Source organism: Maylandia zebra, linkage group LG13 (assembly GCF_041146795.1).
Source record: "Maylandia zebra isolate NMK-2024a linkage group LG13, Mzebra_GT3a, whole genome shotgun sequence".
Taxonomy (NCBI): Eukaryota; Metazoa; Chordata; class Actinopteri; order Cichliformes; family Cichlidae; genus Maylandia; species Maylandia zebra.
This window is the reverse complement of record NC_135179.1, coordinates 3,266,409-3,410,587: the sequence shown is the minus strand read 5'-3', so window position 1 is coordinate 3,410,587 and position 144,179 is coordinate 3,266,409. Positions and strand designations below refer to the sequence as shown.

General features: G+C 42.0%; 2 protein-coding genes across 6 annotated transcripts; both read left to right on the top strand.

Annotated features, from left to right (window-relative positions):
- The first annotated feature begins 8,494 nt into the window (after nucleotides 1-8,494).
- pcgf5b (polycomb group ring finger 5b) lies at nucleotides 8,495-32,492 on the top strand. 4 transcript variants are annotated; one of them, XM_004570641.6, is made up of 10 exons: nucleotides 8,495-8,792; nucleotides 13,664-13,747; nucleotides 13,911-14,638; nucleotides 15,494-15,590; nucleotides 15,991-16,046; nucleotides 18,206-18,265; nucleotides 19,615-19,790; nucleotides 20,068-20,166; nucleotides 21,932-22,021; nucleotides 32,012-32,492. In XM_004570641.6, the coding sequence occupies exons 3-10, from the start codon at nucleotides 14,524-14,526 to the stop codon at nucleotides 32,057-32,059; spliced, it is 741 nt and encodes a 246-aa protein (XP_004570698.1). In that variant the 5' UTR covers nucleotides 8,495-8,792; nucleotides 13,664-13,747; nucleotides 13,911-14,523; the 3' UTR covers nucleotides 32,060-32,492. The 4 variants fall into 4 exon arrangements, with proteins under 4 accessions (XP_004570698.1, XP_004570697.1, XP_004570695.1 ...); XM_004570638.6 differs by lacking the exon at nucleotides 8,495-8,792 and adding an exon at nucleotides 8,835-9,693; XM_004570640.6 differs by lacking the exon at nucleotides 13,664-13,747.
- Nucleotides 32,493-65,384: 32,892 nt separating this feature from the next.
- hectd2 (HECT domain containing 2) lies at nucleotides 65,385-124,558 on the top strand. Of its 2 annotated transcripts, none has more exons than XM_004570636.5 (22): nucleotides 65,385-65,458; nucleotides 75,670-75,811; nucleotides 81,598-81,736; nucleotides 81,851-81,953; nucleotides 82,129-82,218; nucleotides 82,801-82,865; nucleotides 83,152-83,197; nucleotides 86,685-86,794; nucleotides 88,744-88,892; nucleotides 88,984-89,107; nucleotides 91,186-91,282; nucleotides 91,425-91,532; nucleotides 93,922-94,054; nucleotides 98,242-98,330; nucleotides 104,437-104,501; nucleotides 104,735-104,828; nucleotides 108,365-108,439; nucleotides 112,815-112,902; nucleotides 114,784-114,890; nucleotides 118,232-118,347; nucleotides 119,352-119,495; nucleotides 120,530-124,558. In XM_004570636.5, the coding sequence occupies exons 2-22, from the start codon at nucleotides 75,745-75,747 to the stop codon at nucleotides 120,648-120,650; spliced, it is 2,130 nt and encodes a 709-aa protein (XP_004570693.1). In that variant the 5' UTR covers nucleotides 65,385-65,458; nucleotides 75,670-75,744; the 3' UTR covers nucleotides 120,651-124,558. The 2 variants fall into 2 exon arrangements, with proteins under 2 accessions (XP_004570693.1, XP_004570692.1); XM_004570635.4 differs by lacking the exon at nucleotides 65,385-65,458 and adding an exon at nucleotides 67,889-68,440.
- The last annotated feature ends 19,621 nt before the right edge of the window (nucleotides 124,559-144,179 follow it).

Sequence of the window (144,179 nt, the reverse complement as noted above, 5' to 3'; positions counted from 1 at the left end):
TGGTGAGCGAGCACTTGGTGATCGTTGGGGAGAAGAACTCCTTTTTAACAGGAAGAGCTTTGAAAGATGAGGAACAAATCCCACTCAAATCTCATTTGGACAGTTTCTTGTACCACTGCATGTCCACTAATATGTTGAATTTGATAGGAAAGATACACTTGTGGACTGAAAATTAAATTTAAAAAGAAAATGGGCTGCCATCCATCCCAGCATGCTCTGGGCAGGAAGTAGTCTTTCTCTCTGGATGAGAGGCCAGACTGTGACATGGCAAAATGCAGTTTGGAGCTAAAAGCTGAAGCCTGATTTCTTTGTTTCTCTTCAGCTCACTAACAGAAACTTTGCACATGGCTATGTAAAACCATCCATCTGTGGAAGTGTCTTTGTGAATGTGACTGATGTAAACCGGAGAATAATGAGTCATTCAAAGTAAAAGGATAACTGAGGATGAGTCAGTCAGCCGGGAAACTATTGAACGAGCCTTTGAGACAGGAAATAAAGATGAGGGGTAGAGGAATAGACGGGGCGAGATGAGGAGCAGGAGAAGAAAAGGAATTGTCAGAATGAGAAAAACACAAAAGAAATCAAATGCATTGAAGTGCCAGAAAGGAAAAGGCGGCAGTGAAAATGAAAAGAACGGAGTGGATCAGATTGGAAAAAAGAGGACTGGAAGAGAAGCATTCATGAGGCAGTGGTCAGTAATTGGGGGTTCAGAAGTCAGCCCACATTCCTGTAGAGTGAGGATATAGAACAATTGTGGCGAGCAGTGTAAGCAGGCCACTGAAACACCCCGAGATTGTCCAAGACAGAGAAATAAGGAGGACAGATGCTACTCCTTCTACTCCCTTTAACAGCATTTGGACCAAGGAAGTCTCCTTTAATATGAACTCTTCACATATTGTTAAATTGCGTCACGTTTTCAGTAGCTTGGCTCAATAAGAACGTCTTTTGTCAGGCCACCAGCTTGTCAATTTATTAGTCACTATTTGATGGATCACTAGATGTTCTGTACAGACATTTATGATCCCCAGGAGAATCATTTTAATAGGACTGGCAATCCAACAAGCTAAGGTTGAGATTTCTTCTGCTTTTAGGGGAAGAACTCAGTAACCGTGGGCTGAGCTGACATTAATCTGGTGCACACATTCGTGTCCTCCCCGGGATGATTTGTCCTTACTCTGATGATCCCTTGACTTCACATTTCCATTGAATTTGAGTTGGAATACCGGCAGCAAAAGCAATATTTATTAATCTTAAAAATGATTTAAATCAGTGTCTGTCGCTGTGTGAGGATACGGGGTTTCTGGATGTGGCAGATTCCCATGGTATCTATGAGACAGGTTGACAAACGGATACGTTATCATGGTCCTCCAATTTGTTTCGCTTCCGCTCTGCAGTCCCTTCCGCTCTCTTTCTCCCTGTGTCTGTGTTGGGTGCATGTTAACCAAACCTCTATTTGCAGGGATGCAATCCTTCTGGCATTCCCGCCCTTTGCTCCAGCACACCTGTAGGTAATAAGTGCACCTGCGCATCATCATCTGACTCCACTGCATATTAAACACAGGGAAGACCTTCATTCTGCACCTGACATCGTTGGTTCAGTCGGTTTCCCACCTTGTACTTTTGGCTATATTTAGAATTCGTGACTGAAACTTACCTTCCTCTCCTTCAGTGCAGGAAACCCTGGCATGTTTGTGGAAACGGGGTTTGTGAGGGTGAATCTTTTGTGGAAGGCCAATATTTGCTGGATTGTTGTTTATGGACCCAAGATGGAAAAATGTTTGTTGAAGTATTTTTTCCTGTAAATAATCTGATTCTGAAAGTCCTGTTTGAGTCCACCTGCAGCACTATCTGCGGCAGAATGATAAGGTCAGGTATATCAGAATACTTTATTCATCCCGAGGGAAATTATGAACTCAGACCCAATTCTATGTTTCCCCACCCAACAAGAAGCTCCGTTAGAAAAGCCCAAACAGATGCTGCATCATTTCTGGAAAACAGGACACCATGTTTCAAAGAGTCATGCAGTTTGGAGGTATCACACTAAACCCAGTACGACTCCTTCTCCTTCCACGGTCCTAGACACCTGGTCTGCTTCCTCCACCACCCCTGGAACACTCAGTGTTTTGTGGCCTTCAGACGGCAGTGCCACACCTATTCATCTGACAGTGCTGAAACTGTTTTTCTCAAAGTGGACACGCACTGCTCAACTCTTACCCTGGCTTTGTGGAGTTTGTCTCTAAGTTCAGGAGTGTCTTTGAAAAGGCTCCAATCTTGAGCTGCAGTTTATAAACTCTTTTTTAAAAATGTCAAGCTAAGAGAAGTGTGTCTAATTATTCTACTGAGTTAAATGCAACATCTTCCAAGCCCTGGTAAATGATCTCTGAGAATCTGAGAAATGTGAATTGACACAGTTTCCTTCCAGGTTGCATCACTGAGAAGTGACCCAGTTATGGTCCAGTCAGTAACTGACAGGCCCATTCCTTCCATCCCAGGTTAGTTTATCCTCTGGTAATTTATCCTCAGCTCAATGGACGGACTGAGAGAACTAAACAAGAACCGGAAGCAGCTGTCCGATGTGTGGTCCTCTATCTCAGCTTGCTTGGACTGAGTATGGAAACAGTGAGACCCTGACCTCATCTGCCAGCGGCCTTTCACAGTTTGAATCATCCTTGAGTTACCAACCACCTCTCTTACCAAACATTGAAGGTACGAGTCCTGTTCCTTCTGTTTAAGACCATCTGCGCTATTGCGGGACACTCTGGCATGAGACTCAACCTGCCCTCCATGAGAACCAAAGAGAAGAATAAACACATCACGATCACAGTCGGACCCCTGCTCCAGCCGACGTACCAGGTCAGAAAGTCTGGCTCTTAACCAAAAATATTCCATTACACACTACGTCAAAACTGTCTTCAGATTTTACTGGGCCATTTGAAATTGAGACTATAAGTAACCTTGACTCTGTCCATCTACTGTGAAACATGAGAATCCATAATGCCTTTCATGTCCTACACATTCAGTCCATTAGGATGATGATGATGAAGATCGGCTAATCAAATACATTTGATTAGCTGATCATAAATGCATACCAGAGAGAAAGGGGTAATAATGCACAAGAGAAAGTAATCAGACTTAACCAGGCAAGAAAACACAGAAGCCACTGGAAAAAACTAAGGATTACAGGCCTGCATCAGCAGGCTGTTATTGTCTGTGTTTAGTCAAAAACAGCCTGCAAAATGATAGCAAACCCACTTAAGAAGCAAATACTATGAGAGGTTAAAAAAAGAGTCAGCAATTTGTAAGACAGATGCAGCGCTATCTATAAAAATGATTGCATATATATAGCTTGTGTCTCTATGTAGAGTAGTGTCAGGGTTACACAATAGATTAACTGTGACACTTTCAGGGATTTAAATAAACAGATAAAAATACAAAGTGGTGAAACTGTTGCCATCCTAAGAACAGCTTCTTCTCTTTCTCCCCCACATACACTCGTGCTCTTTATTGATTCTTAGTTCTTCTAATTTTGTCTTCTTTTTCTCATCTGATATCCATCTACTCCTTGTACGTATTCAGCCCACCTAATTTCACAGATGCTCTCAATTCTTCAATCACGTTGCTGCTTCTCATTCTGTTCTTTCGTTATCTTAAATTCACCACAGAATCATTCTCTTCCATCTCCATCATTTTGTATCTTCTCCAGCTCTTTTATTCGTTTGCAGCTGTCTCAGTTTCTTATCCCTGTATCTTTTTCCTTCTGTACCTTATTCTTCTGACCTGTCAGTCTCCCTCCTGTTTTCTCTTTAATTGTCTCTCTCTTACTCGCTTTCTTATGTTCAAGCTTTTGCCCTAATTTGAACTGACATAAACTTCAACACACACATTCTTACACTTGGCAATAATTGGTCTAATGAGAGCATGTAATTTTTTACCATCAGTTGCACTGGACCATGGGTTTTACATACTTCTGATATATTTGCATTAGTATTATTATACTGTGCACTAGAAACATTTAAAAGACGTAAAACACAATTTAAAACATAAATTAAATCCCTGAATATTGTTTTATTCACCTTTATCCCCAAACCTCCAGTATACTCCAGTCTAATGGAAGCCTTAAAGTTAAGTCAACATTTCCAGCTTTAACTTCCCACGACTGAAACGCTGCTTGTCTCAAGTTTCATTATCTGTCTTGTAACTCACCGGCCTTCTGGGAGCCAGAATCATGATGATCATTAATAGGGGTGCTGGTTTTATTGTTGCCTCATTATAGTAACAAGAGGCTGGAAAGCCTTTGCTGTTCATGTGTCATTTTCATTTTGTCAGGTCTGTCCTGGCAGGAACTAATGCATGAAGTCTGGGTGCACTTTAATAAGAACAGCCTCCACCTCTGGGATGAGATTCCCAAAACAATCTCCTGCAAGAAAGAGAAACACTCTTTTTTTAGGGGGGGCTAGAAAGGCAGCATTTTCATTTTTGGAATTTTACCATCTCAACAACTCTCCCTCTGCAGGACTGGGAACTTTGTTTCCATGGTGATACATTCCACTTCCCAAAACAGGAGGTCATATCCCACAGGGAGATGTCACTGAAGACTTTTTGTTTCCCCTCCTGCGGCCCCTTGTGTGAGTCAGTGCTGAACCAACAAGTGTACTAAAAGCAAACATGGGAAAATCTAAGATATTCTTCTTCTTTTAAGATTAATTTTGCAGTCATAAATCAAACACTGACATTATGGCCTGTCCACTAACTTACTCATGTGTGAGTCAATAAAAAGAACCTGAGGCCAGTGGTTCCCAGAGGGTACCTGAGGTGAATTTGAGTGTCCTGGAGTGTTTTGTGTTAGCCATATTTATGACTGCACTAAAACAATGAACAGATTTACTGTATCAGTATTTTGTATCATCAAACTATAATGATTGTAGCACATGTATGTCTGCAAGCGCCTTGAGGCGACTTTTGTTGTGATTTGGCGCCATATAAATAAAATTGAATTGAATTGAATTGCATGTTTGTTCCTGAACTCCTCCTACATGACTAGTTTAGTCTTGATGAAAGTTTTTAGTAGATGCACCTATGGTATTAATTTAATTCATTTTGAATTATCACATCCCCAAAACTTTCAGAAAATTTGACCTCTTACCTTGATCGAGGTCACTGAGATTCAAATTTGTCCAAGATTTTTAGCAGATACATCTATGATATCAATTTGAAGCTCACACATTGCCTCAGAATCGAGTTATCGCTTTCACACATACGGGCAACCACCTAAAGACCCCACCATCCTTTTACAGCTGAGCGGTAAAAACTGTTATGCTGGAGAAAAATCATTTTATCAGTTTCCACTTTTGTATAATGTTAAGTAAGATTCAGTTAAGTGTCTGTGAAGGTTCTCAGTCATCCAGGAAAGAAAAGCGTCTGGACTTCTTTAAGTTACTTGAAGACGTTTCACCTCTCATCCGAGAAGCTTCTTCAGTTCTAAGGTCAAATGGTGGGGAGTCCCAGATTTAAACCTAGTGGGAGTTTCCCCCCACAGAGGGACAAAGGACCCCCTGATGATCCTCTAATCGCCTGAGCCAAGGTGTGAAACTGGGTGTGAAACAGTTTCACACCTTGGCTCAGGCGAAGTCCAGACGCTTTTCTTTGCAAGCTCCTTTGACTAAGATTCAGTTAAGCATCAATCCTAATGAACATATTTGAGTACGGGAAGTAGAAATGATGAAGGAGTACTTGACTCTATTGAACAGGGGGTACTTCAGATGAAGAAGGTTAGGAAGCACTGCACTAACTGATGAATTAATGACATAAGTGTCTGTAGCAGATATCACAATCCAATTCATTCTCAAACTAGTTTCAAATGCTGCCATTCTAAGAGATCTGAACAAAGTCTTTGTCACTGATGCTTCAGCAGTATCAAACTACAGAGGTCTGTATTTATTAGCTCGAGAGCCTAGAGCAAGGTTTGTCAGCCATTTGGGTTTTCACTTACTGATTAAATTCATTTTCCCTCACCTTATACTTGGACACTGAAGAATGACACTTACCCACTGCATTTAAACCTGACTATTTTGTAGGGAGGTTGCAAAGCTCTTTCTCGGCATTAGCTAAACCTATACCAGTGACCCTGGGAAACATCTTAGAGTTTGTGTTCTATTCACTCTTTCTGTGTAACCACCATATTTACTGTGCTGAATGAATGAGTTAACAAATACCTGCAAATTTTGATATGTTTCCATCATCCTGGGTCCTGTCTGCATCATGGCTATTGAAGATTGCCTGGAATAGTAAAAATTAGCAGCATTAAAAGTTTCCCCACACACAGACTTCATCTGGGTGAGCCCAGGTATCAGTGCTGACTTTTTTTTTTTTTTTGCCTATCCATAGGAATGACTTTGATTGATTTATTGGTGGACAGCCTCTTTATTCTAGCCCCATATTCTGGCCCTGGTCTGCCCTGTTTTGTGTTTCCCCAGCAGCTGGTGTACCAGTCTCTGTTGTGGCTCTCCAGGGAGATTCTCCTCCCGTGTTGGGATGGAATTCAATTGCACCATCTTGGACTGCAGCTGCTTAATGTATTTTTTTATGCTCCAGAGATCAGTAGTACGCTGGAGGGCCACTCTAACTGGAGCCTGCAGAAGGCAAGTTTATCAGGACTACAACAGAAAATGGATGGGTCAGGCCGTTTCTCCATGTGTAAAGAACGGAAACATGTATCCATGCACTTGGATACACCTGCATGGGAATGCCCTGCTCCTCCCACACCCACTGCTGCCAAAACAGAATCAAATCCTGTGGGAAACACACACTTACACCTGCATTATTGTTCAGACTGTCGTCAGAGCATTTTTAGCATCTGATTTAAACAGTAGCTGTCAAAGACGAAGAAAACTTTTTATACATCCTGCTCATTTATGCAGTTCTGCAGACGCTGTGCTGGTCTGTTCTGGTGAAAGAAGATGTTCTCGATTAACTGGTTGATTTGCCAAAACAAACAAATGCATACAATACAAATACAAGAAGTGAGCTTCCTCCAAAGGGTGACTAGCTTTTAGTGTTGCTCCTCCCAGTCCAAACATGCCAGTTCACGTGGTTGGGGCGTCTGACCAGGATGTCTAATTAACACCGAGGGGATGATGGACCAATTATATCTCTGTGCTTACACTGGGGAAACTTTGGTATCTCCCCAGAAGAGCTGGACAACATAGTCATGATAAGTCAAGGGCCTTATCCATAATTTAGAACTTGTTTGGTGCAATATGGTTTTTCTATAGCTGAAATGTTTATTTTGCTCCACTTTGGAATGGGAAAATTGCACAGTATGTGACATGTGATATGCCCTTCTTTGGAATAAGCCACAATCTACAATTTGGAATCAGACCCACATTTCCTCTAAACCTGTTGAGTTGAGCTGCATCAACACTGAAAATGCTTTGCTTAATATGCCGGCTGCTTTCCATATAACTACCCATAAATAATCTTGGCCTATTGCAAATGCAACACACAGCCTGTGGCAGTCTTGGTTGTTTAAATATTTTTTCTTTGGACGGCAAATAATTATTTTCGTTGACCGAAGTAAGTAACAGGGATTTGTACATCATGAAAAGCCTTCTTTTAATGCATAACTCTGAGCCACAAAGTAGTGCACATCCTGCACCAGCAGGTTCTTGGCCACTTGAAGATGCTGGTCAGTGATAATGACCATTAACCAGTGCTTGCCCTTGACGACAGAGTGAGAACGAACTGAGCGGTGAATGGATAAACAAACAAACTGAATCATCATAAATCTATTATTTAATATTTATTACTTTTTTATTATAGAACTAGGAATAAAAATACTATAATAATAATAATAATAATAATAATAATAATAAACTATAATAATACTAATAATAGAATTCTGGATCAGCACCATGATGCAAACTTGTGGCCATAACATATACAGTATGCTGGAGAAGGCATAAAATGTCACTGTGTATATGTGTGTGTGTTTTATGTGTGTCCTTTACACTTCAACGATTGCTCCTCAACATGTCAAACAGACACCATGAGACTGTAGTCTAGTCTCCCTGCTTGATTCAGATGACAGCTGTTCCTTCTTCAACGAGACTGTATATTTACCCAAACTTATTATCTTTCCAGAACAGAGTGCTGATGAAGCCCGAACACACCAAACTACAAGTTATCACAAAATGCCAGAACTGTTGAGCATTAAAAAAACCTGACAGAGGAATATGGCCATCTATTTTATACAGTCTATGGTATAACCCGAGTTAATTAATAACTGGGATTTCGTCACTTACTCGTGTTTATAATTAAGTTGTGAGAAATGTTGCCTTAAGAAGCAAACAGTTTTTCTGTGGCAGCACACACCTGCACGTGTCTGATCTGATTTCAGGACGTTTCTTTCTCTAACGCATAAACTCTGCAGTCACATCGCTCGCTCGGGTCTGGCCAACTGAACAAAGTGAGTAGCGGCGTTGATCGCTACACACCGCGGCTCGGTGTGTGCATGTGCGTGTTGTGGGCCAATAGCCACTCAGTTACACAACTGCTTTCAGTTTCCGAGCCCTGCCTGCTCGCCTGGTGGTTCCCCGCCCACCGCTGCTCTCTGCTGCCTGCCTGCCTCTCTGCTGGGCGGACTGGGGCAGATCCGAGCCGACCAGTTCCGTGTTTCTCTGCTCACCCAGTTTACGGAGCAGACCGTACCGGAGGACCGGACAGCGTCACGGTGGACATTCCTGTCCAGCAGCGGCATCCGTAACTCCGGGGACGACGGGAAAGTGAGCGCGGAGGTGAGTAATGTCTTATTGCTGCTCATTATTTGTGCGCGGACGGAGAATCCATCAGCCGCCGTCGGTCGCGTTACGTTTCAGCCAAACTTTGACGCTACTGGCTGTCCCTCCCTCCCCCTTCTCTCCCCTGCTCCCTCCCTCCCCACTAACGCAAAGTGCGTCGCGCACACATGCGGGGATCGCGGTATGTTCACGCAAATGTATGCCTGGCGCTCCTCGTTTAAGGCCGTGACACGAATCTCCGCAACTTTTATCGTCGCTGCGATCCGCGCACCGTAGGTGTGCAATCGCCGAGCAGAAGCTGCGACGCGCGAGCGCGAGCGTTCGCGCGTGCGTTACACGTCCCACTGTGTCGCTGCAATGTGCGCGTGTCGTCCATTGATGTTGTTTTGACAAATGTGACGTAGACCGTGACGCGCCGTAACGATGAGATAAGCAGATTCTCTGTGTGTGTGAATAAATAACGCTCGCGCGTCTCTGTGCGCGTGCGCGCGCTCCTAATCTCGTCGGGTGGATTTCTAAGCTGCGCACTTGAGATTTTTCTAGCAAAAAGCGAGACGCGCTGATGAGCGTGGAGTGGAGTACACGCTGTTTCCTCCGTGGACTTTGTCCGTGCAGCGAGTGGGCTCCCTCAGTCCAGCACTGCACGCACACCTGACGTACACGCAGCACCTGAGCCGTGTGTCCGGGTTCCAAACTGAAGGAAGCGGCGTGAGGGTAAAGTGCACCCGGGATGACGAGGAGTCACCGTCTTCCTAAACGTCGTCCAGTTGTTGCTCTTTGCAGTTCTGACCCTGCAGCACAGCCCGCATGTACCATCGTGTGATACAGCCGGGTGTGTGCAGGTGGTGGGCCCAAAGTTTGCGCTCAAACGCTCACTGCGTCCGTCTTTGAGCCAAAGGTGAGATTGGCTCAGGTGTCAGCTTGGTCAGTAAGCTGCATCCATATCGTCTATGCTTGTACACAAATGTGGCATAATTGTGTTATGCCAATAATTGCAGATGGTAAATGGGCTGGTTCTTATATCACGCTTTTCTACTCTGAGCACAACAAGCACTTCACACAACTTGTACATTCACCCATTTGCACAAGCACTTTTTTTTCCTATGCTGTTTCTAAGTGCTTCCTATCTAACAGTCACGCACTGATGGATGCATCGGAGACCAACATGGGGTTAGTATCTTGCCCCAGGATATTTGGCATGCAGACTGGGCTCAAACCACCAACCTTCCGGTTAGTAGGTGACCTGCTCTACCACCTGAGCTACAGCCACCCCACAGAGCAGTCAGTCACGATATTAAAACCAGCTGTTTAATCCTGTGCAGGTCCCACTAGTACCGCCAAACAGCTCTGACCTGTCAGGACTCTCAACCTGGAGTTCTTTGGGACACGCGGGTTCTGGTGTGGGACTCTCACGAGTGCTCTATTGACTACTGGATACTGAGTGGGAGTGTTTCAGTGCAAGGTTAGCTCATTGCACTTTGAGCAGCTTTTTGCAGTGTGGGGCGGTGCTCGTGGTCCAGGTGAGGCGAAGCAGGTGCTGCTGGATTGTTGGTGTTGACGTCCAACCTTGTACTGTAAAACAACAACAACAACATTATTAAAACCAGTGAATGGTTTTAATAATGTGGCTGATCAGCATTTGCTTTCCAGCCACATTCATATGCCACATGTCTCCTGTAATACCTCTAAATTGGCACAAACCCATCCCACCCTTCGTGGAGTTATGTCTGAACTCAAATCATCACCTGAACATTATTATCCTCACCAAAAATCGCTTGAACTCTGACAGTTATTATGTATCAGGTGAATTTTTGGCAAACATCACAGAAAGAACAAGAGTGCTGGATATGGTAAATATCTACAGCCTCCCCACACAAAGCAAACAGTTCATGCAGTAATTTGTATGATCATTTTTGTTTAAATGTTGTGTGGCTGTTGTGTGGTTAACAAAGGGAATGAATCTGACATGAAAATGCTGATTAATTTCACATCCAGAGAGATTTACCAGCCATTTACTGTAATCACAGCACTGACACCCATCAGTTGTTTACAAAAGGGGGTATCCACAGTAAACATGAAACTTCAGAGTGGGTTTTGTGGTGACACCACATGATTAATATGCAGCTCGGTGTCTATATTTGAAGCAGGCAAGCCAAAATTCAGCCAGATCCATCAAAATGGGGATGGAATGGGGGCAAGTTGGAGAGGTTAGCTATTCATAGTTGGGGTAGTGCAGTAGAAATGGATGCATGTAGGTCAGAGCTGTCCTGCTGGGTGAATGATCACGTCACTGTTAGTTAATGATAACCACATTCATTATTAAGTGTGCAAATACAAGATGGCAGCTGAACTAGAAGTTTGTGCTTTTCTAGTAAAGTCCCATGCTTGCATTTTAGCCTAACAGTTCTACTATCATAAGCTTTCTCATTTGGATATGCAAATTGGGACAAAATCTATCAAAAGAGCCAGATGTGAACCTATCCTCAACTGTAGACATGGTTTGGAAATGACTGGATATTGCTGACTGTCCCTCTTTCAGTCTACTGACTTAAAATAGTTTGTAATAAAGAAACAGCCATGTAGAGGCCAGCAGGTCACTCGAGGCTGCTTACATGGTGTTGTGCAAGGGAGAAACAACAGAAAACAGGAAACATTGATTAAAGATCCAGATGAGGCAGAAGAGCTCCACTCTAGGCTCTGTGGGTGTTTGAAAAGCAGCACCACATGAGCCTCATCGAAAGCTGGTTAGGGCAGAGAAGATGAGGGGTCAGAGTTAGAGTTAATCATTAGGCTAGCTTTCAGGTGGTACCCAACCCCTAGCCCCCAACCCGAGCCCTAACCCTATTTGTCCCATCAATGTCAAGCTTTGAGAATAACTTGAGAATCGTTACATACTATTCTTATTACAAAGGGTTATGATCATCATCAGTGATGACTTAAACCTCAGGGGATTATGGCAAAGTACAGACGAAAGAAGAAACATTTCAAGGTTTATGGTTAGAGGTAGTTATAAAGGTTAAAGTGTGGGAATACTTAAGTTACTGCTTGTACTGATATCTGTATGTACCCAAGCGTTATAATACTGATTTATGAACTTATCAGAAACTGTGACTTAATCGTGTTTTTCTGACTCGCATCTCGTTGAAGACCAATGAGAAATGACTCACAAGGACAAAAGTAAGGTGAAGCTATTAGTCCCATAAAACCAATTTAAGATTATTCACCTTTGGTGAGGTTTTTGTTTTCACCACATTTTGAGTCACATTTTGAGTCACATGTTCCGTCAACAGTCAACACACGACAGGCTTCTCTTAAACACTCAGCCCTAATAAAGTGGGGTTAGTTTACTGTATGGGGAACTTCGTAGCTACCAGATTAAAAAAAACTTCTCATTTTCCATAGAAGGAACTGAAAACAAATGATGGCTGCTTCTCAAATGTCAGGTGTCATTTGTGTCATATGTCATAGATACTGAGCATTGTAAATTCTAAATACCAAATGTCACGGTTCTGGGTCAGTTTGACCCAGCATTTTGAGTTGTTATGGTTTGGGTTTTTTTTTTCAATGATGGATTGTTCTTTATGTTTCTCTGGTGCTTTGTTGGGTTTTATGATGAATCTGTGTTTCAGTTATTTTGGTGTGTTTTTGCATTATGGATTGTTTTCTTATTCTCTTGTAGTGCTTGTGGTGGTGATGATGATGATACATATTATTATTAGTTTCTTGTTTCTGTTTATCCGTGTTTAAGGATTTGTTGTTTCATGTATTGTTTGAGTTGCATGTGTTATATTCTGTCTGCGTCTTTGTTTAGTGGGTTCTTGTTTCCTGTTTTATTGTGAAGGTCTGTGTCTCATGTGAGTGTGTTCAGTTCTACTGCTCCCCTGTCTCGTTAGTCCAATTTCTCCCAGCTGTGTCTCCCTCCTGTTTCTCATTCCCTGATTACCTCCCTGTGTATATAAGCCCTGTGTGTTCCTGTGCTCTCTGTCGTGTCGTACCATCAGGTCATACCTGTGTGTTGCCGGTTCTCAGTGTTCGTTGTTCTGTTCATGTTTTGTGCTTTGCCAGCAATAAAGCTGTGGTTTTCTGTTGACATTTGGCTTCACGAGTCCTGCTTTTGGATCCTCACCTCCGCCTGCCGCACACAGAGCCCTGACACCAAATGAGGCAGACAGAGGAAACCAACAAAAGAAAAGTGTAAACAGACCCTCAAGGGCCAAAAACCACTTGCACAGGGTTAACTGGAGGAGTAATGTGGTAGAACTGTATGTCAAGTGAACATAACCATCAAATAGAAAAAAGGAAATCTATTTTTCCTTTTGAATTTCTTCAAAACACAGGATAAGATGTAAGGTTAGACCAAACCCTAACCCTTTGGTGGGTGAGAAACCAACTGGTTAAATTCACAGTTAGGAACTGTGTGTAGAATAACTGAAGGCTGATTTAAGGCCTAGCAACTAGCTTTCGCAAGTTGCTCAGTTCCTTTCATACATCGTTTTATTGTGTTTGTGCAGGTTCTCAGTCATCCTGGTCTTTATTAGTCTTGAGGGCTTGAAATGAAGATAAAGGCAGCATCGCTTCTCTTGTGTTTGTGAAGATGGAAGGACTCTTGGATGAGAGGTAGAGCGTCTTCACAAACCAAAAAGAAGTCCAGCTGCTTTTATTTCAACCGCTTTAGGTATTGCGTTGTATCTTGTGTGAAGATTCGTCCTTTGAAAGTATTTAATTTGGGTTATTTTAATATTATCTTTATTTTGTTTAGAATTTTTGAAGATGTCTGTTAAAGCCATCAAGCTCTTTCCTCTTACGATGTATATGGGTGGAGATTTCTGGAAAAGTTTACAGCACTAAAACTGTTCTTCTTCTTTTAGGCTTTCCTAAAGTCAATCCGGTTTCTAATCAGAGCTCCACTGTCCCATCCGTTGCAGGACTGCTGGTTCTTGAAGTCTCTGAAGGTCCTTTTTCATGATTCTGACTGCATAATCGGGCTCGCTGTCCTTCTGCAGATTGAATTTGCATGATTTAAAAAAGTTGCCTAAAACTTTTGCACAGCACTATTTTCAAATCCATCGACACATTTCCCCCCCAACATTAATTTTTGTTTTTGATTTTCTTTAGGTTACTTCATCATGACTTAAAGGATCATTACGCTGTCCGCGTCAAGAGTAAAGACCACAGCGACGCCACCAATGGTGAACAATCTGATTATGCAGAAGACTCTGAACTCTCTGTAGCTCACCTGGGAAGCTCCATGGATTAAAAAGGTCACTTTACCAAAGTCAGGGAGGAAGACGTGACGCCCGCTCTTTGGGAGTTCTGTGCCTGAAACAGGATCACATCATCTGGACGAGCTTTTTGTATTTTCTGTTCATTTGGAGTAATATGGTTCATGGAAGATGGAATAAAATATCAGTGGGAGTTATTCCTAAACAAGGACTGACTGCAAAATTCAAGAATGGAGCAGGATTTTACACAGTAGGATCTCGTATCTCATATCAGTTGTGGATGGTGTAGGTACCTTGTAGGTACTACCCTGGACACGGTGGATTTTACACACAATTCATCTACAAACATCTGAAGTGCAGCAGGCAGTATTTGTCTGTAACTGGAAAAGTCTTCCTTTTCTCACTGTTGTAAATGGACGTCTGAGCCTTCTAAAGCTAGAAGGGGATATTTTCCATCTTCTGTTTGGTGTCTCACTGTTGGCAAAAACAGGGAAAGCCCTCCAAACATGTCCGGTACGGGAAGGAAGCACTTGGTCAGAGACTTTAACCATTTCATCACCTGCTACCTGTGTCGAGGTTACCTGATTAAACCGACCACAGTCACCGAGTGCCTGCACACATGTGAGTCAAAATAACACGCAGCAACACACAGAGGTGACAGTAGGGGTGAAAATCCATCGAGGTAGTGGGACCAAACCCAGACCGATCTAAGGTTACACGTAACCCTGACCAAACTTTAAAGAGCCGTAAAGAAGCAGGGCAGGGCTCAGTCAAAGTACAGCTACTGTGTATGACAGGTGTGAAATGAAGAAAAGTACAGATGTTCAAACTGTTGATCCGCCTTGGTGTCATGCTCATGTCAGACTTAATTAATAAGTAAGTTACCACTGATGCGAGCAAATGTACCCAGCTGCAAGTGTTAGAGCAGAGACTCCTACAGAAAGCTAGAAGCTTCAAACACAGTGTCACTTCTTGCTGTTCCTGTTTTTCAAACCCAGAATTACAGCTACCATAGTTCCAGTAAAATTCTACTTTGACAGACTATTTGAAGTGGATGTGAAATTGTAGAGCAAGGTGAATGAGGCAAATGAGCTGTGAAGCATCGGAACCGATGTCGGCACTAAAACGCCGACAAAGTCTGAAGTTCAAACTGCAGGATTTCAGTTTTTTCATAGAGAGATTTGGAGGCTTCCCCTTTTTCAACATGAGACTAGTTTGGGCGGTTTGAGAGTGTGCAGCAGATCGTGACAACCTGGTGATTGTCAGTGGTTTAGAAAGCTGAAATATCAGCTCGAAACAAGGCAAGCCAACATGCTGCCCCAAAAAAACCTCAATGACAAGGCAAAATGATGGTTTCACAGATGAACAGCTCATTTCTCTGCCTCTCTCTCTTTTATTCTGAATGACCTTTTAAAAGATGGGTTTACCTGCCTTAACCTAGAGCAGAAGCTCATTTTGAATATATTTCTTTTGCAGTCTGTAAGAGCTGTATTGTGCAGCACTTTGAGGAGAGCAATGACTGTCCTAAATGTGGCATTCAGGTCCATGAGACCAACCCACTGGAGATGCTCAGGTAACTTTGGCTACATAACATGTTTTTCTTCTCTCACTTTATCTGTTTTTTTTTCCTGTCATTCGCATGTTGGACACTTTGTATTTCTTTTTATTTAATCTTGAAAGAGCTGCAAAGTTTTGTAAATGACAGTTTTAAGAGTTTCATTCTTCTCTGAACTTCTTGTTGTGTTTCCATTATTCAATTGTACTTTTCTACATTTTGCTTTTGTGTGTATTTCAACAGCCCGAGCTACTGATTTTCTCTCTTCTATTCTCTCCTTTGGAAACTTTTATTCCTGCTTGACCTCACCTGATCGCTCCCTTCACCTCCACCATTTAACTTCTATTGCCTACTTTAATTTCTTGTTATCCCCCAATGCATCATCCCCTCCACCTCCTTCTCACTGTCATATTCTCAGGTTAGACAACACCCTGGAGGAGATCATTTTCAAGCTGGTACCCGGACTCAGAGAAAGTGAGTTTGCCAGATGGTTTCATCAATCTGTCGCCTCAGTTTGCAGTCGGTGTTAAATTATGTGACTATTCATGGGAGGTCGGGAAAAGAATTTACAGCACTCCCATCACACAAATCACTGGAAGACTAAGGCTTGCAACCAGTTTTAATGAAATGCACAAATTGCCTCCAGCATGCACTCTAGCAAACATGATGCTGCGTCTTGGTGGATTGAAAGCAGTTTAAAAAAGGAAAGAGTTACAGTACACCATCAGAAATGCTTCCAAAAGACTAAAACTGTAACTTTTCAGAATTTAATTTGCAGCAGCAATTATCGCTGTCATTGTTTTAGACATATCTTGCTTACTTTTGTCCCCTTTCAGTTTGATTTTTCTCTAATACTCATTCTCTTTAGTCTGTAAACATGTTCATTTCTGCTGTAAAGTTGGACATTTTTGACCTAAGGTTCACTTTTACGGCCAGTCGCATGTGGACAAACCAATCATTTGTCAGCATCACATTATTTCCAGAGAGGTGGAAGCTCAAACGTTTAAAACTAGATGAAGATGTACAGCCTTCTCTCTGTGGCAAGGCCAACGGGAAGCCAAGTCAACATGTCTAACTAAAGTGGTGATGGCACTATAATTTTATTGCTCCATAACTTCACCTCAGCTGATAGAGCACTCTGGCAGCAGAACGATGGAACAAACGTCATATATTTTTGTAGCTTTCGGGCCTCTCGGCCAAATGGTGTAAAAGTCAGCGTCCTATGAATCCTCTCGTATGGTCTACAGAGAGAAGACTGTGGACAGCAGACAAGGGTTTTGGTTTTTATCTGTCATGTAGATGGTGATGGTACAAGCACAGCATTGCTGTTCACAGTAAATAATAATGAGCTTTACGTTACAATGCTGTTCTATCCGGATGGTGAACTACCGTCTAGGTGTTAAGAGATTCTGAGTATGAAGTCTCCAGGCCCACTGACGTCTTAAATGTGCAACAAAGACAGGAAGAAGATAGGAGTTTTGTTGTCCCTGTTGCTAGTAAGCTGGAAATCATGCCTGGAAATTCTACTCGACATAAAAAAATCCCAGAGGTCACAAAGAGCATCGAGAATTAGCGATACAACGTAAGCACAAGTGAAGTTTACCAGTGTCTCCAATTATGCTACCTGCTCTTCACCCTGGTGGCCCGAGTGCATTGTCTGGCTAATGTTCAGAACGCTCAGCAGACATCAAAGCAGATCTGGATCTGCTGGATCTGGATTTAAACCAGAGGCAGCAAAACTGGTCTGTTGGCCAGCGTAAAAAGTGAAGGTGTCACGTCAGATTAAGAGGCGACAAATGGGCTGTCAAAAGGGAATTAGAAGAAGACTTCCAGGCTGTTTTGAGGAGATATGAATATGAGGGTGCCTGTAAATTTTGGTGATAACACAACAGTGACCACTGTCTGGTACCAGGCGGCCTGGGTTCAACTCCCGGTGTGGGAAGAGCCAATATAGCAAATTGTCCTTAATGAAGGGTGTTTGAGATGTTAGAATACGCTTCAATTGAGTGATAAAATGGCCCTTTGAGGCTGACAGCTAACTTTAATTATAGCAGTTATGAGCACATCACAGCAGGGCTCGGTTTGATGTGTCCAGGAGAAACGCAGAGACTTAAAATAAATACATTCCCAGCTTTTCTTCTCTCTAGCAGCTTTAAAATTGGTGCAAGTGGCTCATTTTCTCTTATGGCAAGACAGCATATTGACCTTTTTCACAGCAGTCGTTCTGACATGTCAAAGCATGCATAGAAAAGAGGCTGCATTGTTTTTTGGAGGAGGTCCTTGTATCACTGGAATGGCTGGAATAACCAATCCATTGTTATTGTTATTAATTACACCCGCTTTTCCTGCTGTTAAAGGCCAACTGTCTGCTATGAAAAGCTTTTATTGTGCAAGTAAAATAGTTTTGTAAGCTTAGTTAAACTCCTCCTAGGAGCTTCAGTGAATCAGTTTTATGAAAAACAAAAGTCTAAATTTAGTACAGGAGAAATGTAGCTGTTTGATCCCAGACTCTTAACACAGCGTAGACAGAATTCAGTAACCGCGATGTTAGAATCACCCATCCTCTTCTGATGGATTTGGTCTCTATGATTGCTTCATACTTCATTCTACTTTTGTTTTTTCCTGTAAATTAGAAGAGGAACAGCAAGAGCTCGAGTTCTGGAGGAAGAACCAGCCCAAAGAAAATGGCCAAGGTAAGCTGGACCCAACAAAACCCTTTATATAGTAACAGTAACACTTCATAATAAGCCCGCAGCCAGGGGTGTAATTCCCCTGTAATTAAATTAATTTTATTATAAATTTGAATGCAGTTATACAAATACATAAAGTAGGCACTCTAGAATAATTATTTACTTATTTATTTCATTAAATATAAATATTGAAAAGTACAGTGTGCCTATGATGTAAGACTGGGAAATTTTGTTTGTTTTTACACAAAATGACACACTACTTACAATTACGCTGTACTTAAAATTAATCATGCTTTATGTAAAATGACACATTACTTCAAATTACTTACACACGTGACTAAAATTGACTTACAGTATAATTATTTCTTTGTTTTTTTATTTATAAAAACCTGACTTCTTACCCCCTTTTTGAACTGTACCTACCTGTAAGTATTAGTAGGTAAATATAATTACGCTGTCATTTCAAATAAAACACATTAGAATTCCATTAAATTACAGGAGATTTCCACTGTGTCACAGATTTCTCACCTCGTGTATTAGAGTGGGTGGAGATGACTGAAATAGGAACACTGTCATATGCAGTGTAAAGAATTTGCCATGTAGGGGGACGGGTGGCTGCGTCGCCTCTGTGCCTCTCACACCTTTTCTTTAAAACTGGCAAAAAGGAAAAAAACCATGCCATGGAGGAAGGAAGCCAGTTGTGGTTGTTGCATCTTACTCAGAATGTCTGCACGCTTGCTTTCATTATTAGAGAAGAAGCTCTGTAAAGAAGGGGGGAATTTTTTATCAAGTTTTGATACATCAGCAGGGAATTTTCTTGTCAGACTTCGTACCCCCCTTCACCACATTTTTCAGTGCAAACAGAGCTCGTGTTTACAGACATTGACCAATGCACCAATGCATCAGGTTCAAGTTAAAGAGAAACAACCCATATGGAAAAGAAATAGTAAAAACTTATAAAAGACTTGCATAAGATGTGGCCTATTCATATAGTGAATCACAGAAGGCTTATATGATTTACTCGTGAAAGCGGCCCCTTTCTCATTACTTTCATATATTGTTTTAGGAAGTATCCAAAACATACAAGTTTCATTTATATAATTTTTCAAGGGATCTTATATCTGTTTTCACTCTTGTATGCTTTTCATACAAGTTTCACACAAGACAGATACAAACTAAGATTTATATCTATCTTTTTTATATATATCTTTTCCATGTGGGAATGTAACAAGTAATAACTGGAACAGTTGAAAACCGATCAAAGGCTAGACTTGAATATTGTGGTTGATCATCTGGCCCAGAGTTTTAGCGATGCAGCTTATCCACAACTAACATCCTTAACCTGCCTGTAGAAAACCTGAGGTGTCCACGGTTCGGGGTCCCCGATGCTGGAGGCGACGCTGGTGATGGTGGAGGCAATGAGGCGGACGGTGCCGGCGATGACGACTATCACAGGAGTGACCCACAGATCGCAATCTGCCTGGACTGCTTACGCAACACAGGACCGTCGGGGGAGAGCACGGTCACGGTGTGTGTTATTTTACATATAACCTTTAATTAAGAAATATTAAATACTTGTACAGGCATTGAAACACAATATCACCTTGTTTTGGTCCTCTCTATGATGTAAAAGGGTATTCCATTTCTTTGCTGCTGTATGTGTTGGTAATGTTTCCAAACTTCACGGGTGCTTGGTGCATAATCCCCTGTAAAGATGTAATTGTGTTTTCATGTCTTTTCCTTTAAAAACCTGCAATTATGCCTCATTAAATCAGTGTGTAAGAGTTATTCTCTCATCCAATTAGGATTTGATGAAGAGGTTCATCCGCTGCTCCAGTAGAGTCACCGTGGGAACAATTAAGAAGTTTCTCAGTCTTAAACTAAAGCTGCCGAGTTCCTACGAGGTATGGAGCACACTCTGTCCTCCTGTTTTCATTCATTAAAATATGTGTGTCATGATTCAAAGGCATGTTTTTCTTTACTTAACCACACAAACTCAGAGTTATCTTTCAAGTTTTCGGTTGATCGGTAGGATTACCTTCGTGGGGCTTGATTGTTGGATGTTGAGCAGTGATGGTCATAAAGCTCTGCAGCTCTGCCCATAAAAGGCAAAAATCATACTTGAGTTTGAGTTTGACTGGTCTCCCCTTCAGGGTCATCTCCCCGTGCACTTCTGGAGCACCTTCAGCACTCCTGCAAGTGCTCAGTCCCATTCTGACCACCTGCACTTGAGTTTCTGAGCTTTCACCATAGATCTCAAACAGAGCAAAGAAACGTTACAGTGGCAAACTGACACTTTTAGAGGCTTAATTTGGCTTCCTGGAAAAAAATAAATGAAATCATGGGGTTTTTTTTCTTTATGGCCAGAGTTGCAAAAATCACTCCACTTTGAATATTTACAGGGTTAAACTTACTTCATAATGTAATGAAGTTACTTTCTTCACTACTTTGGGAGGGCTGACTAGAGTGTAGGGACCTCTTTATCTAAGGGAACCTTTTAGGAGATGTCTGTCCTAACTGTACCTCACATTATTACTTTGCTCAAACAGTCTTCACGCACATTTTCATTTTTTCTTTGTACACATAAACACAAGAGTTACCACAAAAATGGCTTCCCTCTGAGAGACTAGGGTCCACTCTTTGGATCTGTGGTGCATAGAGTCATGGATGTCTTCTTCTCAGCCCACTGTAATTCAAAGAAATGCTGAAATGCGGTGCTTTCCAGCCACATCACAGATCTGTTTTAGTTCTGAACTACTACAGTTCTACTACAGTTAGTGGGACCTGACGGTACAGGTGTTGTCACACATTCAGGGTGTGAAGTCTGACTGTCAGAGGCTGACTGTCTCTGACGAGGATCTGCTGGAGGTTTCTTCCTGTTAAAAGGGAGTTTTTCCTTCCCACTGTCACCAAAGCTCTTGCTCATAGGGGGTCACCTGATTTTTGAGGTTTTCTCTGTATTGTTGTAGGGTCTACCTTAAAATAAAAAGCGCCTTGAGGCGACTGTTGTTGTGATTCAGTACTGTATAAAAATACGGTTGGATATCATTAAAAAATGCAGTGCAGGCACAAAAGTTAAAGTTGCAACATGCTGAAATTCCATTGTATAAAAAGGAAAATGATGCATGTATTTGGTAGCATAACTCTGAATTGTTTAACCAACAGCTGTACTGTGTTACATATAAAGTGCAAAATGCTGGAGAGTTCAGTTCAACATAATGAAGATTTAGTGGATTGCATTAAAACAGCAGAGAAACAGCATGTGGTCAAATATGAAGCCAAACTCTGACCAGGTTAACAGTTCGTAGCCAGATGCTCATTAATATTCCATGCAAGCTATGCTATCATCTGCCAGCTTTAGCAAAGGATTAAGAAACTGTTAGCTTCCACATTTGGAGCAGGCCGAGCTAAAAGTGGTATCACACACTCTCATTTACACACTCACATATTCAGAGAAGCCTCCCACTCACCACCACAGTGAACTTCCCCTCTCCTTTCATCTCTCGTAGAAGTGAGAGCTCAGCTTTTGTTTTCGTTTGTCACCTTCTCTGTCTGGGAGGCAGCTTGGGCAAAACTTTGTGACTGTAACCGCTTCGTTAAAAGCTGTTTGTGTTTGTTTTGGACTTGTCAAAGCGTCCTTCTTATGTATTTTCCTTCTTTTGTTTGCAGCTGGATGTTCTGTGTAACGGAGAGATCATGGGCAGAGATCACACTCTCGAGTTCATCTACATGACCCGATGGAGGCTACATGGAGAGAATGTAAGGCTGTCACGTTCACTTCCTGTTCATGTGTGAGTGTTTGCATCTTCGTGTGTAGATGCATCGCTGCAGGAAATGTTTGCGTGCACGCGTGCGTCTGTGAATCTTATGCATTCATGCACTTTAGTGAAAGCATGCGGTCCTGCTTGAATGACTTGTATATTCAGTGTGAAATGCTTTTCCAAAGGAGCATTTCTGTTCAGAGAAGGTGTCAGATTGTGAAAAAGGAAACTCGAGACTTTTTGCAACATAAATTTATGGTGTTTGTACAGAATACTGATGTTCAAGAGACGCCCGGTTTGAATAAAAGATTCGCCTCTCATGTAACATTTCGACATTTCATCTTTACCTCTGTTTGCTAAATTTGAACCACGTCCATCTCCTCTTAGAGGCTCGGGGTTACTCTGCATCCTGTTTGGTTTTTGTTAAGGTCACTTTGCAAAGTGAAGTCAGTCATATCTGCATGTTTAACAGATGCTTAGTAATGACAGTCAAAACAGGAAATGCATTACTGATGATAAAAGAGATTCTGTGCACCACATTTATTTTGTGCATAAGAAGGTATATTTCTTCTTCACAGCCTTTTTTATATCTACAAGAGCAGACAGTGGGGTTGTTTTTAGGTCACGTTCTTACCACCAGGATGTCAGAGACCTCTCTAAGGTTAGGGCTCACCAAAATGCAGCTCTTATATGCAAAATAACACGACTTGTATAATGTTGATAACACAGGTAACATTATCTGCTTTTTGAAATTTGGCTTATTTAACATGTGGCTAAAAGCCATAATTCACTTATTTAATAAATGCTGGATTGATTTGATTAGACGTAAACAGCGCAGTGTCAAAGGAAAAGCTTTGTGTCAGTTTAGATCCACTAAAAGGCATTAGAGTTGATTTGTGGTTTCGATAGTTCCCAGGTGAATATTGCTGAAAAAGGCAGATTAGCTCTGTGAGGCCGAACCTCTGATGTTTTGGAGAAAGACAAAAAGGAAGGAAAGAAGTTTCTGATGTGTGGAAGAAGAATTTCATTAAAAACAAAATTTATACTGTGCAAAAGTTTTAGGCAAGTGAGAAAAACATGTTAATCATTTATTTTCATCAATCAACAAAATGCAGTAAAAGAACAAACGAGAAATCTAAATCAAATCTATACTTGCTGGGACCACCCTTTGCCTTCTTCTAGGCACACACACAGTTTTTGAAGGAACTCGTCTCGTAGGTTGTTCCAAACATCTCAGAGCACTAAGCACAGATCTTCTGTGGATGTAGGCTTCCTCATATCCTTCTGTCTCTTCATGTAGTCCCAGACACACTCCATGATGTTGAGATCAGGGCTCTGTGGGGGCCGTACCATCACTTCTTGTACGTCTTGTTCTTCTTCTTCCTCGCTGAAGATAGTTCTTAATGACTTTGGCTGTGTGTTTGGGGTCGTTGTCCTGCTGCAGAATACATTTGGGGTTAATAAACAATCACTTATATTTCTGAAAGCTTTCTTTGTTTACAGCATTTTTCACACTTGCCTAAAACTTTTGCACAGTCCTGTATATTCTTATTGCCACAGGTTATGGTTAGAGGTGCATGTATTAAGTAACATGAAGCAGAAATAGATGGTGATTTCCAAAAGTAAATCTTATTTTTATACCTGGCTTAACATAAATATGTTCAGCAAAGTTACAGGAAATGTAAAAAATCAAATTTTAAGGCCTTTGTTTTATTGATTTTTTTTGACTATTTAGTTTGAAAATAGGAATGCTTTAAAATGCTTCCAAAAAAGCCGATGTCATGATGTACATTAACTGACACACACACACACACACACACACACACACACACACACACACACACACACACACACACACACACACACACACACACACAAAGCAGGACTTGTCACTCTGAAACGTGCTGGTACTCTCAGCCTTGGGCTTCAGGGTCATCAGTCCTGTGACGGTTCAGCGAGCCAGTGTGTCTGCCTTTGATCTACAGTAATTGTGCTGACTTGTGCATGAGTGGCTGTGTATCTGTTTGCACGGGTGAGTATTTGCATGAACTTCTACTGCTACTGAAAGCTCCCGTCCATTTCTGGATGGTAACTAATGAGTGCAGGCAGCTGGCACAGCAAGACGCTTCAGATACCAGGTCAGGTGGAACTGAGAAGGAAAGGCAGCAGGAAGGAAGTCAGTATGAAATGACAAACTTATTAAGCGTGTAGCTTTTCAGCTCCAGCTGAGTGTCATCATGTCCTCTACAAAGTCCGCCTGCCGCTGAGCTAAAATGTCTTTTTTGGATCTGTTTCACTGACTAGTCAGAGAGGACGGAAAAGAAAACAGAATTATTTTTCCTTCTCATTATATAATCGTGTCGCACTGTGACCGGAAAGCTACGCAGGCCAAAGTTGCATTGAGTCAACTTTAAATGAGTCCCAGCAGAATTCGGATCCAGTCTAAACTCAGCACATGCCAACCCTGAGGAAGATGGCGTCTCTGCTGCTTTATTTTCCAGCAACGCAGCTTTTTTGAACCTATTAATCCAGCTTGATTGGACATCCGTCTTCTTTACTAATGTTACAGACTGTTTTATTGTGCACAGATTGTCAGAATTGCAGGTCACGTCTTTTTCCATCTGGGCCTTTTTCCCATATGGCGAATTATCCGCACAGATTATGAACACATGGTTATTACAGGATTTAGGACAATTAAACAAATCATTAAAAGAGTGCTGCTTTGGAGAGTGCAAGTAGAACAAAAAAGATTTTTCTGTTACGTAAACTTTTACTGAAAACATCTTGAAACCACAGATAAGAGTGAGGATACTTAATCTCTTCGGTCAGTCCTGTTCCAGTGCTTATTTACCAGTCATCACAAAGCACTTGGTGGTCTCCCCTCTGTCTCCACTGTGAGTCTCTGTGTAGTAAATGTGGCCTCGGTGATACAGGAACTGCCACAAAGGTGGTTTTGAGTACTTTGGCAGGACTCGTTTCATAACTCATCCTCACGATACTTGATGAGGCACCTAAAGGGAGCAGCCAAAAAAAGAAAAGGTTCATGCTCATGGACGTGAAGTTCTCCCTCACTTACCTGAACACCGTTTTTCATTCTATTGCTTTCATATTTATTGATTTGTGTCTATGTGTCATAAGGTGTGATATAGTCTGGATGTAGAGGCACGAGTACTTTGCCAGCAGCGTAAATTATGTCTCCAATTAACTTTTTTTTATTTCCTTCACACCTTCTTACTAAACCCACTCAGGTTTAGGCAGTAAAATCACTTGGAAGGATTAGAAAAAGATCACCGCTTGGTTAAAATGTCGTCACCCTTTAAAAATGTCCACCTGCACGCAACGTTTCAGCAGCAAGAGCTAAGTGAATGTCGTCCGTCCCATGAGTCCTGAGTAAAAGTGCTAGATGCAGTGGGACCAAGTGTGGATTTGATAGAGTTAATGGATCTGGAAAGCCAGTCCAAAGCAGGGAGACCGAAGGAACTGGAAGACAAGAGGCAGGCTGGTTGGTCCATGACAGAAGTCATGCACATGGAGAAATGAGTTAAAGTTTATATAAGGCACGGTGATGATGAGATGATGCCAGGGGAAGACCATCTCTGAATCGAGGAGGGGGCCTAAGGGTACATCTGTCACCATCTTACAATGCTGTGCAGCCATTCCCCAACTCTCTGTGAATGGGACTCATGGCCATTGATCAGTGGTTGTTGATCAATGGTCATGAGAATTTGCATAATTAAGATTAAGGAACTGACCTCCCAGCCCTTTGTTTCCTCAGCGGGCTGGTTTCAGTCATTATGCAAATGTACTGTTTCTAAGGTTGGAAACCTGCAGTCAGCTGACACTGAAGAAGTCACTTGGATGAAACGTTTCTCCCACAAAACGCTACGTCCAGATGAACAGAATCAACTTTTGGAGATTTACTTACCTGGATGATTGAGCGTGCATCAAGATACTTTAAAGATTGATAAAACAAACACACAAACAGAGCAACGAGAGGCAAAGCAACTGTGGAAAAAGGAAGAGGACACTACAGTTTAAATTCTCATAGACTTACCATCCATAAATACATATTGTAGGGAACAGACCAGGGAGAGCATAACATGGGCCTCAGATGACTCAGTCGCAGTATCCCATCCTAGTAAGGACTGTGAAAAACCAGGCTACGTGTCAGTTATCAGTTAGGTTGTTGTCACTGATCGTAGTTTAGTTCAAATAACGTTTTTCCTTCTTAAAATGTTTTTTTTTTTAATCAAATCACTTTTTGTCCTTTTTAGCTCAGCTTTAATCAGTGGTTTAATCAGACTATTTAATCTCTTTGAAAACATTTAGACGTGGAGCTCAAAATATTCCACAGTGAAATAAAACACTTGGAGTATCCCCAGAATACACACTGACTCCAGGTCAGCGCTCAGAAATTGAAAGCATTCAAGCCAAATGTAAAAAGAAAACATGTTGAGGGAAAACCTCTCACATGACATCAGGAGCCACATTTTCTATCTCACCTCCGCCCACCGCCCTGATGCTCCACAACAACAGACAGAAGTCTGTCCGTCAGAATTATTTATGCCCTCGCTGGTGAGTCATGAGGATAAACAGCCAGAAATTATTTTTGAATCCTGTTTGAACCCTGTCTGGTTAAGGAGAGGGATGACGCGCGATGACATAGATGGATACAAAGCGCCAGAGTCGGGAATGGAGGCAGAAGTCGGACAGAAAAAAAGATACGAGCCATTCATCAGTCTCATCCTTCTGACAACTCTGCAGCTCGGCTTCATTTTCTCCCTCCGATTTAGAGGCCGGTCAGGACGGATCCGCTCACACGGGAGCAAAGGAAAATCAATCTGTAACCTCCCGGGATGTCATTAAGTCAGGAAACCGCTTTCTGACTGCCACCGTGGTGACCTGTGCCTTTTAACACAGGACTGAAAAACGTTTACGAAAAATACTCTTAATGTACACGCACTGATGTCTGTTATTAATGAATGGTATTTAATTATGTTGCTAAGCACTAAAATCTCTGCTTACTCTGGTTCATTTCTGTTTAAATGAGTCAGATTGGACTATATGAAGGCACCAAGTCACACACTATTAATCAACGGCTAATCTTTATCCACAGCGCGCTACAAGGAATTAGAGCGCTTTATTAAAGGATTTTAAATCCATGAAAAGCACCATGCTAATCTAAAGCACTTTGCATATTTACCAATCTTAGAATCTTAAAGTTGGAAAAATATGTTAAACTGCACCTAAAAGTATGCAAAACTCATCTGTGGTGTACAATTGGCCAAGAATCAAAAATCAGTGTGTTGTGTCATGTGATCAAAGTCTTAACAGTAGAAGACGGGGAGAGGCAGATGGTGATGGCGAAGAACTGTCCACATAAAGTGTCCAAACAACAGACGTCCAGTCTCTGAGTCATGATGACTAAACACAGCTGCTCCAGATCTGGAATTTGGCTCTGATATTTAGAAAAGTGTTTGCCGTTTTTTTAAAATAGCAAACGCAAAATGTGTTTCTGGGGTCGGGTAGAGTCACAGACTAAAGCTGCAACGCAGACGTTCCATCTCTCCTGCAATCAATTCACCTTGTTAAAGCACATTTCGAGAGCTGGCACCGTGCGTGCAGAAGCAGGGAAGCATTTGGGCCGAATGATGGAACTCAAGTGTGAAACTCAAAACGTATTCCTCAAACATCTTCATGCATGTTTTCCGCATCCAGAAAAAGCTGAGCTTATTCACAGCCCCCACCGTTTGGACTCTAAAGAAAGTTTACAGCAGAAAGAAATCTGACTGCCTCAACTTTGTGTTGTTGTGGGACGATATTAACCCTCTGAGGTGACGGTGATGACCCAGCACTAACCGTAACTCCGATTCTGAGCAATCAGAGGATATGTCATCTTGTTTTCTCATGAAATTGTTCTCTAAAGTCTTGGAGAAAAGAAAATAGTCATTCTAACAAACACACATTAAAAGCTATTAACAAAAAAGAGTGAGCTTGGGCCTTCTCCAAAATATAGGATTAGGGTTAGCACCTGTGATGTCTTAGACCTTGGATCAGAGGAGGCATCTGTACCGGAACAGCAGAGATAAGAACTTAATTTATTCTTGGAAAAGTCTCTTACACCTAAAATAAAACTGCAGAGGTGCCCTACTGGGCAGTAGTGCAGAAATAAATCTCCTGGTATATTCAATTACAAGAAGGCATCGGACCAAAATGTCCTAAAAATAGACACAGCATTATTACTTAGTATTTAATACACTGTCCATGTGGTACAGTGAGGAGCAACACAGAAACAACTGTAGTTCGATGGCAGCACATGTGAGTTTCACCATGTGTAGTTCCTTTGAGTGTCATGATCCTAATGTTGGGATGTAGGTCTGCAGAGTGGTCGGCTGACACATTATAAATCAAAGAGTTTCTAAACTATTTAAAGAAACTTGTTTCATCCCATTTGAAGCCACATTAGATGCAATCGTGAAGTTCACGAACCCAAAAAACAAAAACCATCCTAGATTGAAACTGGGTCGTTTCCCACTTCAGCTCCAACTGGGCAAATATTCAGATTCCAATTATCAATATGATTTTAAAGATTATGAAAACAAAATACTCCCAATAAAACAATTATCTTTTGTTTCTTGCTGTTCTTATTGTTACATACTGCACCTCCTCCATAAAAGATCTTCCACAAAGAATGATTATTAAAGATTATTTTGCCTAATTGCCCAAACTTCTTTTACATCCACATGCAGCCTACTTTGATCTTATGTGGGTTGGACTGGAATATAAGGAAAAGAACAGTTTCTCAGCATGTCTCAGGTTTTCTACATGATAAAGAAATATTGCTGTAGTAAAAACATCTATCAGCATAACTCTTTAGGCTTCAATTGTAAGTAGTGTATGTATAAAAAAGTAATAGAAATCTATTACTCTGTTGTAGTAAGAATGACCATGTGGAAGATCTGTATTAGCAGGAAAGCAAAAATACTGTAAAAAGTCCAAAATTTATGTCATCTTTAACATTTTCCGAAGCCATCCACCGGTGCAGGTTGGAGTCTTCGCCAGCTTGTCTTCAGCCCTGGGCCTTATGTTTGACACCCGTGGCCTGAGGTACAGGTTCAAACTCCAGGCCTCGAAGTCCTGAAACCTGCTGCAACACACCTGAATACAATTAGTAGCTCATTAGCAAGTAGCTCAATGGCAGTTCAGCCATTTGATTCATGTTACAGCAGCTCATGAGATAATCAACATGGTGCAATAAAAGTACTTTTAGAAGTACATTTTTCCAAACACTTACATTTGCTTATATTTACTTGAGTAGCGTTGGGGGTTGCCACCTCAGCATGCAGTCAAGTCTCGGTAATGACCTACTCATTTTATTCAGGTGTGTTGCAGCAGGGACACGTGTGAAAGTTTCAGGACACCGGCCCTCGAGGACTGGAGTTCGCCACCCCTGGCTTAGGGTGATCACTGCCTCTGACAGTGGAGACGCTGCTTGTCCTGTCAGAGTTAAGGTTGGTGTTGGGCTGGTTTAGGAAATCCCTGATGGAAAAGAGTTAAGTTCTGTCATGGTGTCTATGCCAGTGAGTAATCAGGTTACAATAAGATTATAATATTTAGCAAAGCAAATGATTATTGCCTAATGTTTTGCTGACCTTAATTTGAAGGTCTGCAGTTGTCACTTTGTTTCCTGGAAGTTCAGCTCTGAGAATGAACCTTTGTGATCTGTGATGTGATAGCTTCTCCAGTGTGTCTGAGAGCAGAATTTCAGTCTCAGGGGGGCAAATCTGATGAGCAGGGCAGGTGTTTCCACTGAATGACCTTCACACGCTTCAGGATGGTACGGTGGAACTCAGCTTTGACTGACCCCAGGTCTGAGTGCCAGTTTTACATTTACAGTCTTTGTCCTGAATAAATAACAGTGTCGGTCTCAAGCATCCATCTTTGGGTTAACAAGGTCTTATCTTTGATCCACACATGATGTGGATCCTGGATATTGTCTGGTTTTTCACTCTGGTTGCATTCAGACACAAGTATCTACAACAAGATAACATGAAATTATTACAGCTTTCTGGTAAATATGTTATGTTAAATATGTTAAATATTAGGAATCTTCAGACATGCCATCAGCTTCAAGCACAATGTATGAAAATCAAGTGGGAGCTTCTCACTGGAGAAACCGTCTGAAAGCAATTTATCGATCAACATGTAGATTGATGGATTTATATTGTGATGATTTCATGATTAGCTGTGAGACCGGGCTGGAACAACCTTGCAGACTCAGCACAGCGTATGTATTTCTGCAGTGTAATTGCACTGTATGGGGACAGAAATGCTGAGTGAAAGAGTGTCAGAGATGCAGATGCAGATGCACACTGACAGAGCTGTTAGATTGGCTTCAGTGTTCTTTTTTATTTTTTTATTTTTTTTTTGAGGCATGATACAGCAAAATGCAGAGGGAGATGACAGGAGCTGCACTCTGCTGCACCAGCAGCCTCGAGCTGCCAAAAATAGGAGACAGACTCCAGAATCAGGAGACTCCCTCTTCGCTTTGCAGCTGCTCAGACACAAACACTTTTTCCTTTTTGAATGTTTCATGAAAAGGGTAGCTCACATCATCTGAAAGAGGCAGGAATGTATGTATCTGTCAGGAATGACAACTTTCTTATTTAACCTCAGTGATGGAGGGATAGCACATGGACCAGAAGCCCATAAAGAGGCTGAGAGGTCAGCTTCCCTGAGGCCAGCTGGGATTAAAGCTGCAGAGATTGCTACTCGTTGATGGGTTTGCACATAGAGAACAAAACCTATTGGATCTAATCTGCTTATTTTGCCGGTGGCATAGAAGTCCTGTCTCTCTGGTGCTGCAGTGTTGTGAGTTCTAGTAAAATGTTGATGTATTGAGGAGCTGCAGAACGACAACTTTTTCCCTCTAACAGGCCGATCAGTTCTCTTCATCACATCAATTTCTCTGGAGGATCTTTGCTGGCGATGAAAACTGGGTCTTTGGGACGAGCCAGCAGTTTTCATATAAAGTGTCTTAAGTTCGCCTGTCAGGTGGGCACACTCATCATTTTTACCCCTCGACCTGAAAGGCTCGGGGCGGGAGGCGGGATGACCCAACTTTGTGAGCGCGATAATTGATTTTCAAGTTGATACCACTGGTGCATCTACAAATACTCTCAGTGACGCCGACCTCAGGGTCAGAGGTCAAGTTTTCAGAAAATCTCGTGAATGTGATAACCCGAGAAGGAAGTCACCTAGGAGTTTCAAATTCTGCGAGCTGGCAGTATTTTTTCATCAGTTTGCAGATATTTGAATATTTGAGTTCTCCTGTAACATCATGATGCACCTGAGGGCAGGATTCACGATATCATGTTCTTTCTTTTCGTCTTTGCTCGGCACCTCGACCAAGCAGGTTTGCATCCTTGCTGAAAACAATCACTTTGTATTTTTGACTTTTTAAGTCACAGAAAAATCTGCTGTTCCTAAAGCGCCGATGTTGTTTTTAAAACCTGAACAAATTCCATGGATGCTCCTGCGACAGATATGAAAGACACAAAAGTACACACTGGATTTGAACCATGTTCTTCTGCTTCAGGCTTCCTCCATCGCTGCAGAGCACAGCCAGGTGGATCCGGGACAGTTTAATAGAAACTGCATTACATTCAGAGGCGGTGTGTGTGTGTGTGCATGTGTGCGTTTCAAACCACCTCTTATTTAATTCCTGTAACAAGTGTGAAAGTATGTGTTATTGTTGTGACTGCTGTTCCTGCACCTTTTACAAAGCTCTGTAAAGGTGCGTTCACTAGATGAACCGGCACAAAGCAGCTCCTCGCAGCGCCGTTTCTCCGATGATTCCTGTTCGTTCAGCAGCAGCAGCAGCAGCAGTGTGCATCGTCCTCTGAAGTGTGCTTAAGTTTACAGTGTAAAGAACAAACCATCGATCGTGTCTCTCTGAAACAGTTTCTCTTGTTTCTGTCTCCTTCAGACATATCCCATGGTACTCGAGTACCGGCCACGCATCGACTTTGGCTGAACCACGAGTGCAAGAAGAGGACCACACACACACACACACACACACACACACACACACACACACACACACACACACACACACACACACACACACACACACAGTCATCTATACAAAGCAAGCAAGACATTAAGAACATCTGCATTTCCAAGAATAAACTACACATACACACACACGCACACACATACACACGCCAACCATATGCAGAAAAAGAGAGAAATTTAAATGTATTTTTGTACAGCCAATGATGAAGTGCTTACGTTGTTATGTTAAAGAGCTTTTATGCTACATAGAATAATATATGCTATAATATATGATATTTTTAAATGTATGTCCCTGTGCCTAAAAGAGCTGTTCGGATCAGAAATGAAGTATGACCATATCTCCTCTTTGCCTGTCTAACTCTAACTGTAGAATAAATGTTGATTTTCTACTGCTGGCGGCTGTGTTTGTCTGAATCTGCGGTTTGATTGCTTCACTATCTCAGCTTGTGGTTAAAGAACGGTCAGCGTGTGTGTACATATGGGTCATATGGAGCTGATACCGGGTATCACTAAGAGGTCTTTGCTCAAACACAAGTATCAGCACCGAGTTAACTAGTGACCCTTTAAGTTTAGCTCCGCCTCTCATTTGGAAAGCCTTTTTAAACTAACCTTTGTTGATCCGACAGAGAGATTCTGTCACGGCGTACGGGGTGGACTCACGCGCTGGACTCCGGGGATGATGCACACAAGGAAATTTATTGTAGAACAATGTCCAAAGAGAGAGTATATACACAGATATGAGGCAGTGCTATTTACAAGGGGGTGCGAGGCGGTGCTATGTACAAAAGGTGAAGGGGGCAGGGCTCCGGGGAAAATCCAGGGGAACACGCTCGTCTTACTCCACACAATCCAGACACGAATCCACTCGCACACCCGGGGAACAGTCCAGGGAATGCGATTCTCGCAACGATCCAGCGAAGAACAGCCGTTGCTTCCCCTCTTAAATACCACACTGATAAGGCACAGGTGTTTCTTCCTCCGAGGGCGTGGGCCAAGGGCGTGAACCCATAATGAGTTCAGCCCTGGCGAGAAAGCGGAGAAGAGAGAGAGAGAGAGGACTAGAGAAAAAGAGGGGGAGACAGCTGATCAGCGACCAGCTGAACCCCCAGGCCGTGACAGTACCCCCCCCAACGGGAGCCACCCGGCGACCCCCAGGCCTCCCAGGATGAGCGGCATGGAACGCCCGCACCATGTCCCCGTCCAGGAGGGCCGCACGCGGGACCCAAGACCGCTCCTCAATGCCATAGCCCTCCCAATCAACCAGGTACTGCAAACCACGCCCCCTGCGCCTGACATCCATGATGCGCGAGATGGAGAAGGCCGGAAGGCCATCAACGACCCGGGCGGGTGGAGGGGGCCCGGAAGGAGGGCACAGAGGGCTGGAAAGACAGGGCTTCACCTGAGAGACATGAAAGACATTATGGATCCGCATGGTCCGGGGCAGCTTAAGCCGGACCGACACCGGGTTCACCAGAGAGTCAATCACAAAGGGACCGATAAAGGTAGGGGACAGTTTCCTAGACTCCGCCCACAGCGGAACGAATCGGGTCGACAGCCAAACTTCCTGTCCGGGCGCATAAACAGGCGCCGGGGTCCTGCGGCGGTCCGCCAGGCGCTTGTTCCGCTCAGCCGTGCGGAGAAGGACCCGCACGATCCCCTGTCCGAGACTATGTCCGCCGGAATGCCATGGAGACGGAAGACGTGCTTTGTCAGGAGCCGGGCGGTTTCCAGGGCCGTGGGAAGCTTGGAGAGGGCGACAAAATGAGCCGCTTTAGAAAAACGGTCAACGATAGTCAAAATGACAGAGTTACCTGACGAACGTGGCAAGCCTGTGACGAAATCGACAGCTATGTGGGACCAGGGGCGGCCAGGCGTAGGCAAGGGCTGAAGGAGACCAGAGGGGGGTTGATTGACACATTTGTTCCGAGCACAGACTGAACAGGCCGCTACGTACTCCCGGACATCCTTGATGAGGGAGGGCCACCAAGCGAAGCGCCGAAGGAGTGAAACGGTGCGGAGGGTCCCCGGGTGGCAGGCGAATTTTGCTGTGTGCGCCCAATGTATCACCTGTGACCGGACAGCGGAGGGCACAAAGAGTAGTCCAGGGGGATCCGTTCTTGGGTCCGGTTCTGTTCGTTGGGCCTCCCTAATGGCCGATTCAGCCTCCCACGTCAGGACCCCAATGACACACGAGGGGGGAATGATGGGAGAGTCCCGAGCGGTCTCCTTGGAGGCAGCGAACTGCCGAGAAAGAGCGTCGGGTTTGGTGTTGCGGGAACCCGGCCTGTAGGTTATGGTAAACTGAAACCTTGTGAAAAACAGGGCCCACCTAGCTTGGCGAGCATTAAGCCGTTTGGCTGACCGGATATATTCCAAATTCTTGTGGTCTGTCCAAACTACAAACGGCTGGGCAGCGCCCTCCAGCCAGTGACGCCATTCCTCTAGGGCGAGCTTAATAGCCAACAGTTCCCTGTCCCCAACGTCATAATTTTGTTCGGCAGACGAGAGACGGCGAGAGTAGAAGGCACAGGGATGGAGCTTGCCTTTCTGTTCCTGGGATAGAATGGCCCCCACCCCAGTGTCCGAGGCATCCACCTCCACAACAAACTGCAGGCCGAGGTCAGGATGAACCAGGATGGGTGCGGAGGTGAACCGATCCTTCAGGAGATTGAAAGCCTTTCGTGCTGACTCCTCCCAGCAGAAGGGAACCTTAGGAGACGTGAGACGAGTTAGTTGGAGAGCCAGCCTACTGTAGTCACGGATGAAGCGTCTGTAGAAATTAGCAAAGCCCAGGAAACTTTGGAGTTGCTTACGGTCTGTCGGGACGGGCCAATCTACGACCGCCTGGACCTTAGCCGGGTCGGGCCTGAGGTTACCTTGTTCAATGATGTAGCCCAAAAATGAAACAGTGGTCACATGAAATTCACACTTCTCGCCCTTCACAAAGAGACGGTTCTCGAGAAGACGTTGCAAAACCAGCCGGACGTGGCGTTCATGTTCAGAGACGGAGCGTGAAAAGATGAGTATGTCGTCGAGGTAGACGAACACAAAGTGGTTAAGAAAGTCCCGAAGCACGTCGTTGACAAAGGCCTGGAACACGGCTGGGGCATTGGTTAAACCAAACAGCATGACGAGGTATTCGAAATGGCCCAAGTGTGTGTTAAAAGCCGTCTTCCATTCGTCCCCCTCACGTATCCTAACCAGATGGTACGCGCTACGCAGATCTAGCTTAGTAAAAACTGTGGTCCCTTGGAGCAGGTCATAGGCTGAAGTTAGCAGTGGTAGTGGGTATTTGTTCTTGATGGTGATATTATTGAGACCTCGATAATCAATACAAGGCCGTAGGCTCTTGTCCTTCTTAGCAACAAAAAAGAACCCGGCCGCAACAGGGGAGGATGATGGGCGGATCAGACCTGCGGCGAGTGACTCGTTAATGTACGTCTCCATGCTATCCCGTTCAGGCTGAGAGAGACTGTATAAGCGGCTGGTAGGCAGTGGGGCGCCTGGGAGGAGATCGATTCCGCAGTCGTACGGCCGGTGAGGGGGAAGAGAACGTGCTCTATCTTTACAAAAAACTTGCTCAAGATCGTGATAGACTGAGGGTACAGACGAGAGATCGGGCGGCTCAGATGGTGGGGGGTTACTCAGAGGGTTCGCGGGTGGAGTTGCGGCTTTTAGACAAGACATGTGACATTCCTCTCCCCACCCCAGAATGCTTTCCCTCCGCCAATCCAGGACCGGGTTGTGTAGAAGTAACCAGGGGAATCCTAAGACCAGCGGTGTAAGAGGAGCCTTAAACACAAACAGCTGCAACGTCTCGGAATGGTTGCCAGAGAGGGTTAACGATATTGGCACCGTAATATGGGTGATATCCGGGAGACGCTGCCCACTGAGGGCGGTAACTTGGAGTGAGTGAGGCAGCGGTTCAGTGTTTAATTTTAATTCCCGAGCAAGGGACTTGTCAATGAAATTCTGCTCTGCGCCTGAATCGATTAGTGCGTGGAGTGGATGAGAAACCGAATGAACCATTAGCTTAGCCGCAAGCATCAAGCGAGGGGGAGATGGTGAACAGGAAACCTCGCCCACCCGTACTCTCCCCTCTCCTGGCGGGCGCGGTCTTTTGGCTGGTATGGACAGGAAACGGCCATATGACCTTTACGGCCGCAGTAGAAGCACTCACCAGCCCTCCAACGCCATTGTCGCTCTTCCGGCGTTAATCGGGAGCGCCCTATCTGCATGGGTTGCTCACCCTCGTCTTCATAGTTCCGGTCCCATCCTCCCATTCCACTCGCCGTACCTCCGCCGGAAGCCGTCTCCTCTCGTCCTAGGGGCTTCTGGGAGTTGTAGTCTCTAGTGCCGCGTCGCGCTCATATGTTGTCATCCACCTTCACACAAAGGGTCATAACATCAGGAAGAGTAACAGGTAATTCCCTCATAACCAGCTCCCGTTTTAGCTCGTCACACAGGTTATTCAACAGAGTACTTATCAGTGCCGACTGCCCCCACCCGGTCTCCTCTGCCAGAGTCCAAAACTCAATCGAGTAGTCGGCCATGCTCCGTCTTCCCTGCTTCAAATTAAGCAGTCGGTGAGCCGCTGCTTCGGCCCCGGTGCCTCTCTCAAAGACATTCTTAAACTTAGCGAGAAAATCGGCATAGGTTATTTCAGGATCCGTTCTTAATACAGCCTGCGCCCAATTTAATGCTTGACCACGTAGCAACTGAACAAAAAAAGCAATCTTAGCTGCATCCCTCTCATAAGTCCGCCGTAGCTGGTTGAACTGTAATGTCACTTGCGTTAAAAAACCCGCAGTCTTGCGGAACTCACCAGAGAATGGTTCCGGTACGGGCAGCGACCGCTCTGGAGGCTCCGCATGGGCCGGCGGTGGAGGAGCGGAGGTCCCGGGCACAGAGGGCTCGTGAGCCGGTAACCGTGGAACAACGGGCGGAGATGTAGTGGGCGGGCTTACCAGCGGTATCTGTTGAGCGATGGCTTGAGTTAGCGCTGTCAGCTGCTGATTAATGTGCAGTAACATTTGTTCGTGGCGGTCCAAGATAGCCTCCGTGGAGATGACCGGCTGCTGGGTGGCTGAGTCCGCTGAGTCCATGGTGTGGCTGGATCGTTACTGTCACGGCGTACGGGGTGGACTCACACGCTGGACTCCGGGGATGATGCACACAAGGAAATTTATTGTAGAACAATGTCCAAAGAGAGAGTATATACACAGATATGAGGCAGTGCTATTTACAAGGGGGTGCGAGGCAGTGCTATGTACAAAAGGTGAAGGGGGCAGGGCTCCGGGGAAAATCCAGGGGAACACGCTCGTCTTACTCCACACAATCCAGACACGAATCCACTCGCACACCCGGGGAACAGTCCAGGGAATGCGATTCTCGCAACGATCCAGCGAAGAACAGCCGTTGCTTCCCCTCTTAAATACCACACTGATAAGGCACAGGTGTTTCTTCCTCCGAGGGCGTGGGCCAAGGGCGTGAACCCATAATGAGTTCAGCCCTGGCGAGAAAGCGGAGAAGAGAGAGAGAGAGAGAGGACTAGAGAAAAAGAGGGGGAGACAGCTGATCAGCGACCAGCTGAACCCCCAGGCCGTGACAGATTCAGCGAGTGCTCAGCTTATTTCTGGACTCAAATGCTTTTCACAAACACATTTTCATTTGCAAGCATGACAAGGAAGTCGAGCAGACCTCGGAACCTGCAACTCTGTTACCCACATGCGGTGGTGCTCTGTCACTCTGATTAAAAATACAGCATTAATATGGAAATGAACAATGGCCCTTTTTTAATAAGATCTATTTGCTTTCACCACACTGCTGCTGGTTTAACAGTACGCCAGATCTGCAGTTGGATTTACATCTAAATTCAACTGAAACTACTATTTTTAAAGCTGTAAGGCTGCTTTATTTATCTTACTATAACACACCAAAATTCCTCCTACATGATCAGGAGCTGAGCAGCCAAACTTGGCACATCCTGGGCCCTGGGAGGTTCACATATGTGTCAGGTATTATAATCTTATGATATTTTCCAGCTATCGCCTTGTTTTTAGCAGTCATGAACCTATAACACCTCAAAAAAGAGTGGTATAATTTTTATTTCACCACAACTGCAAAACTTCAGTTAATGACTGAGGTATTATGATGCTATGTGGTTACCTGGCAACCACCTAACAGCAAACTAAACTGAACGTCTATGAAAGATGTCTTATTTGTTTAATTTCTGGACAAAAACATCTCAAGAAGTGCAATTCTACATGCTTAGCAACCACATAGCAACAAGCTAAAATTAACCATTTTCAGGATATAAAAACCATCTATCAGCCTTATTTTTTATCTCCTTTATGTGATTAAATATATCAATTTGCAAGAAGGACTAGCCAAAAACTACTGTAGATATGCTACTTTTAATTGCTTTATTTGCACAAATCCAGGTAGGGTTCAAAGTGGCTTGCACAGCCGCTCTGTTTGAAAGGTCTTTTTCCTTTCAGAGCATCAATGTTTCCTTTTGCTCTCAATTGTTATTTTATTTCTATAAATGCAGAAATGCAGGAACATCGTGGTACTAATGTAATGAAAATATACCACATAGTAATTTAAACCTTAAGTGGAGTTCTGTGGAAAAATATTTTAATTATTTACACTCAACAGACAGGTGTTAGCTACAAGCTCAAATATGAAGAAACTGAGATCATCCTACAGGATGAGAGTGTGACAGGAAGGCGGACAGCTGCACCGTCGCTTGTTTCAGAAGGATATTTAAAGTGGAACTACAGTGCTTTTCTGTCCTGTATATTCTGTTTCAGTGGCCGGTGTCCATAACAAACATGGTGAAAATTTGAAATGAGATCACTGTAAGTAGAAGTGAATCGCATGAGCCAAAAGTTCAGGTTTCAGACTGCAGTAACCCTCTGAAGTCTTATGTTCTCATCTTAGCCCCAACACTGAAACCCAAGCCAGTGTTACAGAGAAGAGCAAAAAGCACTTCCTGGAGACAAAACCTAAATAACCACCGAGGTCAGTCAGATTATTACAGTTCACATTGTTTTTGTCCAACAATTACAAAGAGGTGGGAGAAGTTAAAATGAGATAAATAACTCATAACTAGTGTAGCATCCACTGTTTCTGACAGTTTGATGAAGAACCTTCATGACATCAAAGAGATTTGGCTAAAGGATAAGAAACTAAAACTGCTTGGTTAGTTGGCTGTAATATGAGTGGACTACCCGAGTGGAGTCCAAGAATAAAATTATGAAATTCTGCTGGAAATGTGCACAATAATTCCCTTTAAAGTCTTAAAAAGACACTGAGAGCTGTTTGGGTTTAAATGCATTAGGATCTGAACGTGACCAAACATCCCAGCAGAGCCTGAATGGAGAGAAGGAGCTTCTTCCTTGAACCTTTGATTCTTCCGTGGACTTAAAGGTTTTACACATTAAATCTATCATATGTGATTTTTTTTAATAAAAGGCACATTTCTAAATTGCGAGCTAATCTTCTCCTCTGAACTAGAGAAATGGTCAAGCCTAGATTGTTGCAACGCCCTTTTTTACCAGATTGTAAATGGTCTCTGTCACTCCTCCAAGCAAAACAAAATTCATCACCCCAGTTTTATTCTCTTTGCATTGGCTCCGATTTTAGAATTCATTTTAAAATTCTCACACTTATCTCAGCTTCTTGTTAAACACACTGCTGCTCGCTGTCTTTGCTCACGAGCTCCAAATCTATCGGTTCACCGTTAAAGACTTTCGGTTTAATCAGACGTTCTTTTATTAGTTCTTTTGTTATTTTTTCCGTTCTCTTTTAATATTGTCTTTAAATTGTTGTTAGATCTTTATCAAGTCCTTTATAAATAAACTTTACTTTACAAGAATTGCAGGACTTAAGTCACCTACCGTGTTTGCTTGTGACCTTTAAATACAGTGGTTTGGATAATCTCACCACATGTTTGCTTTGACTACTTCTTGGCATATCTGCAGTCTCCACATAGACTGTGTACCTGCATTAAACCAAGGCTTGATCAGATGTGAGACGGACCAGTACAATTAGGACTACTCGCGACTATAAACACAGATCAGAAAGCTCCTGGTGGTCTTACTTTTGCCTACAGATTCTGACTTTTCACTCAATGACAGAGAAATAATAAAAGAGAAAGACGCGACACGCAAAGAAACAGGGATAGAAATCTGTGGGAGAGATAATCAATACCTGAAACAGGAAACATATCAGCTTTCACTCATAGATGTAGCCATGTTGTGACAGGCATGTCTCTCTACTCATTTCCATCATAAACTTGCAGGTAAGTGGAATTTTTCTTCCATGTTGTCACTTAGTGATGAGCAGAGACACAGTTACTCTAATAAAACTCTGAATTTTATGTAATTTTACAGCAAAGATTCACAGGAGGATTCCTTTCAGGGGAAGTGATGCTTCTTAGTTCAAAATCAGAATTTATGTTTTGAATTGTTTTTGCAAAGGAGCTCTTATGTCTGAGGTGTTTGTTGGAGGGGATACATATGGGCTTAAATATTTAAAGAACTCCAAGGCAATCCAATTTCAAAATAAAATAAAAATGCCGTATTTTCACAGCATTAAAAAAGCATTAAATTAAAGTGATTTAATTTTTTATTTTGAAATAAGAGGAAGGGTTTTTCAAATTTAATTTCATGTTTATTTTGTTACATGATGTTATCAGATTCTCCTCATACTGCTTTTTACGTCGAAGAATTTAATGTTGTTTTCATTCATTTATATAGAGGCTGTGAATACCTGCCAAGCGACAAGGTTTGCTGCTAGAAGGACTTTCCTCACCATAAATGCTTTCTTGATTGCTCATCATTGGCAGCACACACGCCCTGCAGTAGTCAGGGTCACGCGAACCATGTGCTGCTTACTAAACAGTCAGTTTGATGAACTGCATTTGAACTTGTAATCATACAGAAAGAGGAATCTGTGTGATTGCACAGACACGCCTCATGAAAACATCTAAACAGAGAGTTACAGAGTGGGCCTGCATCCTTATGAATGTGTCTGAAATCATCAACAGGGCTTCTTCTTCTTCTTCCCTGGCAGTTACACTCACACACGCCCTTCCAGCTGTTTCTCTTTGCCCTTGCAGTTATTTTTTCAGGTCAGAGTTATGTAGGCCAGAGGTCCCTGTGGTTTTTATGACTCACATTGATGCTGCTGACCCACCAACACTGTAATCAACCTCAGCTTTATGAGGAAAGATGAATCGGAGGCAACAGCATTAATGGTGAGCAGATGAAAAACCTGCGCTGGACAAACTCGAGCTGAAACTCTAAAAACCTGAGCTGACACAGAATGTATAAACCTGCGAATGCTTGGTATCTAACAAATACTAATAACACTGAAAAGAATACAGGTGCTTAACCTCTGGGCATCCACCAGGTCGCCAATGATCAGCTTAGAGTTCATCTTTGGATTATTAAGAGTTCTTTGAAACTATTTTATACGAGAAAAAGGAATCGTACACAGTCCTCGGCTAAAATTATCAAATCGGCTGCTCAATTACTCAGTGTTGAGGAAAAAAACACCTATGGAAACGCCTTGTTACACCCGGTTTATTCAGGACACAACAAAGAAGACAGATGCACAAAAAGGGATAACAAAAGAAAACTAGCTGCTAACCTATAACCAACGTGTGCCGTAAATTAGAGATAGCTGCAAAACAAGCAAAGCTGGAAAAGAGTAAGAAAACAAATATCGGTGCCATGAAAAGGAGAGAGCGTCATCTTGGAAGGAAGCCTCCTTATAAGCTCCCAAAGAGGCAGGGAGGAGGTAGCATCTGAAAAAGAGCAAGCAAAAACAGACCAACTGAGCAATTTAACGAACAACAATTTCTAAGACGAATACCTGCACAAATGTAAATCTGCAAATGTTGTCAGACATTAAAGAGCTGTTGCACTTGGAGGCGTGGCCCCAGCACGAGAGCTGTCAGCTCAAACAAAGTGTCAAGACTGAAAGTGTGCTGTGAAAATGGAAAACACAACCGCCAGCAACCAGCACAAACTAGCAAACAGAAGAAAATAAGGTTAGAGCGGGCTAAAGGAGAAGGTGGAGGAAAGTTCAGTCATGAATCTGCATCGGCTCAGGGGATGATGCTGGAAGTTTTGTGTGCTCAATTCCATTCATCCATCCATCCATCCATCCATCCATGCATCCAGCCTCCTCCCGGTGGGACATGCCCGGAAAACCTCGCCCAGGAAGCGCCAAGGGGGTGAGCCAGCGGCTCTACTCTGAGCCTCTCCCGAAAGGCCGAACTTCTCATCCTATCCGTAAGGGAGAGGCCAGCCGACCTTCAGAGGAAGCCCATTTCCGCATCACTGCGGCCACAGCACCAATCTGTCTGTCGATCTCCCGCTCCCTTCTCCCATCACTCGTGAACAAGACCCTGAGATACTTAAAGTCCTCCACTTGGGGCAGGAACTTGTCCCTGACCCGGAGTGGGCACTCCACCCAGGGAATTTTGTGTGCTCAATTCCAGAGAAGCATAAAAACAAGAGGAAAACAATCAAATTTCCCCACTTACTGATGACGCAGGTCAGCTAAAAGACCAGGCAAGGTGACAAACAGGGGTACATGGAAAGTTTTCTCAATCCATGGACGAAGCGTAGCTTTGGCGATGACGATCACGTCAGGATGATGACGGGAGGAACTGACCTCCCAGCCCACTGTTCCTTCAGTGGGCTGGTTTGAGTCACTGTGCAAATGTACTGTTTATAAGATTGGGGAAACCTGCAGTCAGCTGAGACTGAAGACTTCACCTGGATGATGATGAAACGTTTCTCCCACTGAAAACGCTACGAACAGATGAACAGAATCAACTTTCGGAGAAGTCTGTGAAGCTGTGTTTCAGTTTTACTTCCCTGCATTGTGATTTAGTTCAGCTGTGTCTCCCGGGTGTCTCCTCTCTGCCCCGATCACCTCTCTGTACATTTATAGTCGCAGTCAGAGTGTCTGTATTCACAACCATCCTGCTGCATTTGAACAAAGTGTGTGTGTTTTGCATTTCCACACATCTCGGCAGATTGTGTGTGCAGCTCAAAATAAACTTAAAGCTGCCAACAAGTTTTAAGCCGTTTTTTCATATGTTGTAGATCTGCATCACAATATCAGTATGACTAAAGAGTCCATTCAGTTGGCTTGTTTGCAGGCGTATTTTACTGATGAGTCGATTCAGTCGTCCATCAGTTTTCTCAGGCACTTCTCCGTGTCAGGGCTGCAGGGAACCAGTCCCAGCTGACTGTAGGCATGAAGGGAACTACACTGTGGGCAGGTCACAAGTGTGAGTGACTGGATTCACTCAAGCTTAAATAGATGAACTTGATAGTTTTGCCAAACTGTGAATATTGAAAAATAGGTGGCAGAGTGTAGTGTAGTGCACTCGATGCTTCATCTGCCCACAGTTTGCTCCTCTGCCTGAGAAATCTTCCTAAAGTCTTTCTCTGTATTCCCAGCAGTCATTATGACTCTTTACCAGGATTTAGCTTCAACTTTCAGAGGACGTTCTGCGATCATAGCTGTGAATAAAGGTCCAAATCTGTATTTTGTTAAGTTGCATTTAATTTTTTTAAGCCAGTTGGAAATCATGATCTAAACTTTATTTTTAGACAATGTGCTGTGATTTGGATTACATGGATTTGTCTTAAATTGATCAAATAACTTGAAATTCTTAATTGTTTTTCATTCTTTCTTCTTAAATCAGATCCTACATCTCCCAGCATGCCACTCGACTGCCTCTGCAGTGCAGTGGCTGTGTGAACTTGTTTCCTCTGTGAGTTCTTTTATCTGTGTAGGTGGAGAGAGTGATAATCAAAGAGCGAGAAAGTAATATATTTTTCCCCCGCTGAGTAAAAAAGGAGAGTTTCTGAGAACAACCTGTGTTCTAATTCAGCGAAACCGCTGTGGGAGGACAAATGAGTTTCAGTTCCTTCCTCTGTTAGATTCATTACAGGCTGTCAAGGCGAAAACAAACAGGCTGGGTGAAAAAATGGAAAGGGAGTCGTAACAATGACGCAGAGCAGGGCGTTGTTAACACTCGGGGTTTTTACAGCATCATGACATCACTTCACTTATAGTTTGTCATGCAGCACTGACAGATACTGTGGAGGTGAAGCAAGAATTAAAGAGTGGTTTGAGAATAGCATGTTGTCTGACGCCTTCCCAAAGTCTCACATGAATACTGAAATGACTTTTGATTTGCATGATTTTCTCTAGAGCCTTCTCGATGAACACATTTAATAGTTAGTGATACATGGCTATAAATGAGTAAACGAGAAGAGCTTCACAAAGGAAAAAGTGGTTTTGATTCTTGCATTTTACATGAGGATGAAAAGGCACCAAAGTCTGTCTTTGAATAACACAATATCATGTGAAGGTGATGAGAGGAACAGGCTGATTACATCAGTTTCGTCTTCACCTGTGAATAACCTTACTGATATACTTCAATAGAATTATACCTCAGATTGAATTCAGCCTACTTTCTGCAGACATCCTTCTCTGAGTCCTTCAGCTCTGGACCGCTGCCAGTGCGCTGGACACAAAGACATAGTGACATCAGTGATATTGAAGGTAAACAGCGTCTGGAATGAGACTGTGATGAGTCTCGTATACCTGCAGCTCTGGTTAGACTCACTGACAGCCACACCAAAGGTTCAACCTTGGAAAGCAAACTCTTTGCTTTTATTAAGAATATATTATCCTTCAAGCACTCTCCACAGAGTGCACTCCAGGTACTGTATGAGACTGAAAAGCCTCTGTGTGACTGATGAATGTGCTTTTGAGGCTGATTCTTTTCTTGTTTAATGTATTTTTTTTTAACCAAAGAGATTCAAAAAGGATGATGCATCATGTTTAAAGTGACCAGTAACTTTCTGTTTAGGACCACCATCAAGTCAAGCCTGAACCTAAACGGGCAGTTTTTAAGTGTCTCGGACACACAGCCCTAGAGACCAGTTGGCAACATCTGGCAACCTCTGGCTTGCAATACTGCTTTGGTCACTAAATGATTGTCGTGCCCATAGGTTGCATGAAAGATGCAGATTTGTGTGCAAACACTTTCCATTTACTCTCTGAGCTGCAGTGAAACTTGAAGAGGTGCGATGCAAACTGCTTATGATGAGCAATCACTTTTAAAGTGAAGGTCGTAGTGCCATAACCAGCACACTGCAACTTTTACTCTGAAGGTGAAGAATATCCGTTTCTAGTTTGAATTCAGTTCAATTCAGTTTTATTTACTTAGTCGCTTCAAGGAATTTTATATTGTAACATAAAGAATACAAAATAAAACTGAGAAAACTCCCACAAACAGACAACCATCTTTGAGCAAGCACTTGGCGACAGTGGGAAGGAAAAACTCCCTTTCAACAGGAAGAAACATGCGGCAGAACCAGGCTCAGGGAGGGGAGGAACACAGAGCAAAGACTAGCATTTCAAAGCCTGGAGCAAGGTTAGCAGTTAGCAAGTGTTTGCAGACAAACACCCAAGCTACAGGTGACCAGGACACCACGGAGGTTATTAGTCCAGCACTAAGTACCCCTGCAGCGGGGCATGGTTGACGATGCTGCTGCAGTGCGATTGACACACCTGCGCGGCATCTGCAATCACGCCTCGCCTGCTTAAGTTTGGAGATTTGGTTAACAATGTTGTTGTTGTGTTGAGCTGGCAGTGTGTTAGCTGCAGCTGTGTGTGAGTGTTGATAGAAGATTGCTGAAAAGCATGTTTATCCATCGGGTCTGCCGTGGTCGTTGTGACCACATTAATGCTATCTGCTTCCAGCAACCTCCCACATTTACTTGCTAACTGGTGACCAGTGGTTACAAGGGGTCACTGACTGATCTTAACTACTCAGCTAGAACACATATTTTTCTCTAGCAACCAGAGATTGTCAGGGGTTGCCAACTAGTCTCCAGACCTATGTGATTTAAATGGCTCAATATAACCAACCAGCAGCTTAGTCTAAAACACAAAGCATGAGGCATGGCCACAGACTCTGTGAGTCTTTGTGTGTCATTATTGTGGTCATTATCCTGTTGTTGGTCAGTATTGCCATCCATCAAGGCACAACCAGCAAAGTCCAGCTAATGGAGAAAAGCAGGCAGTGTCTGACAAAATGAGATTATTTGACATATTTGAATTTACCTGTTTGCTGTTATTTCACGGTTATTCTCAAAGGAGAACGCCTTTTTATTGTGTATGTATTTTAATATCGGATCATACGTGAATGGACGGTGAGGCCTGTGGTGTATCTGTAGACATGAAAATATGGACTTCTATAATGTTTGTTGCCAGCTTATTATAAAAACAGTTCAAAAGATTTATACCTGCTGTTCTTCTCTCTCTGCGGATCTCATCGAGTTCTTTTACCTGTTCGAGGTTTTCCACTGGCTTCCAGGTGCTGATTTGTGCAGGATGCAGCACACACAGCTTCAGTGAGGAAACAATGAGGTAAATATTGTGCTTCTTTGGACTCACTGCATCGGTTTGGCAAATGGATTGGAAACGCTCAGGTCGGGTGATGTGACAGACACGTGAACATTTCTGTAAACAAAATAATTTTTTATTGAGGTGAGGGGAGTTTATTGCTCTCAGCTCATTAAGGATCAATATCAACTGCAGACATTAAACCGAGTTTGTTTCTCATCCCCTGTTTTAGTGCATATTTACGTTTTGTGCCATTATGTTTCGGAGCAAAGCAAAACAAATGCAATATTTAAAGCTGGGTTTGAAGATGTGCCTCATTAACTGCATTTTCACTAACTGACACCTGTGATCACGACTCACCGGCTAATTTCATTCACAGAACTGTTGTTGCTGTTGGAGTATTTTTGTTGCATTTTTCATTTCGAGGTTTACAGTTCATCTAATTTACTATCTGTATCTATGCAGTTCAAGAAATGTTTTGATACCAAGTAAATACAGTGTCAGATTGTCAATACCAACACGTTTAAAGTACCTTATATAGGGGCAGAGCAGTGTGTCATGATTTATAGGATGAATCATCAGTTAGCGAGTTGTGAACATTATTTACCACTAAATCACCACTAAGGTCATTTTTCCTTTTCACAAAAACGAGTTTTAAGGCACTTTGAGTCCGACTCTGTTTTTCGAATGTGTTAGTGGCTATAAATTAAATAGACGTGACACTTTTCATTGTTTTTCATTTCCAAAAATGTAATGAACACATTGCAGCGGGCTGCATACTGAAAGTATCGATCATATTGGGCCAAGACCATTTCGATACCAATACCAGCGTTGGTATCGAAACTATTGATGTTCGCCCGCCTCTTCTTCTCTTCTCTTCCTTATTCTGCTTGCTTAGCATTAACTGGACACTTGGCATTCCACACTTTCTTCCACATTTGTCCATTAGAGGTGCCAAAAATTAATGTGCCACTACTGCTTTGAACTCTAAAACCCTGAATCCAGATTCAGAATCGATTCAGAGATGGTCTGTACCTTTTCAAGTAAAGAATAAAGAAGTCACGAAACGTTTCTCCCACCAAAAGCAGAATCAACCTTTTGGGAAGTGAAAGAAATGTGACCCAGTGATATCAGCCTCAGGTGTCATGGATGCAGCATATTACCTCACCCTGATACCATCCCACCATTCAGTATCAGTGACCGGCACAGATTTCCACGTGTCAAAGATTGGGCCAAGTCAAACAGCAGATGGTGCGGGACGTCCTGCAGCGAGCGTGGAGCTGACGTCGAGGCTGCTTAGAGAAACAGCAGCCGGCAGAGCCCTGCTGAGAGGGTCTGCATGTGCATCAGAGTACATGTTCACACTGTGCAACAGTGGAACAGTTTCCTTTACCCACATATCTCACGACACCTGCTGTAACTGCATTCTCCTTTCTCTTCCTGCAGAACATAAAAGGAGTTTTCATCACTTACCTTAACATGATCAAACACATTTATGCCACCAAACGTAAATTTGGGGAGTTAAATCCCCACTACACACCGAACAGTGACAGGCAGAGTGTTTTTCGTGTTTAGCAAAGATTTTATAAGTTGAAATCTCGAGTCCGGTAAAATTTTCAGACAGCAGAAGCTGTTAATCCTTCTTAAACGAGTGATCCATTTACAAACCTGAGATAAGTTTAAAGACATGTTTCACTTTTCCCCAACATATTCTGTCATTGTGCATTACAATTTACAGATCACAGTGGAAACGTACAAAACATTCAAATATAGAGTTTTTCTTTTCTCAGCTGAACATCTTTATCATTCAAACTGGTCTCAGTCGAGATTCATTTTCCATCCATGTTCACATCTGTGAAATGAGGCATCACCACAAAATGAACAGCAGTAAGTTTCATTGAACTGTTTAAGTAGTTAATCAGTTCACTTTCTAAAGCCATCCAGTGGGTCAGAGTGGACCATTTGGCGGGCCACTTTTGGCCCCAGGGCCATATGTTTGATACCTCTCCCTTACACTACTTTCACTGAGTAAGTTTTACAAACATGAGTTAGAGACCAGCAGAGGTCAAACGTATTGATTTGTGGTGTCAAACTGGGCGCTCTAACATGAAAGTGTGTGAGATTAAATAAAGATTTCATCTGTTACGTAAAACAAAGGCTTTTCCAAACAGCATGACTCTGCCTAAAGTTTTGTGGTCACTGGTTTCATCAGGTTTGAGATAAGGTTACGCGTTACGGTGAAGTTAATTTAAGGTTAAGCTTGGTTTAAAGTTTAGAGTAAGTCTCTAGTATGTTACGTGTGCATGAGTTTGCAGAGTGTGTGTGATTACATCTGTAAGGCATGTTGCGTATGTGTGTTTAGGTCATAAACGTATGTGTTGAAATATTTAAAGCAGCAGCTCCACCTTCTGCCTTTCGTCGCCTCCTCTGAGTCACATGTAGAGACACGCAGCTGCAGTCGCTGCCGCACAGAGCAGCCAATACAACCTGCTAACCGGTACCAAACGGAGAGAGCATATAACCCCAATTTTAGCCTCTTTACACTGGCTCCCTGTCCCCTACAGGATCCAATTTAAACTCTTACTTTTTGTTTTTAAGTCACTCAACGCCCGAGCCCCCCCCTACTTGTCAGAGCTCCTCTCTGCCTATGCTCCAGGAAAACCCACGAGATCTAGTTCAAAACTATTGTTGTCCATTCCACGGACTAACCTCAAATCTCGTGGTGATAGATCCTTTTCTGTGGCAGGTCCCAGACTTTGGAATAGTCTCCCCTTTAATATTAGATCTGCTCAAACTCTTGAGCAATTTAAATCTTTACTAAAGACACACTTTTACGCTCTGGCTTTTAACACATTATGACCCAAGCATTTTGGATTTATCTGAATTAGTTAGTATTGTTTCAATTCTTCTATTTTATTGTTTCTATTGTTATTATTGTATTACACTGTAGTTTTTAATTTTATTGTTATTGTTAAGCACTTTGTGCAGCATCGGCTGTTGGAAATGTGCTATATAAATAAATCTGACCTTGACCTTGACCTTGACCTTTGATTCCACTGATTTTAATTAAGGTTCTTGAACAGTGACTCGACTAAGGTGGAAAAGTTGTTTGTTGTTTTTGCTGAAGCAGTGCAGTTATTTGTTGATACTGCTTCCTTATTGTGGGAGACATCCTGACTTTATCTGACACAGTTTGTGGTGGAGCACATCGTTGTGTATTTTTGGAGTCGTGCTATATACATCGTGACAGTTGTAGTAGTCTTTGGTCCTTCTTCCTTAATGTGACCTTGTTCTGTTGTTGTTTAATGGTGGCTGATAAACAGATTAGAATTCAACTTAATTCAGTTGTATTTATATAGGACCTCAATATAATCAATATGAAGTCAAATCAAGATGCATTATATTGATTTAAGAAAGAAAACCCAACAATCAGATGACTCCCTAAAAGCACTTTGGCCACAGTGGGAAGGAAAACCTCCCTTTGAACAGGAAGACCCTCCAGCAGAATGGGCTCTGAGCGTTATTTGGTTGGATTTGGTTTTTCAGGTCAGTTGCATGTTTACACAGCATTTCCTACAAAATACTGCTTTCTAAAATGCAGAATCGCAGTTATCGCCCCCTGGTGGATAATAAGGAGAATCCAGGTAAATGACTTCTTGTGCTTCTGGGCTTCACTTTTCAGACAGAGAAGTTTATCTTTACGCTGCCTGCAGGTTAATTACAGGTCGACAACCCGGTTATCTACATCTTCACCTCTGCCCTAGTTTTTGGGGCTGCTTTTAACCCTCTGAGGTCTCAGTCATCATCAGTGAGAGCCACAGCTGCTGCTATGAAGCCCTGCCCCTTAATTCTGAAGACTGGCAAAAAATAAAATGAAATTAAATAAATACATAAAACAACGTTAATATTTTTTCATGTGTTTCTGTTACAACTACTTTCTTTATCCCCTGATTTCCAGGACCTTGGAGAAGTTCATGTTCATATTCTGATAAGTTAGGATTAAGGTCAATACCAATGCTGACTCGGACCTCACAAGGTTAAATTCCAGGCTTAAAAAGCAGGAGTAATATGAGTCAAGCATCATGACTTCAGCTGTGCTGTGGCACCAAATCTGGACCCTAACCTCAGACCTGAGCTGATCAGCATGTAGAAATCTGCCTCACTTAAAAGTGCTCAGGCCAGCTTTAGTTGCAAGATGACCGAAAGAAGCAGCTCAAATATGGCCGAGCCAATTCTGGAGCACCGTCCTCCACACATGTCAGGCTTTTGGCAACCGGGACCCTGAATAAGCTGCTTGTGTTTAAAACCATTAACCATTTTTAAACCGTAAGAAGTCATTTTATCTCTTCCAACTAATAAAATCATATCTGTCATTTACTCAGCTACATATTACTCTTTTATAAACGGTCACTTCATTACCTCTGAGGGCTTGTTGGACATATTAAGAGTGTTAGCAGTAATGATGATGACATGCATTGCTGTCCACTCAGCGCATGGCTTCGTGCTGATGGCCCATTTCAGGGAATGTCATGCTGATATACTGGTGACCCATTAGGATGACAAAGTAGTGACTGTGTGACTGCAGGGGGCTGCAGGTTAAAAGTCATTCAGATTTACAGGGCGTGAGGGTTTTAGGAGGGGTGTGTACAGCGTATGAGTGAGCCTGCCATGTGTGTCTCTGATAGCACTGAGTGTGACAGATGCAGAGTGCATGAAGCAGCCAGTAAGAACTTTAACTTGATGACAAAGATGAAAATGACACCTTTAAATTAATTTTTCAAACACGTCTCATCATGAAGAAGCAAGAGGGACTGGTTTATGTCAGAGGAGCTTTCTCTCTTTATGGCTCATACACATACGAGCACACTGAGATATTATTAGCAAAACTGTTTTATTCCAGTTACTCAGTGTGTGGTTTGTCAACAAGGCTTCAGATCAGAGAACATTCAAGTCCACCTGCTCAGTTTACCAGTCATGTAGGTAAATGGTGTCTGGGTGCTGCTGATGGCTCACTCCAGGCGTCACGGTGAAAACTGTAAGACGAGCTGACTCTGCTGACTCACTTCTAACTGCTCGCTTATTTTGTACTGAGGATTTGTTCTTATTTTATCACTTTATTGCCTCAAGGAGCAAAGTATGGCCAGAATGCCCCAAAATAGTGTTCGATTGTTATTCAGTCTAAAACTATTTTGATTGTAATAAATTTTCCTTTGGTACACTGGTTCCAAAAAAGAGAGACTGCTGTGGAGTTTATTGGTTAAATGTAATTTGCCATGATTAATGACCTCACAGTGAATCACGTGGGCAAAGCACCAGGCTGCAGACCCTCTCAGTGATGATTGCAACATCGTAAAGGGAGAGTGACCCAGTGGATATAAGACAAGCTGCAGTACTGGTGAGGCGAATAACTGCAGCAAGTCCATCCTGCAATTTTAACTCCACGCCAATGCAGTGGGTTTCATCAGTGACCTGCAGACTGGTGGATAGCAGACATTTGGCAAAATGTTCTCGCAGCATTTAGGTGGATTTTTCTTTTAGGTTTTGCAGTAAATTACTGTCGTAACATTTGACCACCAGCTGTGAGTAGTGACTGAAGTTCACTGCTGTGGAAATGACCTTTAAACTCTGGTGTCTAGATTCCACCTTAACTCACATACTGCCATCCATTTCTCCAGATCAAAAGGAGTTACCTAAGGTGGTTTGGGTATCTGACTAGTTTCTAGACATCTTCAAGGTTTTTCTAACACTTCTGGAGGACACTTCAGTTAAATCTTTACTTTTTCTAAATAATGCATTACATTTCTGAATTACTCATTTAAGAAAGCCTGTCATTTTGGTAATAGCTTTGGAAGCAGAGCAAGATGTTCAAACTCAGTGTATGTAAAAAAGTTTGCACACACATACAGAAGACAACAAAGTCTCAACAACTAAGCAAAAAATACCAAAAGTAAAACGACAGACCAGCACATCCAATAACATTTAAACACGTCTCCTGGGAAACCACACTGACCTGATGGAGAAAGAAAGTCAAAATGACAAAATGCTCAGATGTGTGAGTAAATCTAATCATACCTTTAGCCCAGCACGCCCACATCAAAGCTGGGATTGTCAGATATTTTTAGTTTCAGCTTCATTTCTTGCCAGCACTACACTCAAACTCGTGGCCCGGGGACCACTTGCGGCCTACATCACTCCTACTTGCTATATTGACGTGAAGACATATAATGCAGTTTGGCTCTTGAAGAGACTTTTTTTTATTAGGGAGGATTTGTTCTTTAAAAATCAAAAAATGATTTAATGTGAAAGAAATATGAGCAGAGAGTACAAACATGTGGAGGGATTGGCTGTGACAGCTGAGTGAGAGAGTCAAACACTAATGTGAGCACTGATGTCGGCATTTTGATTTTGTTAAATACAAATTTAAGGATGTCAGACGTGCTGCCGCGTGTCCAGGCAGCAAGAGACGATCAGTGTGTTTTTTTGTTAGATCAATGAAAGGCTTCAGTTAGTTAACAATTTGCAGTTTTGTCTTGTTATACAATATTTGAAAACTAACAAAACGACTAAAACATTTTCTAAAATATTTGTGGGTGTTTTCTTGTTTGTTTGGGTTTTTGGGGACTACTTGAACACTAAGGTGGCCCTTCAGTGGGATGACAGTGCCAGCAGTGGCCCACAGCTCATTTAAGTTTGACGGCCCTGTTTTACAGGGTACGAATAAATGATATGATAAATGATGCAGTTGGAAGTTTGCGTTGGTGCCTTTTATGTCAGCAAATACTCTGTGAACAAAGTGTAATGTACAGTATGTTAGCCCGCCTGCAGGGGCACCAAAACAGAAAAGCTGTCACTCATTCAGGAGCGATCGGCCCTCCTGGTGTACCGAGTTTTTGTTTTGTCCTGTTACTCCGAAGAAAAGACTCCAAACGTTACACAACAGACTCAACTGTGAATTGAAACAATCGTTCACGTTCAGTCTTTGTAAAATTATTGCTGTGTGTCAGATCTATTTATTTAGCTGCTGTAATGTCATTTAAGTTGTTTTTTGGTCAGGACTTTCTCTCTGTCCTGACTGCTGAACATAAATTATGCAAAAGTGTCTCTGTGTATTCTGCTGCAGCCTAATGGGAGCGGGTTCAGGATGATTTAAGGGTGAAGGAGCTGCTCTCTCTTCGCGGGTTTAAAGTATGAATAAAGGCCCTTGTGGCAGCTTCAATAAGGAGCTGTCCTTGCAAAATGTAAATGAGCCTGGCCTGTGAACCTGCTGATTTGATACTGGACCAGCAGCCCGGGGGGGGGGGGGGGGGGGGGGGGATGTCAAGCACTTTACCCGTGTAATATTATCCACATTTATTATTCTGCATGAATAGTTTAGTTAACTTTGCTCAAATTATCTTATTTTTAAAGCAGATTTTGTGTGGTGAAATTCTTTTTTCAGATCATCATTGAGAGAAATACTGGCAGCACAAAGAAGCATTTATTGCTGAGGTCGGTGTGAGAGGATATCCAGAGAGGAAAAAGAGAGGATTTAAATAAAGTGGGGCACAGATGGCAAACAGAAACTTATTTGCATTGCATTACACTGATATAGTCTCTGTGAGTGTGAATGTCACCATAAGCAATGCACAGAAATGAAATAACAGCAACAAACAGTGATGATGCTTATGCAGGAAACTTAAAACCATTCAACCTAACATTAATATTTATTGACTTTTTATCAGACAGCTGAATGACAGGAAGGGACAGAGAGAGTGGGAGCGATGACACGCAGTTGATGGCCAATATGTGATTAAATATATTAGATGTTTGAAATTATTAAGATGGTTTATTTATCGTCGTAATTTGAAATTTCCTCTATTATAGCAGCCAAAACGAGAAACACAGACGTGCATAATTCTCCAGTCAGAGATCAAATAAATGTTTTAATCTTAAAATCAAAAATTCTAAAATTCACTGATTTTGCTTCTCTGTTTGTGGAGTGAAACAGACTGAGTGAGGACCTGAAGCAGTGTGAGGAGGAGGCAGGCTTTAGGACTGAACCAGCTGATATGCTGCTACCTCCCTTTCTTCATGTGTTCAATACTTTGCCCCCGTGTCATTTCTCATTATTACACATGACTGAATTGATGGACATCTATGGTTTGATTTCTTTGCATGAGCAGATCGGATGAGTCTTTATCAACATCTGGTGAGAATTTCATGTCAGCAGCACATTTATAAATATGTTGTATTAGAAAGTTGATGACGTGTTGGATACTAATTTTACCTGCTGTATAAATATCTGTAAATATGTCTATGTTACTGAGGTTATAAAACATGTACTAAACAGTGAGGGAGGACTTATAATAGGATAGGGCATAAACAGGAAGGAAAATGATGAGTAGTTGTGAAATTAAATACTTTTATTTTTTTTGTTGTTGTTGTTGTTGTGGGTTTTTTTTACATGTTCAGAATAAAGCGACTTCACAAATGAAATTCTTTTTACAATTTTCCTGACATGAAGTAAAATTATTCAAGCAAAAACAATTGAATGAAATATGAATTAATTAAAATAGACCAATAAAATTACTGAATAACATTCTATAAAACGTGAAGTCAAACCTGAATATAACACAACAAAATGACTCCAGTTGAAGTAAAAAAAAAAACCCACTAAAAAATAACTTACTGAATGTAAATACGAGCCCAGCAAATGTCAGACGACATTACAGCCGATCAGTGTATCAGTGCGGCGCTGAAAAGATTCCTGATGATTCTCTGTGAAAATATATATTATATATTAACGTGTGTGTGTGTGTGTGTGTGTGTGTGTGTGTGTGTGTGTGTGTGTGTGTGTGTGTGTGTGTGTGTGTGTGTGTGTGGTGGGAGGGTGACTTCACCACAGGTGGTTTTCTGAAATAGAAAGATGACATCATGCTCTGAATCGCTGCTTCATGTGTATTTCTGTGTGTTTGTGTGTGAAGGATTTATTTGGACTGGAACAAAGAGTGAGAATGTTCTATATGAGAGATCCATAGGACACTGTGTGTGTGTGTGTGTGTATGTGTGTGTGTGTGTGTGTGTGTGTGTGTGTGTGTGTGTGTGTGTGTGTGTGTGTGTGTGAGTGAGTGAAACAGTTTTATGGCAGCAGGTGTGTGACAGCATGTTTCACATATGTGAAATATGCAGTTACTTCAGTGTCTGTGTAATTTTGTGCCCTTGAACGTGTGTGTGTGTGTGTGTGTGTGTGTGTGTGTGTGTGTGTGTGTGTGTGTGTGTGTGTGTGTAGGCAAAGTTAATATGCTAATGTTCACTCATCTCAACCTGGTTCGGGAACAGCACCATGCAGGACAGACGAGCTCTACAGAGGGTTGTGCGGTCAGCTGAGCGCACCATCCGCTCCGAGCTCCCTGACCTGCACTCAATCTACAGCAGGCGGTGCTGGACCAAGGCCAGGAAGATGGTGAAGGACCTCAGCCATCCCAACAACAGACTGTTCTCTCTGTTGAGGTCAGGAAAGCGATTCCGCTCCCTGAAGACCAACACAGAGAGACTGAGGAGGAGCTTCTTCCCGCAGGCGATACGGTCTCTCAATCACACCACCACACAGTACTGACCCACACATACAGTTCTTACACACACACTGGACATTCTGGACTTTGTTTACACTAATTCGATTAGATGCGTGGTCATCTAATCGAATCACTTCATCACTAAATCACTTTAAGCATATTCGCACTGCACAAGACACAAATGTGGACACTGGACATTATATTTCTTCATTTCCATTTAATACTTGTACAGCTGCTGTTATTGTGTATATATATTTATATTTCTTCATACATTCTTATATATTTCTATACTGTGTATTTGTGTATTGTGTATTTTGTTGTACAGTTATTTTATTTTCAACTTTAATTTTTATATTTTATTTTATTCTTTCCTAGTTAAATTTACCCTTTTTAATTTTCATATTTACCTTATTCATAGCCTTTTTTTTTCTTTAGGTCACGAGCAGTTGTGTAAGCATTTCGCTGCAAATTTGAATTTGAATTTGAATTGAACATAGAACATTTTATTTGACTGAAATAAAACTAAAAAAGTAGTTTTTGGAAGAATTTTGTGACGAAACAAAGTAAAACAGAGGAAATGTTTTTGGTTTTTGTCAGTTTGATCGACACAGTCAGACTTTATTATGTTTTTTTCATTAGATTTTGAACGTCTGAGTCAGTTTTCTGTATGCATTTTAATACCTATTCTGATTTCTTTTAAACCTTACTCCTAACAAAGCCCTTTATAGAATAATAATCATGACTTAATCATTACTAATTAACTCAAACTAAACATTTTCAATCAATCCTAAACTGAAAAGAAAAATCTGGAATCTAACTGAATCTAAAAGAAACTGGAAACAGAATAAAATAATAATAATAATAAAAGACGGTTTTGTGCTACCGGATGTTGCTGGATACAGTCTAGATCACGCAGACATATTGTTTGTCAGACAAACAAAAATGCTCCAAAGCTCCAACACTGTGATTAAGGTGAAGCCTACAGCAGGCAGATAGCAGACAGTCGAGCCCTGATTTGGCTAATCAGGTTCACTGCTGGAGCCTCTGCTGGACATTAGAGGAACTGCAGGTTTATTCACCTCCAAGGTGGATTCATGTATTTTTAAAAGTCAGTATAGTAATGTGCCCCGTGGTGTTGGGTAACATTTTATCTAATATGATAATATGAACAACAAGCATATGTCAGGATTGGTATGATTAGCATTTACTGGTTGTGTTTTTATTATTTTCAATTTATTCATTTTTAATTTTAAAATTATTTTTTGCCTTTTTGTTATTGACACACACACACACACACACACACACACACACACACACACACACACACACACACACACAAATGTTTATTGATGTTTTTTACCTCTAGGCTGCAAAAAAGTGAGATGTTATATGTAGTTCAGAGTTTATTGATGGTTACAGTTTGTGAGTAAAGTTTGGAGCGAGTGTTTCAAGTGTCCAAAGCTGTATCTGCCGTCTCCACACACGGAGGTTAGTGTTGACATATGGCTGCTGTCTTATCAGGTTTCTGCAGCAGAGATCCGTCTTTCACATTATCAACTGTTACTGGGTCATTTTACAAGATCTGAGCATAGTCAGACGCACCCTTTCCCTCAGGTCACAGGAGCTGTGAATCATGGTGAGAGTGAACATTTACACCGAGACAAAGCTGCGACAGTCACACTCGAGACGCTCCCTGTGCAGCTGCTATTTCAAAAATCCTTGTGGAAGTGTTAAGGTTCAATGCAGGGGACTCAAATACGGGACTCCTGAATCAGCTGAACACAAGGATTTATTTACAGAGTTCACCAGGTGTATATACAGAGAGTGCCGGGCAGTACTATATACAACAATGTGAGGGACGGGGCTCCAGAGAAATCCAAGGGGGGAATCACTCGCTCTCCAATTCTCCACATACACAACTGCAGTTCCTTTCTTCACACTTGACACACAGATTCACACGGGAAAGGTTATCCAGGGGGTGGTAGACAACGATCCAGCGAAGACCAGCAGTCACCTCCTGGCTTAAATGCCGTTCACCTTGATGGGCATCAGGTGTGTTCTTTTCCGTGGGCCGAGGGCGTGAACCCACAATGAGTTCCGCCCTGGCGACAGAGAGGAGGAGAGAGAGAGAAAAGAAAGAAAAAGGCCGATCAGCGTCTCGCTGATCCCCCAGGCCGTGACAGGAAGAGGTGAAAAGTTGACTTTTCTTCTGAAGGAGCAGCTTTAAAATTGACTTTAGACGCAGCACGATGAAAAGACTCTGAGACTAAAAGAGACGCAGAGAAGAATAAGCTCAAGGTAAAGAAAAGACACCCCAACATGTTTTATGATTTTAGGAACAGACTATCAAGTATGGCCTCCTCACGTCTTCTATTTGAATGCATGGAAAACAACTGCAACAATCGCAGCTTCAATTATAATTCCCGTGGGTACATAACCTTTAAGAGGGGATTTTTTCCTGTTGTTGGGATTTTATCTTCTGACGTTTATTGGAGACATCGAATAGAGTAAGTTCTCAGAGTTCGGGACAGTGTCTATAGTGAGAAGAGATGTTTGCTCTCTTGATCTTTTAATTTTGTGCGTAAGAGCCTAAATAAAAGATAAGTTTTTCCTTATTAATGCCACAGCCCTTTGAAATGTTCCTACAGACTCTATTGAATTAACCTGTTACTTAACTGTTACGAGGAAATCGTGCCTTTAACAGTCAGTTTAGTTTATAAAATATTATGAGCAATTATTAGAGAAAAGGTCACTTCAATAAAAACCTTTGGTAACCTTTTTGTTATTTACAGTGCCAACCTGGCAGAATAAAAGCCTCCTGAGGAAATGGCAGCACTTTAATTTAATTATCAAAAGTTCTAACGCCGTCACACTGCCCCCTGCTGGATAAACACTTTGATCCTAGTACTGCAGAGGGTAGTTACAAAAAGTACCTTTAAGAACAAGACTTAAGGGTAATTTGCAAGTATTATACAGGTGCATGTGCAGCACAGCAGACTTACAGACATCAGAACAGATACAATTATTCTGATTTTATTCATTTGTGACGATGAACTCGACTTGCTGGGTCATAAACATGAGCTATAGGGCAGTCTCTCAGATTATCCAGCAGGTGCAGCTCCCACACACACACACACACACACACACACACACACACACACACACACACACACACACACACACATACACAGGCATCCAACATTAGATCAGTGTGATGTGCGATTAATTAGATCACATTTCCACAGCAGCAGGGCCACAGGGCTGTAAATAGGTGGTAATGTGAGGCAGTAAAAGTCTGAGGGCCAGACTGGGACACTGACAACAAAGTGCATAAATACACACACACATGTGTGATGATACAGCTGTGAGGACAATAGTGAGACACTGCAAGGACAACACAAAGAGGAATCCTGACCAATAAATCCACAATTTCCTCAGTCCCAGGTTTCAGTGAATACAAGGCAGACGTAGCTGTGTACTTGGAACCTCCAGCAGAAATAAAATGAAAAGGGGAAAACCTGGGAGGGAAAAGTGCTGTGCCTATGTGATTATTCTTTGGAAGATTTTACAAAATGAGCTGTCCTGTTAAAGCAGTGTCAGGTAGACGTGACATGTGGAAAATCCATTTTCTTCAGCAGTCTGAGTGCTCATGTCCAGACTTCTCTCTCCTCTGCTACCTCATCAGCTCCTCTGACAGGACACTGAAGTGTTTCTAAGCCAGTTGGAGGTAAAATCTCTCTAGTGTGCCCTAGGTCTGCCTGAGGGGCTTCTCCTGGTTGGACACACCTGTAAAAATGTAACCTAGCAAGTGTCCAGCAGGCATCCTAGTCAGAAGCCTGAACGACCGAGCTCTACTCTGAAACGGCTGATCTCTAGATGAACAAGCATTCCTTTCTGGAAATACCCTCCCACATAAAGCCAGGAGCACAGATCAGTCAGTTAAAGCCTTAACCTTCATCACAAGTGTGATGAGGCTGGGGTGAGCCATCTTGAAGTCAGTGGGGAAAAAGGTGAAATTGGCACACCAGGGTCAGAGTGACTTGGTGCCCCAAGTGGAGGATTTCAAGTACCATGGGTACTTGAAAGTCAGGGAAGAAGGGAGCAGCAGACTGATAGATGTGTGCAGCGTCTGCAGCCCCAGTCTGCTCTGTGTTCCTACCCTCAGCTATGACCTCCAGCTGTGGGGAGGATGAGATCGTGGTTATGAGCGCCACAAATGAGTTCGTTAGAGAAAGGGTGAGGAGCTCAGTTAATCTTTCCCCTCACCTGGCAGATTGTCGCCCTTCCTGAGGTTAGTTCTGCTCAAGATCTCTTCCTCTCAAAAGGCACTTCTTCCTCTCCACAGTAGCCAGTGTGGTTATCTGACCCTTAATATTGCACAGTCCTTATCTTATAATAAAATGACCTTGACATAACAGTTGCTATAAAGAGATTCTGTATAATAAATAAATAAATACCACATTAGTATTTGTAATTCAAATGACCAAACTGCAGAGAAAAGCTTGTGAAATATCTGGAGAAAAGCATAACAGACGCAAAATATTTTATCTTTTCATTTATTTCAATGAGACATCACAGCATGTGGAAAAATAATTTATTCCACGTCAACTTTTGGCGTCACGAAGCATCCTGCAGCACGGGGTCATTCAGAGCGCTCTCATTGGCTGGTATTCTGGCAGTGACATCAAAACATCTGTCGATCCGGAAAATTCTGGGCTTAAATAGATTTGATTAACAGCTGATGCTGGTCTTTTATTTATTGCTTTCATTTCTTTTATTTAGTTTTTGTTGTTAGCTCCGAATCTTAAAGGTGAAAAATTAGCAAAACTGACGAAACAAATGAATGAACATGTGGTTAGCTCTGCTTGCTGACATCAGCACAAGCGTGATGATTTGCGTGATGAAAACTCACGCAAATCATCAAAGACATTTATATTTAATAAAATATGATCTTTTCTCAGGAACCAGCCTCATTTGACTCTTTTCAGCAGTTCCATCTGATAGAATAAGAAGAGATTTTAAAAGAATTGCATGAAATGAATGCAGACCATGCTTTGATGGGTAAACAGCGCCCTCTTGTGTTCAGACGAGGAATGACTCAAACCGCATCATCGTCTCAGTTTTAAGATCTAATTTTTAAAGCAAGCAAACTGAGATATTACTGTTGTTCTTTGTTTGTTTATTTATGAAATATTTCAGTTTCAGTTTTCTTCTGTAATCATTTATCTGACTATCAGTTCCCCATTTATTTACTTTCTTTCCGCAGTTTTACTTTCAGCAGCCAATTTGTTGTTTTCAACCAACCAGCAGTCGTACAGTTAAACCCATGCTGCATAAATTAGCGCTCCCTCCATCTCCTGAAGAGGCGTTGCCTTTGCAGGCCTCCACTGTAAATAAGGATGTGTGCTTAATGACTTTCCTGACTAGCAAACATTTTTTTTTTATTTGTAAAAACTGATCTTAAGAGCTTGAAAAGTTGAAATGTAAAAACAAAAAAAAAAGCATTTTTTTTTTGTTTTTACATTTGTGAGGATGTTTCACGTCTCATTCAAGAGGCTTCTTCAGCTCGTTCACCCACTGTTGATCATTAGACTTGTCACGTGACCCTGAAGAACTGAAGAAGCCTATTGGTTGAAAAGTGAAGCACCCTCACAAACTTTGTCTTCATTTTTCAAACTCTTAAGACTACCAGTGACAATCTTGTGAATATAATAATAATAATAATAATAATAATAATAATAATGTCTCATCTGCTGTTTATTTTTCAAACACAGAGGTTATAAAAAGTACCTTCAGCGACGTCCTTCTTATTTGTCTCCAAAGCAGAAATGAGGCAAATTCAAATCACGTTTTTAAAATCATCTTCTACATTAATGTAATAATTGATTTATTTGCTCTCTGTTGATGTTTTTCCCTGACCGCCTGTTTGTTGTTGGGTAGATTTTGGCACTTTTGATCCTTCATTTAAAAAATTGTTTGTTTTTTTTATTTCATGAAACATTTTGGACAAGAATCTAAACATCCAAACTTCTTTTCCGATCCTTTCGTCCTTTGTTAAAGTTCCCTTAATTTTTCCAGCCTTCTTCAGAAACACGCTTGTGTTTGGGCCGGATCAGAAACATCATCATGTGCAGGAAATAGCTGCACCGCTCACCCTCCTCTTCCTCCTCCTGTCTGAATCTCCTCTGCACTCCAGTAACCTCTCTCCCTCTCCTCTCTGTTTTTTGGGGGAAAGGCGTGTGCGAGCGCGTCGCTGCCAAGCGGCCTGAAGCTGAGGATTCTGCTCCTCTCGCTCTCCCAGATGTTGCTCCTGCTCTCTGTCCCACACTTTGAGGCGTTGCTATGAATCAAACCAAATATTCCTCCTGACAACAGATGCCTCTCCCCTCTGAGCTCCTCTGTGCTCTCACATCAGCACAAACTGACGGCGATCAGACAGGATGAACCGACCAACCCGCTGTCCTTACACGCACGCACACGCACACACACTGCCTGTGTTTTTATTCAAATTCAACGCATTATGGAAAACCTTTTATTTACTTGGATTTTACAGTTATCCACCAAATAAACAAATAAAGATCTTTTTCATGCAGTTTGCTTCATATTCCTCTGGTCCCTTCACCCCCGTGTCACATCGCAGAGGAGCGTTGCCACCAGGCGGCGGAGGAGCTCACCGTCACGGTAACACCATCCGCCCTCCGTAAACTGCAATGTGTGGCCCAAATGTGCATTTGAAAAAAAAAAAAAACACACTGTTGACAGAGACGCAGGCAGGCTGGGAGTTTATTTCTCACTTCCAGGATGAAGAAACATTTGCATGTTGACAAACAACGATTTAGCTTCAGTAGTTACTGAACACAGTCGAGACATTTGCCTGCATTTGTGTGACGTAGACCTATAGTTATGTTATATCAAACCTGTCTCCTCCACTCTCCTCCATCCCCTCCCCACACAAAGCTGAGTTTTCACAGTCACACTTAGAAATGTCCTCCTCCTATTTTCTTTCATTTCGTGATGATTGTGGTGGATCAGCGTAGCTGCCACACACACACACACACACACACACACACACACACACACACACACACACACACACTCTCTCTCTCTCTCTCTCTCTCTCTCTCTCTCTCTCTCTCTCTAACTTCAAAGCCTGTGGAAATCTGGGTATTAGCTTGTGTGCCTGTGCACACCCAGACACATCTGTGTTGCAAGAGTTGGTTATATGAGCAGGTCCAACATGAACGTACAACTCGGCGGATTGAATTTATATCTGTCTCTCTATTAACTTAATGCATCAGTGGGGAAATTACAGAAATTGATTGGTGAGCTATCGCCAATCACTTTGCCCAGCGTTGATCCCTGGCTGTGCTCGTGTCATTAGCAATTCTGAGACCCAAATGTTAGGAGTTAAAAGTGTCCCATATTCTTTCATTTCCAATAAAATTATCAGTGTAGCTGTTCTCCCAGCTGTTACAATGAAGTTTAACACACTGGTATCTGTGAAATAATGATTTTACAGTATTTAGTTGAGTCAGAAGCTAGCAAGACTTTAGCCAGCTAGCTTCCATCTAAAGATGATAGTATGACAGTCCGAAGCCTTTCTAAAGAAGCGAACCATACAGCTCTGCTAGAAATTTGAACACAAACCAAGATGAAGATCTAAATACGAGTAACATATCTAGCTACCATACCTGGTAGCTAGGTATGGTTTGGCTAATATAAACACATTAGCACAGCAAAGATGGAGGATGAGGCTGAAGTTGTTCTCAATAGAAGTCATCATTATGCTGCTCTTTGGTTTTGTTTACTCACTCTGAACAAGTCCTGATTCTAAGCTCAGTGTCCTCTCTAAAATATGAGTCAGCCCAACTAGCACCCAAATACGTACTGGACCACCGCGAGTCCATGGGTTGTAGTGAGTTTCAAAACTGAGCTTAAAGATGTGTTTGACCTGATCATGGATGGAGCCAATCCTAGCTAGCATAGGGCGAAAGGCAGGAGGGTACATCCAGGCCAGGCTGCCAGAGTGTCCCATTGGATAAGACGGACAACCATTCCCTGCACATCAACAGTGCTGATAATAAACTGAAGAAGCTGGGAATGACCACTCAAGAGTTTCTGAATGCTCGTATCTGTTCAAATAAAGAAGATAAAAACAACCAAAGCCCATTAAAAAGATGAGGGCCCCATCCAACACAGGACAGTCTTATAACTGATCTTTAAACTGATTCTGGCAGCAAGATAAACCTTTAATAACTACGTATAATCAAACTAATAACCTGTAATCAAGCTTCTTGCAACATTTTTACTTTTTGGATACTCGCTGGTTCGCATTAGGTGGTTTTAAAAAACTGTACAGTTTCCTCTTTGCCACCCAGTCCACATCTGCTCAGAGACAGAAACTGGTTACCTGAGATCCCCATATCAGGGATGTTAAAGTGAATGTTTAAAGCAGGCTGCAGCCCGGGTTTGGCTCTCAGGGATTATTTGTGTATGCAGTGACCTAATTGCTTGAAACTTCAGCTATGTTTTGATATCAGGCTCCATTAATGTAATAGTCTACATATAACAGAACATAAGGAAAGGCCATAAAGGTCTCGTTTAATAACCTTTGCGAGAATAAACACACATGTTTGTGCTGAAAAAAGCAAGCAGTCCTTCAGCTGACTGCTCACTCATTCATTCACTCTTTATGTTTTCATCTCCCCTCTCTCGTTCATTTTCCAGATCTGTGTCGGATCCCCAAATTGTTTAAGGAGAGATCCGCAGCCCATAAATCCATGAGTCAGCCGCAGTCCTGCTGCTGTTATGTAACATTCCCATAATGCAACAGTGCCTGGTCCCTCAGTCTGCTGCCTCGAATCCCAGCACGCCACGATGTAACAAAGAGGAGAACAAATCTGATCTGTCATCAGACATAAACACAACATGTCTGTTTACTACAGCTGATGTCTCCAGCGTGGGCCGGAGGCTCACACGAGAGCTCCCAGCAGCTTTGTGTTTCACCATCAGGTGCAGAGAGGCCCGAGCGAATGAACGTCTGAGGTCCAGAAGCCATAAAAAACTCTGTGCTGACGCAAAACACATCTGCTGTTACAGCAACCCTCAGCGCTTGCTGCTGAACAGACTCTGAGCTCGGAAAACAAACAGAGCTCGAGCCGACGGCGAGACTCGACCAATTTTAGAAAAGCTGGTGCCTGAAAGCTGCTTTCGGTTCCTCTACAAAAACAAACTGCTTGTCCAAAAAGTCCATTTTTACACAGCAGCTGACCACCTCTGTGTGATGAGTGAAGCTCAACAGAAAGTTCTCCACTTCATGTTCACGTCTTCCTCAGGTTATTCTGTTGTCACAGGTAAGTCAAAGACGGGGACACAATATTAGGAACCACTGTCAGTGAAAGTCAGTACAATTACAAAGTATTATTTTATTTCATTCAGATTTATTACAGGAATGTTGCCTATAACACCTCGACCATCATTGCTCTCCTTTAGCAGGTTGTAGTTGTTGTTGAGGAGGTGGAAAATGTTTGAAACCTGAAACACATCTTTAGTTAGTCACACAGAAAGTTTGCAGACTGCTGGAGCTTTTCACCCCGGCCTTAGCCTGAAAAAGCTATGTGGGCCCGCCACCCACAGGAGGGGTCGTACAGGTTCAACGCTCTTTGAATCAGTCAGAGATGGAGGTCCTCGAGGCCCAATCCCCAGTTCCAAACCGGCTGAAACACTAGTTCATGCATTTATTACTTCCAGGCTGGACGACTGTAATTCATTATTATCAGGAAGTCCTAAAAACTCCCTGAAAATCCTTCAGCTGATCCAAAATGCTGCAGCAAGAGTCCTGACAGGGACTAGAAAGAGAGAGCATATACTTCACTTCACCCATACTGACTTCTCTTGAGTGACTCCGTGTTAAATCCAGAAAACGAGGTTTTGAATAGAATCAGGCCCCATCTTTTCTGAAAGACCTCATTTTACCGTATCACCCCAATAGAGCACTACTTAAAAGTAGAATTGGAGGCAGAGCCTTCAGCTGCCAGGCCCCTCTTCAGTGGAACCAGCTTCCAATACTTTTAATATTAGGCTCAACTTTCCTTTGTGACAAAGCATATGGTTAGGGCCGATCAGGTGACCGTGAATCCCCCCTTCATTACCCTGCAGTAGGTCTGGGTGTGTGTTTCGGTCAGCTGCAGCATTTCAAGCTGACATTTCATCAAATCAAGATGTTAACCAACTGAAAAAAGGATGATACAGAAGATGTGATTGGTTGGAGCTACATCCACTGAAACTTAGTGTACACTTAAGCCTATATTAACCTATAAATACAAGACAAAAATACACACTGTGGCACTCGGCTTGTCCCCTAAATTGCAACTGGCACTGCGAGGTACCAGCAAAAGCAGCACATTGTCACCACTAACCATATATTTCAGCTCTGCTTCGTTTGATACAAGCCTCAGTTGTCTGACTTTATACTGGCCTTGGAATAAAAGTGAGTGCAAAAGAGCAGAGCTTGCATTATGAGAATATCTGATCTAAAAATGTGTTCAAGGCTTTTCCAGGACCTGCAGAAAGACTGGAGCTGTTTTTAGGAAACCAGACGGAGAGTTCAGATGATCTCAAGCTTACCGAGAAAACCACACACACACACACACACACACACACACACACACACACACACACACACACACACACACACACACACACACACACACACACACACACACAGATTTGTGAGGAGCTGTTCAGTTTCTTTATGTTCAGTGAGAGTTGGCCTGTAGCCCAGATCCAGTTTCTCTAATTATGGACAGAGGTTAAATTGTGGCGGTGACGCAGAGTCTACAGCTCCGCACAGTCAACGCAGGAGGAATCACAGCTCCTTACTTCCCTTCAGCTTCCTTTCAAAACAAAAGTACCAGTGTGGAAATAGCAAAGTATACAATACATTTGGAATTATCATCAGAGACACAGATGCTCAGTGCTCACAGTGTACCAGTTATTTTCTGACCACTTGTTTAATGTCCATAAATAAATCTCACAGAAAAATTCTGATAATAAGAAAATCCAAATGAGCAGAGGAGAGAGAAGAGAGAAAAGCAGACAAACAAGACCAAACAAAGTGTGGGAGAGAGCAGGCAACAGGTTTTATATCTCACAAAGAAAATGCCTTTAAAAATGTTTGAAACCCAAAAACAGATAAACGAGGAAATATTTTCTTTCTCGTTAGTAAATTTCTGTTTCTACCAAGCAAAAGGACAACAAGCATGTCCCTCCCACCTGCTGACGAAATATCAGATGACGATTTTTTGACATAAATCACAATTCCGAGATGATCGCTTTATGTTATATAAATAAAATTATTGGTTTCTTAACTTTAAGCAATGTGATTTTAAAAAATATTAATGAATGCACTTATTTCTCTAATAATTATTTTTAATTACGTATTTTCTATTCTTGCTTTTTTGATTGGACCTTTTTTGCAGGTATTCGTTGATTCTTGTTGCGTTTATATTTGCTTGAATTACTTAAATTCACAGAGATTGTGAAAGTTTCAGCACCAACATGCGTTTATTCTTACAAAGGTTCTTTCGTTCTCTCTTCTAAAGCTCATGTTGCCCACTGTCTGCCGTTATTTCCTCCTCTCTCTAGCTCTCTCTCTCCCGTGTGTGTGTGTGTGTCTGTGTGTGTGTGTGTGTGTGTGTGTGTGTGTGTGTGTGTGTGTGTGAGAGAGAGAGAGAGAGAGAGAGAGAGAGAGAGAGAGAAGCTGTGCTCTCCAGGCGCCTCCTCCTCCTTCTCCAAACATGGCGCCGGCCCGCAGCTGTGCTGCCTCCCCGTCAGACGACGCAGAGAGGGAGAGAAAGAGAAGAAGAAGCGGGTAGAAACTCGCCCCAAAGTTTAGGAAAAAAACTTAATTTAAAACCAAGACTGCTTCGTGCTTTTTAAAGTACATCGGAGACTTTACGCGCCGCTTTTGGAGACGTTTACGCGTCAGGCTGTGCGCGTAACGGAAAGCCCACCTGTCCGACGAAGGTAGATTTCACTCCGTTTCTCGTAGGATGTGAGTCTTCCTGATTTTTGTGAAATAACGGAGCAGAGCGAGCAGGCAGCCGGGGGACTCGGGGTCAGAGCTGGCTCTGGTTAAAAACATGTGCAGCCCTGTGACCAACAGCAGCACAGAGGCTGTAGAGGAGTGAGTCTTTCCAGGGGACGGGGAAAAACGCAAAACAACGTTTCCACTCTTCCACGCTCAGAGGATGGATGGAGAACATTCTGCGCTGTCAGGAGTTGAGAGGGAGAGAGAGAGGCTCCCACCAATTTACAACAGCTCCCCTCCTGCTGTAAGAAACCCGCCTTTTATCTTTATCTATTCCACAACAGAGCGATCCCTGTCATCCCTTTCTGTTTGTTGTACAGAAAACATGTTTCACGTGCTACTGGTTGTTCTGGTGATAAGGAGGCATATTTGAAAAGTTATAAAAAAATAAGCAACGTTTGAACATTACAGGTAGAAATGTTAGACATCATTATCCCGTTTGAAAAAGACAATATATGAATTCAGGGTAAGGTTTTTCATGCATGTGCTTTAAAAAGCAAACCAATGACAGGTTTTTAGGAAGCATTCATCTTTGCAACTGGTGCAGGTTCAGGAACCGCACTGGGGTCTGTGTGCCCATACTGTTACATTCAGAACTGATTGTTTGAGTTTTACTGTGTAATAATAGATATCAGGCGTTTCGTGTTCTAAGAAATAATAAAAAAACGTTATGCAACACAAACCACGGTAATTAGAGCAAAGGATTTTACTGCAGGTCATCACTGCATGAGTCTCTCAGCGTGCATCTTTTTTAATGCAGTTTCACGTTCCACTTGATCCAAAATCATTTTGTAATAAGACAAAAATCTTCACTGTTTGTACTTCAGGAATCGGGTACATGGATTTGAACTTGTGTAAAGTCCCCTAAACTTCCTGAACAGATAGAAAAGTGACATTTAACAAAAAAAAAAAAATAAATAAAAGACTGCACTTTTGTTGCTTTTTGGAAAAAGTGATGCCCCTGCCTTACATAATGATGCCTGACTCCAGCTCTCCAGCAGTGATGTAATCATTCGAACACAGAGCCGGGCGCTCGCCTCGCTTGTTGGGCTTTTCACCGGCGTTGTTTTCGGTTTGGTTCTCTGTGTCACTTTGGAGCAGACTGGCGGGCTCGCTGGCTGCTCGGTTGATGTCATCTACATTGTGTCAGGGAGCAGGAATGTGCAGATCAGAAGGTTCGGGGCTAATAAACAGTCTGTCACTGCTGAGACCCACTCTGTCTGGAAATGCCATAAAGTGGCCGCATGCGCTTTTTCTCTCCGGGGCTTTGGCCTGACTGATTCTGATTCTTCTTCAGAAGTTTTCTGGCTGCTTAGGCTCAGTGCGAGCTGAAAAGATTCAGGCTTCAAGTTTGGAGAAACAGCTCCTGGAGACAGTGGCTGCCATTGTTTTACCCACCAGTAAAAACAGACCAATTGAAGGCAGCTGGTGCTCCCTGTTTTTTTTTTTTTTTACCTGATCCAGAATTCTTGTTTCTGAGAGTTGCCCGATGATGAGAAAGCATGTTATTATCTGGAAGACTTTTTCCAGACCTCCAAGAGTTTGATGAGCTGATGGTCTGGTTACTTAAGTCAAGTAAAACCTGACTCAGCAGATTCATGACAAACATTTTTTTGGGTTTCAAGCTTTGATTGTTGGGTTCTGCTGTTTTTCTCTGAAAGTATTTCAACTGTGAGTTATTGCATATAAAATCAGCCAAATCTGAAATAAAGCCGGTTTAAAGGTTTTAATTCCTTGACTAAATAGAAACTCGACTTTTACATGTGTTACAAGTTGTTAGAATATGACTGTGTCACACACAGAAGATGAGCCTTGTGTTAATTGTTATATTGAGATTGAAATAAAAATAGTTTCTCTGAATTTTTTTTCATGTCACTGTGGGATGGTGCTTCAGGGTTTAGCACTGGGAGCTCACAGGTGGACGCTCCTCCTGTTCTCCCAGGTTTGTCCTGGAGCTGGCTTAGTTCTCGGCTCAGGGAATTCTTAAACGCTTTGCTTCCAGGTTTAAAAAAATCTTTGATAGACTTCCATTTATATGGTTCCACTCCACACAAACTTTCACAGTAGCATCTCTGTAGATATGCTGTAGCCCCATGGTTATATTTGAGCATTTCCATCATCCATCTGACGCCATCCACGATTATTTTGATGTTGGACAGTCTCCTTTGTCTTTGTTTAGCAGTTCAGCCGCTGGTAAGCAGCTAGCCCTGGCCCTTTATTCTTTCATGTTTTCTCTGTTGATCATTGCCATGGCAACATGTTTCAAGTACCTGCTGATTAGCCTATTAAGAAAAGCCTTGAAGCATAAATTAAGTGGCACAAGCTGAGTGCTATTTGATTTGAAGATGACTTTCCGAGAATGCCTTTGACAGACCTGGCTCGCGTTCATCTAATCCATCCATGATAATCCATAACCAGGGAATTCAGTTTAAAATGAATTACATGTGGATTTGAAGATGAGATTCCCAGTTTGGAGGAGAAAATAACTCCAAATATAAGAATGTTTATCAGACAGAAATGATTTTTTGTACAGATTGCCTGGGTGACATTCGTGTTTATCCACAGCAAACAGCCAGCGTGCTAACTGAATCTTCGCTGACAGCTCGCTAGAAATTGAAAGAGCAGCAGTGCTTCAGTGAGTGTGTCTGTGTTTGTGTTCATCTCAGCTTCAGACTAAACTCAGAACTCCACAGAAACTCTTGGTGTTCCCCTAGTTTCCCTTTAGTCCCCTGTCCAGGGTGACATCGGGGCTTTCCTTTGACTTTGAACACAACACGCCGGCTCTGAGATGAGCTTCAGGTTCTCTTTGAACACGCAGTGCACATCTGATTTCTGCGTCTTAAAGAAAGAGCTCAACTTTATTTGCTTTGCCACTGCAGACAGCGCGTCCTCAGTATAAGCAGGACTGATCATCAGAGCACGTGACCCTGGTGTAACCTGCAGTGTTTCACGTCACTTTTTGGTATAATCTCAGCTCGCTTCACATCTCCAGCAAGGTGGTACTAAATAACAAGGCTCCTGGGAACTGTGCACGATTACTAAACCAAAAAAAAGAGCCAGGCAGTACTGGGCTACTCTATCAGTGGTTTGGGGAGTTTTTCTTCAGCCCCAGATATTGGCGCTTGGTGAAAAATCCTAACGGGACTAATGCTTGCTTTATTTTGCCATGACCGGTCTCCAAACTGATGCCAGACTTGTGGTGATGATGCTGATGATGATGCACCAGAATGAGCTCACTGATTCTGTGAGCCATCTCGGATAAATGTTGGCTGCTCATTGGAGCTGATTTCAGCCTAAATCAACCCAAACCAGCTGACTTGAACACAAGTTTAAATCTGGGATCCAGAGTCAGACTCACATCTGGTGCTGTGCTTCCAAGACTCAGCCAGATCTGGCATCATTAAGCCGTGCTTACTCAAACTTGATGAGGAATAATGTCTGTGTATTTGGAAACCATTTCTAACAGACTGTTGAGTCTTTGTGTTCAGGAAGCAGACTGTACATCAGCTGCAGGTCAGTCTGCTGGATGAGATCGTGAACTGAAGCATCTATAGCTGGTGTAAAGACAGTGCTTCACGTTTATATACAGCATATTCGATCTGATTAGAGATGAGCAGCTGACAGAGGAGAGGCTGAGCAGAGTGTGTGAGACACAGTCAGACGCTGAGCTCTTCGTGGCGTGGTTTCTCTCTGGATGACAGCATTTCCTCTCAGACTAAATGACTGAGCAGAGCCGGACACGACGGAAATCACAAGACTGCTGCTAAAGCCGTTTAATTATTGTCAGATGTGAAGCGGGATCTAGTTATCGAGAAAACTTGAGCAGGAATGATTTGTTGACAGCCTCATTTCCTTGATCGAGTTGTTTATGCTGCACGCTTTCCCGGACATCACCTGTCAATCAGCTGGCGTGGGCAGGCCTGTGGCGATGATGAAAGAGTGAGTGATGTGGCTTCACTGGGAGAGGACTGTAATTATACACACATCACTTCTAAGGGAGTGATGCAGGAAAGCAGCTCTGCATGAAGAGAACGAAGAAGTTTACAGCGGCGCTTCGGGCTCTGTGAGGTCTTCAACACCGTGGCAGCATGTCGATATTTAGCATCTTAGTTTGGCTTTTTAGTGCACTAATTAGCACCATTTATAAAGCAAATATACTTATATACAGCATATATACCATATATACAGCAAACTGATGTCAGTGTCATTAATTTCATGAACATTTATCAATAAAAATGTTCTTAATGGAAACCAGCTGAGCTGATAAATGATAATAAATGCAAGTAAAAAATGTATAAAATATCTCAACAGTGTCGTTGTTGGTCACAGTTATGGGATGGTAATATGACAGTTCCAAATCAAACATGTTAGTTCAGACATCAACGTCAAGCTCAGCCACAATCCCAGCCCCTGAGATTTACTGGGATTGTGGCTGAGCGTGACAGTGCCAACCCACATCATGATGGCTCAGCTGATACCTTTCTACATATCACAAACTGCATGTCGGCTGTGTTACTTAGGCTGCTTTAGCTTGCCCGCAGTTCTTGCCCATCTGCCGGCTGCTTTGCAACCCACCTCCACCTTTAGCTTAAGATCGTTTTTGATTGTGGGCACAAAAGCAGTGACGAGCAGTCAGGCTTGCAGCGTTATAACTGTTTCCACTGTGGCCACAACGTTTTTCTCTGGAGTGCTCGTTTTGGCTCAACCCTGTTTTATTGGGGTTTGCTGCTAATTAAAGGGGAAAATAGGTCTAAAGGAACCTTTCAAAAGATTTAAGTAAATGCATATCAGTATCTGTTTTTAAAAACTTTTTAACACCAAATTGTCCTCTGAAGATATATAAGATAGAGTCCTTACAATAGGGACAAGATGACAAGAGACAGCAATACAAGCTACATTGTAGCCACAGCCACCCCTTTGCAGGCTGCAGGACACTGCTGCCAGGCCCTCTGACCACCACCAGTAGGCAACGGGTGAAGTGTCTTGCCCAAGGACACAATGACAGAGACTGTCCAAGCCGGGGCTCGACCTTTCGATTACAAGGCGAACTCCCAACTCTTGAGCCGTGATCGCCCCAATCTCCAAGAGAGATCTGCTGTGATTATTTGGATGTTAAATACTGGTTTTGTTGTCAAATAGCTGTATGAGTCTGAATGTAAGTTTGCAAAAAAATTCTAAATAAAAACATTCAATACTGAGGAAACATGTATATCCTGACTTTTGTGGAAATGTCCTTAAACAGCTGTAGTTAAAACACCAAATGTCAGGCTCGCAGAGTCTCAAGAAGAAAAGCCAACGAGTTAGAAAGCTGTGCATTAAACGCTTTTTGCAGAATTTCTCAACCTGTGGCGATTTAACGAACTCAGATGGAGCAACTGCTTTACTGCCTGCACTGAGTGAAATTTAAATGCACTTTAATTTGAAGTAATGAGAATCTTCTTCGACATGTGATTTATTGAATGATTTCAGTGTCTGCTTTTGTATTCCTGCATTAATTCTGGGTTTTCAAAAAGTGTTTGATCTGATTTGAGTGAAAAACCTGTTGCATCTCATTAACACTGTGGAACGTCTGAGCTGAGAGATGAGATGAAAGGGCACGTGTCGGCTCGTGTGTGTGTGTGTGTGTGTGTGTGTGTGTATCTGTTGTACTATTTGTATTCTGCGTGACGTGTGACACATAAGACTGCACATACACAAATGAGCCACAACATTAAAAGCACTGCTGGGTGAATCACCTTGTTACAATTCAGTGTGCATTAAGAAGACCTCCTAACTTTGAGCCTGTTCAAATGGACTAGTTATAAAAATTTGAACTACTACCCAGTTGTGATGAATGGGGAAACTATTCATAGAGACCAGAGAGCATTTTTCTGTGTGTGTAAGACCGTAAACGTATGTATATCTACTGTGAAGTTGGGTAATTTTACGTTGGGGTCTATTGGGACTGACTTTGGAAGCAGCCTCAAGTGGACGTTAGAGGAACTGCAGCTACTGGCACTCCCACTTTGGCTTTGTTTTTCAGCCTGGAGGTTTCTGCATGAACGAAAGCACACCCCACGCATTACAGGCCTCACCCACAGCCCACAGGACTGTAAGCTGCCTCAGTAGCACAAGAGAGACACATACAAAATGAGACAGGTGGTTTTAATTATGTGGCTGATCGTCTATGCCATCATCGTAATCTGTTCTTTTTTTGAAAATGTAGCATGTACCTGACTGTTTTTCTGTTCTTTTTAGTGCTTTAGAGAAAATAACATGGAAAAACAACTGTGTGTGTGTGTGTGTGTGTGTGTGTGTGTGTGTGTGTGTGTGTGTGTGTGTGTGTGTGTGTGTGTGTGTGTGGGCTGTCGTCAGGGCTAAAAGGGCTAAAATTCTGTTCACAATATCCCTCAGGGTCTCATTTCTTTTGAAACTGATTCATTTTGAATGGATGATTAACTGTCTTCCCGTTCCATCACCTGAACACAACACTGCTGGTGCTGCTGCTGTGTGTGTGTGTGTGTATGTGTGTGTATGAGAGAGAGAGCGTGGTGTGTTTGCGGCTGTCATGAGCGGCTGCTGTGCATCTGTTGAACTCCCCACCTCCTCTTCCTTCCACCTCTCAAGCCTCCTCTACGATCTGTTCTCTCCATCTGTTCTTTCATTTCCATTTCTTCACTGACTTCCTGTCTCATATCCTCCTTCATTTTTCCCCACTTTCTCCCATCTTTTCTGCATTACTTCACTTTCCCTCACTTATCCTTCTTTCCTGCTCTCTCTTTTCAACATGCTTTCTCATCAATCTTCTCATCTTGTTACCACATTTTTCTCATTGCACTTGTGGTTCACAGACACCTAAAACTCATCAAATACCAAAAAGATTAGAAGTGTGATTCATCACAGAGAAGACTGAGTGAATATTAAGTTCATTCATTCAGTTCAGGTCATGTTGTCATTGTCTGTTCATGCAGCTGAAAACCTGATTTCATTTAGAGGTTCTGACTCAAGAGCTAGAGCACCACTAAGTGCTGGTTTCTTGGTGTTATGGGTGAAATCTGGGCTTAAAATGTTCACAATCGAGTTGAAGTCCTAACCTGGATCATCTAGAAGAGATAGAAAAAAGGAGAGAAGATGGAGGTTGTGTCTGGTTTTAAAGGGCTCCATAGTTCTGTTTTAGTTTGTATGTGATTGGATCTCGGAAAATAAACAGAGCTGGTTTTCCATAAAGTTTTGGAGTAAAGGTTTGTGTGTGTAGCTGAAGTCATGTCCGGTAGTCTCTCACTAAAGCTGGCATCTCCACTTTGATTCTTCACGTTTCTCTCAAGGTAGACTGGTGACGTTGATTATGGAGTTACAGACTGAAGCGTTTGAGACTTCAGGACTTTGCAGCGGTTCAAAAAGATAAAACAAAGGAGGAGATAACTGGTCTGTTGTGCGTGCATGCAAAAAAACTTTCTTTCCACTCGTCTTCATGATCATGTTTTTGTGTGGTAGGGTTTGGGGCGAGGAGCCAAGCAGCCTTTTCCATCTCTGGGCACCTTCATCTCCACGCTCAGCCAGAGGAGGGACATGGCTGGACGTGGACTGGCTGGTGGCATCATGGGCAACTTGACCGGTAACCACGGACTCAGACACGGTGAGTTCAGACACAACTTATTATTATTTCAGCAAACAGAGTGGTTTTGCCCCTTTTCTGTCTTTCTTTGCACATCGAAAAAGGAAATTTAAACAAATTTCCCAAAATGCTGTCTCTATCCTCCATTCTGTGTTCGTGCCTTTGGTCCAGGACCAGATTAGAGCTTTGGCTTTCAGGAAATGACACCGGACTCGAGCTAGCATTCATAAAACATTATGAGTAAAAATAAAAAATAATTTAAAAAACAGTTAAAAAAAACTCGATCCATCCATCTTCTTCCGCTTAGCAGGCTCGGGTCACGTGGGCAGCAGCCTAAGAAGAGAAGCCCAGACCTGCCTTATTGTGGTGGAGAGGTTTGTGTGTTGCAGGGATCCCAGGGGCTTTGTTGTCTGGGGGCTTTTGCCACCTGGCAGGGTCTCCCATGGCAAACTGGTCCTGAGTGAAGGACCAGACAAAGAGCGATTCAGAAGAACCCTATGAGTAGAACACCAAGGGAACAGTTCACCCTTCCCGGGATAGAGTTACCGGGGCCCCGCCCTGGAGTCAGGCCCGGGAAGGGGGCCGAACGCGAGCGTCTGGTGGCTGGGCCTTAGTCCATAGGGCCCGGGCACAGCCCGAAAAGGGGACACGGGCCCATCAGCAGCCAGGAGCGAATTAAAACTGTTTTGGCAAAATCTGCCTGTTGAAAGAACCTGACTGGAGAAGCACTGCTCTGTAAACCCAAATGCTAAAAGGATTTAAATAGGAGAATTATTTGGAGTTATTTGTTGCATTCTCCCTTTTTTCCATTGATTTTTTTTTTACATTATTTTAAGCCAGACTTAAAAAAACGTGTAATGTGCATCTAAGTTACTGCAATAATGCTGAAGCGTTCCAGCAGAATTAGACTGTTGAGCTGTCATTGGGAAAACACAGACACACAACCATTCGCACTGCACCACTGTGCCGCAGACACTGTGACAACTGATTCATATTAATGAAAAATATTTGAACTGACATAATAAGAACTTTACCATAGACATCATACAGAGATCAAGAGATATGACACTCACAAACCCAAACGATGAAGATGGTGTGATGTTGTGAAACTATGTGCATGCACAGTTTGATGCTGCTGCTGCAAATGGAATAAAGTGTTTAAAACCTGATTTAGGGGCAAAGGTGCCAAACCTCTGAAGTGTTGGCATTGATATGAAAGGTTTGGCTTTCTGCTGGCATATTTAGATAGGATTAAGTTTTGAGACTTGCTTCCAGAAGCACTTTAAATATTTGATTACGTGCAAAATGCACTACTTTACTGCAAAAAACATTGAAACTCTTAGAGCTTTTGATGTTTAGGTTCTTCACCATAAAAGCAATTGTGAGGCTTCTCTGTGGTTTTAAATGTGTAGATGAAACACTTTGCCTTTAGCATCTTTAGTCAAATTGAACTTGTGGCTTTTTTACTTCTACTTGTGCAACAAGCTTTGCTCCGACTTCCTGTCGTCTGAATCGGCACTGCTTCATTCCAAAGCAGTAAAGCTGCTCAGTGTTTTGTAATATTGTTCGCCGCCTCTTTGCTCTCTTGGAAGCACCGATCCCCGTCCTCGTCTGCGATGTAATGATGTGTTACTTCCTCTGTTTACAGTGTGCTTGATGTATGCACTCACACTCTGTTTATGCTGCCTGCAAATGATGACATCGCTACTCTGAAATGAAAAGCTTTGAAAAGGAAGAAGAAGAGAAAAAGCTGTGCGGCTGTGGATTTCAACATCCCGCAGTGTGAGAAGATCAGACGCCTTCACTAATAACGAGACACTTACAGACATTTTTAAGGGGTGATTCAGATCTCAGCTGACTCACAGTTGAAGCTCAAGTCACTTAGACTCAAGAGCTGGAAACAAGTAATAATTACAAATGGTTTGTTCTCCTGCACGTGAAGCATTTTTGGGCAAGTGGCATAAAAAATGTGTTTAGATAAGGTTTTTAGTTTCTCTTATTAAATTAGCATTGCAGTTATCAGATTGCGAGCTTTTCTGCGTGGCTTTAATTATTTTTTCATTGTGAGTGTTTTGACGGTAAAGGGGATGCTGCTTCCTGTTAAAGGCGTGGTTGTTTTTAAATGCCGCGTGAGAACAGAGACCCGGCGGAGCACCCACCAGCCCACTTTGTCACCACGGCTACTGATGCCAGAATAATTATACAAACCTCCGCCCCAAATCAAAACCATATGAAAGTGAAAACCATCAAGACACACACATGAGATATTGTTGCATTCCTCGGGCCCGTTACAGTCGGCCAGCCTGCTGGATAATCACCACAATTTGCTACTTCATCTGTAACGTGTTACGGGTTTTTGTAGAGATTTGTCAAAATAAAAGTGGAGTTTGGTCTCAGAAGGAACACTGTTCCACTGCAGCGTGATATGACTCAATGCAGTAAATATATAAAATGGCTAAATTGGTTGAACGAAGTGCAAAAGTCTTGAACCACCACTATTTTCTTTGTATGTACTTCCGGTGAGCTTTCTCGTCATTTTTTAAAGTCGTCTTGAGTAACAGTTCTCGAGGCTTCTGCAGGTCTTTCAAAGTCCTTCTTTGGACTTTGGCTGCTTTTGCACTCGTTTTCAGTCCCAGCCTGGTACGTGATCAGTTTCAGAAAAGTGTCTGTTGAAACAATCAGATATAAAAAGGTAGCTAACTTAACAGACAATATAGCAAAAAAATAAATAAAAAACAAATTTTAAATCAAATCTTTAGGAACTGTTTTACTTGTAGCCTCTGGCAAAAATACCTCATATGTTCCTATTTCTTTTGCTAAAAATATGAAAAATGTCAAAGATGTCACAGTGTGACTGAAACAACATTTTTGCACCAATGCGGTGATTTCCAAAGAACTTTAGCTGCCATGTCTCAGAATCCTTAAAAAAGTTGTGGAAACTATGTACATGGAAGACCAATGAAGAAGTTTACATATCCACTGGTGTTTGACTGCAGTGACTACTCTAGTTTTTAGCGCTTGACTTCATTTTTCTGCCCCAAAGGTTGCCACTTGATGCATGACTAAGTTAAACAGAATAAAAAAAATGCATAATTGTAATAAACAGTAGTCATGTAGCCATGTGCTCACACATAGAGCAGGTAACCAGCAATCATATTTTGCTGTGACGTGACTGAATAAGAAGCTATCACTGTGCAACTTGCCTCACAAACAAGGTGCACACATCATCTCCAGTCTGATGCTTGCTTTGTTCAGAAACCTCTGCAGCAATGAAAGCAGGATTGAATGGAAAGCACTTGAAAACACTTTGGGAAGATCTCTCTCACCCATCATCAAGAGACATCAAAGTAAACTCTGGAGAAAGAAAGAGAAGGAGGAAAAAGATGAATGTGACTCTTATGATCAAAAGGTGTCATGACAACGGATGCTTGTTGTTGTCAGCCCTGCGCTCAGTGATATACGAGCTGACAAAGCAATGATAATTAGGATGGTGAGGGACAGGGGAGTGAAGATGGAAGGTGAGATTTAACAATATGTTCTTCTCCTTATTGCAGCTTTGTTTCCTCTTTGATTATGAATTTCTGTCTGATTTCATTAATGAAACAACTAATTCCTTCATCGAGGAGAATTTCATGACAGAAATGGAGCATAATGAAAAAAAGAGCCAATTCAAATTTGGTTCCAATCCAGATAATTTTATTCAAAATAGTTAAATAGTCCTGGCTTTGGCAGACAAAGCACAATCTAAATGCTTTTGTAGTTGATTCATTTCATGGACCGTTTGCATGTTTGATATTCTTGATCCACAGAGGATGGCTTGTTCCTTTTCATCTTCCTTCACAATCACCATCAATACAAAGTTTACTTTTGATCAGCGGTTTGATCCATTGTCTGGAATGCTCTTTGGACAGTTTCATGGTTCAGAACGTCTTGTTTTGTGCGCAATCAGATACACACAGAGCAGCACAAGATGTTTGGACTGATGGAGAAAAGTAAAAGGTAAACCAGGTACTAAATCCTCAGCCAACACCGAACCAAACTGGCAGCCTGCTGACACAAGTGCACTCGGGGGGGGGGGCATCTTTCACTGAGGCTGAGAAAATCACAACGAGTGATGAAATGGAAATTTCTATTTGAAATCTAATTCTACACATTTTTTTTCACTATTGGATTAATTACTTTTTCTAAAACAATGATTTCTTCATTGTAGCATCTTTCCTCACCCTCGGGACAAAATGCAGACATTTAGCTGTTCTGTTGGTGGATGAGAGGAGTTTCTCTGTGATATAACACGTGCCCATCTCTGTTCTTGTGTCCCTTTTATCTTCTGCTTGCACAATCCTTCCACTTCTGCAGAATGAGCATCCACAATGCACCTGGACAGGGCTGCGCCTGCCTATTGTTAGTGTTGGGATTGAGGCTAATTATAAAGAGAATGGATGGATGGTCATCAGTGTGGGAGGATAGATGAATGCATGTGTGTTATGCAGCGCAGCCTGGCCTCTGTGATTGCACACTGATTGGGGTTAATAGCTGTTGTTGATTCATTTCTCTGTTTGTGGACCTCTTTTGTCTCCCAGCACATATTCCCTACACCTACATGTTCCGAGAAACATTCAAAACAGGCCCAATGTCTGTTTTGCAGTTGTTGTTTTTATTTTCATTTTCACTCCATGTGTCAGTTTAAACGCTGTCGAGCTGCAGATCTACAGCTGTGAGTAATTAACAGTTTGATGTTTTTATTGAATCTACCCACCCATCTTTATCCATCCATCCCTCGTCGACCATCCATCCATCATTCATCCCTCTTTATCCATCCATCCATCCATCCATCCATCCATCCATCCATCCATCCATCCATCACCAATCATCCATCCATCCATCCATCCATCCATCCATCCATCCATCCATCCATCCATCCATCCATCCATCCATCATCAATCATCCATCCATCATCAATCATCCATCCATCTTTATCCATCCATCCATCCATCTTTATCCATCCATCCATCCATCCATCCATCCATCCATCCATCCATCCATCCATCCATCCATCCATCCATCACCAATCATCCATCCATCCATCCATCCATCCATCCATCCATCCATCAATCATCCATCCATCCATCCATCATCAATCATCCATCCATCCATCATCAATCATCCATCCATCATCAATCATCCATCCATCTTTATCCATCCATCTTTATCCATCTACCATCCATCCATCCATCTTTATCCATCCATCCATCTTCATCCATTATTTGGGCAAGACAATTTACCCTACCGCCTACTGGTGATGGCCAGAGGGGCCGATGGCGCGATATGGCAGCCTCGCTTCTGTCAGTCTGCCCCAGGGCACCTGTGGCTACAACTGTAGCTGCCTCCACCAGTGTGTGAATGTGAGAGTGAATGAATAGTGGAATTGTAAAGCGTTTTGAGGGTCTCGAAACAGAGATTGCATTGCATAATTATTAATAATCTGCACATAAAACAAGATGTCTTGAACCAGATATCTGCTTTACATTATGAACATTTAACGAGCAGACTTGATATTATATTATGACCGTGATTAGGCCTTTGTGAGTGCTGCTATAGCTGAGAAAGCTTTTATTGTGTAGCTCACTAGGCTGAGAAAATGAGAGGATGTGGCTTCCTGTAAAATTCTACTTTGGCATCCAGATTCCTTTTTAAACTCTTTTTCTTTAAAGAACTCCTTAAGTCATGTTTTCTGTGCAGATGGTCAGTGTTACTGAGAGTGTGCTATAGTTGAACTGGTTCCTCTTCTTTATTTTCCTCTCCTGCAGGGAGAGAGCTGCCTCCGATATGCAGCAATGTTCGTCAAAAGCATCGGCTCTCCATCGACACTCTTCCTCCAGAGGTCAAAGCTCCATTCCCCTCTGACCCCATCATCCCCCTGCGCACCAAGACTACCAAGGAGTTTCAGTAGGTGTCAGTTCGCTGGAGCTTTAAACACACTTTAAACATGCAGGAAACATCCTTAAATCAAAGGTAAAGAGGTCGGTCTCCGTGAAGTCTTTCGTGTGTTTTGGCTGCTAGGGAGGACATGGAGCATGCCCTCCAATCAGGAGACTGGAGGGAGGTCCGGGAGTTTTACCTGACAACCTTTGACTCCTTCATAGAAATCAACGCTGCCTTCAAGGTATATCACACACAGAATCTGGTTCTCAGCGAATGGCCTGTTGTGAGAAAACACTTTTAAATGCTGGTAAAATTTCACAGAACTGTTTTACGATGTGGTGCGATGGGAAAGCAGTTTTCACTAACTCTCTCCGTGTGTTACTCTGCCTTCGTTTTCCCCGTCACTCCTTTCCCAGCGAGAGGCGAATGGATTGTTTAACACTATAGAGGACTCAGGAGTCAACACCAAGTTTGTCAACGCTGTTTATGACGCACTGCTCAACACGGTGAGACCACACCTTCAGACATGCTTACATACGCTCAGAAACGAGGAGAAAATACTCTGAAATTCGTTTGTTGGCTGTTTGCAATCACGATAGTTTTCCTGTAATCACTTTTGAATGTAAAATATTTTACATTTGATGGGCCTCATCAGCCAACACCTTGTGTGCAACTGCTGGAGCAAATCCCAGCAGTTGATCAACTGCTGGGATCAGCTTAAGGCTTTTCTGGGAGCTTTTAGGAACTGACTGTAGGGAATGACAATACTCCAGCATAGAAGTGAACTAGTTTTTTAGCATCAAGCATTTAGCATGTTTCTAATTTGATCAGTATTGCACATATTAAACAAGGCAGTCATAGAGATTTTTGGGTTATGTGTATTAAGAGATATATCCTGGTCAAAACTGACTCCAGGGTTCCTCGCAGTAGTACTGGAGTCGTCCACACCTGGTGAGCGTTTTCTCAATTTAAAAGTAGAACAAGTGACCTTCCTGTTGTGGTAAAGGTTAGATGAATATGCCGTTCAGTGTTTTTATTTCTCTTTGTAGGCCTCTGTACACTAAGCTTGTTTTCGGTTGTGTTTTTAGCCTCAGGACATCCAGAAGTCAGTGCTGAAAGGGATCATTAACAGCCTGCTGAGGGAGTGGAAAGGGTGAGACGAGCTCTCTGCATCTTTGTGTTATCATGTTCCACTTATGAAGTTTACTATACATGCTTTTATGAAAGGAAATTATTAACATTTCATTGATATTTTTCACATTCTAATCACTGATGTTGGAATTCTTGTTCATTTATTTTAAATTGTAGTAAAATAGCTTAAAGTAATACCTTGAATCTCTGTTTTGTACCTCTTTGCTGGTGTAGTTATTTGTTATATTGTGGGACTATTTGTTAACAGTGTCTCACTGTGTTCTGGGTTTGGTCTGTTCTTTTTTCAGGCCTCGGACAAAAGATGATCTGCGAGCTTACTTCATTCTCGTTCAGGTACGATTGTGGGGAGTACCCAGAAGGCCCCTTACAGTGAACTAATCTTCATCACAAATCAGTGAAGAAATCAAATAAATGAGAACAGAGAGTACAGCTGATTAAGTCAGATACAGCATGAAAGTGGGAGCTAGAGTGTAGGTGGGTTGCAAAGTGGCTGACAGACTAAAACAGTGCGCCCTGTTGGCAACTTTACACTTAAACATGCATCATGTCTTGATGCATGTTCAATCATCCAGGTAAGGAAATCCCAAAAAGTAGATTCTGTTGATTTGGACATAGAGTTTTCATCCAAGTGACTTCTTCACTATCTGCTACATCCAAATGAACAGAATCAGCTTTTTGGGATTGTCTGCAAACACTTGCTAAGTAACCACTGAGTGACTATGAAACTGCGACAGTAAAAGGAGGTTGTTCAAATGACCTGAAAGACCTTCAAAATAAAAGTTTTCCCTTTCCGCTGAAACCAAGATGTTTCAAAGGTTTAACTTTTACTTTGACGGTGAATGGTCTCCTGTTCTGGTTTGTTCCGTTTCACAAGTGTTTGAAGTCGGGGTGCTGTTGGTGCCTTCGAGCTACCGAAACAACAAGGTTTTCGGTGTAGCACTCTTTGCCACCAGTTTTTTGTAACAACAGTCAGCAAACAACCTCTCACCAAACAGTTAACGTTTACACATTTTTGTCCCCTAATAATCGGTAGTTACCATGGGCTCAGTGACTGGTTTTTAAGCCTACGTCACTGGGACTTGAGAACATTTGTTAAATTTGGTAGTTTTTGCCCATATTTATTCTTATTTAACAAAGACATTTTCATCAAAATGTTTTGTTTTCTTTTTGAAATTTCCCTTTGCTATTCTTCTTAATCTTGCCTCTTGTTTTCATTCCAGTCTTCTGTCTTTCTCTCTTTTTGGGGATCTTTCTTTGATGCTATTTTTCATCTCGGTCTGTCTTTCGTTCTCTCCGTCCAGTCTGATTCCCATATATGGTTTTGGGGATCAGCATCAGATAAAGACAGCAGTCTACAGTAGTCCCACTGTGGTTCCACCCTCCATCACACACACACACGGCCGAGCCAAACTTCTGATTTTGCCCCATTTGACTTTGAGGACTTGTCTCGTCTTTCAGCTCTCATGAGAACATAACCACGCACACACAAACACACAGATCGGGACTGGATGAGGTCATTTTGCAGTTGAGGACTGTTGGTTTCCTGCCTGATGATGACTCTCCTTCCTTTATGGGCTCTGGTTGCTACAAATTCATCTCTTTTTCCCTTCATCTGTGCATTATAACCATTCTCAGACTGAAGTGAGCTTTTCGGGATTATCTCACTCATTTTGTCATTTGTTATTACTTTTATTGCATCCAAACTTGTGCGCGTGCGGTCAAAGTGAAAGTGGGTCACACTTGAGGAAAAAAAGTAAAGAATAACAATCATTTAAATCCTACTTCAGTCGGCCTTTAGCCCTGCAGTTAGTTGAACGAATGAGAGATTTTTAAGGAATTGCAGTAAACCAGCCTTCTCTGGATCTTACAAATATGAACCGTATGTTGAGCATGAAGCATTTTCAATGGAAAACTCAAACATTATGTTCAACTTGAACCATTGTTTTGTTTTGTTTCAACTTGTTTTCATAGTTCTGCCCATTATTTCTTTATGTTATAATGTTGTACTCTCCAAGTTAATTAATAAGAGCTGAGAACATGAGGCCGTAATGAAGTCCACCGGGGCAGTTAACTCTTGTTTTCATTCTTTCATCTAAACAAATTTGTCTAGTGGGTTGTTTAAGGGTTGTTTGGATGCTTGTGGGAGACCCAGCAGATTCCCTTTAACGCATGTTCCCGTGATCCCAAATGAAAGGTTTAAGACTGGTGAGTAAATGTTCTAAAAAGTCAAAGAAATCATACACAAAACTATCAAAATAAGGGGTACTTTCCTCAAAAAGAGTATTTTCTTAGTAATGCAAACTAATGAGATATTTATGGTCACTTTATTTTATCTAAAAATGCACTCAACAACAGAAATAAGGAGATGAGTAAGAAATAAAACAGGGAAAATATGCTTATGACAAGCATGCGGTAAAAGCCACTTGGTTATGGTTAGAACATGAATAAAGAATAAACTCCATCAGTCATATTTTCCCACTTCATGATGCTCTTAAACCTATTTTATGTTATCCTATTAAGTAATAAAAGAATAAGAAACTCATGAAAACTAATGTTCCACAAACTTGACTCAGACTCTTGCTCAACACTTCATGGCTTATCCTGCTGATCTGAACAACACCCTAAACAAGCAGCAGTCCACTGGAGAAGGTCCACCTGAGACAGAATCTGCATGTAAATGCTCATCCATAGTGTTCATAGTTAAAAAGCAGCCATCCAGTAATTGGTGTAGCTCAAGTGTGATGTTTTCCTTCTATTTCTATTCCGTGTTTTTCTTGGTTGACTGTCGTCCATGAAAACAACACTGAAAACTGTCCTCTTATGGTCTCGCCTTTGACTTCATTATGTGATAAATTTCTCTTTCTGTTAGAGTATAAAAAGGTAGAAGTAGCCTTTAACTCTAAGTTTCAGAAAGAAGGCTTATATGGGCTATGCCCATCGGCTAATGAATTGTGATTGACAGTTTGTGAACCAATGAGAATGCAGTTTAACAGTCACATCCGCCTCTGATGACAAAAATCCTCATGTTGAGGCTTCACGATGGAGCTTTGGAAACCAGCAGGTGAAGTTATTAACAAATGTACTGTTTTATTCCTTATAACTCGAAATGAGTAAATGAGCCCATGAAGTCATCAGAAAACTGTTTACTGAGATTATCCAGGACAGCTTTCACCAGACGAGCATGCTTTAATCAGTCAACTCAATTTAACCCTTTCACACATAGCGGTCACTACAGTGGACAGCTATTCAAAGGCTGTGTTCTTGCATTTGTGTCAGTGTTGATGGTATACTTGCACATAAACCACTACATAGGACGCTGATGTGTCACTCCATGCCCTGCCACACAGTCAAAACGTATGTTGTCCACCTAAGTGGACATTTAAAAAAAGACTCTTTGAAAAGTACATGTTTAAAAAAGTGAATTTCAAAAATGGTTAACATGGTTAACTACTGCAAGTAAAATGAACATGTGGTTCATTACCTTAGCATGTTCCCCGCATAAATAACAGTTATTTGTAGTATATATTGACTCACATACTATTTAATACAAGACAGTACATGCCCTCATAAATGTTTAAGCAGAGGATACCTTGAATTGTGTACGTTTCCATGGTTGCCATGTGCGTTCACATGCATCCAGGCACTAAGTTGCTGCTCTATCAATTTGTCCTGTTAAGGTCTCTGTTAGTAGCATCATGCAATACATTTGACATTTGTGTTACGATTTCCGTCTCAGTTCACATGTTGGATTCCGGCTTTTTAACTATGTGTTTCTGCTGTGTGCGTGTGTGTGTGTGTGTGTGTGTGTGTGTGTGTGTAGAACCCACAGTACTCAAGCACCAGCACCTATGTGATCTATGCTCACCTGCTCAGGCAGATCGCAGCTTTGTCTGAGGCTGACCATCACTTCCTGGTTCACTGGTTCAAAAAGTAAGTCCAAAACTCTGTGCAAGCGTCTGTATGTTCGTCTGTGTGTTCGTGTGTGTGGTAACCAGTTTGATATTGGTTCGCAGCCAGTAACAAATGGACCTCACCGCAGTTTAAATAAACAATAAAAATGTCAGGTATCATATTCTGATTGATGTCTCTTTACAGCGTCTATAAAGCTACAGAATATTTTCTTTGTCTTTACATTTGAATTACTTTGTCTTTTACTGATTTTCGTCATCCACACTGGATCTAAGGAGAGAGGATTTTGTATGTTAAAGAGATCGTGCAGCCTTCTGTGGAAAATGTGGGATTTGAAGCTTTAAATAACTCGTGGATGTGTGGGCGGATTGGCTGTTGTCATCTTGTTTCTGCAGCAGGGTTAGCAGGTGATAAATTGTGAGATGAGAACATAAATTAGGCAACTACTCTGCTTAGTCTCACTTTCTTAATGCATATCACATACACAGTTTTGAGGTTTTATGAATCTCTGCTGTCGTTTGGTGCAAACCCTAAAATTTGACAAAACACAGCACTCGCATTCTTTTTACATCCAGCTTGGTTTTTGTCTTCAGCTTTGCTTTCCCTACTCTAATCAGCCCACACAGTGCGACCTGCATGCCAACACTTTCCCTTCTGGAAAAAAAAAAGTTCAAACGTGTATTTGTGATTAACTGTCAAGTATAATAGAATTGTTCTACTTAAAAGAGTATGCTTAACTACTTGACATCCACCAGGTCACCAATAATCTGTCCATGGCTTGAGTTTTGTTTTGGCAAAATGTTTCTGGCAAAACTTTAGAAACTGCAACATGTTACATTACAAATAAAGAGTCATACATCAGCTGTTGCATCTTTTTTCTATGTGACTGTTCCAAATAGGCATTATATTATATTTAAAAAAGGGGTCAACATAAGCCAGACCCTACCCTAATCATAGGTGGGCTGCTAGTGACTAGCCGGATGTTAAATAGTTAAAAAAAAAAAACTCATGGCGAGTTACAACATTGTGTGCTAATGTATTGTAGTTGTTGTCTGCTGTTGTGTTACTGTACACATATTATCTGCTTTAGCTTGAATATAGAAAAACATCATAGAAAAGTTTTATCAGGTCATCTTTCATTATATATTGTTTTGCTAAGAACACGTTTGGTGAATCTGTCAGTGACATACTACATGACTAAAACTGGTGCCAGGCAACATATGACTCAAATAGTCTATACGAGCAAGGGAATGGAATGGAAATCTCATTTCAGCTTTTTGTGGATGCTAACAAGGACACATTTGTTTTAATGTTTGAGAATCTGCTTGCAAAAACCCAACAAGCTGTAGTCCAAAGTTTTATTCAGAATGGCAGTAAAAAAAGTCTTAGATCCAGTCCTTATGGTGCAGGAACCCTGGACGTGAAAGCAAAGACTGGAAGCTTGTTTGGGAGTTTTAGTATAAAAGAAATTTTTCACAATGTCAACACAGTAATCAACAGTAAGAGATTAATAGTTATGGGGCTTATGAAATATTAAACTTCTCTCCAATAGAAAAAAAGCATGTTTATTAATTTGTAAATTTCTTTATCTTATTTAATTACATTGTTCCTCACTGTCCAAATATAAACTTTGTCCAGCTAGAAGACTTTAAACATCACACACAGCCTGAAAGCACAAATGTAAACCAGCTTCTGTTCGTCTCCCTCTCGGCTTGAATGAGGAACATTTGAATTCATGCTGTTTGTGGTAATGATTTACTAGCAAGCTGCTTCAAATTAGAAGTTCTGTTTAGTTCTGCTCAGATCCAAAAACCAAACTTCTCCAAAGCTGCTATTAGTTGAAGTGTAAACATCTATTTTTGTGCACATGTATATTTCAGGGTGCAGTTTGACTCTGCCAAGCCACCAGTATTAACTCCATGTATCTGTGTGTGTGTGTGTGTGTGTGTGTGTGTGTGTGTGTGTGTCAGACTGTCTGCAAGGCGTTTCAGACAACTGGTAGAGCGCCTCCTGCAGTTCATCTCCACTCGCCTATTTCCAGCAGAACCAGATGAATTTCCTCCTCTGTCCAAGTGCGCCTGGTGGATTCCCTCTGCAACCAAAGTGCTCAGCCTCTTCAGTGAGTCTCTTGCAAAACTAATAACATCTCGATGTCTGCTGCAGATGATTTCTGTCACATTTGACTGTTATTCTTGTTTCCCTGTCCTCAGATGCAGCCAACAGTGTCTCCTCCCCTCCAATCATGTCCTTCACTGACTTTTACAACATTACTCTTGAACACATAGATTTTATGGAGGATTATAGGAGCTGGCAGAACTATGGCAACTCAAATAGGTCAGTTGTGTTTTTTCTGTATACATTAAACTGTATGAATTTTCCATCTGGTTCAATCCTGCTAAATCCTGATGCTTGCATCATTAGTAAATCTAAAAGTCATATCTTGCAATTAGGTTTGTTTTCTTTCAGCCAATACTGGACAAATTACCTGCCAAGAAATTTAGCTGAACATGATTTTCAATTTAATCGCAAAATTTAGTGTTCACTTGAACCGTTCTTTAGAGCACCAAAGGCGATAGGATACATTTTACTTCCAGGACTTCATTTGAGTCATTTTGCAATTTAACAATAATCAACTTTTAGATGGACATGACCTTTTTGGTTAAAATATTTACATGTATATATATATATAAACTATCATATAGAAAGGGTGTGATAGAGGGCTTGTCCTGGTGAAAATCCCGGACGAGCCCCCAAACATTTTCTTAGTCCATAAATTGACAATGTAGTGGAACTAACGGCATATAAGATGGCACCATCTTGCTGTAATTCTATGAATGTTAAATGATGTAAATATAATTATAAAACACATAAGCTTGAACCAATTTTATTATTAGATTCAGGCTTCTTAACTAATATCTTAACTAACAAACTTTTAAAACCAAATCCAAAAAGTACGACTGCTTGTATCATCCAACTCAAGTATTAAATAACAAAGAAATTGAAGGACCAAGGCTTACTGTAGTCGACACCAAAGCCAGCCATTCTGACCACGTCTGGCTTTAAATGCATGCATAGGCTGATAAGGCATAACTGAAGTAATATTAGGTACCAGAACACTTTGAATATTTCTTTCTTTGTTTGTTGTTATGGATTGAGATATGTTGTATTACCATATAGATTTGTAGGAATAATTTCTTGCTAGCATAGATGCATTTCTGTTCAAATCAAGCATCTTTACTGCAGCATAATAAACTAATGAAACTTTGACATTAAATTTACACCACTGCATGTAATGAAATAGCTGACATCTCTCATTTTGGTGGGGCGTACCTCTTCGGTGACAAACTGGCGCAAACGAGACCCTGTTGTAATTTTGTATGAACTAGGCATTTATTTTCTTTCTTGTAGATCACTGAATATGGTAGTCAGCATGTGAGTAGTTGATTTGTTGCTACGTAACAAGTTTATGGTTGATTGCAGTAGCAGGTTATGCTAGAGCTGCTCATTTCTCATGGATACACAACTTTTCCACAAAGATATGTTCCTGAAAATACCAAAAAGGTAACATACTCTACTTTAACTTGTGATTCAAATCCAGTCATAACCCTGGGTTGCTCTATATAAGAGACTAAATCAATGTCATCTGGATTCAGATTGGTTGACCAATAATACAAAACCTGAATGACTCTGATTCACTTCACTTTTGTTATTCAAATCTTCATCAGTTTAGTTTTGTATGAACTGAAAACTCTCCAGATTTCAGCAATAAATAGAAAGCATAAAATGCTGTACTACTTTGTAGTGTAGTAAAGTATAGTACAGAATAGTAGTAATGATTGGTTGATGATATAGTCAGTGATGACTGATTTTTGTCAAAAAAAAAAAAAACATTTTTAGACTTGCCTGTAAGCTCCTATTAGAATTGCCCCTCCATATTACAGTACATTACCCTGAGTAAGTGCTACTCATGACCAAGTCATCTAACATCCCTTTGAAGATTCCTGGAAGTGAAATTGAGTATCTCCTCAAAAGCTGAATAAAGTAACGCTTCCACAGCTGCAGTTTATCCAGAACTATGGAAAGACTTGCAGAAGCCGTGAAGTTCGTTTCACGCTGTGTCACGGCTCGTTAATGTCTCACAAAGAAAATGGATCTGGAGTTTACAGTTGAAATGACCGGCTCTTACAGCCTCTGGCTGGTGTGGTGGGGGATTTGTGGAGCTCATGTGGCTTGGAGGGTGTAGACTTCAGAGCCTGCTCATTAGGGTAAAGTATAGAATTTTGAAAACACTTGAAAGCTGGTCAGAAATGCAGTTACAGAAAGACATATTTATGAAACTGCTGATAGAAAAACAGACTAAGAAACTCTGCCTGAGAATTATTAACTATTCTTAATTTTTTCCTCTTTTTCAGGTTTTCTTTCTGTCAGTTTCCCTTCATCCTCTCGACGGTGGTAAAGAAAGCCATCATCCAGAAAGACTCGGAGCAACAGATGATCAGTCAGGCCAGGGTGAGTCGCACATTAACAAAGCCTGATTCCAGCCTTAAAATATTGTAATAAGGAAACACAGAGCAGGCAGATTTGCTGAAGCTGTATATGAGCAACAAATGCTTGTCTGTTGAGTTTAGGATTCTGTGTTTTTGCTTCACAGCAAAGTCTGGTCAGTAAAGTTTCTCGCAGGCAGAGAGTGGACATGAACCTTCTGTTTCTCAACATTAAAGTACGACGAGCACAGCTTCTCAGCGACTCACTGGATGAGGTTAGTACATTCACAAATTTCAGTTTTTGATGTATAATCATTTTACAAGACGTTTAAACATCTTTTAAACTTTTTAAACTGAAATATGCAAGTTAAAGCATGCAGTGTAGACTGGTGTCATCAGGGCGTTTATTAATTAGAAATAATGTGAATGTTGTCTGATCTTTAATGCATGAACAACTGCCATGATGATTATTTATTTTAAAAAAAGAAAGATAAAAAAATCTCCTGCAAATTCCCAATGATATCTTTCTGTTTTTTATCAGAAAGTTATTTTTATTCCAGTGCGAACTGGAATTTCTAAATTCAGTTTCTCTGATTTTAGTGCTTTATGCTTTATTTTTGGTGGTTTATAAAGGCTGCTTTGGTAATCTTAGTAGAAAGTTCCTTTTAGGGGCAAATTCAGGGGCAAATTGATAACATGTATGGCAGTTGGATGGAAACCTATTACTGATTACTATGTCTGATTTCTGATTTCTAAAAACAAATCTGAGAACCCGTTAACCCATCAGCTGACAAACTAAGGGCACAAATGCTAGCAGCTGTCTGAGCCGAGACTTCCTGATGTGTCTGCCAATCATAGTTTATGATCGTTAATAAATTAGAAAAAGCTAATAAAAACCTTTTGTCCTCTTTAGACAATGCCCAGTGTTTTTGAATTTGAATTTTGGTAAATGCATTCTGTTTTTTGCTGTCCATGTTTACCTGGTCAGTACCTGCTCATACATGATTGGTTATTAAAATTAAGACAAACCAGGAACATTCATGTCCCTAAAAACTCATCCTTTGTCTACTATCTTTACACATATTTATATGCAGATATCTGAAGTGACCTTGAGCCATAACACACTGTGAATTTATGTTTAGTGTGTTTTAAATGTCCTAATGCAATTTTAGTTGATACCAGAAAGCCAATCAGAAAACAATATGTTCTTTAGAAATACACAAGCACAGATTGGTGCAGGTTCAGCGTCATTTAATGAAAAATGAGATGTGTTAATGTGCCTTCTCCACTGAAGTACTGAGCAAAGATCGTGAAAAAAGAAGGAACTGAGGAGAAGCTCATGGGTGTAAACTGGGATTTTTAGGACATCTGAGAGTGTGATAACAACCAAAAACCAAAATGTTTCTTAAAATGTTGTTTTAAGCAAGGGGGAAAAATTGGAAACTTGTGATGTGGGAATACTGGGAATATCGGCCAGTGAATATATAGACCCTGCCATGAGGATCAGCAAGTATGCCTTTAATGTTTTGCAGTCATGTGTCACCCTCAACCTCCGTCAATCTGAAATGTAACCGTAAATCTGAGATAAACACTAAAATCCAAGTCTAAATTATGTGAAATGTTATTTTCTTCCTGCAGTGAGGTTCAGACCAAATGTCTTTCATTTTGGTCTTTAATTGCTGGTCTGTCCCTGTGAAGATATTCAGTCTGCAGACACTGAGGAATACATGATCACAGCATTTTCATACTTTCATTTGAAGAAACCATTTAGCAACTTAAGTAACAGTGTTTATGGGAAATTATAGCAGAGGATGTCATTTTTTTACCCAGAAAATATTTCCGCATCTACTTATTTTCTACTGCTTCTGTCTGTAGCAGCAGTCTAAGCAGACCAGTCCTCTTTCTTGGTGACCTGTGCCTAAAGCTCTTGTGGCGTTCTCAAGCCAGAAGAGAACCATAATCTCTCCATCATATCTGCACTGGAATCTTTCCCATGTTGGGTGTGACTGGAACACCTCCACAGGAGCCGTCCAGAGGCACCTGGTCAGCTGGTCTGATTTGATGTGGAGGAGCAGCAGTTTTACTCTCAGCACCTCCTGAACCACTGAGCTCCTCACCTAGTCTGGGAAGCAGAGCTGAAAGTGCCTCTGCGGGCTCTTGCTTGCAGTTTTCATAATTCCTTTCATAACTTCTTCCCTCATCATGACCATAGATGTGGGTAGGAGTGTAGATGGACCAGTAAATCAGCTGCTTTTGTCATATCTCTCTTTACCAGAACAAATAGCATCCACATCCCAGCAGACACCGCAACCACTGGTCTGTCAATTTTGCATTTGCTGACTTATTGTTAGCAATGCACAACTTTCCCTGTTGCTCTACAGGAGCCAAATAACCCATAATAATGGGCCTGATACCCCAGATTTCTTAAGCATCTCAAACAGGGCACCATAAGAGCAATCACACACCAGTTCCACAAAGCACATGCAGAACAGCTGGACACAATATTGCCAAGGCGTGTCACCCAGGATAACCCCACATCAGACGCTTCAGGCGCTGCAACTCTTACCCATCCAAGGGGTACAAAGGTTTCTGCAGCAAGTGTTTCTGCAATGCAAACTGAAACGAAATGTGTGTGTGTTTGTTTCATCTCTTTGTCGCCGATAGCTGACGAGGAAGCGATGCGATCTAAAGAAGAAGCTGCGGGTGACTTTTGTCGGGGAGGCGGGGCTGGACATGGGCGGCCTGACGAAAGAGTGGTTCCTGCTACTCGTCCGACAAATCTTTCACACAGACTACGGTGAGTCAGGGTTTCAGATTGGAGGTCATTCACACTGAAATATGAGCTGCTGGGCTGTGAGTGTCCACAATCCAGCCTTCATCATAAAAATGGAAAAAAAGCTTTTCTTTGAATAGGTCTCGAGGGAGCAGCTGAGAATAACAGATAAGGTTGAAAATCTGGAAGGTAAATCCCGTTTGATACAAAGTCAGTGGAAAGTGAAGCTGTATTTTATTATTGAAGTCAAGCGGAAAAAAATCGTATTTTTATTGGATAAAACGGAAAGTACATTTTTATTAGACGGAGGCCTCGGTGGACGTGCTTTGTGAGTTTTCGGGTCAGTGAAACTGCAGCGGGAATAAGTGTCAGATGGCTGAGAAAAGTGGCCCGTGTTGGTTTTGGCAACTGTATAATTAGCTGTCATTTCAGTCTGGAAGAGTTCTTATTATGATGGTCTTCTTCTCTTGTTTCTCTTTTCCTTTTTGTCTGTTCTGGCTGCCTGACTGTAATTATCTCTGTTTGCCATTGTTGTCACTGTGCCTATCTCTTTCTCAGTGTTGCTCTCTCAGTCTTTTAAACTCCTTTAGCTCTGTTTACACGATTTATTCCAAATCTAAAGCCAGACACGGCTAAGTCACTCCTTCTCGTTACAGTTGCGTTAGGCTCTACAACGACCGGTAAAACTATCACATGTAAAGTTGCTCGTGTTTGATGTGACGTTTGCTCGATGTGACAGCTTTAGAATAAAGACACCATTATTATTTAGATGGTTCAGTGTAAGCCTTGCTTTTTATGCGTGTCCCAAGTTTTGACTGGCTCTGTGTTCAGCCTCTCAGCTAGAACTTGTTTTTTTCCCAGTAGCTATTGGCAACTTTTCCCCAGTAGCAAGAATGCTGGACAATGGAACAGCTGGAGAAACTGTGGAAACTTTACTTTTCTTTCAGTAAAAGAAAGAACTCGCCACAAAAAAGGCAATAAAACGGAAAATACAGTCAAATGAGAAGGAAAGGCCTCAGGCAGGCGTTGACTGGACGGAGAGAGATCCTGGACATAAGAGGGTTTACTCCGTTATTATTTCTAATGATAGGAATATGAGTATTTTTCCAATACTCTTCTTTTAAAAACCCAAGAACCTCCCATCATATTGAAACCAGTAGCTCTGTAATGCAAAGAAGTGCTTGAGTGATGTTGCAGGTATCACTTTCACCTTATAGTTTAACACTGATTCTGGAGAAAGATGAGTACTTCTAAGGCCTATAATGCCTGTTAAAGCTGGCTGAAGTAGTCCAGTTTGTAAAATTGCAGCAGAGGGGAGACTGGTGTGACTGTCTGCTGTGCTTAAAACAATCCCTGCACTTCCTTTTCCGACACTGATTATTGTATTTGTGTAATAGCTTATAGTCGTTAACTGTCAGCGTAGACTTCTTCACACTTAATATCTTTAGTGTCTTACTTGGTCAAGCCAGCGTCAGCAACCGCAACAAACAACCTCCTCAAGGCCAAGGCCGCCTCTTCCCCATCGTTCCACATGTTTAGCTTCTACCTTCACATTCTTCTAAATTGGTCATTCATTGCTCATCCTTTTATACTTATAAAAAGGCCATTAATCTCTGGCTCTCGTCTACAGCATGTCATTTATCCCGTCTTCCTTTTTCTCTCCCCAACCAGTCGCAGCAGATGGCCCCGCCCCTCCCTGAGCCACCAAAGTGCTTGCTCATAGGGGGTCATATTTTCAGATTGTTGGGTTATTTCTCTGTATGTATTATTGTAGGGTCTATCTTACAATATAAAGTGCCTTGAGGTGACTGTTGTTGTGATTTGGCGCTGTGTAAATAAAATTGAATTGAATTGAATAGAGTTTATTTCTCAGTGGTATTGACGGGTTTTGACCTGCTGTTGTGTTTTGGCCCCAGATACATAAAACTGAATTGAGTTGAACTTGCTGGCTGCTCCGCCTTTCCTTTATAAGTGTCTGTGTTTGACAGTCACCAACAGCTGAAGGAACCTGTAGTTCCTTGGCAAGTTTTCACACATTAACTAAGATTACGTGGACCTTTGGTGGAAACGCAGCGAAAGACTCTCACTTCCATGCCCGCTGGTAATGTGGATAAATAAATCTTAAGTAAAGGGCTCAAATATTTCCCTTTGGAAAGGATTCAACAGTTTCCTAAAACAGCTGGAAAGTCTAGTTTTAAGCAAACATGAAACAAAGTTGAGGAAACGGCACATTTTTGGGGACTATTTTCAGTGGTGGATTACTACACGTGTGTGTGGGATTCACTCAGGACAAACTGCAGTGTCTGTTCGTGGTAATTAAAGTGCATGTCGCACAGCATAGTGCAGCCATGTGTTATTAATAGTTCTTGGAGAACAGCAGTGCACAGATGCATGGGTTATATCAGCCTTTAAATACATACACAGTGCTTCATAGCGCCATACTTTCATTGTTGGTTTTGCTCTTTTGGGGAGACAGTAAAAAATCCTTTAATGTGAAGTCTCGATTGAACGCACTTATCACAAACAGTTATTTTATTCACCGCTTTCCAGCTGCGCTGTGCTGAGTTGCACATTTCACAAATGGTGGCGAGTTGGTGGTTAACAAAAATCATTTAGATCTCAGTCCAAACTGAATTTCTGTGAATTGTGAGGAAAACATTTCTCAAGCCTTTCTTCCTCCATTTTTCAATTCAACAAGTGTGTTTCCATCACTGCCGCTCCAACATTTCCCCTAACTGCAAAATGATTCTCACATCACGTCTGGGCAAAAAAACCCTTTTTACAATATTGATATAGCATTTTCTCCAAGTTTCGGCCGCGTCCGTTCAGCCTTTGTAGTTCAGTATGTTGGAATTTGCATAAAATATACTCGAGTGGAACCAAGCGAGCGTCTGCCTGTGCATCTGCGTTTTCTGCTCTCTGCGTCTCCGCTCTGGTCAAGTTGTTCTTTCCATCGTCGTTCCATCTTTCCGCGGTCGTCTGTGTTTGTCGGTGCCAGGGGGATGTCGGCCCAAAGCAACACACTCAATGAAAGCTGTGTTCCCCTCATTAGCAGCACAGGGAAATCCCCACCTCTGCACACACACACACACACACACACACCCAGCTGCACACAGACAGGTGTATGCGCACACACACACACACACACACACACAGGCTCTTTTATACATGAGGTCTTTTCCATTTTGTGTGTTCAGAGATGTGAGTGGTCCAGATGTGAGTCTCCACTCTGAACAGACTGCTGCTGTTTCTTTCAGTCACAGCTGGAAGAGTTTCAGCAGCGCTCGAGTCTCAACAACTTGTGTGTTACTTTTTTTTAAAATGATTTATTTATTTTAATTAAATATTTAATATGCTTAGGACGTCAGCAAGGTGCTGCAGTTGCAGAGAAACTCTAATCAGAAAAGAGGTGATGTGACTGACATCCAGCAGATCAGCAGTGAAACAGCAAAGCTTTTCAGGTGGAGGCTAAAGAAGCGTGTGCTATGTACACACCTACACATTACACCTGCAGCAGTGATGTAATCACATCATTGATGCCATTGGACTGTCCTGGTTGACACACCTCTACAACATTGATGGAAGTTGGGGACAGTGTCCTTTGCTTGCTGAACTGCAGAGGCGGTCACCCTTTGAGAACCACAATTCCCTTGGAGGTGGTGCACACCCTCTGATCCCCCTTCTCACAAATTCCAAATGTGCATTTAAAATTCCACATGAGGGGAAGATGCGAACCAACCTCTAACTCTGATATAGCTCAGTGATCTCAGTGATGAACCAGGCACTCTTTCAGCCTCGCATTTCAACTTGCAGGGCAGTCCAGTCGACACTTTCCCAAACCGCGCTGTTTGGTTTCTATCTCCGCTTGTGTTCAGAGTAACAGCAGTGCTTTTGATTTCAGTGCAGTTTTACTGCTACTTTCCAATTCGACTCAACCTAAATCCCTTTTCCCCCAAGTTTGGACAGTTGGGTGGACACTTTTTAATTTAACAGGGACTCACTGATTCCGGGAAAAGTCCAACTACATGTACCAGGTGTCTTTTTTCTTCTGTCTTTTCTTCTTCAGACCCTCTGTTTGTCGTAAAAATGACCTTTCCTCTTTATTTTTTTTTGCCTTCATCACTTCCTGTATCCTTTTTTCTACCAATCAAATGTATCGAATTAAATAAAAGAGATGTGTTCAATCTAAATGTAGTACTTTCTTTTTTTAGGGATGTTTACCTACATGAAGGACTCACGCTGCCATTGGTTCAGCAGTTGGAAGTGTGACAACTACTCTGAGTTCCAGTTGGTCGGGACTGTATCCTTTATGAAGAACAACAACAAACATCAGGGTATGTGCAAGCTTTAAATGTTGTTTAAGCGCTTTATAAATGAGCTCTTTGGAGGTCCTAATGAGCCTAACGAGGTTGCCTACGTTATCCGGTTCAAGTTAAGAGAAGGACAATAATATATATATATATTTTTTTTTAATGAACGTGCATCGGAGCAGTTTGTTTAGCACCTCCCACGTTAGCGTTTTAATGCGTTTTCATTGTTTTTGTAGCTGCAGAGCAGTTTCACAGCATCTGCTTTTCTGCTCTAGACAAAACTGCTGAGTTTCTGGGAGGGTCGGACTATAAATGCGTGTAATGTGCAGACGGGCACAAATAACCACACACAGGAGCTTTCCTCGTGCACTCCCCTCTGACGTAGCAAACACTCCTCTGTTTTAAACCGCAAAGGAGAAAAAGATACTATAATGTGTGTGTTTAGGCCGTGGGTCTGCACATGTAACAAATACGCCTCGCTCTGTGGAGGCTTTTTCAGCGCAGCACATAAAATTGAATCGACGTGGTCAGAATCATTTTTCCAAAACAAGACCTCAGCGAAGAGCTTCATAACAAATACAAATAGAATCACAGCAGGTTTGTGTGTTTTTAAATAATAAATGATATTAAAAAAGTATGTTTTTATCACAGACTGTAAACCAAAAATGGACACAGCCTAATATAGAATTGCCTTAAACCTGCTTTTCATTGGGCAGCAGAGGGCAGCGTCTTACATTGCAAAAGGAAGTCTGATTGTTTGCATGTTTATGAGAAAATGATTGTAGTGCTCCTCTCAGTAGGTTTGAGTCATATTTGTTGTTAGTGTGAGTACATGAGTTACATGATCAGCCCAGTTATAATAATGGCCAGCAGGGGGCGCTTCCTTTGCCTTCCAGTTGTAAATCTGTGACCTCAGTAAACAATTCCTTCATGAGTTTTTGGTTCAGCTGCTAGTTTGAAGTCTTATTGATACAACTTTGTAACCGGCAATAAAGCATGATATGCTTTATTGAAACTGTGACATCATTACTTCTGTCTTTTATATACAGTCTGTGTCATTAAGTCAATGCAAACGTTCAGTCAGCAGTGAAGCTCATCACTTATCCTTCTGCTTCAGCCTGAAACGCACCAAAGATCAGCTGTTTTGCTCCTGCTGTTTCAGGGTTCTCAAAGTGTGGCTCACGGGCTATAGGCGGCCTTTGGTAGCTGTTATGTAAGTGCAACAAGTACAGACGCACTACAAGCTTTTCATTCATCCACAGTTAACATCATACAGGTCAATCTGGAACAAGATTAAGTTAACATTTGTCTTCAGTTTCAGGTCAGGAAATTTAACAGCAAGCTGTTAAAACAACATAACGTGAACCAGCACAAAAATGACAATTCTGAACATAAAGCACGATCCTCTGAGCAGATGCATTACAAATACTAATGATAGGTTTTATGTTTCCTGCATTATCACATGTTGGCTCCTTTAACTGGCACCCAGTCCTCAAAGATTCTGGTCCAGTTTCTCTTCCCTTTTGTCTGCTCTGCAGAGTTTTGTAATAGAGTTACTACAAAATGTACTTCTTTGTCTTCTACAAATTCTGTTCATGCATCAACTCAACCACTCGCTGAGTTTTCAGGCACATAATTGCCGTCTGAGTTTAACTCGCGAGCATCATAGTTTCCATTCACTGGGTGTTAGTGTGTAAGTACGCAGAAGTCACAGGAAGGTGGATGTGGTGGATGGTGGGAGCAGAGGCCAGGGACTGCAAGTCCCCTCTGTGGTTACGTTTTAACAACAGAAGCACTTTAGTTAAGGTCAGGGAAGGATTGCAGTCTGGGTTAAATACAGTAAATACAACACACCATTTATTCCTATTAAACTCAACTACAATGAATAAATAAATAATGTGAATACAGTATTATATACAGTAAATCCATCTGGATGCTGTTTTACAAGACTGGGTGTTAGTGTGTTAATGTGAACTTTAAAAATTAAATACATTTTTTACTGCATTGTATCCGACAGCTTTCTGACTACAGGCAGCTGCACCTTCCCACCTTCTTTCAGGCTGTTGGAGCTAACTGCACCGTGTGTAGCTTGAAAGTTGCCACGTGCAGGAAAAGGAAATGATAGTCAGGTGGTCAGAAATGTAAAATGCCTGTTCTCCAGTCGGAGGGCTGAGATTAGCTTCAATTTTTCACTCAATTTAAAATATTTTCAGTTCATGTGGACATTCCTTCATTTTGACTCGGCCCCACCTAAAACGGACCTGCATATTTTTGCATTGTTTCACTCACTTTTTACACATTCATGCACAGCACAGCCTCCCTGTGTTATTATTATCATTCTTCTCTCCTCAATGAAAGTTTATGTGCGCGTGTGTGTATGTGTGTGTGTGTGTGTGTGTGTGTGTGTGTGTGTGTGTGTGTGTGTGTGTGTGTGTTCATAGAGTTCATGTGTGTGTAATATGTGGCCAGAAAATGATTCAGCACTTCGGGCTCAGTTACTAGCCAGCTGGGAACTGTCAAAAGGTTACATAACCTAATAGCTGCCGTTCCTCGCCAGGTTAGTGAGTGTGTGTGTGTGTGTGTGTGTGTGTGTGTGTGTGTGTGTGTGTGTGTGTGTGTGTGTGTGTGTGAACATAAATCTGTTTATTGAGTCGCACACTGGGGATCCAGCGTTCAACTTTAAGTTCCCATAAACGTAAATTTTTGGGATGAGGCAGTTTTCGGTTACAGCGGCGGTTAAGGTCGGAGTAGGTCTTCAGTAAACGAGTCCTCTGTAATGAGGGAAACATAAATGTGCAGTTGTCGAATCAGTGAGTGAGCAAAAGAAGAAAGAAGTGGAAATCTGTGTACTTACACATGTGTGTTTGCTGCTGGGTGTTTTTTGCATGTTCCACATGTGTGTCTGTGCTGGGAGCTAATTTATCTGTCTCCCTGGTTCTTGTGTTGTCGCCATGGCAGCACTGTATCATTGTGGATATGTGGCAGAGGGCAGGGAGAGAGTGTGTAACAGAGACTAAACAGAGGGAGATAAGTGAAAAGGAAAGTGGTGCAGTGGGGGGATGTCAAATGAAATGACAGAATATAAACAGATGTAAACAAAGTGGAATAAACATTGATGAGAAAGAGAGATGAACACGTGGAAAGATGAAACCCAATTTATCTGCCAGAACACGGGGCCGAAATAAAGTCCAGCTGCAATGTTTCCAGCGCTCTGTGTGTAAAATCATCAGCTGTTGAGTTACATGTGCTTTTATACGCACTATACATACTTGTTTTGTTTAAAAATCTTTTTGTGTGTATATTAACAGTCACAAAGACTAATGGAACTGCTGTTTTACTTCACATCCCTAATTCATCAGTGCTCAGATCATTATTTCACTTATGTTGTGTTTAGTCTTTGTTTCTGGCCACACAGACAGTGAAAACCACGTTGCAGAGGTGGTCAGAGTAACGACCGTCAGCCACTTACTTAGCCCCCACATTTATGAGGCACAGTGTGTCACAAACAGAGAGGGGGAGAGCGATGATGAAAATAAAAATAAGAGCTGAAAATTAAATTTTTCACCTTGTCGCATGGTGCAGACCAACGGGCACATCCTTACAGTCTTTGCGGGTTCCTGAGAGCCTGGAACGGGGATCCCCCGAGGACAGCTTCCTGATTATTTAAGCCTGAATTTGGTGAAAAAAGATCCATATGTGGTAACTAATCATATTATTTTTAATGACCAAAAAAGAGAATAATTAATAACTGGAGGAAAATCATATCTAGCTTAAAACTATTAGAATGTCATTATTCTACCTTTGGTACCATGTTGTAATAATTACAATAATTGCTCTAAAAATCATAAACGTCTGCAAGAAGAAATTATGTAAAACTAACACAAAAAACATTTTCAGTTTCATTTGGACTGGAGATCAGCTGCATCCCAGTGAAAGCGTTCAAATCTGTATTTTTTATGATGATTGTTTGTTTGTTTCTCTGTTTTCTTTGTTTTTTTGGGTTTGGACTTCATAACCAGGAGGATTTGTGATCGAGCAGTCATGTGCATATGTGGTTTGCATGGATAAGGATAACATCAGAGCAGAGATGTAGGCGAACGGGAGAGGCCAAACCGAATCGTTAGTGTGAACGAGTTAAAACGGCATTTTCTAACCCTGGCTTTGGCGTGCAAAACATCTTTTGTTCAGCCCTAATATTGCTGCCATCATCACACCCTGTAAACCTTTCTAAAGAGATTGTTTGCAGACTGAGAGTCTTTGTGTAAGGAGGCCAGCATGCGAAGGGGGCGGCTCCACGAGGCGGCCTCTGTGTCAGCTGGTGTGTGCTAATTTAATTGAAGCTCTAAAGTTTTGTGTTAGTCGTCACGTACTCTGATCTGTGTTTTGTAATGAAGTTACCACAGAGCAGCAGCGATGCTGCGCGGTGCTCCGAGTATTCCTCGTCAAGGTTGTGACGAGCTGTGACATAAAACCTGTTCGTTTATCCAGCACTTCCTGTGTGAAAAACTTATCAGTAGCAGAATTAATTTGCAGATTTTACATGTGACTTTGTGCCTCGTTAGGTTGCGGCGGCGATGAGAAAACTCTGACTTTAAGGACCAGAAAAGCAAAAAGAAGGAAGGAGAGAGAGAGAGAGAGGGATGGAGAGGGGTTGTGAAACGGAGTGGGCACGTAAGGAGTAAGGAGAGGTGGATAAAGAGATAAAAGACAGAGGGAGACAGCTTTGTTCATGCCTGTCCCATAAAGTGTAGATTTATGAACCAGGGCTGCTAAATGCTTTAAGGTGCCGTGCGTGTGTGTGTGTGTGTGTGTGTGTGTGTGTGTGTGTGTGTGTGTGTGTGTGTGTGTGTGACTTCTTAATGGCCTCCTAAATGGTTGCGCTAATGGTCCAGTTTATGTTTGTTTTCATGTTGGGGCCTCTGTGTGTGTGTGTGTGTGTGTGTGTGTGTGTGTGTGTGTGCGCACAGAGAGCGATTTATTTATTTGCATACATGTGTGTCACCTACCTGTAACAGTGGTCTTCACATCACAGACGCACACACTCTCAACCTACACGCACAATTACACCACATCTGGTCGCCACATGCGGCAGCTGTGAGCAGTTTGTGAGTGTGTAGGGCCGCCGCCCTTCACATAGAAAATGAAGAAAAAAATTGTATGACCATGTGACATTCACAACGTGAACTCTCTATCACCTACACACACACACACACACACACACACACACACACACACACACACACACACACAGAGGTTGACATCGTAACGTTTGCTCTGCACAAAAGAGAAATAAATTTGTTCTTTTGTTAATTAGATTAATTGTGATATTAGATATTGTAAATGTGCGCAACACTGCGTAAATGAAAGTGTGTGTCTGAGAGCTTCGTGCTCGGCACAGATTAAACGCTCTCGCCTCCATCTGAGCTGCAGTGTTAGCTGCATGCTTCTCTCCGTTGGCGGATCAGGTTTTTTAATGAAAAGTGAAATGTTTGTTACTGAAATATAATTTAATATTGCTGCTGGCCCAGAGGGCAGTTCCTCCAACAGAGAAGTGCTCTTGTTGGGTTTGGGAATATAAATTTGAACCTTCTGCACGTTTCCCTCCAGGTTCAGAACCCCAAAAGTTGTTTCCTGTTATATGAAAGGCTCGTGTAACCATTAGCATATTTGCAGTAACATGATGATAGCTCACAGGTAAACAATGAAGGGCACAGTTTGTTTGTTTTCCCTGACCTACATTTCCCTTCTGCTAAAATTTAGATGACTGTTCATAAGTTCAATTTGTTGGTTTTATTTTTTTTTTTTTACAGTAATTTCACAGTTTCGCCCACATTCAACACTAAACTAAGCATTTTAACTTAAGCGTGGAAATATCAATCAGTCAATATATTAATTAAGTGACATTTGTGTAGCAGAAAAATACAAAACAAATATACAATAATAGACAACTTAAAGTTAATAATAAAGATGAAAACAAACTTAAAACAAAAAAGACCCATAATTATTCAGAGTCTCCCCCCGAGGACTGAGAGAAGCTTATTTTTACTTTGCGTTACATTATTGTGTTGTTTCCTCCTTAACCTCATGTCTGATCAGCTGATGGGCTTAGCTGTTTACAACAGCATCGCGCTGGACATCCACTTCCCTCTCTACTGTTACAGGTGGGTGAGTTTCCATTCCTGTTACAGTGTTTCTTCTTCTGCAGAATCTAAAGTGTAACGCTGCTGTCAGCGATGGATCACCTCACAGCTGCAAAAGCTTCCTGTGCACGAGTTGCAGCTAATCATAGAGATGCTGTAGAAACTTTTGCTGATTTTTCAGATGTCACAATCCAACATTTAGAGAGAATAATATGAAGTAACCTTTAATAATTGTAATTCTTCTGTTCTTACAGGAAGCTCCTCACACCACCCACTGTACCATGTGACCAAAATGCCCTCGTTGGCATGGCAAATGCCACCCTGGACGACCTGCAGCAGATCATGCCGGTAGGTATTTCATTTACACCTCTTCTGCTCTCTAGTTAGAGACTCAGATTAGCTTCATTATAAAAAAGACTGACTTTATGTTCTCTTCAGTCAGTTTGATTGTGCTTGATGGGACCTGTCCTGTGTTTGGACAGGATCGTCTTTCTCTTTCTTTTCATGCTTTGGAAAAGAAGGTAAACCCTCAGCACATATAGGCTGTGCCAAAGGTACTTTTTGTAAAAGACACAGCGGCACAAAGTCGTGTTTTAAGCTGGGAATGCTGGTTGGGTTGCACTACACTAACACGTTTAGGTTTTTCTTTTCTTAAAATCACATGTAGGAGCTGTTAAATTACTCTGGAAAACTAAAATCTTGTAATGTTGAACCATTTTCACGCTTACATTTCTCTTGCCCGCCACTAGAGGGCGCCAGAGTTAAACTTATGAACTCTCCGGCTCGCCTTTCACCCTCGTCTTTCCCATAATCCTTCTCTTTGAGGAGTCTAAATTTAACTCCATGCACTGTTGTGAGATTGGGGTTAAGTGATTTAAGTGCCCTGCATTCCTCTGACCTAGCTTCATGTGTTCTCCCGCTCACATTCCCTTGTGTAATTTTCACAGTGCTGGGTTGTCTTTTCATGCAGTGTGCCAGCCCACAGCTGTGCATGCTCATTTTTCATAGATTTTCAAGATTTTTTTCGCTGTGTTTTCTTTGATTTGGTCAAATTCACATTTAACTGTTGATGTAACAAATAGTTGGAAACTTTAGCTTCATTTGCCGAGTGCTCCCCCCAGTTTCTCTCACACCTAGTTAGTAAATTTCTCTTTGCCTTACACACACTTTTATATAAAGTCTATCACACACGCAGCTTTGGGATTTGATAGTAAAGCATACCGAGGGTCTGTGGCTTCATCGGTGTGCTGTCAGAGGCTGTTTCCTGGTTTCTTTGTAAACAGTTCACATCGCACAACGCGGCGAATAAATCACAAAAGATGTGGAACATGCAAAACATTACAGCCACCAAGTGGCAAAATAAAGCATGAAAATCACAGACAGTGGCTGAAAGGGCTGTGTGCAGCTCTCAGCAGAGAAGCATGTTCAGTCTGTAAAGCTGAACCCAGAGAGAGCTCATTTCCATCGATGGTATCTGTCGTCTTGTTCTTTTGGCCACTATTTACAGCACCACGTATCGTCACCATAACAGACCGTATGATGACAGACTGCACCCATAATCCACCTGTCAGTCTCTCACTACACACGCCTATTCTGTCATGTATAAGACCCAGAGATACTCCTTCACTCCAGCTGAGTCGTGTAGAAACCAAACTTGGTTTTCTTTGAGGTTATTATGCAGAATAAATCACTGTACACGTGCCTCGTCACTTGGACTCGATCATTCTCCGAGCAGCATAAAGATTGAATTGATGCAAATTAATTTTGATGTTGTCTCGTTAACTTTGAGAATGTCCGAACATCAGAGCGCCTCTCTTTGGACCACAGCGTTGGATAAGCCGATCGACATCCATCCTGATCAATGCAAATTGCTCAGATTAAGAAATAAAGTAAATGCAATTTGTTCAGCGTCTGTTATTTTATATTTTATAGCAGGTAGTGATGTTTTGATGTGCTGACGTGAGTTTGACCTACTTCTGCTTTCTGAGTAATACCTTTTTTTTTTCAGTTTTTCTGACATGACTCTGACTCTTCCGTTTACTGTCGCTCTTTGAGTCACGTCCGCACCCGCTGACGTTTCAAGATGTGATGAGACAGCCCTACAGTATTTTTGATGGGGGCGTGTTTGGCTTTGAGGGTTTCACACTTTGCGTCTGTGCGCTGAGTATTGATGGAGTTTCTAGCAGCTAAGTGAACTGGTCAGATGTCTCAAGATCAGTTTGTTTTCCTTCGTTCTTTGCGGTTCGCTGTTTCAGTCTTTGTCCTGCACAGATAGGTCAGGATGAGGCTGCGTGCTCATAACCTGCTTTCACCTTGCAGGCAGTTTATTTTTCATTTATAGAAAATAAAGTGAAACTTTCACTGGATTCCTGTGAAGTTGACTGTTTGACACATCGGATGCTATCAGCTGCTGAGCTCTGACGAGACTTCCTGTTTCTCCTCCTCGTTTGCTTGGTTAATTTAGTGGTTGATTTAGTTTAGTTTGCAATAGCTAATGTGTTAGTTAATGGAGCTGTACTTGTTGCTTTTTTGCAGATGTAGACATGCAAAGTTGCAGTAGCCACCATTAGTTGCATGAGTCGCCAGAGTTACTGATATGTTAAGATACAGAAGTTGCTGTAGTTCTTTGTGGACTGATTGTAGTTGCCAGCACAATTCTCGCAGGTGTTGCTGCAATTTCAATAGTTTGCTTAGTTGCAGTAGTTTATGGTGGTTGGGTCAGTTGCAGAATTTGCCGTGCTTGGTTGAAAGCTTTGCTGCAGATATTGGTTCATTTGCAAATGTTGCCACAGTTGCTGCATGTGTACTTGTGTTTGCATAGGCTGAGTTGATTCAGTTGCAATAGTCACCATGTCAGATGCAGTTCCCTGTAGTTGGATTGCTTGCAGTTGTTGCCACAACAGTTCCAGCTGTTGCTGGAGTTTGAAGAGGTGCCATGTTTAGTTGCAGGTGTTGCTGTGGTTTGCTTATATTGCTGCACTTTTTAATGGTTGGGTTAGTTGCAGAAATTGCCATGTTAGCCACAAAAGTTGCTGTAGTTGTTATTTTAGTTGCAGTTTCCGTGCAGTTTAGCTGTGACTTCAAGAGATAATAAAGATGTTTGTCATTCGTTTGTTCATTCATACGTAAAGACCTTCAGAAAGATCGTGAAACATCTCCTGACGGTCAGTCCGAGTTATCCGATACACGAGCTGCTTCACATCCAACACCTTCGTCCTCATGAAGGTCAAACCTCTCCTTCGTAGTACACACACAGACACACACACGCAAACACACAGGTGCTATAACTGTCCCTAGTTGTGTAACAGCAGGAAATCAGATATAGTTTGAGGCCTGAGTTGATGCTGGAACCATAACTCTGGAAACTCTCCAGGAACAGACTTTATCCAAACACCAGTGGGATTCACCGTGTTTGCCTCAGAGCGCCTTAAAACTGTAAAATCAATCGTAAGTCAGAAGGACGATGACGTAACGACACAAAACACAAATAAATGTACTGATTAGTTGCTTCCGTGCCATCTCGGGTCTTCTTTGTCCCCACATTACTGATTTCAGATATCGGCGTCAGAGTCATTATTCACAGCTCAGCGGAGCTTTAATTTATTGCTTCTGAGGTATGTCGACGTTTTGAGGTGGGGCATAACCAGACTAAACTCATTAGAACTCAGACCTCAGGCGAACTGTGTGAGACATTTGTCATCTTCGTGTTCTGTCAGAAGAGGGTGTGTTAAAAACACTGTTTCATTCCTAACCTGCAGTCACAGAGTTTTCCCTCCAATCCATCAACACCAAACAAAAGCTGTGACTTACAGAAATGAAAAATGCTGCAACTCATTCATGCGTTTCCTGATTCTGACCTCTCGACCTCTCGTGTCCATCTGCAGGAGCTGGCTCACGGTTTGGGAGAGCTGCTAAGCTATGAGGGAAATGTGGAAGAGGACTTCTACCTCACCTTCCAGGTAAAACTCTTCTTTTAAAGCAGCTTGTGTAGGATTTGCTGAGCAGAGTCAACAGTGCCCCCTGTGGCCACCAGTGGTAACTACAGGGTTCTGCTACATTAGGCTAGCAATTTGGACATGAAAACAACAGCAAAGAGACAAACTGGTTTTAGAGACAGTTCCTCGTCTCCTGTTGTGCGCTCAGTTGCAGCCAACGATCGTCCAAATTGTTGTTGGGAGAATGAAAATGAGCCAGAAAAGGCAACAGAACAGCTAACATGGCTGACATTTAGCTTAGTTAGCTACTTCGTTAACTTCCTGCTGCACAGCATTGCATTCAGTTTGCTTTCAGCACTCATAACAGTTCAACCCAAGTTATAAGAAGCCAATCTTGGGCTTTGAAAAAAAGGGGAGTGGTAATGAAAGTGATGTGACTTGCCCTCGTTAAAGTCGTTAAAGTAACTTGCTGTTGTGTTACAGCCCTGAAGCTCAGAGATTTGTGATGTTGAATAGCTTCTGCTCCGCACATGTTTCCACTCTTGCAAAAGGTGTGAAAATGCAGAAATGCCACTTGTATAAAATCTGACAAAGACTTTCCTTTGTTGTCCTCTTGGATTGAGTTCAGCTGTTAACTGTAATTGAATAAAGGTGTACGTGATTACCTGACTGCAGGATTTTATTGATTCCGGTTGTTAATGATGTGAAAGAGACCTCAATACATGGAAAATTTCCAAGCAGCTATTGTTAGAACTGTTATATGCACACAGTAACACACCACAGACATCAAGATTAAAGTGTATGAAGGTGGCGACAGACAGCTGTGACTGCTCTGGTAATTTTAGAGCAGTGGGTGACATGGATCGGTTCCACCGATGACGTCCAGCCAGGAAGTCAAATGTCAAACACAAACTACGAATGAACGTTTATTTCACTAACAACATCAGAGTAACAAAAATTTAAAAATGTAGTGCTTTCTTGGTACAGATGGGTCTGAAACTGTCTAATAGTTTGGAAACCTGGTTTTCAGGGTTCAGTCAGATTATTGATCTTTTTAAAGCATCAGCCTGTGATGACAAACACCAACACAGAAGTGCTAAATAGCCACCAGAGGTTGGCCCTAACGGGGTCATTCCCCCGTATGCTCCTGGTTAAAATCCCCCAGTCTCAGAGGTTAAATGAACACGTGTCCCTACAAATAAAAACATTCATTTTTTACGATATACTTGCCTCAAGGCAACAGTGTCGCTGCTTTCTGTGCATACTCGTGTTGTGGATGTCAAAAAAGATTTCCCAGCAACCAAGTAAGTGTGTGTGCGTGTTTCTGTGCGCATGCATGGGTCAGTCTGTGTGTCTGACACTGACAGCCATCCTGTGTGGAACCTCGTGAAGCAGCTGCTGGTGGATGTGAAACAGAGGTGGATATCACATTTCTGACATTTGACTTTGGAGTAGTGCAGCATCCTGGTGCTCTGTTAAAATGCGTCAAAGTTCTCTCCATGCTCCTGACACACACACACACACACGCACACACACACACACACTGACCCTTGGCCTACTTAGGTTCCTCAGACCTGACTCTGTGGTCCACTCTTCCTCCCTGTCACAAGGAATGACCCTGACTGACCAATCACAACCTTTCCTCCCCCCAAAGTTCCATATCCTTCAAGTTAGTAGTTGAATATTTATATATCCTGAAGCTGGCAGGTTCTCCTTTGGGGAGCCAGTCCCTGCTCCAAATCCTCTGATTGAAGTGATCAGCTGGGTGTGAAATGCTGAAGCTGCCTCAGAACAAGACGATGAGCTGAATGAATGAAGTGTGTTGGAGGCGAGAGAAAGTAAAGTGCTGTGTAATCTTGCCCTGAGACTATTTATTTAATGCTCTCTTATTAAATAAATAGTCAAATTTATTATTTTAATTCAGACACTGAATATAAACTTCAGGTGAAGCATGTACATGAATTGTCCACTCCAACTTCAAAAGTCAAATTATCTTCTACTGCTCATTTTCTTGGGTAGCTGCATCTCTTAAAAGCAAAAACAAAAATTAACTAAATTCAATAAAATCATTTAATTTACTTCAATAGGATCAATATATTTCCTGCAAAAAAAACCCTTTAGTCTAAATTTAAAGAAAAAATAACCTCAGAACCCTCTTCCTGTTTAGATCAGCAGATGTAATCACCTGCTGAATAACAGGATGCTCACAACCTCCTGCATTAGTCATGACAAAGCAGGTCTTTCATTTTCCTGGAATATGCACAAAATAGTATATTTGTTCATCAGTTTACGCACTGACTTAAATATCAGATTACTGCAAACAGATTACAGAGAGGTTGCAGTGTGAGTTTTAAAGCCTGTGGAAACAATTTAAAATGAGTTCTTCCTGCATTTTGTAGCATCTTGCATATTTAGCGAACAGTCTGGTTGTATCAGGCTGCTTCGTGCTATCTGTTGGGGTTAAAGGTGAAGCTGGAGCATGTGTGGGAAGAAAGAGTCTGCAAACAGCAGAGAGGAGGTGTTATTTTAACCCAGTATGTCAGCTCCCTGTGAGCTGCAGGCTGGTCACAGTCGCACCTCTGTGTGCTACACATGAACTCACTGACTTACAGTTTGCTCGATCAGTTTGGTTAGCTCCGGCTCACTGTGTCCTATTCTTGTATGTTTCTACTTCAATGTATTCCTTTCACTGCATTTATACCCCTCTGTAAGCAATGCTGCAGGCTACACTGAAATAATAAATTCTCTACAGTAACCATAGCTGTAAACCCGAAATGAAAGTGTATTTTTAAACATTTCCTGGCTCTGAACGAGCCTTTTGGGGATGATGAGGCGCACAAGCACAACTATTACACATACTGTAAAGGCAGTGAGTATGTTACCTTATTAGCTCCCTGTCTTTTCATTTGACTTTTGGCTTTTCTTAAAATCTCTCCGGGGGAACCAAAACATTAAAAAACTCATCCACCCATTGAAAGCATCGACAGGTGAGGTAAGAGCACATCACAGTGGTTATTTCATTTCAAAAGCAGCTGTCACAGTCGATGTGTTGGAACCAGGAAAAATGTCCAGCATCAGTGTCTGAACAACTCTGACAATCTCACTGTGAATGTGTCAGAGCGTCGATGAGGCGACAGGTGTTGTAGGTCTTACTGGTGCACACTGAGCTCAAGGATTATTTGTGCCGGAGGATCATTATCAAACCTAAGAGCTGCTGCAGCCACAACAATGGACATGTGAGTGTGAGAGTGGAGCGATGAATGAAGGGTGCCTCAGGTTTTCTTGTGCATCATGTGGACAGTCAGGTGCTGATAGACCTTGAGCACTGGCTATTTTAACATGCACATATACATTGCTGCTGATCATGTACACCGGTTTGTGGCCGCGGTATTCCCCGATGGCAGGATAATGTGCCCGGGTAAACTCTGCACATTGTTCAGCAGTGATCTGGAGAACATGACTAAAAGGTGAACATGTTCACGCAGCGCCCAGATTCCCCAGAGCTCTATCCGATTGAGCATCTGTCGAATATTCTGGAAAAACAAGCTGCAGGTGAAGCTGCAACCTGGTCTGAAAATGCAGGAAAAAATGACACCTTTAATATTCTGAAACTTGTTTTACCAGCCGCTTGTCACACAAGGTGATATGACCCTGAAGACGTACTCAAAATGTACTTTTCTAAGTTTACTCCAGTTTTTAATCAGAACCAAATCAAACATCCCTGGTACCAGCACTTATTCATATCCTCTACGGCACAGCCATTAACATGGTATTAACAAGCCGAGCCAATAACACGTTTGACACTGTATGATATATCCCATTATAGAAATTAAATAGATTTGCTAACAGGTTTTAACAAAGGCTTTTTAACAAGTTATGAGGGCTCAAAAAAGGCCCAATCTACCCACTGCCGTGTACTTTGAGGACATGACAAATTCTACATGGCTTCATTAAATATGTTGGAGCAATTGGAGAAAAATCTAATTGGATGGGAACTTTTCTTCGATTTGATGATGTTTGTATTGAGCGATCCACGATGAAACCACAACATGGAGACGATGAGTTGTTTGTGGGCCGTCTGTTGACCTAGCTCGCTGACTTCCTGGATTCTTGTCCTCGCATCAGATTGCCAAGAAATTCATTGTTAATCTTTCGTTAAGTGAAAGTAACCACTATCTGAAAAACAAAGTAAGAGAGCGAGACCGGTGAGCACGCCGTGACTGCCTGGTTGTTTCTTTTTGGCAGTCTTGGCTGATATGGGCGCTGATTTGAAGATAAGCAGAAACACATTCATGATCTAAAATCAACTCGATGTTCCAGTGCCGGGGCTTTCTTCACTGATGGCCTACAACAGTTTGTGCACCATTGCATATGTGATGTTGATTTTTGTGCGTTTCAGGTGTTCCAGGAGGAGATGGGCGTGGTCAAATCCTACAACCTGAAGCCTGGAGGAGACAAAATTCCCGTCACCAAGCAGAACAGGAAGGGTGAGTCCACACTGCAGTCACCATTGGCAGTAACTCACCTCCAAGGCAACAGATATTCTCACTGGCACTCAAAGAGCATTTTGTACCTGTATGAACCTGCATCCTTAACTGCAGTGCAGTACTTGTACCTTTAATTGAGGATGAACTGTACTGCAAAACTAAACTGTGCTGCAGATGATACTCACCTTCTGAAGTATGAAACAGAAAATCAGATAGCCAAACACTGAAGGGCACAGTCATAATAAATAGTAGTAAGTAGTAGGAGTAAATTTGAGACTGAGTCTAGGGTTTAGAGTTTAGTAACTTCATAAGTTACAGTACAACTTGGCAGTTTGACCCTAGGTGACAAATTCATAGTAAACAGTACACAGCGTAGCCTTTGAACTGTGGAAGTAATAAAAGGGTGGTGGTTGCACTCGTGACCTGATGCCCTGAACTTAAACTGGTTCTTTGAGATCACAGATACGTCCACGCAGCGATCAAAACAGGACATTTAGAGAGTGATCCAAATATATTGCTGAAAGCAATCCGGAGGTGCACAAGAAGATGACCTTGAGAGGAGATATGGTTTTTACCTTTTATGTGCAGAGTCACTGCACTTGACCTTTTACACAGCTACAAACTATAGCACTCGTAGGGATCATCATTATAATCACATGAGGTCAATAAAGGCTCTCTGATAAAACTTTGTTGATGACATTAATCAGGTTTCTTTAGTTCATTACCTGACAGCAAAGTCACCTTTAGGTGCCTCTCTGGACCGTTGCCTGAAGATCTCAGGCTGTCCTGTCAGCATAAGAGGTCTTGTTCTTGTTGAAAGCCAGGCATCTGTGTTGGAGTCATTTTAGAGAACAGAGTTTCTAATTTTAATTGAGGCAAATGAAAAGGCTTTTGGAAACATCAAGACATGAGATGACGGTAGTGTTACAAAGTTAAGATACAAAATTGATTATTAGACTAAGTTTTGATAGCTGTATTTCTTAGATCAAAACTTTTGAACCAGTAACTATTGGTTTGAACTATTGGTTTGAACCAACTATGGGTTCAAAAGTGGACCAGAACAGGGAAGGAGGCACACTCCTCTCCTGTTCTTTTATTTTAACAGTGTGTTTTGTGACTGTGCTCTTCTCTGTGGCTGACTGACCAACAACACAAGCAAGAGTGACTCACATTTCCCACAGTGTTGTAAAAAGCCTCCATCTGGCAGCAGGTGCTCTCTGCAGGTAGACGGGTGTCTGCAGTTTTCTACCGTCTTCATGATCTCCCAGAAAACTACAGTGGCAAACCACATGGGAACCGTTAGTGTTGGCAGCAAATTCAGTAGATGCTGAGACCATCATCTGATAAGCATGCAGCATAAGAAGCTGGATGTAAAATCAACGGATTGGTTCGGATGAGCATTCGCTGAATAGCTGGAAAGATATTTCAGCGCTGGGCTGATGGATTCATATAAGACTCCGCAGTCTCTGAACTTTTAATGCAGTGCACTTAGTGACGAAATTGTTCCAGCGTGAAATCAGCTCTGTGATCCAACATCCTCATTAATGTAAAGAGAGCTACTGTCCTGCAGTCTTTAAGAGTCTCGAGTGTGTAATCCTGAGGAACGCCTTTATTGCGCCTTCTGTGCTCTTTAACTCCATGCGAGCAGTGAAACCTGGCTCAGGTAAAAAGCCTCTTTGTTCCTCCTGGGGGGATAAAGTCCAGCTGAGCACATCAACTCTGCTTCTCTTATTAAACTTGATTTTCCATCCAGTGGCTCTTGTTGGGGTCCGGGCCCACTCGTTACCAGCATCCCTCTCGCTGTGTTTGCTGAACAGAGGAGCCAAGGCTGAAGGGCAAATGTTTGTAATGGAAATCAAACTGTTTTTTCTCTTTCCACAGAGTATGTCCAGCTCTATGTCGACTTCCTGCTGAATAAATCCATTTATAAACAGTTTGCTGCCTTCTACCACGGCTTCCACAGTGTGTGCGCATCGGACGCACTCATGGTGAGTCTGCTACAAAATGTGTTATTTAAAGACCAATATGCTTTATCCTTTTCTTAAGCATTTCTTAACATAGACTCTTACGCAAAGACACCCATCCATTCCCTTCCACCTGATCATGGCACCTTTAAAATATTTCTCTGTCACATTTTAAACATTCGAATTAAACTCGAGGGAGATAGAACAGGCCAAACTGTGCACTCCATCCAGTGAAGGGCTTCTCAAAATACCAGTTCTCTGTTTGTTTCGAGATAAACTGTGTATAAATTTGCTGGAGAAACAATTCAAATAGTGCCAGTCATGTAAGATTTATCGCTTCCTGAGCAGCAACCGTGAAGGAAAGAAAACCCTCATGCGTTGATTATTTTTTGTGTTCGTAGGACGTTTTAGATTATGGAGTCAAACCCACAGTCTTTCTTACAGTTAGAGATAAAGCTGCCCAGTTTGACCCCCGTTTATCAGCCGAGTCTGAATCTGGGTCAGACAAACGACGAGTCAAACTGTAAAGAGTAAAGTGGCAGCAGGTCTCAGGCTCGAACTCGCTCCACTGGCCTCCTTATATCAGTTTGGGAAAAAATGGCCGTGTCCGTGTGCTTTTCCAGGAATGTCTCTATGATGGTTTTGATCATTTATGATTAGTTTAGTGATATATACATTTCAGTTTACAGTCACTGTAGGACTGGATTAAATTTGCTTGTGATTGTGGGTGCAGACGACTGCAGACACGATGGCTGAGCAGGTGTTTGGTTTTGGGTTTTTGGAGTAGCTTTTGCATTACAACAAATCGGAGTGCACAATGAGGAAAGTTACATCACTGGGAATCTACACACACTGATGTGGAAACACTGGCCTAACTCATCTTTGCTTACTGCACTTCTTCTGCAACTAATTTTACAAGTACACCAAAAGTCTAGAGCTCTTCCTGTCTTATCTAAACTTACAATAAAACATTAACAAGTCAGCCAAACTATTCCTAGACTCGGCAGTCTAATCAGAGATACCCAGACCTCCAGATGAGCCAGCGCTTCCAGCTCTTCTGGAGGTGAGAGACACAAACCGTCCAGTGTCCTTGGCCTGCCTCTTGAGTGGACATGCCTACACCATCATGTCTTTCTCTTTCTTTCAGCCGAATGACTGAGTTTGTCACCTTATCAGGGTCATGAGATGAACATTAAAGATGAAAAATAAAGCATGAAAATCACAGACAGTGGCTGAAAGGGCTGTGTGCAGCTCTCTGTCTGCCAACACAGCAGAGAAGCATGTTCAGTCTGTAAAGCTGAACCCAGAGAGAGCTCATTTCCATCGATGGTATCTGTCGTCTTGTTCTTTTGGCCACTATTTACAGCACCACGTATCGTCACCATAACAGACCGTATGATGACAGATTGCACCCATAATCCACCTGTCAGTCTCTCACTACACACGCCTATTCTGTCATGTATAAGACCCAGAGATACTCCTTCACTCCAGCTGAGTCGTGTAGAAACCAAACTTGGTTTTCTTTGAGGTTATTATGCAGAATAAATCACTGTACACGTGCCTCGTCACTTGGACTCGATCATTCTCCGAGCAGCATAAAGATTGAATTGATGCAAATTAATTTTGATGTTGTCTCGTTAACTTTGAGAATGTCCGAACATCAGAGCGCCTCTCTTTGGACCACAGCGTTGGATAAGCCGATCGACATCCATCCTGATCAATGCAAATTGCTCAGATTAAGAAATAAAGTAAATGCAATTTGTTCAGCGTCTGTTATTTTCCCAGTATGATGACTTTTATTTTATTTTGTTAAGCTGTTATCAACACGATTATCCTGACAAAGTAAAAATAAAAGCCTCGCCGTCTATCTGAGCTGACTTCCTAAAAGCAGGTAGTGATGTTTTGATGTGCTGACGTGAGTTTGACCTACTTCTGAGTAATACCTTTTTTTTTTCAGTTTTTCTGACATGACTCTGACTCTTCCGTTTACTGTCAGTCTTTGAGTCACGTCCGCACCCGCTGACGTTTCAAGATGTGATGAGACAGCCCTACAGTATTTTTGATGGGGGCGTGTTTGGCTTTGAGGGTTTCACACTTTGCGTCTGTGCGCTGAGTATTGATGGAGTTTCTAGCAGCTAAGTGAACTGGTCAGATGTCTCAAGATCAGTTTGTTTTCCTTCGTTCTTTGCGGTTCGCTGTTTCAGTCTTTGTCCTGCACAGATAGGTCAGGATGAGGCTGCGTGCTCATAACCTGCTTTCACCTTGCAGGCAGTTTATTTTTCATTTATAGAAAATAAAGTGAAACTTTCACTGGATTCCTGTGAAGTTGACTGTTTGACACATCGGATGCTATCAGCTGCTGAGCTCTGACGAGACTTCCTGTTTCTCCTCCTCGTTTGCTGTTTGAGCTTCACTTACACCGCCCGAGCAGCGGAAGCGATTCTGTGTTTAGGTGGTGTTATGTTTTCGTTTATTAATTTAGAAGAAGCTGGTATGTGGCAAGGCTGCTGAGCTTCTGTATAGTGACATCAGCTCTGTGGGTTAAAACATTTAGACTTCCAAGGTTAAAATGTCAAATTCTGCTTATTAAATGGAAATCTGTTTATGTTTGCTAAACATATTTGTTTTATTTTGTCTTTAGTTTATATTTATCGGTAATTTAGGGACTGTTTCCATTTAGTACATATTTTGTGTAACCTGTACAGCACTGAAGAAACAGAGTTCAACATAAGCTCAGACTGCATGAAGTGCAGTAATAAGAACAGCTGAGCAGGGTGCTCCAGCCCACATTCATATGATTTCCAGAAATAAAACTGCATCAATTGATTTAATTGAATAAGACTGAAATTCATGCAGTCTTATTCTATTAGGAAATAAAACAGATGGACCTCATGATCAAAAAATTCCAGTCTTTCTCTGGCTGTGGCTGGAGGAGCCTGCAGGAAACTAGAATTAGACCAAAGTGTGCCGAATCATTGCACCTCAGACACGTCAGAATAGTTTGAAGATGATGCGACATGTTGGTTATTGACCTAATGTGACTTCTTGTCCAACATCATGAACAGAATAACCTTCTGGTCAGTTAGTTTGTATTGTTCAGCCAACACCAGTTTACAACACCACAACTTTAAGTAACTTTAAGCCTGAACACAAACCAAAGAGGATATTTTACAAAACAAAATCCCCTTTATGAAATTGTTATAAAGGAGGAAACTACCCACCAACCAGACAGCTGCAGATTACAGCCGCACACATGTGTGAATAATTGGTGTTGTGTTGAACATTAATGTGGGAAAACAAACATCGCGGCTGAGGTTTTTTTCTGAATCGTATATCATTTGTGTTTTATCGTCTGGTGTTTGCAGTTGCTTCGGCCTGAGGAGGTGGAGATGTTGGTGTGCGGGAGTCCAGAGCTCGACATGAGCGCCCTGCAGAAAGCTGCTCAGTACGAAGGATACAGCAAGACCGACGCCACCGTACGGTACGACCCCAGCACTTCCTGTTTACTAACACTAGCTAACTGCTGCGTAGGAAGTCCACACATACCTCCCACTCTCTGCTTGGACAGAGAACCTCTGTACATTTTCTGTTTTTAGGCTGACCCCACTGTAAGTTTTCCATGCACAAATTACATAATGTGATGAGGTCAGCGCACCCGTTAAAATGTTACTGTTGCTCGGCTCCTTTGACTTTTATTGTCGCTCCAGACCATAAAGTGGAATTACGGCGCTTTTTGTCTCTCCTCAGCTCTGATTGTTTGTTGAAATAAGGTGGAAGTAACGTGTGCAGGGTGCAAATGTTTGCTTTGGATTCATTTTCTCGCAGGGTGTAATTCTCACTTGTTTTTCTCTCTCTCACTCACACACACACACACACACACACACACACACACACACACACACACGCACACACACCCAGGCCTTTGTTTGTGGCGGTGAGGGAGGAAAATGCCGACACTTGTGTGCCGCAGATATTGTAACTCAGTGTGCTGCTGACAAGCAGCTGCAGGCCTGTTATACAACTTCAGTGCTGTCTGCCTGCTGTGATGCCAGCAGTTTCAAAAATTCTTGTTAGTGTTTGTCTGATTAAAGTTTCATTTTGCGCTTTGTTTTGTCAACTAATGTTGGTGTCTCGACCACACACATAAAGATTGCAATAATCATATAAATGATGTCACACGATCGAACTCACCTTTAAACGTTAACAAAGCGAGAAACGTTGAAGGCTACAAGCAAGTAAGTTTGGACGGGAGCAATGCCAGGGTCGGGGTGGGACGGACAGTTTGTCGCAGGGCTCTCAGTGATCATGATATTCATTTTTCCTTTTTATTTTATTGACTTTTCTCTCTCTGTAGTTACTGTTTGAATGACAGCGAGCGTCCAAGTGTTTCTTTTCTCGTTTTAACCCTTAGAGAATCCACTTCCCCTCTCCGAGTCTCTGTAATTGATTTGTTTATTTTATTATATGATCTTCGTGCTGTTGCAGATGTTTCTGGGACGTGGTGTTGGCCTTCCCTCTGGAACTGCAAAAGAAGCTCCTCCACTTTGCCACAGGGAGCGACCGCGTTCCAGTCGGAGGAATGGCCGACCTCAACTTCAAAATCGCCAAGATTGATGTCCCGACCGACTGGTAGGTTTTTGAAAAACTGCCATATTAAGACGAGGACTCGGGCTGCACACTGTCAGCTCTGAAACATAATGCACACGGAGCAGTCCTCAGAGCTGCCTGCCTGTGTGAGGTCTGCACACTTGACTGCAGGTGCCTCTGGGAACAAACACAGACTCTTTGAACAGTTTGCATAATCAGTCTTTAAGAATAAATCGAGTGTCTTGATCAGACAAAATTGTTTCATTTCCATCCTCATTTTTCGGGTTAGAGTTTCGGAAGCGTTCGAGTCGCTCGGCTGAAACTCCCTCGGCTGACTCGCTGGAGGTTTCGATTTGTGGAGCTGTTTACATAAGACTCACTGTTGAACTTTAACCAACTCTGGATCTGGGTCAGGAATGAGCAAGCTGGCCCACTGCTGCTTACACACACACACACACACACACACACACACACACACACACACACACACACACACACACACACACACACACCTTTAATCTCTAACTAAACACACTCTAAAATGTTTCCTTAATTGTTTCCTTTTCTTCGTTCCTTTTGTCGAAGCACCAGGAGCTGATAGATAAATAAAGCTGTGTGGGAAAATGCTAACAGCTCTGTGTATATTGGGCTGTATAATATTAATTATGGAGGCATTCAATGATCAACTTTGGGATTAACAATTTGGACATGTGGGTTTTTCTGCCGCACTCACAAGTGATTGTCACACTTTGCAGTTGTTAATTAGAGACTTTGTCATCTGGAATTATTGCGTTTGATGTCCCTTTACAAAGTTTTTTTGTCAGAAAAGTATCATGTGAAGAATGCATGAGCAGTGCTGCTGTGCAGAGGAGCTCTGGCTTCTGCTGATCCCTCTGTGCAGCAGCTGCAGCCTCAGTGAGGCTTCAGTGGTCAGTGTTAACATCTCTGACTTTTTGTCTTGATGCAATCATTTTAAAGTGATGCAACCTCAACAGAAAAGGGTGATGAAAGAGTGATTTCCCTGGCACCTCTTTATGTTTCACTGTATAACTTTCTTTTTCTTTTTCTCTCTGCAGGCTGCCGATCTCTCACACCTGTTTCAATCAGATCTGTTTGCCTCCGTATCGAACCAGGAAGGAGCTCAAACAGAAACTGACCATTGCCATCTCCAATGCTGAGGGCTTTGGCCTTGAGTGACTAATCTGCACACACAAACTCCCACATATACACACAGACTGTTTGCAGTGCTATCTGAAACTTTTCCCGCAACGCATCTGAGATCAGAAAGGAAATAAGTTGCTCGTTGTGAGTCAACACGTTGAGCAACTTTCTTATGAAGATGGATTCATCGATGATTCAAATCTGCGGTGCACAAGATGGAAGCTTTGCCAGGAAAACAGCTGCAGAGAAACTCCAGAAATCCTTTAGTTTGTCCGTGGACTCATTCTGTGATTCAACAACACCAACAACACCAACTCTTTAAGCACTTAAGTTTACTTCATGCTTACCCACCACAGAATACAGTGAAGGAGGCGTGTGTTCAAACCTAAATTCATCACAACAGTCCCAAACGTTCAGCCAGATTCATAAAGAGCAAATTTCAGACAGTGAGAGAACAAAGAGTCCTGAGTGATGATGGCTAATGGCAACACCACGGAGTCAGTCTGGGATAACACGAAGGGCCGAGATGCTTGGAACAGCTGACCTGCCGAGTGGCTGGATAAATAGTCGCAGACAAAAACGGTTATGTTTTAAAGACAGACACTGATCTCTGCAGCAGAGCAGCAGAATACTAAATTCAAACAAAAGACAGGGCAAAAGAAAAGCTAATGCAGAAGAAACTGCCCTGCAGAAAATCACAAAGCACGATAAATATAGGTGAACATAACAGAAAAAATACACTAATAAAGAAATGACACAGAAACTACTGACGAAACAATAATGATGATAAAAGGCCAATAAAAAAACTAATCCTAATGGGTCCTAATGGCTAATGTTTGATCACCTTTAGGTTTGACCCAGAAGATGTAAGGCTGTGTGTGCTGGAGCCCCTGAAAGGGATGGTGTGGTTAAACTATTCCCATGTTTCTGCCAGCAGGCTCCTCATTAGCTAAAGTCACACGAGTGTTCGCCCTGTGGTAGCTAGGATAGGCCACATACACCCCCCAGGACTCTGAACTGGATAAGCAGAAGAGAATGGATGGATGGATGTGCCATCACAGACCGTCTCAAACTGCAGTTAAGGTGTTGAGGTTTCAGGGACGGGTATACCTGTGCAGGGCAGTGCAAAGGGATGCTGGGAGCTTGGTATATTTGCCAAGGGGAAAGCTGTAACTAGAGGATAAGATGGAGTAAAGTAGGACCCTAAATCTAACCTCGGGGTCTGGCACACGCAATGACAGCTGTAGATCTATAAATCATTTTGCATTGTTTCAGAACTTTTACACAACCCTGTAGATACCATACAAAAAGAAATAGAACTATCTTAAAAAGTTATGTTTTATACAGAATTTCATATATTTGTAGGTCCCTGCCACTGAAACCCGGTTATATTTGTTCCCTTAAACCTTATATAACTAAAAACTAAACGTCTCTTTAAGGTTGCTGCTTTCTTTGGGTAAATATTCAAATCGAGTCATTTTTAACCAATGACCTGCTGTTTGCCCACCACTGAACATTTACTTTGGAGAGGCTCTGGCCTAACAGGAAGTTCGGCAGTAGCACGCTCCTGAAAACTCATCATTTAAACATTTTCATTTAAATCAAGTAAAAGTAGAAACCGGAGGCGAATGTTTCGGACAGAAACACCTCCGGAGGGGAGATTAGTGTCAGTCCTGACTGAGGCATTTGAAACGTGTTGCATATGGTTTTGTTTGGTTTGCACTGTGAGGACTTAAAGCTTTGCTGGATGTGCTACCGTCAGATGTACGTCGATCGTCTTGTGAACAGTGTTTTGCTTGTTTTTTGACATTGCCGCCTGTTTTATGGAACAAAGGCTGCAGCAGTTCTTTGAAATGTTTTGAAATGATGACGCAGTTAAAGCTGAGCTGTTGATTAATATTTGTTTTCTTTTTTAATTTTGGTTTTCTTCTTTTGTTTTCATGAGTGACGGCTGCCCTCGGGCTGAGAGCCGGCCTGTAGCCGAGGGCTGACAGATTTTATCACAAAGTCATCTTTGTGCCCGAGAGAAACAACTCGAGTTAAGCACCTCTGTCTGACATGCACTGCTCGTTAATTTCCTTATTGGACTTATTTCGGACACTTATTTAAATTGATGAAAAAAGTCCATTCTTGCCACCAGCATCATAAACGTTTCAAAAAGTTGGAACTTTACGACTCGCTATTGTTGTTTCCACATCCAACAAAAATCGGAATTAGCTTTATCCTTGGGTTAAGATTTGGTATCCAGTGGGTTAAACTTGGGGGTAAGAGGCCTGGGAAAGCACTGAGTTCAATGAAACTGCATGCCCCTCCACCCATGCGCAGAGTGGAGCCGTGGCTGTCACAGAAAGCAGGAACAGAGAGACACTCTGAGCCAAAATCTGAGATCCATCATCGAACAGAACCAAACGCAGCACTGCACTCGGGTCCTGAGAAACGCAGAGTAACTGTTGATGAGATTAGTACGAGTCTTTAGGTCTACACCAAAACCTAGATTTGTGTTAACCCAACGTTTGCCGTATCTTCACACAGACACACAGATTCACTGAAAAAAGAACTGGTTATTAGGTGACTGTGTTCTCTGGATTTCAGGGTTCATTCTGTAGTCGAGATGAGGTTACTTTGAGGCTTTGGAGCAGGAATGGGACACTGTTTTACTCATTGTGTTCACATGCCCTTGAGTAATCAGGTATTTCAGACAAAAAGGTTTAGTTTAACTTTATCAGTAGTGGAAAGTGACCCATTTAGAGCTCAAGAGGCCGTTAAGTGTCAGTTTCAGAGCGGTGAGGATTGATTTATATTTAAAATTTACAGCACAAGAGATTCTTTGATCTTCCTAGAAAGAAAATAATGCGATTTTTCTTCCCTGCATAATCAAATAGAGCCATCATCATTTCCATCACGAGTGCAGTGCTGCTGTTTTTCCCCAAAGTGGTTTTTATAGTGTAACAATGACTCTGCAGTTGTTACGTTGTAGCTTCAGTTCAAGGGAGCAAAGTTACTTTGTAAGGCCTTAAAATTCGTTCACTGCAGAGTTTAATCAGTGGGGTAAAAAGCCGGTTGGCATCCAGACTCTCTGCTTCTTTAACTTTGTTGAACTTTTTTGGCTTCGAAGCCGCTCTCTCCTCTCTCTACAGCTGGGCGGCGGTAATTCCAAACCCCCAGCGCTCTCTTATGCAATGTTACCATGGCAAAATGTCTGAAATCCTAAAAAGACACTGAAGTAACCAAGCAACAGCCGAGCAAGCCGTATGGATGCGCCATCCAAACATCAACCTAATCTGGGTCAGTCTTTCACACTCAGCTATAGGGTCTGAGAAAGCCCCTGACGCAACAATGGGTCCTTTCTGTCATTTAATGAGCAGCAGTAGGAGCCAGAAGAGGCAGCCTGTCTCCAAGCATCTGTTGGAGAAGGCCTCCGTGGCACATTTGCATCACGTTAGCCGCTTTGCTAAATACAAAAAAAGACACATTTTACATGTCGGGAGACGGAAACTGAGAGGAACGTGGACGTCGGGGGTAAAATGATGTCACTCAAGTGTCTTCCTGAAATGTTGATTTGACCCGGGTGTGTTTTACGTGAATAAGACCAAGCTGTGTCAGGTTATGCAGTGGAGACAGCAGTGCAGAGACCTTCTTGAAAATCAGTTTGAAAATAGTTCAAACCGATTCAAAGATTTGTTGCGGTGTAATAATTTTCACGTCCGATATGTAAATAAGTGCAGACGCCACTTAAAAAGTAAAGTCTCGTGTTTGCTTTCACAGGGAAGGTGTCAAATGTGTTTTATCCTGTGTTTTGTTGGGTTTTATCATGGGTTGACTTTGCATGACTCATATTTGAAACCTGTTATGCTTTTCTGCTGCCCAAATCTTACGTAACATACTGTGTTTGCTCCACAAGTATTTACAGTAAAAGCCGATGAGGGCTCGTCTCTATCCAGAAACTGGTCTCCTGAGTTTTCTTTCCATCCAGTTTTATTTTAATTCATGCACATCCTGGTGTTCAAGCTGGCAGCTGCACAGACCACCACAGCCTCCTGCAGCTTCTCACTGGGCAGCTGGATTAGTTTAGCTTAGGTTTTGTGGCTGCACCAGAGGAGCTGCAGATCAAGACTGGTAACTCACCTCGAGGCGAGCACAGCTTTTAGGTCACAGCATCACAGTGCAGTGCAAATTGTGGCTGTGTGATAATAAGTGTCTGTCAAGTGCAAATAGCTCTACTTCAAATTTGAACAAGGATACCAGCAAACCTGACTCATCAGCGGCGGTGGTGAAGCATTCAGTTTGGCTTCAAACTGAAACTCTCAGACATGCGGTCAGGTCCACCAGGGTTTCAATCAAACAACTGAAGTGCAGATTTTCAGTTTAATTCAAACATTTTAACAAAAAAATGCATCAAAGTTTGGAGCCCATGGACATTATCAAATGATGCTCGTCCTCTCTTCAGACCAGATCCACTGGCAGACACACGCTTATAAAATAGCGTTACCTCCTGTTGTGTTCGACAGCTTCAGGTCTTTCAGGCCTTTTCATGTACAGATTGTTGATTTGGCCGCTCCTGACGTTTCTGCTTTATGTCTGATATGTTAACTTTGTTTCTTCATCTTAATCATGGTGTCCCTCACCATCGTCAGCGTCTCTTTGGAGCTCTTACCGAGAGTTCAAGCAGCTACTTTTGAGCCTCTGAAAATTAATAGATTTAAAATCTCTTTTTCAGGAGTGACCTGGCCAAGATGGAGAGCAGTATGATTATGACAAGTACATACACACCAATCAAAGAGTAAAAACTAAAACACAGAAACAACCAAGTTCATAGGCGTCAGTATCAATCAAAGATGAATATCGTGGCAAAACTACTTGGTTTACAGAATTAAAATGATGAATAACTGATGTAATTGTCCAAAAACATATGAACCATATATAACTGTGACTAAGATGAAGTGTGATGGTGAACAAGTAGCTGTTTATGCACTGCTTCACCTCCACACCCCAAATACACAAACACGCCTCCTCTCTCCTTTTCTCTCCTTAAGTTTAGACACCAGTTCGCACTGACATTGCTTTTTTCTCATGCATATTTTTTCCTCCCCTTTTGTTGTGCCTCTCCGCCGTGGTGAGGCGGCCCACATTGATGCCGGGAACAAGAGATCTTATCGTTTGCTAAACAAACAGAAATATGTAGGCCATGGCCAGCACGGCTTTGTTACTAAATAACCAAACAACAGTCCACCATTATATTTTTTAATAGGACTCCCGTCTGGCTGAGTCTGCAATTTTCTCTCTATTCATGTTCAAAAATAAGCACACAAATTTGCCAAGTGTCTGGACAATGACCTTAAGTTAGTCCTTTGTTTTTTTATGTTAGCGCTGCTTCCTGTGTGGATCAGCAGAGCAACCTTGAGGATTCCTTCTTTTAAATCTAGTTCATCTTTTCATTGATCTGTTATCATCATAACTCCACACGACTCCACGACAGCAGTAGAGGAGTGGCTGTGGCGGTGCAGTCATTGGTGGATTGTTATTGACACAAACCCTTTTTTTTCAAAGTCTTCGCTTCTCTGTTTTTGTTTCTGTGCAGATTATCCCGGCTGGTTTGTCCCAGTTTAGTCTCTGCCAGCAGTCAAGGTGCTAATGGGAAACCGCTGACACTGCAAGGTTAATCGGTAGCTCACTCACAATGTAGCGCTCAAAGCTTCTCGCTAGCACTATGCCTACTTTCCTTAGTTTGTTCCCTGTGCCATTAGCAGAGCAACGTGGAATAACATTGCTTCATTAAACATTTACCAAACAAGCTTCAAGCCAAAGTTCAAAGTGGAGCAATTTGCAGAATATTAGGTGTCCAGACTTTAAATGATACCTGTGTCAGATAAAATGGTAACTGGGTCACATTATAAATTCCTGCTGTGTCCTGGCTAATCATCAGGGCACACACTTCTTTGGGTCGGGTTACTTTCATGCTGATGTCGTGTGGCTCTCTCCCAGCATGGGACTGCCTGTAAAAACGGACATTCATAAACAGTAATGTGACAGATTTGTTTGTGATGATGTGATTTAGCTTAGATCTGAAATGACAGATTAGTACCTCTTCACACTGACACAGGACATTAAATTAAAAACTTGAGTGAGGCGTGACGTCAAGCTGCCAAATGTGTTGCAAAAGGCAAAAAGAAAGAAAGGGGATTATTGCTTTGCAGCACCATGACTATAGACTTTTTTTATTTTGTTGTGAGTGAAGCGGTCACTGAAAAGGAGCCACAATGCAATTATTACTTTCTGCAAGTTAAAGGCGAGCCTCCTAATTTGAACTCAATATTTAATTCTCAGGCTCTGCTGGAGAAGCTTTACATGAATCAGGTAAAAATAATCCTTATTATTTCATGCTTGGTTCCCTCAGTTCATCGTCTGTCTGAAACAAGCTGTTTTAGTTCATCCTCATTTAGGAAAACTTCATCCAAATGGCTGCTCCACATAAAGAAAGATCCACTCCCACTGAGGTCATACGGAGTGAAGAGCAGAAAAAGGAAACAGAGTGGCTTTACTTTACACTGACTTCATTCTTGGAGACTTTAGCCACGTTTGACATGAAGAGCACAAAAGGAGACACACGGCATAAAATGGGAAAAAATATCTTTGTAAAAGTTGAATTTCATGCATAATTTGTCATTTTTTGTTTAATATCAATTAAATCATAAAGTAGATATCAGAATCAGAATCAGAATACTTTATTGATCCCTGGGGGAAATTATTTTTTGTTACAGTGCTCCATTATAAACCAACATTAAGACAAGAAAGACAATATGCTAACTAAGAATAGTACAATATATACATATATATACATACATACATAAGTCACTCATAAATAAATAGCTGGAAAAGAAACATGTGTAGCTGTAGCAGCAAACAGTGTGTTAAGTGGATGCGTTGTACAGGGAGATGGCCACAGGCAGGAATGATTTCCTGTGTCGTTCAGTGGTGCTTTTCGGTAATCTCAGTCTCTCACTGAACGAGCTCCTGTGACTGACCAACATGTCATGGAGTGGGTGGGAGGTGTTATCCAACATTGTCTTTATCTTGGACAGCATCCGCCTCTCCGACACCACCTTGAGGGAGTCCAGCTCCATCCCCACAACATTGCTGGCCTTACGGATTAGTTTATTAAGTCTGTTGGCATCTGCGACCCTCAGCCTGCTCCCCCAGCATGCAACAGCATACAGGATCGCACTGGCCACAACAGACTCATAGAAAATCCTCAGCATTTTCTGGCAGATGTTGAAGGACCTCAGTCGCCTCAAAAAATAGAGACGACTCTGGCCCTTCCTGTAAAGTGCTGTGGTGTTTTTAGCCCAGTCCAGTTTATTGTCAATGTGTACTCCAAGGTATTTATAGTCCTCCACAATGTCAACACTGACCCCCTGGATTGAAACAGGGGTCAAGTGTTTCCTGGTCTTCCTGAAGTCCACGATCAGTTCCTTGGTCTTTGCCACGTTGAGCTGCAGATGATTCTGCTCACACCACGTGACAAAGGAGTCGACCACAGCCCGGTACTCTGTCTCATCATCCCTGCTGATGCATCCAACCACCGCAGAGTCATCAGAAAACTTCTGAAGATGGCAGGTCTCTGTGCAGTGGCTGAAGTCTGTGGTGTAGAGGGTGAAGAGGAAGGGGGAGAGGACAGTCCCCTGTGGTGCCCCTGTTTTGCTGATCACCTTGTCAGACACACACTGTGGGAGACGTACATATTGTGGTCTTCCTGTCAGGTAATCAACAATCCAGGACACCAGAGAAGCATCCACCTGCATCGCTGCTAACTTATCACCCAGGAGGGTCGGCCTGATGGTGTTGAAAGCACTGGAAAAGTCAAAAAACATGACCCTCACAGTGCTCGCCGGCTGGTCCAGATGGGTGTAGACACGATTGAGCAGGTAGATGATGGCGTCCTCAGTTCCGAGACGAGGCTGATAAGCGAACTGAAGGGGATCCAGGTGTGGTCTTACTATGGGTAATATGGGAATTTATACAAAGTCGTTCATAAAGGCAATTTAACCCAGGCTTGATAAACACCCACGTTTCACTCATACACAGTTGCGATCAAAAGCTGATGAATGGCAAAGAAATATATATTTTGCATGGTCGGATCTTAACAATGTTCCAAGTCGAGCTTCAACAAGCAAAAAGAAGAAACGGGAGTGAGACAAAACATGTTTTTGAGCATGCAATTTATTGAAAACTATGCTTACACTGAAACAGGCAAAAACAAACTTTGGATCAGCTGTAAAACAGCCTGTTTCACTCTCTCTTTAAATGGTTATCCATGTCTAAAGTCCTGTTACAACTTTAGACAATATGAATAGACATTTACATATATGAGTCCTTAAAACAAGTTTTATCTCCTAAGCTGAGATGAGCACATTTGAATGTCCAGTTTAGGAGTAACTCCTCTCGTATCTTTGGCGTTTTTTTGGGCAGAAAAACCATCGAGTCTGACTGAGCCTGGAGGAACACAGTCTTTCATACAAAGCGTAGCTGCCGGCAGATCAGCTTGACGTCAGCTTATTTCAGTTTAACTTGGCTACAAACAACTTAGTGTTGAGCTCTGGCAGGTGGACAGCTCTTCACCCACTAAACACTGACACTTTGTTCAGCACAGAGTGAGAATAAAAAAGGAAAACAACCTTTCCATCATCCAAACAGGGAAGGGTAAAACCTCGCCGGGCTTAAAAGACACTGACCTGTTTATCGTCTCTGCTCGGCCATTGACCTTTTTCATTCAGTGTCAGCTCCTCGCCAAAGTGCATTTTGTAGATGAACGTTAAACATGGCAGGAAAGAAATTCTGAAACTGTCTTTTATGTAGACACTCTGCTGTGGAGGACCAAAACTGCCAAAAATATTCACAGAAATAAAAGAAATATGGGCGATAATTAATTTTGAAAACATATTATTCACATAAAGCAGATCCACACGACAAATTTAGGAAAGGAGAAACATTTAGGATTTATTGGAAACACATTTAAGGAGGAGGGGGTTGGTAAATAACTGGTGATTAATAAATTAAACAATAAAATGTAAAATTAAATAAGAAAAGACAGAGACTGATGGAACGGTAAGCACAGGTGAGTTAGTATTAACAATTAATGAATTGACAAAACACCTGTTTGTTTTTGATTTAAGAACATATTTATTTATTCACTAACATTTGTATTTTATATCAGTTTTGGTTTTCTGTATACTCTGCCCTCTTATCACCAGAGGAACTTTGGCTCCGATCATCGGATCCATTCTTGTCCAGCTTTCTTTGGTTTCCGTCTCTATTCTGATGCTTTGACAGTTAAACAGTGTAGAAGAATTTTCTTGTTTCTGTGAGGTCATTTACAGTGAAGTCTTTTTAAAAAAATGCAATGATGGCGCGTCTGCAGACTTGCAGCCGCTGTGTTTTCTATTATTAGAAGAAAAACCTTGCATAGGTCGCATTCCAGCTCCTTCTTTAGACTGAAGATAACAGAAGTGAGTTTGCCTTATTAGGATCGACGTGTAGAAGGAGACTTTGGAGACCTTCAGTGGATGCACATGACGCCAACTGTGAAGTCTTGCATCACATTTTGCACACTGGGATTGTTGACAGTTCAATTACATCCAGATTAGTTGATTCATGGCAGCCGGCTGCTGTGATTGAGAGACTATCACTGAAATTAATCTGGTTAGCGATTGCTCAGCTCAGTCAAGTGTTACCAAATTAAAAGCTTTTATTGTGCAGAAAGGCAGAATATATGGAAAAGATTTAAAGCAACAGCCTGTAGCTTTGGATTTTTATCTGTATCTCTTATCTTATTTTTATGATCAGGGTTTAATGTTAAAGCATCTAATGAATGGGGCCAGTTATGAATTTAGTATTTCACCATTCTTGGCTGGGAAAATCCTTCTAATTGCTATTATTTAATTATATTTAGGCATTGATTTGCTTTGATTTCTCCCTGCAGGGTTTCTTAACGAGCTGCAGGTGAGCTGCTTCATCAGCTGTGCTTCTGAATGAGTCTTTTCTGGAAGCTAATTGGCAGCAGCTTCCAGCAACTGGCTTTAAATGTCCGCCTGAAATATCTGCAGGTTGGTTTTCTTATTTAGTTTTATCATGTGGGCTATATAATATCAAAGAATTGGCGTAGGACATCGCTGAGATTGTGCATGGGTGTGGAGCCTAGTCATGCAATTTCTCCTGTTGGAGAAAAGATCCAGGTTTTTTTGGTTGGGTAAAAGTTCTTAATTTTGCTTTGTGTAGGTGGGTAGAGCCCAAGTGCCAGTCATTAATGGTAGAAAGGTACAAAAGTCTGATTTAAAGAAAACATTTGTGGAGCGGAGTATCACTGCATGTTGTTGGGGCTTTCTCTTTGCAGGACTGGAAATAAAATTGTAAATCAGGTGCAGGCCTGAACAAAAGCAGCCATCACTCCCAGTCAACACACTGAAATCTGCTCAAAGTCACTCAGGTTTATGTGCAAGAGTCAATTAAAACCACAGAGAGATTCCAAACTTGAACTCTCTACAAATGAAACCTAAGGTGCTTTTTTAAAATTCTATTAAGACATCTAAAAAATAAATTCTATGTTTATACCCACAGAGTAAACTTGATCCCTTTAGAAGGGTACAAAGACCGGCAGCAGCGCAAAGTCCCCGAAAAGAGGACAGCAATGCTAAAGAAATCAATCGACTGCAGCACAGAGATCAGATGACCTACAACCTGTCAAACTCTACAAGTTTAGCACAACCACTCTGACACAAAAGCAGTTTAACAATGAGGAAAAACATCGACTAACACAATTCATTACAAACACGTGACAGCACCGACTGGGCCCCGTTTTTATGGGCGTCATCATTCTAACATTTTGGATGTTTTGGAAGTTTTCCATCACTTGGACATAAAATTGTCTCTGTTTGAGGCGACATGACTCTTCTCACGTTTTCCCAACATTCATTTGCAAAATAGTCCAGAAAGTTCAGGGGTCGTTAACATTGGCAGAGATGACATAATTATATAACCATTTTTCCATCGTGGTTTATTTTTCCACCTGGAGTGCAGCACTGCATTGCTTTTTTAAATTCATCATTTTTATTTTTCTATAAGAAACATCAAATAGAATAAAGACTGTATTTCATAGCTTTAAACAAAAAGCTTTTAGGCAATGTTAGCATTATATAATGACTGTCAGCTAGCCAGGATCAATATTAGCATTGATTTGCTATCCCTGATTAGAGTTTCAACACACTGGCATACTGCAAACACAAAACTATGCAATATTTGCGCCTAGCAGAATAAGGTCTCCAGACATGATGCAATAACACTGTTTGTAAATGTTTGCTGACTGACCCTGAAATAGGACGGGAAAACTCAAATCTAAACTTTCAAAATGTTTCGTGTGCTGAGTCCTCAGACCCTCCGGTTATTTTAGTCATGCAGCGATCATACATGGAAAATTTTCCAACGTTGAATAACTCAGAATTATTTATCAGTGAGAGATGTTTCCACATGAAAATGTGAAAATGGGCTGAAATCAAAGACGAGTAAAAGTGGAATGGAAACTAAACTAAGTCTGAGTTAAAGGTAAAACTCCAAATGTGCAAAGGTTTGTTTTTTGTTTTTTTAATAGGTGCCTTTAAAGACCCTCGAGGTCACCTTATAACAGTACAAAAAATAAATAATAAAAAAAAACACGAGGTAAATGGAAATGTACACAAAACAAGCATGAACGTATAAAAGCAAGTATAACAGCTAAACAAGGTAAAAATAGACTAAGATGGAATCATGATGAAGAGTATGCAATACCGAAATAAAACCTGGGCATCACGAGTCCAATAAATACTGATTTCCAATCACCTGTTTGGGTTTATAGTAGGTATTAGTTTAAACGGGGTAACAGTCGAGTCGCCTGAGTGCAGGACGTTCGAGTACCTCAGGGGCTCGTGGGTAAAGAAAGGAGGGTTGGTGTGCAATCTGCTGTCAGTCTGCACTGACTGGTAACATGTGAGGGCAGTGGCAACATATTTTATGATCACTGTGTGCGAGCTGTAACATGTCATGGGGAGAGGGTGGCCCGCACAGATACACATAGATCTCCATTCTAACACAGCCTGGCAACAAGAAAGGAGACAAAGAAGGTGGCAGACACGGTCAGCTGATTGTAGCTAATCAAAAAAAAACAACAGCAACTGGTTACAGTGGGCTTTTTTTAATCCATCAATCGATTTTCTGCCACTTATCCTCTTCCAGCACTTTCGGGAAGACACCTTTCCAGTGTATCCTGGGTGGAACATTCCCAAAACACCCCAGCTGAGGGGCAACCCAGTCAGCTCCAGAACCTAGTCAGCCAAAACTACCTGGTTCTTTCAATGAGGAGGATCAATGTCTCTACTCTGAGCCCCTCCATAATTACTGAGAATAGTTAAATCGTCCATTTGAATTTTACTGTTTACACTGTAGTGTAGTAGCTCTGAGCTAGCTAGCTAACTTGCAGCGGTGTCGCAGCAGCAGAGGGCGTGGTCGCCTTCAGGCTGAAAAATTGTTTGTTGCCCTCATTTTTCTTCACTACTCACACATGGCGACGTGCATTTTGCAACTGCTGTTCATCCTCTGACTATGTGAACACATCTGTGCAAGCACGGAGTGAACGTGTGAACGACTCAAGGTGAACGCAGGTTAGTGGAGGTGTGGCTGAGACACAGTTGGTGCCATTGTGATCACATTCCCAGCATGATGGGAACGGGTGGAGTGAGTGATGTTGTCCTGCACATATGAACCCTGCCAAAGGTATTTGGATTCACTGTGACACAGAGTGCCCTGTTCATGCTGTGTATGAAAACTCCTGCAGTAGCACCAACACAAGCTCTTTACTGCTCACTCAAGGAGTTGCTGAACATGAGACCACACTGTTTTTAAAGTTTCCCATTCTTGTCTAAAACTGAAAGAACACAACTGCACAGAAAGTCGGTAAAATGCAGAAAGCCGTGTGAGTGTGTGGTAGGAAGCCTTCTCCTTACCAGGACACACTTTACCACCATCACACGCTCTGCTGATCCTTTCGCTGCAAAGTTGCTGTAGATTTCCTTCCTGCAGGCGGCTGTCCTCAGCCAACCCTGGAAACCTTCAGCCTCGAATGTGTGTGCACACGTGTGTCAAGTAGAACAGACTGACTTGTTTGGGCCTGCAGGGAATAAAACTGCACATTATGAACTGCACTGTTTGTGTGAAGGAAATCCAAACAATGGTATTCATTTATCTCCTTATATGGGAAAAGATTTGCAAATGGAAAAAACATAATTTTGCTTTGCTAGAACAAAACATTTCTAATGTTTTAAAGTTTTTTGCACCTATTGAAGAAGCTTCAATCAAAAACAGTAAAACACTGAAGCAGTTGGTGTCATTTTGAACTTTATGTAGAAACTCTACAACCTAGACGGGAAACCTTACAATAAACTGTATTAAATCTATAAAAGTGTACCTGTTTATTCATGTCTTGTTCAGATTACTGCATCATGAGCTTTCTGTGTCCAGGAAAAAGCAGGAACATTTTCGTTTTTAAACCCACTTTTCTCCTCCTCACAATAAAGTTTGTCTCTGAAACTACGCCCAGAGCTCCACAAGCTCCTGTTGTTTCTGCTCCAGATGTGAATAAACAGCCTGCGTTGTGCAGCGAGGGCTCTGCCCAGCCGTGGTTTGGAGGGCTTTCGGGGTCTGACTCGACAGATTCACAGACTTCAACAATGTGGTTCAGTGCAGGATAAACAAGTCCTGGCACAGAGCGCTGTTACATAAGCAGCTCTCTAGCTTCGTCACTTCTTCCTCATCACACTGACGGGAGAGTCCTGCAGAAACAGTTTTCATCTCCAGACTGTTTAGGTTGGAAAGTGAGTCTCGTCAGTTAATTAAGTGGTTTCCAATAGACAACAAAAAAGTCCCAGAGATTCAAACATTGTATAATAACACCTGTATCAGGTTTGGGTACTGTCACATCCAGAGATCAGCACTGAGTGCTTGTTAGGGCTTGTGTGGCACAGTTAAAGTCCTTCATGTGTTCATGTGGAGCTACAGTTTTTGTTTATTTTTAAAACTGCTGTAAACTAACCAGGTCACGTCTCCAGACATGCATTCATGCAGGCAGGCACAGAACAAACTACCAAAGCCACTTAAACCCACAGAGCAAACATGCAAACTCTGCACAGAGTGGCTCCGAATCACCACAAGATTGGAACCCACAACCTTCTTACTGCGCTCCAGTGCCAGTTCATGTCAGATTACATATCAGAGTAACTGAAACAAATCTCTTCACCATGTCTGTCAAAAGATGTTGGAGCATTTTCAGTTACCTAATAAATAACATGTCTTGCTGTGGGGTTCAGTGTGCCAACAGTCTTCTATGAAATGAGTATTTACACATTCTTATCCCGTGAAGTCGGACACTGCCGCTCAGTTCAGTGCCGCTGGTGTCTCGGTAATAAGACGAGTTTATATAATTAAGTGCAGGAAAACAGACAAAACTATAGAGGGGAGAGAAAATGAAGGCATGGCACAGAGTAAACCACAGGTTTATCAGCCACGTCCTGTTTTTGGTTTTAACTCCCTGATATTTACTTTTTTGTGGCACTTCTTGTGTGGTTTCTCTGTGGTTAGCACCAACATTGCTTGGCTGGGTTGAGTTAAAATGAGGTTACAATGTGATCGGGTTCTTGGAGTTACTGGTAATTTTAGCATCGCTCTTAGTGTCAGTCACCATATTCCTTTCACTCCCAACACTCAAGTAACGATTTACTGATATGACGCATGCAGCGTCTTTAAAAAGCTGCATTACAACCTGAGACAGCCTGTCAGGTAGCATCAAAGCTATAGCTAGCTCAGAATTCATGCTATAATCGGCAATAGTGGTCAATGCTCCGATTTAAGACCTGCTAACTCTCTTGTTTCTCCCTCGTCACTGTAACAAATGCAGCCCCTCAAAGAGGTAAGGAATATTCTCTTTGAATGTGTTTCTGGTGTCATCATTTCATGGCAATATTGCAAATGCCCCGCCCACGAGACAATGTCAGTATCTTAGTATCTGATGCAAGAGGAGAGCTATCTTACCCCTCATGTAAACAATATCTATGCCAGATATGTGGCAGTGAGCATAACTCGGACTGCAGACTCTGAGGGCAGGGGTGGAATGAACGAAGGTAGACACCAGCTGATGCTTTTAAAAGGCAGAGGTCATGGCAGTGTGTCAGCTAACCTCTGCTTTAGCAGTCCGCGGGGTTCTTTTATATTACAGACAAGTTTGCACCATTTGATCATTTTTTAGGATAACGTTTTAATATTTTAGAGTGTTTTATTCTATTTAACCTCACCATCACTAATGTGTGAACATTCAAAACGACTGTATTTGTTTATTAATGTGTGCACAGCTTAATCAAGTCCAACCATTGGCCATAAATAAGTGGACTAACTCATCTGACTCGCTGTAGTGGCACTATTGAGCTTGGCACACTGACTTAAATATAATGTAAAAACATCAAACATTAAAAACATGTAACTTTGCATCGTACTTCAATAAAACAAGCACAGAAAAGTGAAATTAATAAAAGTAATTATCTCTCTTGGCATCATGTTTACATCCATCATGAGGAGAAGTTCTACACCCAAACCCCAAAAATCTGATGGTAACCATCTATATCTTATATTCATGCTACAAATGCTCATGGCTGGGAGGAGATGGAAGCTGAAGTAAAGCATGACCACTTAAAGTGCAGGCTTCAGTTACTGTGTTCTGATCAGGCCAGAGCTCATGGCACCGACGGTCGGTCAGTCTGCTCAGATCAAACAAACACGCTGTTCCTCCACAAAGACGTCGTGTTCCTCCATGATATGCTGCTACTGTTTATTTTTATGCTTCAGGGTGGATGATCTCCAATAAGAGAAGGTGTTGATTAAACTTGAGCAGAGGTTGGGACTGCGCTTTTCTGTTTGCATGTTTGTGAAGAAATAAAGCTGCAGAGATGAAACTGCATGACCTCTTTAACCTTTCTAAGGTTAAAGTTCTCTCAGAGGCTCGGGAAATACAGTCAGGTGGGGTATTTTCAATATTCCGATTTCAGGCGTGTTTAGAAATTTGTGGCACTGCTTGAAACACAGAGGAAATGACAGAAATGAAGAAGTTAAAATCTTTTTGTTTCAGTTTTTCTCCTTTTCATTTGAAGCTCTGGGGCATCGAGAAGGAACTGATTTTTTTAAGCAATCTGAGCAGTCAGGGAGGAGTTTCTTCTTTCTTCAGCTTCATCTGACCTGCTGCACTCATCAGAGGAGGAGGAGGAGATGCATGCAACAGCTTTTTAAAGTTGCATTGTTTACCTTCACCCCACGTTCTATTGTCACTTCAGAGAAATAAAATATTGCACATTTCCTCCTCCTCCTCTTTTGTAACTGTTGCCGAGTGTTTCTTCAAGGCAGTGCCATTTAAAAAGAAATGCTGATGTCTAATTTTTAAAAAAGTAAAATAAATGAAATCCTTCTTTTGCTCCCGTCTGTGAATCAGGCTGCAGCTTTAAGGTCAGTGTGTCAAATGAATGCAGGACAAACGGACGGCGGGCATTCCTGAGAATGATGGACGTCAGGGAGAATTTACGGGCGTCTTGACCTGCTGACCTCAACCTTCATCAAGACAAAATAACCTGCCACACAACGATACATGCCTATAATAACCATGCTCTTTTCTAATTAAGCTCATCAGCAGCATGTTGGGTCATGTGGTTTATTTTCAGGTGTGACAGGATCTCCCGTCCTCCTCCACACGTGACAGGAAAATGGCAAAGAAATGCATAGCAAAATATTAAGATTTGTCATTGTCATTCAAAATCTTCATAACAGAATTACATTTTATATCGAAGCATACGAAACAGATCAAAATCAGAGACGACATGTAGGTCAGCTGGTTTTCTCGCACACGTGACGTGTTTGTCAGGTCGTTTCGAATAAACACTTTTTTTGCAGCCTGCAGAACTAAAACAAATCCAGGGTCAAGAATGACACAGTAATGTTCTTGGTTTTCTGCTGCATGCTGAAATGTTCAGGTTTGTTTGGTTTTTGCTGCTGGTGTCTCTTTGTTAGAAACCAGTATAAAGTTATTCATTCCTCTGTTTCCATGATTGTTATCCTTACTCATGGGCAAAAAAACCCAGTATCTCCATCTGCCATGTAATAACTGGCTTTTCACTTTTGAAACCCGCAGAGTCAGTTTTGCAGGCTTGTAGCCAAAAAACCCACAAACGCTGCTTTAGGGAGTGTTGCCGTTTCTGATGACACAATAAATCTTGATGTTGAAACGAGGTTTACGGTAACTGTGTTAACATAATCAGCTTGTAAACTTTTATAAATCAAACACAAATCACCAAATGCAAGATGGAATTAACCCTTCAGTGTTTTTATGCTTTATTTTTTTCTCTCCATTATCACTCCAACAAAACTGCCCAAAGACTCGATTGGTAAGTAGTTCAATGTAGGTAACTAACCTTTCAGCTGATTTCACTGTTGGCTGTGGTGCAAGGTTCATCTCAGGTTAACGGACCAGAGAGAAAAATAAAAGTATTTATGCAACACGCAAAATTGTTGTGCGTTTAAGGTCACGATCTCAAGGTCTGTTTCATTTTGCAAGACGTCCCTCGGTATATTTCCGCGCTTTGTTTGCATCTGGCATTGTACCAATGCAAAGACTGTGCAATCATAAAATACACAGACACACACACACACTGGTTTATATGCACTTTTGATACTATGCAACACCTGCTCTGCCATTACAACATTCAGACTTGTGAAAGTTTGGTTAATTATCATGAACTACAAACCCTGGCACCGACACAACAGTGCTATCCAACACCAGAGCAGCAGTCTTCACAAAACTCTGCCATCTAAAGCTGGTTTCATACTGAAAACAAACTGTTTTACATTAAAGGTATTCATCGCACTTTGAAATCTGTGAGCTGCAGATTTGTAGCATCACTGTTGTACCAGATACTGTGTCCACTGTTCAACGAACTAATGCACAGTCTCGCAAAATGCAAAAAACTAAACAGCTTGTGGTTCTCTGCCTTTGGTTCAGTTGTGCTTGAAACTTGGTATATTTGGAAGATCAACTGTTCCATTTAAGCCTTGTTCTCCAGAATAGATCTATTTTTATTCTTGGACACTGTTAGGGTAGCTTTGCATGATTCAGTTCAAAGTAATCCTTAATGCTGGATCGTGCTGCAGCCCAAAGTTTCTTTGCTGACAGTATCAGGTCACAGCTGAAGGTTCTACACTTTCATCCTGCCTCCCAAGTTTCTGACCCAGTAGGTTTGAGTTTAAACTGATTTCTACAATAAACCTTCTGGATATTCCCTCACATATAGACCCTTTTTCTTGCCCACCTGATAATAATAGCCAACCTAAATCCATTAAAGTGGTTCTACCTGACACCTTCCCACGGCAGATACCACTGTTTTAGATAATTACAGGTCAATTTTCAAAGTGCCATTTATTTCCAAAATCCTTGGGATTTACTAATGATATTGTAATGCACTTGGACAACGGTGAGAATACTTCACTTGCCTGTTGTCTTTGATACCAGTCATGCCATCCTTAGTAAGAAATGTGCAGGCATCATTGGCACTGCTCTCAACTGGTTTTCATCATTTGACAGATCATTTAAAACTCATATTACCAACCCATGTATGCTCCCATATGCAGTCCTCATGTGGAGACCCCCCAGGGCTCAATCCAGTCCAGGTCTGCTTTGTGTTCATATATGTGGCCCTTGGTCATGTAGTTTATGGTTTTATGGAATCTCCGTTGCTATTGGACAGACTCACCAATGCTATGCAGATGATACACAGCTGTACTTAATATATTCTGCAGCCTCTCCTGCCTCAGTGAATGCTCTGCGATTACTAATTCAATGTATTAAACATTTTGTCGACCTTACTCCTGGCAGTGAGCATAACTCGGTCTGCAGACTCTGAGGAGAGGGGGGCAGTCAGTACCAGCCCTGCTCACCGAGCCTGAGAGCTCCAGTCATTTTGAAAAGTGCTATAAAAGTAAAGTTATTTCTTACGTTGCTGACCTAGAACAAACTGGAACAAATCCCCTTCTGGTCTCGTGCACTTAGACTGCTGCCCGTGCAAATCATTTTGCTTTTATAAAGAATGAAAGTTTAAAACACTTCTGCACCGCCTTCACTTTCCAGACCAGAAAGCTGCTCCATCTTTTTTTATACTGTACATGGTCATTTACATTCATAGTCATGACAATACATTCACAGCTCCTCCCCCTTTAGGCCCCTCCTCCCTTCAGCTGACTCAATTTGCACAGCAGATGTGAGCTTTTTTAGCCTGACATGTACCAAGAGAAGAATAACTGTCTGAAATGTAGCGTTTGGAGCAGTGTGACGCCTGCACAGCAGTGTTACTTGTACAGAACCTCACAGGGTTATTTGAAACTGCTCAAAACGAACATCCACGACATGAACGACAGGAAGATGGTCACGTCTGGTTTCTAAAGTTTGTACTGGAAACCAAAGCTCATGAAAAATAGCCTCCTGATAAGATATTCATGCTGATCCTTCCTCTTTGGCGCTGCTTTTCCCTTTTCAAACTTTAGATCACTCATAATATTATTAATCACTTCTTCACTTCAAATTATGCCATCTGATGCATTTAGAGGCCAAAAACACAGATTTCTGCTGTGGAGCCAGCAGACTGTGTGTTTACCTGAGTGTCCACGCAGTAACATGTTGGTAACATTACTCTTCAGCTGATGATCATAGCGTTCATGTGTAGGAGGGCGAAATAACGTTCATATCGCTGGAATGAATGGAATGAGTTTGTTGTGATGGGAAGAGATTTACTCATCATTTGTGACTCAGTGCTCGAAGCAAAGGTAGGTGTGTGTGTGTGTGTGTGTGTGTGTGTGTGTGTGTGTGTGTGTGTGTAGCCTTTTAAGGCTATTGATGTTCTTGTCATTATTCTGAGCTTCACTGCTTCACATCACATATCACTGTTGCTGGGTTTGCTGTATAGAGCTAAATCGTTAGCTGATTAAAGTCGAGACTTTCCTCTTTGTAGAGAGAAAATGGATGATTCTGCTTCTGCCCAACCTCGGGGATACCCACGATTTCATCAGCAGGTGAGTAAACAGGAGTTATTCACATGACCAGCGTTCAGCACCTGGGGAACGTGCGAGCCTGGCTGTGTTGTTGTGTAACCATAGACAGACTGAACGTCTTTTGCTAGTTGTCTAGTTGATTCATTTGATCCACAATTATTCAATTTATTGAGAAAGTCTTTCAAGCCAAAAATCCATCATGTCAATTAAATTGTGTTCTGAGCAGCTAAGGCTGCATCCAGACCTACACGCAGCTTCTTCGTTCGGGCCTTTTGTCCACATGTAAACGGCATTTTGAAACAGAAATTTTTTTAAAAACCTGCCAGGCTGGAGATTTTCGAAAACTCAGTTTTTGCTTTTACGTGTGGACGAGGAAAACAGAGATTTAGTCGCACAACATCAAAGCTGTGCGCCAGCTTAATGCTTACATGAGATGAATTTCTACAATGATAGAGACAAAAAACTTCTGCTGTTAGTCTATCTGCAGTTTTCACACACAGTTACTGTCCCTGTATGTAGAAAGACTGCTTCTATGCACCATCTTTGTTTACTCTTTCCCTCCCAGGCTTCTACAATTCTGATTGGCCAACATTTCTACACGGTGGGGATTATTTCACCACCTGTTGCTTCGGCGTGTTTCGTTTCACTTTGTTTTTTGTGTTTACATGTGGACGAGATATTTTTTAAAACTACACATGTGGATGGGATTTAAAAAAAAATAAAAACTGAAAATCTGTTTATAAGAATACCCGCGGACGCGTGGACGCAGCCTCCACACAGACTGAATCAGAGCTAAAATCAACACTGCTGTTCTTCTTTACTGCTAAACGAAGCACTGCTGTCCATGTACAACTTACAAGCTGCTCTGTTTGTTCATTCATATATATTTACATATTGCACTAGTGTACAATAACTTTTATATATTATCATAAAGTGTCCATAATTCTTTAAAGGTGAGAGAAATTCTCCTGTATGTCCTGTACATGTAGCTGTAGCTGATGACCAGTGTTGGGACTAACGCGTTATTAAGTAACGCGTTACAGTAACTACGTTATTATTGTGGTAACGAGGACGGTAACTAGTTATCATGCCAAAACCGAGAACGCGTTACTCGTTACTGGGATTTAGATAGGCTCGTTATTCGTTACTTCCTGTTGTGGCTATCGCGGAGCTTCCACAGACTCAGTAACATTAGCAAGTGGTGGAAGCTAGCAGGTGGATGAAGGAAAAGGGAGGCAAGAGGAGAGACCCGAAGAGGCCGCTGGTCCGAGAGTGTCAGTTGAACTGAACTTCAGGTAAGAAGTTATGACCTGCAGTCCATCTGGGTCAGATATAAACCAAGTTTAGGTGGAGTTTATTTTAGTTGTGCTGACTTTTTCGTACTGCGTGCTAGCTAGCATGACGGAGTTTCTATACAGCTGGGTGGGAGCTATGATGTTACTGATGTTGAACTTTATTTTGTTCATAAGGTTAATTATTAGAGTTGCCAACCGTCCTGTAAAAAAATGGAATCGTCTCGTATTCAGAGAAAATATTACGCGTTTCGTATTGAGGTGAAAAGAAACACAGTTTGTCCCGGACTTCAGCTACAATGAAAAAGACACAAAGCTGGAGTTACTCTGTGTCTTTGCTGCACAGCTGCCTCTTCTCCTCTCATCCTCTCACCCTCCCTCTCCTGTTTGTACTTCAATCATGAAACTGATCAATGATCAGCTGATCGGCTTTTCTCTCTTGTTTGTTTATCGCCCACTTTGCGCCAGAAAGAGGAAACCAGCGGATGCCGCGGTAAACAACAGCAGCACGTTTAAGCTTGATCAGCTGTTGTTAGAATTTATTTAATATTAATTTCTAGTATCAGCTGATGTTTGCTGGAGCCACAGCTGTAAAGCTGCTGGTCATGATGTTGGTTTGGATATGTGGTGAGAGGGAAACATGAAGATGAAACCAGGAGATGTCCTTACTGGATCATCAGAGCTGTGATGGAGAAACAGGTTTACCTTTTAGGTCACATGGATGAGTTGAAGGGAAGTTATGAACTGTTTCTGAGAGACAACACCAGGATCCTTTTTTAGGTAGCTGACAGCTGGTAACTGTGCAGGGGCGGGTCTAGCAAAGTGTTGCCAGGGGTCCATGGAATTAACAGGGAAAGGGGGGCACAAGGAAATACTTTCTTATTCTCATTTAAAATGTCTCCCTTTTAAAAAAATAATTATCTGAGTCTTACAACAAACGATTGATAGATTGATACATATATACCATAAGAACAGTGTACATCACTGTCACAACAGTGTTTGTTTTCATTCAAAGGCTTTATGATTTTTCCTATAATGGCGGGCTAGTCAAAATGCCCGGGACGATTTTCTGTCCCAGTCCAGCCCTGTATGCAGCTCATCTGCAGTCTGGTGTTACCTACATCTTCCTATTCAGAAGGCAGAATTTCCGAGTTCTGAGTACAATCGAAAGCACCACGACTGCAGTTTTTGTGTTGGATGTAAAAAGCGAGGATAGAATCAGGCGTGGGATTTCTCTCGTGGAAATGTGCACATTATTTTTTCCTTTCTATTGGTAGGTGGCACAGTGCACTTGTGGCAAGTAAGCAAGCTAGAAGACTGGCAAACATGCTGGGTATCCAGTTACGGAAGCAACACATTAACAAGAGAATTCTGAATAAAACCAAAGTTACTTTCCCTAGTAACTAGTTACTCTGAAAGTAACGAGTAACTTGAAGTAACTGAGTTACTTTTGATAGAAGTAACTAGTAATGTAACTAATTTACTAATTTAAAGTAACTTACCCAACACTGCTGATGACAGAATGAAAGCTGAAGTATTTTTGTGTTTCCTCGTCTTTTTCCTCTCCTGTAAATTGTTTTCACTCACACTGACCGTCCTACAGGGATGTAGGATTTACTTACCCGTGGAAAAAAGTAGGAATCATATTAGATTTTGTTATGGAGCTCCACATCAGACTGGATAAATGTGACACCTCCAGGCCCAGCAACATCAGACCTGGACTGGCTGCTGCTGCAGGTTGGTAATGCCGTAGTATCGCAGCCCCGTCAGAGCTCTGCTGCCAGCAGCACAGGCTAAACTGGTCCTGTCAGTTGAGTGTGTGATGCTGTCTTTGATTAGAACTCATTAATCGTTGGTCGGTGTGGTAACAGGATCATTACTGACAGGGTTTGGTCCTGTTTGGCACTCTACACCCGGGCGCTCACTGTGTGAGAAAACTGCCTGCAGACAACAATGGCATTTTTATCATCGCTGCCAATCGACATGCTTCAGCAGTCGTGATGATGCGGGCCTGACAGTCGTGGGTGAACACTGGACCTCAACAACTGGTTTGAAGCTGTGCTTTTAACAGTGTGCAGCTTGTTCATGCTGAACATCTGCACTGGTAAAACTAAATAAATACCCT

Bases quoted from the DNA above. Each gene is read 5' to 3' on its own strand.
- pcgf5b (XM_004570640.6), top strand. From the start codon at position 14,524: ATGTCCGGTACGGGAAGGAAGCACTTGGTCAGAGACTTTAACCATTTC. The intron at 18,266-19,614 runs GTAAGCTGGACC...ACCTGCCTGTAG, and splicing joins GCCCAAAGAAAATGGCCAAG to AAAACCTGAGGTGTCCACGG. The intron at 22,022-32,011 runs GTAAGGCTGTCA...TGTCTCCTTCAG, and splicing joins GGAGGCTACATGGAGAGAAT to ACATATCCCATGGTACTCGA.
- hectd2 (XM_004570635.4), top strand. From the start codon at position 68,357: ATGGATGGAGAACATTCTGCGCTGTCAGGAGTTGAGAGGGAGAGAGAG. The intron at 82,866-83,151 runs GTGAGACGAGCT...TTCTTTTTTCAG, and splicing joins CTGCTGAGGGAGTGGAAAGG to GCCTCGGACAAAAGATGATC. The intron at 94,055-98,241 runs GTGAGTCAGGGT...TTCTTTTTTTAG, and splicing joins AATCTTTCACACAGACTACG to GGATGTTTACCTACATGAAG.